The sequence below is a fragment of the Polyodon spathula genome, chromosome 9 (genome assembly GCF_017654505.1).
Source record: "Polyodon spathula isolate WHYD16114869_AA chromosome 9, ASM1765450v1, whole genome shotgun sequence".
In the NCBI taxonomy this organism is placed as follows: domain Eukaryota; kingdom Metazoa; phylum Chordata; class Actinopteri; order Acipenseriformes; family Polyodontidae; genus Polyodon; species Polyodon spathula.
The window spans coordinates 40,606,426-40,712,306 of NC_054542.1; the positions used below are offsets into that span (position 1 = coordinate 40,606,426).

General features: G+C 36.5%; 4 protein-coding genes across 5 annotated transcripts; 3 read left to right on the top strand and 1 right to left on the bottom strand.

Moving 5' to 3' along the window:
* Nucleotides 1-1,661: 1,661 nt before the first annotated feature.
* Nucleotides 1,662-20,531, bottom strand: LOC121320836 (type 2 lactosamine alpha-2,3-sialyltransferase-like). Its single transcript, XM_041259521.1, has 10 exons — nt 20,244-20,531; nt 14,320-14,427; nt 12,560-12,646; nt 12,360-12,466; nt 11,162-11,225; nt 10,440-10,535; nt 4,345-4,531; nt 3,108-3,245; nt 2,414-2,563; nt 1,662-1,833 (listed from the first exon to the last, which is right to left on the bottom strand). The coding sequence occupies exons 2-10, from the start codon at nt 14,415-14,417 to the stop codon at nt 1,747-1,749; spliced, it is 1,014 nt and encodes a 337-aa protein (XP_041115455.1). The 5' UTR covers nt 14,418-14,427; nt 20,244-20,531; the 3' UTR covers nt 1,662-1,746.
* Nucleotides 20,532-29,260: 8,729 nt separating this feature from the next.
* LOC121321136 (protein jagunal homolog 1-B-like) lies at nt 29,261-31,778 on the top strand. Its single transcript, XM_041260031.1, has 3 exons — nt 29,261-29,414; nt 30,641-30,754; nt 31,141-31,778. Exons 2-3 carry the CDS (start codon nt 30,666-30,668, stop codon nt 31,601-31,603), a joined length of 552 nt encoding a protein of 183 aa, XP_041115965.1. The 5' UTR covers nt 29,261-29,414; nt 30,641-30,665; the 3' UTR covers nt 31,604-31,778.
* A 7,388-nt stretch (nt 31,779-39,166) lies between these two features.
* adgrg7.1 (adhesion G protein-coupled receptor G7, tandem duplicate 1) lies at nt 39,167-51,068 on the top strand. The gene is made up of 16 exons (XM_041260004.1): nt 39,167-39,305; nt 40,518-40,661; nt 40,987-41,100; nt 42,463-42,575; nt 42,715-42,867; nt 43,503-43,600; nt 44,525-44,661; nt 45,240-45,347; nt 45,901-46,127; nt 46,999-47,151; nt 47,461-47,573; nt 47,752-48,086; nt 48,562-48,643; nt 48,952-49,110; nt 49,456-49,612; nt 50,227-51,068. Exons 1-16 carry the CDS (start codon nt 39,167-39,169, stop codon nt 50,422-50,424), a joined length of 2,430 nt encoding a protein of 809 aa, XP_041115938.1. The 3' UTR covers nt 50,425-51,068.
* A 2,686-nt stretch (nt 51,069-53,754) lies between these two features.
* LOC121320837 (protein TFG-like) lies at nt 53,755-102,657 on the top strand. 2 transcript variants are annotated; one of them, XM_041259523.1, is made up of 8 exons: nt 53,755-53,890; nt 55,948-56,159; nt 59,454-59,537; nt 74,929-75,075; nt 81,467-81,634; nt 82,611-82,751; nt 101,400-101,504; nt 101,800-102,657. In XM_041259523.1, the coding sequence occupies exons 2-8, from the start codon at nt 55,976-55,978 to the stop codon at nt 102,192-102,194; spliced, it is 1,224 nt and encodes a 407-aa protein (XP_041115457.1). In that variant the 5' UTR covers nt 53,755-53,890; nt 55,948-55,975; the 3' UTR covers nt 102,195-102,657. The 2 variants fall into 2 exon arrangements, with proteins under 2 accessions (XP_041115457.1, XP_041115456.1); XM_041259522.1 differs by having other exon boundaries at nt 53,756-53,890; nt 101,797-102,657.
* The last annotated feature ends 3,224 nt before the right edge of the window (nt 102,658-105,881 follow it).

Sequence of the window (105,881 nt, forward strand, 5' to 3'; positions counted from 1 at the left end):
TGTAAACAGTACCTAATATTTATTAGCAGCATTTGTAGCTCTCACATGTCCTTATATAAAAGATGCACATGCACATTTTTTCATAGGAGTTCTTCTTTTATCAGTGCATAGAAAACAACAGCGGTTGGTTACTGAGAAGGAGACACCAAACTGGAGGCCATAGCTTCTTGGAGTATTTTCTTATCATAGCTTGTTGTCTTTATTTCAAGACATGAGAAACACACACAATTTACCTATCATCATTCACAATTACAGAAAACAAATACTGTAGCTTGTGAAATCATAACGTCTTAGAAAGAACACATATATTTATCCAGCATTGTTAGATCGAGGCTGTAATAGATGTAATGTATTATGGTTGAATGGGATACTGTTTGGCCCAAGATCGCCCCTTTCTTAGCACTGTCCTCAGTTACGGTGTGCCCGTCAACATCATTCAGATATAGCTGCAAAGGGGGCAGTGGAGACTGGCTTGCAGAATTTTATTTTGGGTCTATAAGATGGGCTGGTTTACCAATGGGATATAGTGAACCTCACCCAGCAGTTGATCTCACCAGCATGAAACAGCATAAATTTTACATATCCAGGCATCCATAATTTTAAACTCGCAACCATAAAAATTAAACATTAATAAAAAGCAAGATCGGAATTGCATTTTATTTTAAAATTCTGATCTGTATAAAAATAAATACATGTAAAAAGTATGAAATAAAACATGAATTAAGACAGCAATATTGCCCTCAGTTCCAACAGCCCAAGTGTGTGTTACATATCTTTTTGGATTGGATTGGATTTGGGTATAATCTGATTGGTTTTTACACAATTATTTTGAATTGGTTTAAGTTATGTTTCAAACAGAACTCAATATAATAAAACTTTAACCCATTTTACCCACAATGCTAAAATCATTTACCTTTGTCATCTCAAACATTGTCTCATTTCCTCGTATCTGCAGTACCAGATTTTGAAGTGAAAATAAATATGCTTATTTTATTATATTGATATGTAAACAGTGCATATTTATTTCACCACAGGGTCCTCAAAGCGCTTTATAACATTTTACAAGATAATACAACATTTAAAAGGCAAATAATTATTATAGCAGTTAAAAAGACTAAAACAATATATAATCAATGATAAAATTATGGTAAAAAAAGCAATTTTATAAAAATGGGTTTTCAATGCCATTTTAAAAATAGAAACATTCCTGCACCATCTTTATTCACTTGGAACAACCAACAGCCCCACACCCTGCGATCTAAAAGTACAACTTGGATAGTAAAGGCACAATAATTCCTGTAAACAGCTTGGCGCCAATCTATTTAAGGTTTTATAAGTTAAAAGCAAAATCTTATAATCAATTCTAAAATATACAGGGAGCCAGTACAAAGCAGCTACCCTCATGAAACATGTGTTTCTTTCAAAACTACACATTTGAAACACAATGAATGGATGTTCGTGGCAAGACAATTTATGAAACTGTTTTTAGCTACAATTACATTAAGGCCTGTTTTTTTTAATGAAGAAGATGCAGGAGATCCCTGGTTCAAATGTCGGCTAACTATGTGACCCTGAGCAAGTAACTCCTTATGCTCTGTCCTCCTTGTGCTTCGTCTTTGAGTAAGACGTTGTTGTAAGTGACTCTGCAGCTGATGTATAGTTCATACACCCTAGTCTCTAAGTTGCCTTGGATAAAAGCGTCTGTTAAATAAACAAATAATAATAAAATAACAATTCAGTTGGTGCTCACTCTTCCGTCAGATCAATGATTGCTTGGCTATATTTAAGTTGTTGGAGAAAAATCTGCTCAGCAGTGATGTTGTGATGATTATTCTGAAAGAAAGAAAATACAAAAATTGCATGAAGTTATAAATGTAGAATTAGAGTCATTAGAAGTAAATACACCTGTGTGACAAGGAAATGCCTCGTATACACATTTGCTTTACAGCTGCTGATCTGTCTAGCCACAAATACAGATAGATGAACACTTACTACACAAAGGCATCCCGACCTCAGTTTTCCCACTAAGAATGCCCCTTCTAAAGAAATCAAGCCAGTAGGAGCTAATTCTAAAATTGTTTAACACCTCTTACTAGATACAATGAAACAAGCAAGTAATTTATTTCAAGGACTCTTAATCATTCCAAAATTGTCAACATGCTGTGTTGCTTATTTTCTGCTAGTGTTTCATGGTTTGTTTCAATCTGTCTTTTGTTTACATAAATCTGCGCATCAGAGCTTTACTCACAACACTGTGTTCTGGGTTTCCTTCTTGGTCTGACGTCATCACAAGCCATCGTTCACAGCAATATATAATTTTCACTCAACTGTACTGGTCTTACTACCTACTATACACTGTTTAGAAATTGATATGTTTAAATATATGTCTACCATCAATGTTAAACGCATTTACCTTTGTCATTTTAAACATTGTCTCGTTTCCATAATAGTGCAGGTAATTGTCTGAAGATAAGTTGTACTTGAACCCTGCTATATATACTTTTTCGCACACATTCAGGGCCATTGTGATTGCAATAATTCCTGATGTTGGGTGTGTTGGTATCTGAGGAAAAAACAGGCAAATCTGATTAGTAAAACAATATTGTTTCCTTACAGGTATTGCACATGTGATTTCTACTGTCTATTAGGACAACATAATCTAAAGTAAGATGTTAGGTTTTTTTTTACTTGACTGGGAGCTGTATTATTCTAAAAATGATTTCAATATATGGTTTAAATATTCTGACTAGCCTTATTGTAATGGATGTGAAATGTGATTTATTTAATTTCTTTTGTGTCATTTGTCTTGATTTTTATACTTTTTTATACATTTATTTTACTGACCTTTTTGTGTGATTTATTACTTTTGCTTTAAAGTTTTGATAATCTGGTAGTGTCCCTTTAAAATGTTTAAAAGGTTTGAGTCTCCATAGAAACTGCAGTGCTAATTAATTGGTTTAGGTGTATACAAAGATATGCAGGTAAAACACAGCGAGAGCTAACTGGTTTCTGAATTGTGATCGCACTACATTGCGGTTAGAAGAGCTTAGTTCAGACTCTGTCTCCCGTCGTCTCTTCTGAGGAGCATGTTTGCTACATCTTTTTACCTTTTCATGGAGCAATTTCTCAGGTAAGTGAAGAAAGTTGTGGGCTGCTTTGTCCAGGTAGAAAGGACTTAACACCCTGAGCTGTTCTGGCTTGTAAATTAGTTTTGTAGCAGGCTTTGTCCAGAATCCTTTGAAGTTCTAAGAAAGAAGAAAGAAATCAGTTTCTATATAGTGTTTTCTACTATTACAACAACCTTGACTTGCATAAAGAAGGAAAAACATTGAGTGAAATAGCTATCATCACTCGATTTTCAAGGTGTGGTATCTGAAGCATAATCATGAAGTACAGAGAAACATCTGTAATTGACAAACCCAGGACTGGAAGAACCAAAAAGCTGTCTAACAAGGATGAGCAATACTTGAAGATAATATCCTTAAGGAATAGAAAGAAGACGAGCGTTGAATTGACAACAGAACTGGCAGAAGGCACAGGTGTTTTTGTCCATCAGATCAACAGTACGAAGGTCACTCTTGAAATCAGGACTTAAAGGATGTGTTGCAGTAAGAATACCTCTGATGAGAAAAGACTTGGCTAAAATATGCACAATAACACAGAAATTGGACTATGGAACAATGATCAAAGATGCTTTGGACTGTTGGACTTTTTTTAGCATGGGCCACAGCTTAAATATAGCTATTATCCACACACACACAATATATCAAACTAACAAATTAAGAAATTAAGAAATTACAGATTTGTTTTGGATGTACACAAGTTTTAAATGATTAAAACACATTTCAGGATGTTTTGGACAAAAGCCCTTCAGCTGTGCAGAAGGAAAAGTAAATAGTTGCAGTAAACTTGTTATTTCAAGAATAAATGTTTTGTGATATAGTATGGGTTTAAATAATTAAAACATTACATAACTAAATTTGAACGTGTACAATTAAATGAACAATGAATACATGTATCTACCAAGTGGCAGTCTGCAGAAAGTAAATGTAAAATAATTAATATGCAATTAATATTGAAATCTTTTTTGCACACTTTAGAAGGGGAACTGTGTAAAATATCTGGCAAGCTAGAAATGCTTTCACATACATCATTTCAGTTTTATTTACTGTACACCACTTGTGTCTTGTTTTCACTCCAGTTGGTAGTTTGTTATTTGAAAGTAATTTGTTCGGGCTCATGGAGACAACACTCACATGCAAGACTATAAATGAATATAACTTGCACTGATGGCATTCATTTTAATTGGAGGTATGTCACAATGTATTACCATATATGTCTTACCACTGGTTTGTGTAGTAGTACTTCAGTCATCCACCTTAAATCATGTGGTTTAAATGGGATAATAACTACAGTTGTGTCTGGATCAGCATCTCTGGAATCTTTAAAGATGGATTCAGGATAGCACAGTCTGAATGTGGTCCTTTTCCCAACATCACTCTCGTACCCGCGCACAGGACCACTGTTTATCCTTAGGAAAAAAAAGCAACTACAGTCACAAAGTCTGGTTAAGACCTGCTCATCTTGCCTGGTTTTCACAATGCTTTTTGTTTTGAGAACTGGTCTAATCTAATGCTTAGAAGAGGATGGGTAGGGAGGGCATGGCCCTCTAACACCACTATCAGGGGTGTGCTCAGGATTTAGATTCAACTCTTAGATGGCATATATGTACTGTTCTGGGTTTTTGGTTTTTATCTTAAATAAAATAAATCAGTTTATTTTACATATATTAAAAAACAGATAAAAATATTTTTTGATTGAAACATTGGTAAAAAATCGGGGGGTGGGGGGTGGAATCTCAGTATACACACTTTACATGAGGAATATGTGTAGCAATTCTGGTTTCTGGTTTGGTTTAATGTACCTGGCATGTCTGATCAAGCACAATCTGTGCAAGTCGAAGCCACATTTTCCCATGTTAACTGGTACATTGCGAACATTTGGGAAATCTGTGCTGACGAAAACAGTATCAACAAAAGGTATGAACATAACAACAGCACAAAATGTGCCAGGTTTATTCGTCTTGAAATCATAAATAAAATAAACAAATGGATGGTGTAAGCCACCGGAAGACGCATCAAAAATCAAACTGGACATTTCCATCAATGCGTTTACCAATAAAAGCATCACTATTTTCTGTCAAATATGTACGACTAAGATTGTCAGCGTTAGGCAGTGTTTTAGCTGATGGACATACAGAACTGTCGCACACAATCACGACACCTCTGCAATAAACAGTGGCTGTCCAGCAAAGCACAGTGCTCTGACAAACTCATTGCTTGATTCTGTAAGCTTTGATTGTCGATGTAGTTAATTGCACTTAATTTTGATTGTCGTTGTTTTTTTTTTTTGTTTTTTTTAAGTTTGTTTGGTTTTTTATTTTACCGAAAGATTACATAATAAAGCATGTACGGTAGCATAAATAAACAGATACATAATCAGAATGAAAACTAACAACTCAGGAATTTAAACCGTGTTTGATATGTGTCAGTCAGCAGCCTATGTATAGTGTTTACTGATGGTTAAATTGAGCAGGTGAGCTCAACAAAGTCTGAGCGAATGTCAGTGATTTTACCATGAAACTGAACGGTGGCATTTGCTGTCAATCACACAATAATTTTTTTTTGGATCAGCTGTTTATAAAAAAGGAGGCGCTGAGGATATACAATGTTAAATGCTGCTCTTTGCACGACTCCCCGAAGAGTGTTGTCTTTTTTAAACCAATCAGAATGAACTATCGCTCAGTGTGAACTACAGCCTGCGTCCATCTGAATTGTAAGCCCAGTGTGAACCAGCCTTAAGAGAAAATTTCAGGCAGCTGAGAGCAACAGAATGCTTTGTCAGATTGTGTGTACTTATCTTCTTCATTTAAACATGGTTTCTGTGAATTGGTATTGTTTATATATTGACTATGCAGCTTTGGCAGTGACTTCAATACAGTGCATACTATATGTTTTGTAAGTTTGAAAATCAGGAACTTTTTTGTGACTCCCCCCTCCTAAAAATGATGTTATTAGAATAATTGTAATTATTTTCAAATATCGAATTGATAATCAAATCGACTTATATTATATTATATATAATGCCTAATACTAAGACCTATTCATTGCCCTAATAGGTCACACACAGTTGTCTCAATCAATGACAACACCTGGTTTGGAAATAAGACTCATATTGCATAGTTTCAACTTTGAATTCAGGAGTTGAAAAAAGGCTTGTTTTATCTAAATTAAATCATTGTTTGTCAAAATGATACTCTAGCCTTTAAGAGGATGTAACAGGTGTTTTCTCCTACTGTGTGGGTACCCGACGAGAGGGAGAAAGAGAGGGTTTGAGGCTGAGGTTTTATTTTAAATCGCAGGCAGTTGCAGTGGTTGGTGGCTGCCACAAGGGTACCAGCAATGATATCCTTAATGTGGAAGGATATATACACACATGTACATGGCAACAAGTCAAAACAAAACAGTGGGGGAAAAACAGCTACAAAACAAATACTGTCCAAACACAGGCCAGGGCACTGCTCCCACTAAAAGGGAGGTCCTGCTCCAGGAACTTTCTCCCTAACACACACTAAATAAACTGGGGTGAGATTAAAATCCCCTAAATGAACCCCTACCCTAAAGTGCTAAGGATCCCAGTGGTCCTCAGGTTTGGTTCGCTCTCCTTGGCTAGCCCCACTGGCATGACTCTTCACACTGGTGCACAATAACAGGAACAAACAAAAGCAGAACTAAGAAACTGGTTTTTCAGCCTCTTTTTAAAAGGCAGATGACCATTGTTAATTGATCATCAATTACGCAATTGACACCTGGCCACCTGCTGCATGCTGGGGTTCAATTAGACTGGCATGGAGGTCTAATCTCCCAGCCCTGCCATCCAGCACACCCTTTGTTTTTACAAAATTTAACACATTTTATTTACAATGTGTCACGGGTGGCCTCAAACCAGGTATTATATGTACTAAGACATTGGATCGTTTTGCATGGAGAATTTCAGTGGTTAGGGTGCACAGCTCCTCAATTGATTCAGATTCGGTTGTGTTAAGTTTGCCCACAGATGATGAGGAACAAGCTATAAGCTGGGTGCCTGCTGATATGAAAAACAGTGAGTTTTGGCCCCCTACTGTATTCTGGATGAATGGCATCCCTAGAAAAGTGTCTCTGTGTGAACAAAAGGAAATGAATACAAGAAATATGTATAGATCTAGAATGCTTGTGGAAGGCGCAGTGCTGGTTCTGAGTAATGACATGAGAACTAATCCTCGCCTCCGAATGTGTGGATGTGATAGATGCAGAGGTGATTCATTCCTGGTTGGGCCTAAGACACGTCCAGCCTGCAGTCATGTGGCAAGACACTGTAGGTTTCTGTTTGAATGTAATAATTCAGAGGGGTTCTCTTTTTCTCATTTGAATGTGAATCCACGAGATGTAAAAATAATTGTATGTATGGATTGTGAGGGAACAGGTCACTTATTAAAATGGGTACATCTGGGCAAATTGGAATGTAAAGAAGGTGTCCCTACTAAGCGTGTACAAGTGTCTTGTAGATACGACATCAAGGCTATAGCGACCCACACCTGTGATGCGAGACGATGGATTCAAGGGCCCATTGTCGTGTTTGCTGAGCCCGCCCAAGTTGAACCTGAGACCGAAGTGGAGTCTTGCTGGGAGCGAGCTGAAATCCTGGACATGGATTGGAGAATTTAAAATGAAATGTATTAATGCAATAATATGTGTTATAATCTTTTGTATTGTTTGTATAATCTTTTAGTTTGGAAAATTATGTAAATGTGTAATCAAATGTAATGTTTAATGCTACTCTTAATCAATAATTGTGAAAATCATGCATTCTTTAGGTATAAAATGATGCCGTAAGAAACTGGTACAATTTGATACATAGCCAGCTTTTGGGCAGTGGCCAGTCTTTGAGCAGTTTCTTATCAAGATGGGCTTGATTCCCAGAATTAAAAGACAAGTTTCTGTAGTTTCTGTCTTTTTTACTGTGTGAAGAAGGATGAAGTAGAATTTTGTCTAGTATGCTTGCTTAAGGAGTACTATGAACAATATTCTAAAATGCGCACACATGCTTAAACACTGCCTGTTATGATAAAATGCATAAAAACTGTTTCACATTTAAACAACTATGGGGTTTCTCTTAGTTCATCTCTTCTATTCCTATATTGAGAAGTTGGGGAATGGGGAAGATGAATGGAATGAAATACCTGATGTGCTTATTATGATGTTGAAATATAAAAAAGTAATTTTAAGAAAAAGAATAGAAGATGGGTTTTAAAAAGTAAAAACTTTATAACTTGCTGTGAGCCTGTCTTAAAGTCGTGCCAGAAAGTGGAGGGATAGTTGGCATGAAGAGAGGAGTTCTCTTATCTAACAGCATCAAGGTTAGAGTCTCTTCCCACCATAGAAAAATTGATTATCGCTGGAAATTGGAAAGCTAAATGCACAGCTAGCAAACTGGTTTTAGCTGGTTTTTGTGCAGCTGAAAAAAATAAGAGATCATTCCCTCTGAGCTGAGTTCATCTAACTGTTCTATGGGTATTCTTAGCAGCATGAACTTAGCTAAAACTACTGAATTCGTGCTGTTGGAAAGCTTATGGGATAGTATTACCCTTGTTCCCTATAATGTCTGCTAAACACACAAAGAAAGAGGGAAAACTAATTAGCAGAAATAAAATAAGAAAAAGAGATACTTAAGTAACCAGTTACATATAATCAACTTATAACATTTGAGACACTTTTTGAAGTATGATTCAGACCTGGGAAATATATTAATTCTAACAGATATATTTGCTTGTAATAAGACAAAATAATAACTAGCACTCACATTTCAATAGACACCTTGCAAATAAATAGCCGAAAGGCGAGACAGGTCACTGATCGAGAAGCAAGTGGGTTTTTCCCTGTTACAAGCTGTCCTCCCAAATTATAATAATAAAATAGTATTAATAACATAAGTATATTTAACTAATAATGTTGTATATATTTCAAACAACACTTATATACTCAACATAACATTAGTGTTGTATATACTTCAAACAACACTCATACATTCAAAATAATATTATTTTCTTTGTTTCACCTAACTTTTCAGATAGAGGAGGGGTCGAGAGATGAGCTGGTGGGATCATGATCGGATGTGTAGACCAGGTGTTGTATTTTAATTAATTGTTGGCACAAGGCTCTAAATTTTTAGGCTGTTGTGTGCCAAAGAGATAAGAATTGGACTTGATAAAGATTCTCCATGTATTCCTATGGAGAAGAATCCTATAAAAACTCTCACTTTTCGCAAAGGGGCACCACAATCCAGACCTTTGCTTGACAGGGTGAAGTGGTCCATCACTTGCAGATCTCCACCAGACTGAATCCTTTGTTCATGCTACTTTTCCTTATAATAGGAGGTAAGCATATTACTAACATTATTATGTCTTACATGTATTGGTTGTATTGCTATAAGGTTTTGAAACTATGTTTTGGTTTTAAGAGAGTGTTATATTGAAAGAAACTGAAATATAGAAGTGGGTGCTTGTAGACTGCGTGTGTTGGAATTTGGAGGTCTGATCAACCTACCTTTCCAATATTAAAAGCATTTTAATAAACCGAAAGAGCATTGCTCTGATTCGTAAAACTTAAAATGAATAAGTCTTGAGTGTCTTTCTTTCCGATTAAATAAAGGTTATATGAACATGCATACAGCTCGTCCAGTGCTCGAACATAAACCACTAGGAGTTTATAACATCTCTGTCCTCCTAACGTCTCCCCTGAGTTAAGAGTGTGTGCAGAGTAAACAGAAAATAAATAAGACCGAATAAAAAGAGTATGTGAAAATCTGCAAAACGCAGCAGACGTGACAAACCAAACCAAAAACATTTTTATTTACAAACCCAACCAAAACCACACAATTTACAGGGGCAGGCCTCAGCCCTGCCACAGAGTAATTATAAACTGCGCAGGATATTTCAGCCAGTCAGAGCTCACGTTTCATCTCCCACAGAAAAACTCTCGATTAGATCATGATTAGATCAGCTGTGTCACTTTCAGTTTTCATCATGCTGTATTCACTATCAGCTGGTTGACATCACCTTTAAAAAAATCATACCTAAAAGGTACCTGTTTTAAAATTGCATTCAACACTGTACCACAGTACATCAGCCACTTAACAGTATTCTCTATCAATCTTTTTTCCCTCTTATCAATGAAATTGACAATGGACTAAATAGAGGTTGGTAATGATTAGAAAACAAACATAGCTCGATTTTCAACTTGTATATTAATAATAAAGCCATATATAACAGATTCATAGGACTGCAATTATATAATGATTATATTAGCACTCCCAGCTCGTAATGGAGAACACTCAATTACCTCATTACAACTTCAAAGGAGTCAATCATTTTTCCCATCATCTTATTTCTCAGAACTCCACCATTGCCGACAACAACACACCTCCTGCACTTGTTTCTGTTGAAAGAAATTATTTTGATTGATTTTTTTTAGTAGGCATTAACAGTATTAATAGTATTTGTGCTACCAATAATTTACTTACAACAGAAGGTCAATGAGCTGTTGACATGATTATATCAACAACAAAACTGGTTTGCATGACATAACTGTATTAGTACAAACATATACAATACAGTAAAATTACACCATGAGTGTTATTTCAAGCTAGAACATTTCTGATTGGCCTCAGTGTATATATCGGGTAATTTAAGGCAGTGCATATTGTAATAAAAATCTTTTTTGCTATTCATCCAAAACAAAAAGTAATTGTTATACTGAATCAATATACCTCCCAAACTATAAAGTAACTTTTCTTTTGTGAGTTTACTAGCAGTAACACACATGTATTGCATTCAGGCTCAGCCCAAGTACAATGTACATCTGAGAGCAGCAAACTACTGCAAGTCAATGAATCATAACAATTGCTTGCTTCGTATCTTGTTTTTACACCAGTACTTTGTTTCATTACTGCTTACTGTAGGTACACACTAAAAGAACTGACACAAAAAACATAGTAGCTCTATAAAGACAATGCTCTACAACCCTACAATTTAGCTAGCCAAGAAATATAATTCATTACCCACTTCTTTACTTCAAGCGGAAGGTCACACCCTTTCAAGATGTGCAGAACTGTCGCAAACGCTGATTCTGGGAGGACAAAACAAACAAACATAGCACTCCTGTTACTGACAGCTACATATTTATGTTTAGTTGCTGAGGGAGAAAGAATGTTGCTGACACGCTTGTTTCATTATAATTTAAATATCAGTAAATATTGAAATATTCAATATATATATATATATATATATATATATATATATATATATATATATATATATTATTATCTATATATTATATATATATATATATATTATATATATATATATTAATATATAGTACTTTAAAAAACTCTTCATTCTATTTATGCCTTTAGCTAAACTTGATTTATTGTTTTTTGAATCCTTTAAATCAGATCTCTGCTGTTCATTCATGTTGCAGCAACACAAATCAAATCCTGCGTCACTTTTAAAGGTATGTTGAAAACACTTCCAGCATAGCTGGTTGACAGACTTGGCCCAGCCCAGTGTTAACTACAAATCATACAGTTTATTAACAACAGCAGTATGCCGCAGAGATGAATGGCTGAATTGTTTAACGTCAGACAGAGTAGAAGCAGTAAAAGCAAAAATAAATTAAAAACTTTATAAAAGGAAAATACAAAAACTCTTTTCATAAAATAGCTAGAGTGCGTATATGGTGTACTTAGAGACAGGCCTTCCTCGCTAGATAACATTTCCCTTACAAGCCTGTAACATTTATCAACTCAATGACTTATCTTTCATAATGCAAGCGTGGAAGTACCGCTTAATTACGTGTTATTTCTTTGTTGCAAGTGCTTCAGCTGTACTGTATCAACCAGCAGGTCTGACAGATGCTGTTAAAAAAACACTTGGCAGGTATTCGAGTAAGTTTCACAAGGAAAAAAAGTGATGCAGCAGTAATAAATGAGGAAATATTCCTCCAATGTCAGACTATTATGGAATTATTTATATTTTTGTACTCACTAACATCAAGCCTTTGCTTATGTCTTTAAATGTAGAAGAGCACTGTGGGTTTCAACCACATAATACTTCCCATTGACAGCAGTTTCCAGCCCTGCTAAACTGGCTTCTTGAAATGTAAAAACCACCAGCACTTGTGTATGAGTCCTAACTCGGGTTATCCAAAGCAGTCTTAAAATGAAAAGCAATAAAACAAAATAAAGCAATAAAATCACCTCACCTGATTTTTGTATTCCATATGGTAATTGACGGTTTGCAAGGCTTGTGTCTTTTGTTGAGCCAATAACATCAGAAAAACACAGAAAAGGGTTGCTCTTTTTTTCAATCCTTGAAAAGAAAATGATAAATGGATAAAGTCAAATATTCAATGTGGTCTCAAAAATGCTTGCATATAAATTACAAAAGACTGCTCAAACTTACCTAAAGTGTTCAGGTATTACATGTGGCCAACAGTGACTGGAACTGTTCTGCACTGCAGAAAATTTATATCCTACATCTCTCCACGGTCTGTTTAAAGAAATAATGGACATACCAGAGCGGTCACTAGTCAGGAATCACATAGAAAGACGAGAAGCGCCTTTGCACAATATTTTTTTTATCTGCTAATTAAATACAAGCGACAAAAGGGGTTTTAAGTAATTTTCGAAATGTTGTATTGTTGTGTCATTTGCATCAATGTCTTATTTTCAGCTGCGCTGTGTACATTTTATACTCCATTAATGTAAAACCCTGTGTTGCTCAAAATTTGTCATGCATCATGAAAATACATGACAGCACTGCATTCAAAAACATAAAGAAGGCTGTAATAAGAAACAGCATCAGGTATAGTAACTTTAACTGAATAATGATTGCAGGCCTTTGGTTAGGTATTTGGTGTTAATCTTATTGTGGATTAATGTGTTGGTTGATTAATCTCATGTTTTGGGGTTTTATGCTATGCCATCTGTTTTCCTACTTTCATTTAGTCATTTTTAATGAGGAGCTATGTTTAAAAGGTTTAGGAGGAAGGAAGTTGACAGGATCCTAACAATAAAGAGGCACTTCGGCATCAAAACTAGAAAAAGTTTACTACCTTCCCAGAATTCTATATAATTTTACACATAACCTTAAATACTAGGATCAAAATTGCTGCATTGAGGGGAAAAGGGATTGGGCATTTAGTGGGGTAATATAATTGGACATTGAATTATATATATATATATATATATATATATATATATATATATATATATATATATATATATATATATATATATATATATATATTTACATCAGCTAAAACTATTATTTATTTGACAAAACAAGGTTATCCTTTTTGTTAAATAGTTGAATGCAGCTTGTATGTGCTAAATAATAACCCATTTCACTGCAATATATTTCCCATGTAACAAACAAGTGTGCTTTATTGAGTGGTGTCCATTTGGTAGTCTTCAGAATACCATGACTTCAATCTGCAGAGACATTGTGAATGCTGTGTACAACCATATTTAACACAGATATGAAGATGGTTCAATATTGGTTCCAAATCATAAGAAAAAATAAGTGAGATTAAATATAAAAAATATACCCTCTCTGTTTTCTCTTTGTTTGTCGTTGTGTACATACCTTTATCCAGCATTGGCCATCTTGTAACAATGCAGTAGGCTAGGGTTTCTACAATTTATTTATCATGTTGGATGTGCTGTCACCCAGCACTGGACACATATTATCCTGAATGTATTTTTAATGTTATACTTTACAAACAATATGTCAGCCTTAAGTTAAGAACCCCTTCCATGCATGACAGTTTGTGGTTTCTCAGAAAATGTTATAATACAGTTAAGTGTAGATAGACAGAGGTAAGGAGACACTCTTTCATACAGAGACTGAGGGTATGGAATGGGTTATCTAGTCATGTTTGTTGAGGCAGAATCACTTGGATCCTGTAACACCCAACTAGTCAAACTTTGGAGTCCAATCAACTTCTAGGAACTGAGCAGGCTTAGACGGGCTGAACAGCAGTCGATTAACACTTTATGAAAACAATCTACACTCTTACATTTTAAAATTGCTTTTAACAAGACTTTTAATGCTATGAACTGAAAATGAGACATGAAGTTTAATCATAACCATGCCGACACAACCATAAAAAAAAAACATTTCACAAGTAAATGAATGACCGTAGATTGTAGACTGCTTACCTATGTAATGCAAAGAACACCTTGGTCAGGATAAAAGTGCTACAGCTCAAGCTCAAAGCAGTGATAACTGCCACCCAAAATTTGAATGACCCCTTCATGGTTGAATACCTATCAAAGATATTATAAACAACAAGAATACATTTCAATTATTGCCTGAAGGCACACTTGTTCAGATCATTTTTTAATACTTAGCTAATTTGTTATGAGTGAAGGTTTCTATAGCTGATCAAGATATGTACATTTTATTTTTCTGGGAGGACTTGTCGTTGTACATTACTGATGTCATACCCGTACAACTCTTTAAGTTAATGCAATGGAGTCGAGGTGCTGGACGCTTCGGCTCCGCCCTCTTGGGCGCTGGACTCTCAGGCTCCCCCTCTTGGGCGCTGGACCCCAAACACAGACAGCGACAAGCTTATATACATGTGGCCATCTCCGAAATAGCAATCATTAAACCAATTTGGAGAGGGCCACATTCTGCACGAGAGTTTTAATATGGGTGTTCGACAGCCACTTTGTCAATAAATCATTAACTGCCGACCATAGGGATGGGTCGGTATACCGGTTTTTCGGTTTAGCGTGGCTTGGGTACATTACAGTATTAATACCGTTTATTTTATTCTAAACCACAATTATAGGAATTCGGTTATACACCGGTGTGGCAAAGTGGTTGGTAAGGGGAACAGGTGTAGCGGTGATGCGGTGCAGGAGTGATGAACAAACAACAGTGATTCAGTGAACAAGGTGTTTTAATTCGTAATCCAGGTCTGGTGACCGATAAATAATAACTCCCCGGCTATACACACCAATGTGTATAGCGCGGAGATAACAAAAACTGGGCACAGTCCCGAACAAAACACAAGACGCGGTCACCAGTCCTGGGTGCGTGCAGGGGTGCAGGTGCTCGGTGTAGACAGGTTTGTGCAGTGGTGCTCCGGATAGGGCTTTTCTTTCGACAGCTCCGGAGGTGTGCGTTAACTGTCTAACTGCGTGACAAAAAGACAGACAATGACTCGCAGACAAAAATAAACACACAACACGTAAATCCTTTACACTGAGAGCTCCTCTCTCAATCATTCTCTCTCCCACTGTTTAACCCAAACGAAGGTAAAGATCAGCGTTACCCTGGCCCTTATATGTAATCCCGCATGATATCGAGGTAAACGGTTGCAGCTGCCTTATTACTTGCAGCTGCTTCTCGTTTACCTTTCAAATCAATACGGTCTTACAACAGAGTCTCGCTTCTTTCCAGGCTGACCCACTTCCCTGGTCTCGGAAACGAACTGTCAGGCCAGCCCTTCCAGATACTTCTCCTCCCGTTCTTTAGCGCCCTCAAAGGTCGGGAGGAAGATTCATCACCAGAACTCATCTTTCCGTCACAACCGGTTAACGCATTTTTTCAACTGCAAACACGCTTCTTCTAAATCAGGTGATGGTATTTGCAGCCTTAGCAAAGTGTCTGAGGAAGATCTTTTTGTGACCTGATACTGTATTTTGATAATGGGTTTGAAGGAACCTGTCAACAACACAGAATACACGTTTCCATCGCTGCGTTTTGTTACCCAGAGCTTGCCTCGCTGGCTGCTCTTGGCTGCTGTCTTTCTCACCTCACACGCGGCTTTTAGAGAAACACCTCTAAACCTTGCAGCGTAGGACACATTTTCAATGTGCTATATTTGTCTGGATTATCAACAGTCAGTTTAATGTAATAGACAAACATGAACTTTATTGTAAAATTATACACCACCCACAGATTTAGTACATTATGTTTTTTTGTGTGTTTTTTTTTTACTAATTGATTTATTTATTTACTATAGCGTGGACATGGCTGTTCACGGCTTCATTGTATCAGGATACAATGTTGTTCGCCACCGTTAACAAGGTGGCAGCAGCAGTCGTTTTAGTGGTTGTTTGCATTATGATTAGTAGGTCACTCATGATCTTTGCATCGTCCCTTTGGTTCACAGCTGCAGCCAGCTTCCTGCAATAACATTTCAAAGCTGCGCTGGGCTATGCAGAATCTGCACATATTTCTGTGGGTGTTGAGTGACGTCTACAGCGCATTCCGCGATTATGTGCAGCACTGTGCAGAACTGCGGAAATCTGCGCTAGAAGAACACGACGATGTCTCAAACAAAACTAGCACAGACCCGCGACTGCAGCAGGATAGCATACTTATCAACGTAGTTTTGTTTAAACTAGTTGTAACCGTATTCTAATTTTCTTAGAAAGATTTTTTTTTTTTTTTTTTTTTTACAAACTCCACATGTGGTGTAATAATCATTGGAAGCTTATTTGTGCAATGTCGTAAATGTAAATCCAATAACACGTTTTAGTATTAAAATACTTTTTTTGCAATACATATTTTATTTATCCGGTTGAAAAAAAATTAACGACTCATCTCTGCTCTTAAATAATAACCTGTACGGGTTCATATTTGTGTTTTAAGTCAAAGACCGGCCATTTCCCAGTTCTATTTGCCATGAGCTATTTAATTTTATACGTTAAAATGTTTTAACAAACTACAGCACCACGTCATTTTGAGCAAATAATAGATCTTAATACTGGTGCAGTATAACATTGAGAGTGTACAACTTTAGTGTTTTTTTTTATTTATTTTTTGTTATTATTCTGATTGTCTATAAAAAAATGTACCAAGTTATTAGGCACAGTAAAATGCTAAATACCAAATGTTTAAATCATTCCATGAAAGGAAGTGTGTTTTGTTGGTATTATTTTTGTGAATTACAGTAATTTAAGTAATTTAAATTAGTCTTTCTTCTTTTAAGCCGTTATTTGATAACTTGCATGATGTGTAAGGCGATATTAAGGTTACTATGGTATTTTTTTAACAGTTATCATACTATGCAAATTTCATAACGTCCCATCCCTAGATTATTGTATAGATTAAACTATACAATAATCAAACCATTATTTTTCAAATCACAATACAATATAATCCATTTATCCGCAGGGTTCTGCCCTGCCACATATTTACATGCAGCCTCTGCCCTGCTACATACCCCAATTAGTGTGGAATGACAGTCATATTAAAAAATATCCCAGCCTACACCTTTTTGTTAAAAAAAAACTAAACAAATAATCATATGAAATAAAACTTTTTTTAGCAGGATATGACTCATAGAATTGAAATTGGGTAACACAAGAAACTTCACTTTAATGACAAACGTTTCAAGGATTCAACATAAACAGACTTCTCGCTAAAACTGTGCAACATTTAAGCATTGAAAACAATAAAACTTCTACATGTCTTTCACCATTTGACATAAAAAACTACAGGAATTAATTACGGGCTAAATTACCTCTGATTCATTACATTGAATTAACATTTAATTAACAAACCTTCTGTATCTGAGAATTAATTAATTCTGTTTTAAACTTTTCCATTCCAGGCACCCTGCTAGGTCTTTTGGCTATACCATTGTAATAAATTCCATGAATGAGCATCTGTACCATTCTGTGAATCATGTAGTGTGCAGCTACTGGTTTATAAGTGTAGTTTAAAACACACAGCACAGAGGTATAACTTCATAACCACAAACAATACAAGTCCCACCTAGGCTTCTCTTTTGGTCACTATTGTAAGCAAGCTGCATTACAGGTACAGTATAATTATTGTGCTTGACTGTTATCATCCCAGGGGGTGTATGGAGACTGAATGTCTATTGATCTGTCTGCCTGTACTGTTATCACACTTCTCATTTATCTAGACAATCTCCTATCCAGTTATGTAGAAACATGCTCCTGTAAAGACAATGGCTTCTTTCTATTTACTCTATTACAGTAGGAGTAATGTGTGAGTATATGGAGGTGACACATCTGTGTGTCCTTCCAAATATCACACTTAATATTTTTACCTACTCTCAGGGAAATGACAAGGGAATGAAGATTGACAGGGAGTCAAATGACAGGAGGTATGGGGAGAGTACCTGGGTGTGGAAACAGGAAACAAGCCTTAGCACGTTCCCCTGAAACTCACAATAAGATTACAATTGTACAGTACACATAGTAAACCGCCATTAAATTACATGACTAGGGAACACAAATCTGAAAATTATAATATATGCTATACATTGTGTTTAGATTTACTTGTTATATGCAAACTTTTTTTTTTTTTTTTTTTTTACTAGTTGGCAATTGTATTTAAGCTCAGCCCACCACTACCACCCCTGCGCTGAGTCGTGAGTAACGAAGACGAACACACACTGTCCTCCGAAGCATGCCCCATCAGCCGACCGCTTCTTTTCACTCTGCAGGCCAGCCATGCAGCCAGCCCAGAGCTACAGCGTTGGAGGACAATGCAGCTCTGGCAGCTTACAGGCAAGCCCGCAGGCACCTGGCCAGACTACAGGGGTCGCTGGTGTGCAGTAAGCTGATTACACCCTGGCCGACCTAAGCCCCTCCCCCAGCCCCTGCCGGCGCTTGGCCAATTGTGAGCCGCCCCCTGTGAGCTCCCGTCCACGATCAGATATGCAAACATTTGGGTATCAAAAGCATATGAATGATATTTAGAATCAGCAGAGGAGATTTTTTTTTTAAGTTATTTTTACTTTCCAAAATATAAAAGTTTCTCAAATTCAAAAAAGGCTTTATTGGCATGACAATTAAAATTAGGTTTTGCCAAAAGCACTTGCACAACAAACAAATAATAAAATAAAACAAAAATAATAAACAGAACACTCCCTTCTCAAGGCTGTGTAACTTCCATTCCATTTCATTCCAGCTCAACAAGTTACACTGCTTGATGCATAGTGAAGTAAGCTGCACTGCTCCCAAACAAAGTTGTCAACTGACATCACCTCTATTTTTTTAACATGTCATTCCAGCACTGTTTCAAGTCACTTCAAATGAACAGCCCAAACAAAAATGTAAGTTTGCTGGGGTGTGTACTGCTTGCTAACAAGCAAGCTTTTGCTCAAAAGAACCAACTTCACAACATTTTGATATTTTTAACATGCATTTGTCAAGGTGGTTGATGCCATGCAACTACACTCACCTATTTCCATTTAAATCTGTTCATGTGTTTGTGATGTCATTTACTACATCAGGGCTACTCAACCCTGGTCTGGTTTTTGTTCTAACTGTACAATAAATTGATTAACTGGAACAATTAAGCTTCTACTAAGCACTTCATTGGTCTAATTAAGTAATTTAGGGTATACTTGGAACAAAAACCAGATGGGACAGCAGCCCTCAAGGACCAGGGTTGAGTAGCCCTGTAATACATAAATCTTCAGGCATCATTGTACTGAGTCTATGTATCCATTTATTTTCCTTTATTCTTCTGTATTGTACAGCATCTAATTGTATTTCATCTAAAAATACAAATTTCAACTTAGGTCATTCATGTTATGTTCATTCTAGTGTAAAGTGCTGTACTATTGCTTCATTTACTTTATTTCTTTTGTTTTATAGTTTATTATTATTATTATTATTATTATTATTATTATTATTATTATTATTATTATTATTATTGGTTTCCCCATTAATGCAACTAATACCGTTGTTTTATATAAACACAATTTTGAAAAAAAAGAAAAATAAAAAAGTTTGATAAACAGAAAAAGACTTACCCAGTTGTAAATTAATGAAACGAAAGACTTTTAAACATGTTGCCTTTTCAACACTTCGGTACATGCATGCATGAAGAACAACAAGAAGCACAAACTGTCCTATGCTGTACAGCGATAACTAAATTACACAAAAAGATTAATAGAATAGTCCTCATATGACCACAATAATAACAGTACAAACGGGGAAATAGTTTGCTTTCGACGCAGACTAATCTCGCCATACAATTAAATAGCGGTTAGATGTCCCCAAACTCTGGCGTAATTATGCCTAAAAAGTAAACTACTGAAAGTCAACGGTCCAAATCAAAAGAAAGTTGATCTTTTCCTTACCCAACAACAACTCGATCAGGTTCCCGAGGCGGCTGATGTTAAGAAAGTACGTTTAAAACCCAAATTGATCGACAGGCTGTCATGATAAATACAAAATGGTTCGTTTATAACGAGGAACTAGCGGAGTACAGACGAAACTAAATTAAAGGCGAGTAATACAGGAAATCACTGGCACATCAACAGAAATACCCTGTAGAAATACCCAGTGGTTTCACTGATGTGACGACGATACTGAAGTTGGCTTCTTATTTGTCAGCTTCTATTCGGTCAGCTTCTTATTCTCATATAGCAAATGTAACACGTAACTGTAAAAAGTAACTGGGTTTTTTCAGAGGTTAAATCCCTCTGGGACACTTATTTCAATATTGACTCTCACCCCTTGAACCCCTTTACATCGCACATGTGTATTTATCCCGGCCCAAAACGGATTTTGATACGAAAACAGTGGGCAAACATAACACAGATAGCAAGTTGGCATGTTATCCAAACACACACACACACACACACACACACACACACACACACACACACACATATATATATACACAGCTCTGGAAAAAATTAAGAGACCACTGCATAATTATCAGTTTCTCTGGTTTTACTATTTATAGGTATGTGTTTGGGTAAAATGAACATTTTTGTTTTATTCTATAAACTACTGACAACATTTCTTCCAAATTCCAAATAAAAATGACAACTGGTCAAAATAACAAAAAAGATGCAGTGTTGTCAGACCTGGAATAATGCAAAGAAAAGAAAAGTTTATATTCATTTTTAAACAACACAATACTAATGTTTTAACTTAGGAAGAGTTCAGAAATCAATATTTGGTGGAATAATCCTGATTTTCAAGTACAGCTTTCATGCATCTTGGCATGCTCTCCACCAGTCTTTCACATTGATGTTGGGTGACTTTATGCCACTCCTGGCACAAAAATTCAAGCAGCTCGGCTTTGTTTGATGGCTTGTGACCATCCATCTTCCTCTTGATCACCTTCCAGAGGAAGCAAGTTTTCTTCCAGGACAACCTTGTACTTGGCTTGATTCATGTGTCCTTCACAAAGCCAAATCTGCCCGATTCCAGCCTTGCTGAAGCACCCCCAGATGAGTCAAATTTTCAGCTTTGCCCAACATCTGGTCATCTAATGGTTAGACGAAGACCTGGAGAGGCCTACAAGCCACAGTGTCTCGCACCCACTGTGAAATGTGGTGGAGGATTGTGATGATCTTGGGGTGCTTCAGCAAGGCTGGAATCGAGCAGCTTTGGCATGAATCAAGCCAAGTACAAGGTTGTCCTGGAAGAAAAGTTCCAGGACAACTTCCTAAGTTAAAACGTTAGTATTGTGTTGTTTAAAAATGAATGTGAACTTATTTTCTTTGCATTATTCGAGGTCTGACAACACTGCATCTTTTTTGTTATTTTGACCAGTTGTCATTTTCTGCAAATAAATGCTCTAAATGACAATATTTTTATTTGGAATTTGGGAGAAATGTTGTCAGTAGTTTATAGAATAAAACAAAAATGTTCATTTTACCCAAACACATACCTAGTAAAACCAGAGAAACTGATAATTTTGCAGTGGTCTCTTTATTTTTTCCAGAGCTATATGTGTGTGTGTGTATATATATATATATATATATATATATATATATATATATATAATATATATATATATATAGTAGTAAAGGAATAGTATATTGCATTGGTTGCATCAAATGTAACAAGCTATATATTGATGAAACAAAACGACGCTTATCTGAGCGTATGGTGGAACATTTGAGAAGTATTCGAATTAACACTTCTGCCTTTCCTGCCACCAGATATTTTAACAGAGATGACCACACTATAGAAGACATTACAATTTGTGAAATAGTTCATTGTTATGGAACTAATGCTGTCAGGAAGCAAAAAGGATGTGAACTTATTTTTAAACTAGGCACTTAGGAGACATTTGGAATGAACATTCTATTCTGAGATTATGAACATAATCAACATTCTGGAAAGTTGTTTAAAAGAATACTTGTTTGTTTTTTTGTTTTGTTTTTTTATCAACTTCTTAAAGTACTGTTTTTTTGTGTGTGTGTTTTTTGTATTCAGCCGATGAAGGACTTATAGTCCGAAACGTCCTGATAATTGATTTTTAATTAAATCAATTTCTAATCAAATATTATACATTTTTAAGTAGCTAATATCCTTTTCTTTTTTTTCTTACTGATCATGTTGGAACACAGCATTCTTCCTGTTTCTCACGTGTTCATGGTGGTTTCCATAAAACCTCAATGATGAATAAATAAATAAATAAAATGCATTTGACCTGCACTGAAGGTACCTCATCTGACTTCAGCCTGACTCGTTGCTTGCTTCTAACCCCTCCCCCTGCCCCCCTATCCCCACTCCGATAATCAGTGTCGAGAAAGTGCGCACCACAAACGACAGAATTCTTTTGGTGAACGGGTTTTGTGGTGAAGTCCTCCCTTTTGACTTGTACAAACCGCTTCCAGGAGCCCGCACACGCATGTATTCACCATTGTTTTAAATACGAAGGCACAATAAAAACTATAAAAAATAAGAAAGGTCCAATTAATCTTTTATACATCAATAACCATTTCTCAGTTATTGTATTTAAAGACACTGAAACCGGAAGAACACCTGAATACTATGGCATAATTAAGAAAGACAATCAAAATACAGCTAAAGCAGATAAAAATAAACCAGTTTAAAGAAAACAATAAAATGCAAAATAAAGAATTAAACATGACTAGAACAGAGAATTCAAATCAGAAAGACAGGAGACCCAGAAATGGAAATGGTACCAAATACACCAAAGATAAGACAGAAGACATAGTATTTAATTTATCAAGTAAAGCTTTTACCACATCCCAAAAAGTAACATTGAGTAAAGGACTTCAGTTTATAGACTAAAAAATACATGGATAAAGTTAAACTGGCCACTGAATTAAAAACAGTGGGAGAGATGCATGAGATTAGCAGAATATTTTTTCAATGAAAATATCTCAGATTCACTGGGTAATTATAAGTATTGGAAATCATAAGCATGCGATTAAGGTTAATAGTAGAAGGTGGTTAGATATGTATATTGAAGTAGTTAAACAAGAAATCATAGTAGGACTGAAGAAAAAATGTAAACTTAATTTAACCAATATTGAAGAACAAGCTGTGACTTAGTTGTTAAATGATGAGGAAATAAGAATAAGACCAGCAGATCAAGGTTCAGCAATAGTGATATTGAACACAGATGACTATATGAAATTTGTAGAATGTGAATTAAAGAATAAGGATACATATGACTATGCAATAAAGGCATTATATCAAAAGAATTTTAAAAATACATGCAGCCACATAATGCAAGAATAGGCCTAGCAAGAGGAAATCCTTTAAAAAACCCAAAGAAAATCACCCTATGTGAATGCTAGTCAGCACGATTGATAATCCAACACACATAATAGCTGAAATAGCAGAAAAACAACTTAGGTCACATGTTGAGAAATTACCAAGCTATGTTAAGGATACAACACAATTTTTAAAAAGACTTGAATCACTAAAGCACAACCTTCCAGAGAATACAATTTTATTTTGCATGGATGTAAAATTCTTGTACCCAAGTGTCCCTCGTAAAGAAACTTTAGAAGCTTGTCAAAAGCACTAGATAATAGACTAGATAAACAAATACCAACAACAGAGGTGCTGAACATGATCAGCGTAGTTTTAGAAAATAGTTATTTTACATTTGTTGATAAAAATTACAAACAAAATGATGGTACAGCAATAGGATCTAAATTAGCAATTTATTTTGCCAGTACATACTATATGGGGAAAACCAAATAGTATAACAAAAACAATAGATGGATAAATCACTCTTTTTTATTTCTTTGCTTTCATGAACTACAAAGTGGCAAGACGGTTTGAAGGATGGAGGATGTTTGTGTGCCTTTAGGGAATATAAACAAACTGAAAAGTCAACAAGGTCTGCTATCTGAAGGTGAAGAGTACGCAGAATACTAAGGAATAATGTAGAGAACAGTTACCAAAAAGGAGATTTTAATGTAAAACTAAAGCTGAGTGACAGCAGTTACTGTCTTGGTATTGTGATGATTGACTAGGTAGAATGTGGCTGCAAATCAATTTCCAATCAGTCAATCTTCCAGCCTACCGTTTAAAAGAGAGGTGATCCTCAATAACAAAGGGTAGCAGGTAGGAACCAGGTACACACAGAAACGACGCAGTGTGGTTTGACTGACTTGCAGAAAATAACTTAATTATGGGATTTCTCAAACCCAAACTTAGAAAATACTGGGACTGAAACAATGTCTTGATCAAGAGAATACTTCTTAATCACAGCTCAGCTCTAATACTGTTTGTGGCTTTTAGAGAGAGCTGTTTAAAGCAGTGAACACTTACTGAAACTGATTGACAAACCATCAGCTTTATGCACGAGAACCCGCATCATAGTAGTACTTTATAACACAGCAGTAACGTAGGGGAGAATATTAAAGGGCAGGGGCTAGTTGAGAACTTTTCAAGCATCACAATATTTTTATGACTGAGAAGCAGGGCACATTTGGGGCATAAGTGTAACAGGGTCAATAATGCCCCTTTTATCATTCATGTATTTATTTGTCACTTGTATGTTTTGTTTTTTATAATTTTACATTTAGATTTGATTAGTGCAGGTTTTATATATTATTGATTTAACACATTGTCATTGATTTATCACGTTTTAGTAGCTTCTACACCCCGTTCACCTTTTATGCCTTATTGGATATTGACTAATATAATAATCGAAAGTTTTACGCCCTGAATATAAATAGCACAAGTCTCTTGCAAACTGGATAACCATCCTGGTGTGTGTGTTTGCTTGTGTTTGTGAGAGTGTGAGTGTGTGTCAGCCATTTTGGTTTTGTTTGTGAATGAGTGGGACCGCGTGTATTGTTTGGAACGGAGAGTAACAGGGAAGTGAAACAAGCCTGTACTGGGACTTCCCACGTATTTGGCTGGCTTACAGTGTGCACGTTTCAACAATGAGCTTGAGTGAATTAAGAGGTATGAAAAGTAAAGAGATTTTTTCCCTCGTTTCCAAACATATTTATTTATTTTTACAATGGTTTGTTTTGTCCTGTATTTTAAGCCTGGCTAACGAACAGTACACGCAGTCGGCACTTTTTAAAAAGTGCAATATTGCAGTTTGCACAGTGGCGTTTTCATAAATCTGAGTTATGATGGAAAGATTGTAATTGACCACTTGTATATTTTAACAGTGTTGCATCTTTTTAACCGCGCTGTCCAATAAAAACGTTCTTGTTGTTTCAATGTGCATCTTTTGACTTTTTTTTTCTTCCTTTTCTTGGTGCCGGACTACATATTAAAAATATAGGCTTAACCTTGTGTTTTGTAGCCCGTCTGACCGAGAGGGTGTTAAAGGAAGGCGCTTAAGCCAGTTACCCACTTATTCAATTTGCGCTATTGGCCAACTTGCTATACATGCCATGTTAGGCTCTCTGTTTCTGTATCAAAATCTGCTTTGGGCCGGAATAAATACATATGTGTGACATAGAGGGGTTCCCCTCTGCCACAGTCATCTTTGAAATAAGTGTATCAAAGCGATTTAAACTCTGAAATACTTCAGCTACTTATTCAATTTGCAGTGCATTTGCTGTTTGCGAATAACCACCTGGAATGCACTATCTGTGCCATGTTTGACCTCAGTTTTCGTAACAAAATCCGTTTTGGGCCGGGATAAATACACATAGGGGAGGAGGCGTAAAATGATTCCCCGTCTGTGAGAATCAACTTTGAAATATGTCGCCCAGAGTGATTTAACACCCTTAACACTCGTTACATATTCAATTTGTGTTACATTTGCTATATGCGAATAAGAAGCTGGAATGCGACTAAGATTGAAGCTGGCGATTAAGAAGTCAACTTCAGCTTCGTGACATTTGTTTGTTTGTTTTTTATATTGTAGCGTACAGCTTCAGGCAATTGCAAAAATACAAAGTCTACTTCGTTACAGACACTTTTTAAGTTGCTCATGCAGAATACACCCCCACATTTCCGACAACAGTTCCATACTCGTTCCATATATGGAGTTGCTCATTTTGCAAGGTTCAGCTAACTGCAAGTTATTTTCTGGTGTGCAAGCATTATTAATTTTATGTGTAAGCATTGTTCATTTTCTTGTGTGCAGTGCCACCCTTATCTCTATTGTCACAGCTGGGTCTGCACCTTGTGCACAGTAATACAAACATGACTACAAAAGATTTAGAAGTGAGTAGTTTTTCGAGATTTACGATTATACTGTATTTACAGTATAATCATAAATCTAAAAAAATTACTCACTTCTAAATCTTTATATACTAATCTTTTGTAGTCATTTTTGTATTACTGTAGTATAAATACATGTTAATTTGGATTCATATGTTGTTTTTTTCTGACTTTATGTGAACGAAAAGACACACATTTGCCCGTTTTTCCATTGGAAATAGTGATATTTTGAAATATCACTGTCCTGGTCACAAAAGCAAAGTTTGTGGGGAATAATAGCCATTTTCTATGCTTTTGAGGCATAAGCAATTAGGAAATAACACTTACTACCCAGGAACAAAAATTGTGTTACATAGTGTAATCATTTAAACAGAAAATTGCTGAAGCTGACAGCGTTATCAGCGCCCACACAATACCTTTTTCAGCAACACAACTGGCTTGTAACACAACAGAACCCCTTCATGGCAATTACTGATATTCAACATATGGCCTCTTTGTCTGCATCACTGCAGCAGCACCATCAGTGGTTACACAAAAACACTTTTTCATGTCAACTCGTTCGTCGAAATGCCTAACTAAAGCTTCCATGCCATCTTCCCCCTTTGTCATTTCAAGCAACACATCTGTGTCTTTTAATGCTGTCGTTATGCTGATCTGTAACATTTTCTGCCATTTCACTAACACGCCGCACGACAGTTCTTGTAGAGACTGGTATTTCTTTGACTATATTCGGTCTTTGTTTGGAAGATTTTTAAACAAACACTATGAGCTGCTGGTTAATGCTTCTTTTACATCCTCCCCTAATGCACATTGCAATCTTGTAACTCAACTTTGGTAAATTGTACAAAAGAAGAAAGAAATGAGTAAACAGAAACCTGTGAAATGGTATAGGTCATGTGGTCTACCACAAAGAAAGGTGGAGGTACCTCTTTCCCGTACACAGACCGTTATTGACAGTAGCAAGCTAAAATAAACAAAGTAACTTATATTTCTCTGTCAGTCAATTAGTACCCCATTATCAGGCCAGTTTCTTCCAATTCCACTAACCATAGTATATTGAGGAATGCAGATTTATATATATATATATATATATATATATATATATATATATATATATATATATATATATATATACTGAACAAAAATATAAATGCAACATGCAACAATTTCAAAGATTTTACTGAGTTACAGTTCATATAAGGAAATCAGTCAATTGAAATAAATTCATTAGGCCATGATCTATGGATTTCACATGACTTGGAATACAGATATGCATCTGTTTGTCACAGATACCTTAAAAAAAAAAAAAAGGTTGAGATGTGGATCAGACAACCAGTCAGTATCTGGTGTGACCACCATTTGCCTCATGCAGCGCGACACACCTCCTTTGCATAGAGTTGATCAGGCTGTTGATTGTGGCCTGTGGAATGTTGTCCCACTCCTCTTCAATGGCTGTGCGAAGTTGCTGGATATTGGCAGGAACTGGAACACGCTGTCGTACACGTCGATCCAGAGCATCCCAAACATGCTCAATGGGTGACATGTCCGGTGAGTATGCAGGCCATGGAAGAACTGGGACATTTTCAGCTTGCCACACTAGCACTGAACCTCTTGGTAAATAGTGATGAAACTTAAGAGCCTTCTTTAGCTCAAGGTATTACATGTATCATAATTTGGGCTGCATAGAGGCTATCTGTCTCTATCTAGCTCTAGAGAAGCACTTCAGTTATGATGAAACTTGGTGTGGAAATACTTCAGTAGAGTATCTGAATCAGAGGGAATATGAGGGCATTTATCTCTGTCATGTCGATCTACTTGGTCATGTTACTGTGCTCATTTTGACTTTACAGCATGTGGTATGCACTCTTGTTAGGATAAAGGGAATACATTAACTGTCATTCACTGAGTCAGCACCATAGTAGATTATTTCAGGAATACATTTGATGATTTTTCAGTTTTTTACCATATTTACTTGCAGTCCCCCAAAACCATAGTTGCACTTACATTCTATTTTGAGAATAAACTATAGGAAAAGTGAGTATTGGAATGTGGCCAAGACCTGCGGTCTTTGAAAGAAGTATTGTTGCTGTGCCAGTTTCTTTGTCAAAATCAAACACATAGAGTTTCAGAAATATCCATTCTAATGGAAGTTGGAATAGTCTACTGACTTGAGATATGTACTCTAAAAAATTATCGTTAACCCTTGAAATTGATGTGCCTTACTTGATTTAGTTTTCTTGTTGTGACTGTTTCACACTATAAACACCTTGCCTAAAGAATCAGCAATGTGATCCGGTACTTTTGTGTACACCAGGACAGTTAATTCAGGCTTTTCAACTCACATTGCAATGCATACTGGCATGTTTTACCTGTCTCAGGTACCTTTCACAGCAGGACTACACTTACCAGAATGCATTGGGGTGTGAGTTAAAAATTCTGAAATGTCCTTTACTGTCCCAGTGTAACCCAAACTTTTAAAACTGTTGGCTTTTTTTAATATTACTGACAACTAAAAAAGCGTAATTCTGTCAAAATACTAATTACAGTCATGTTATGAAAAGGTAGCCCTTTGCATTTACAAGATCCCATACAAACGCTTTAAAAGAAATGTCAGTAGGTCCCTAACATCTTTGGTGTTATTTAGCAGTAGATATTTTGTAGACAGACCCTAACTGGCATCCAGAGGTTCGTCAGGGGTTTTATCCAATCAGCGCCTGCCGTATCGAAACGATTGCGTTTCCTGAACTGCGCATGCTTAGTAAAAAAAAAATATATATATTTGCTTGGACGATTGTGCTTCAAGTTTTTTGAGGTTATGTTAAGGTTGGTTTTAATTTTTCCTTGTTGGCACAGCTATTATTTTTGAAAATTACATTATCCAAATTAAGGTAAGCTCACGTCAAATTCATCATTATAACGAGTTAATGTCTTCTGAAGTGTTCTTTGAGGATGGGGGAGGGGTGTGTAGCATTTAAAATACATTAAGGTTTGCAGTATTGTTTTGTACAGCTATACAGAGTGACATCTTGTAATACGCATTACATGTGTATTGCAGGAATAACAAACCATGTATAAAGATTTATTTAGTGCATTCATATTATTAGATGTGTTCATAAACTGGTCATTATTTTATTAATTAAACCACGAGAACTAGGTACAGTAATTCAGACAAGGTTGTCCATATGTCTGCAGTTCTTAAGTGCTCATTCACTGAACACCAGTGGCACATGTCTACACAATGTAGCCCTCAAGTTATGAGAGCAGAACGTTATGAATAGGCAGTGCTCATGGACTGGCCTGTGAGTTTTAAAAGAAACAAATAACCACACCTTTTAAATGTAGGCATCTACACATAAACATGCCTGGGACGGTGTTTTTTGCCACTGTAATTGTTTTCAGCAGATTGCATTGTAAATCCTTGATGTGAAATAGCAAGTATTACCGAGGTTAGTTACTATAACGTGAAATGCACACCCCCAGCCATTTTCTGGATGAGCATACTGCACGGTTTAAGCTAGTGTCAGAATGGGTACCATGGTGCTGGAAGCTACTGTGTTTATTTAAAGCAAACCTTCATAACTAATGGGGAGACATTGTTTCAAGATTGTAGGTTTAATTATTTTTCAATGCACCTTTTATGCACCTTACATCAAGGACTTTATTCCGTCCACAGGGAGTGGTGTAGATCAGAAGGCACTTGCACATTGAAATATTATACAGTGGTATAGAGCAGGTGGAGCCAGCACAGTCAAAGATCACAGCCTGTAGTATCATGCCTTTCTGCATGAGGAAATTGAAGAGCATGGAACAGTCAGGTTTCACAGTCAACAGATTCAGCCGTTTGCTAGTAGACAGGCATGGGGGAAGTGATTATTATACCTTTACTTAATTGTACGGAATTCAGAACAGCTGCAAACGACAATTAAAAAATATATAGATGAGGCAAGTGTCACATCTTTGACTCAACAAAAAACAACACATGTTGGTGTACACAGGTAGTGCAGGGATGTTCTGTTTAATTACACCGTCAGTTACCGGCAACTTACAAAGCAATACAAAAAAAGCCAGTTGCATTTTTTCAAATACTGTACTTAAGTGTCTCTGTTTGTCAAAGGTTTTAAAGCGAGTGTTTTCTGATCATGGCTTCACGTGCTGGTCCCAGGGCATCAGGAACAGATGGCAGTGACTTCCAGCACCGTGAGAGGGTAGCCTGCCATTACCAAATGAGGTACAGCACAGCTTCTTACGTTCTTTTAAACAAATTGAAAAGCTTAAATGTTTTTATAACTGTCTCTCTCTATAGATAGATAGATAGATAGATAGAAGGTTCTTGCAACAATGTTTCTCTTAGTTTTTCTTTATTTTCTTTTTTATTAACTTCTTGTGCAACAGGACTCAATTTAAAAAAAAGCCTGCTTTGTTCCTAGATGCTCAGAAAGGACAGTACAGATTAAGATAAAGGAACAGTCTCAAAAGTGACTTTTTTTTTTATATTGGCAATATATTGTGGAAAACATGCTTGTTGTGCAGATTTGTCACGACCAGCTTCAGAACCTTTCCGGCGATATTGTTTATATTGTACTAAAAGTTACCCCGTTGTATTTCCTCATGCAGTGTGACTCTGAAGTCTGAGATCCGTAAGCTGAACTATGCCCACGTGCTCCTCTGGCTCCTGGTTGCAACTCAGGTGACCGTGAGCTACTTGAAGCTGGTTTCTCACGATGTGGTGGCCTCACCTTACCAGTGGGAGTACCCCTACCTCATGAGTGCCATTCCCACAGTGTTCAGCTTTATGTCCCTTCCCCGAAACAACATCAGCTACCTGGTGATCTCGATGGTCAGTGCCGGGCTCTTCAGCATCGCGCCTCTGATCTATGGCGGCATGGAGATGTTCCCAGTGGCCCAGCAGCTCTACCGGCACGGCAAGGCCTACCGCTTCATCTTCGGCTTCTCGGCCGTCTCTGTCATGTATCTGGTGATGGTGGTTGCAGTGCAGATCCATGCTTGGACACTCTACTACAACAAGCAGCTGCTGGACTCCTGGTTTACCTCCACACAAGAGAAAAAGAAGAAATGAAGAAATCAAAGAGGATTACTTTTTAAAAAATTGTTTTGAGATGAATTAACAGATGTTTGGGTTTTTTTTTTTGGCTCCCCATATCTCCATTAAACACCATGTATTTATCTTTTTGCAAGAAAGCCCACAAAGGCAGCACACACACACACACACACACACACACACACACACACACACACACACACACACACACACACACACACACACACACACACACACACACACACACACTAGTTTTTCTGGGATTGATGTGTATTCTGAAAGTGGAACTGCTTGGTGGTGCTGCTCTCATGGAAGCATGTAGCTGGACCATAAAGCACGATCAGACTGAGCTCTAGCTTGGATTACAACCATCTACCTTTTTCAGACTCCTCCTTTACAGAGCAGGAGAAACTTTGGTGTGTATTTTAATGTAGTTGTTGTCTTGTCAGTCAAGGTTGACAGATTTGCAAACTGGGACTGGGTTTTGTGACCACCTCATTTTGTGAAGTCTCATTTGAGTACTGTCCTTGTATTTAAAAGTAAAAATCACTTTGGACAACCTTTTCAGTTTAATTTGAAAATCGTATGCCTCAGTAATTTAGATCCACAATGTATTGGTCTTGACACCAGAAAGAAGGCTATTTTGAACCACATCTGTAATTGTTTTGGGGAAAAATAATTAAAAACATAACAATGACTGTCATAATTGGTGTCTGTTGAATTAACTGATATAGGGCATCTTCTACAGTTGATTTAATTTTCCCAATTTGTATTTCATGAACACAAACCTGGTGTATTTTTATATATATATATATATAATATATATATATATATATATATATATATATATATATATATATATATATATATATATATATATATATATATATATAGTTTTTAAGTTGTTTTGCTGTAAACTCTTACCTGTCTAAGTCAACTACAAATATTTTTACCAAAAATATCTACTTTTTCTCCTAATTTAATAGAGTGAAAGAAAGTTTCTTCATCTTCCACATAGCAATTATTATAAGTATCAGAAGTTTTCTAGAATCATTACAGAATTGCGTGTTGTAATGTACTTTGCTAAGCATGTTTGAAACACATAAATACAGTCAACACTCACATATCCAACCCTATAGAATTTTGACTTCAGTGATGGCTAAACGCGTGTGACACTGTTGCAAATAACTCAATCAGCTAGGCTGGTCAGTAAAACATTGAATCCTTTTGTATGGAGAATCTCAGTAGCTAAGGCTAATGGTTCATCAACTGATTCAGATTCAGTTGTATTGTGTCTGCCAACTGATGATGTGAGGCAGAACAGTAATTGGATTAACAATGAGTTTTGGCCGCCTTCAGTATTCTGGATGGAAGGCATACCTCGCAAAGTGACCTTGTGTGAGCAGAAATAAATGTATAGTAACAATGTGTACAGATCCAGAACTATTGTACATGGTGCAGAAGTAACCCTGACGCATAAATTAAAACATAATCCTCTTGTTAATTGTGCATGTAATATGTGCCAAAGCAAGTCATCAATGACTGGGCCCAGACTTTGTCCGGCCTGCAGTCACTTGGCTAAACACTGTAGAATCTTGTTTGAATGCAATGATTCTACAGGAGTTTCTTTCTCTCATTTAAATGTAAACCCAAAAGATATTAATAGGATTGAGTGCATGAGTTGTGAAGGAGGTCACTTACTGAAGTGGGCACATCTAGGTAAATTGGAATGTGTAGAAGGTGTCCCAGCTAAACGTGTCCAAGTATCTTGTAGGTACGAAGTGAGGAAGATGGCGTCTCACACCTGTGATGCTAAACTTTGGATAAAGAGACCTGTGATGGTATTTTCGGAACCAACCAGAGCTGAACCCGGCACAGAAGTTGAATCCTGCTGGGAACGTGGGGATATGCTGGACATGGACTAGGCGATTTAAAATATGGAATGAACTTTGATATAAAAATGAAGTGTTAGAGGCTTTTTGGAAGGAGGGATAATGAGGGAGTATCCTTGTATGACTAGTAGATGGCTCTCTTGTTCCATGAAATAGGTCAGTCTACACATATTTTGAATTAAGTACTTAGTAAAATGGGAATTTCTAAGAAAATATATAATGAACGATTTACCACTTGTATATCTTACCTTTAGAAAGCATGACACTTGATAAAAAGCACCATTTCGGCTAAAAAGTGAACGTTAATCTACAAATTTATGTTCCAACAAAATAAGATAAGAAAGGGATTCTTTACCACAATAAATTAATATTAATCCTTGAACAACCAAAGTCTTAAGAAAAAACCTGTCTAGGCTGGATTTTGTATGAACAAAGAACAGGGTCAAGTCTAGTTCAGTCATTATAAAAATATAAGAGCCGAATGCAGTTATACTTAGAGGGAATCACCAAGGAAATAAAGTGATATTATAAATTCTAGGAGCAACTGTTAAACTGAAGTAAATTTATTGAAAGATTGTCTTATAATGAAACAGGTTCAGTGCTAATTGATACTGTTTATAGTTCATAATAGTTAAAGAATAGTAATTAGACACAAAGGTATTATAAATTAATAAAATAAATGATTAACTCCTTTTTAGACAGCATGATATTTGAAACTAAAAATAATTATTTGATTTCATGAGATTAATAAGATGTTTTAAGTATTTACTATAATAGAAAACATATTATTTAAAACTGACAAGTATTATTGCTTGTTCATGACTTTACCGTATTGATAAGAAGATTAAAAGCTGGAGCAGTATTCGATTTAATTAAATGGGAAAATTATACAGTTTTATTTCTCCTTCTATTGAACAACAAGACCTCTAGACATTATGATATCCACTGAATTATAGAATATAAAAGGCATTGTGTTATGTTTTTGTGTTAAGTTTGTAATGATATACTATAATGTACCTTGTTGTTAATCCACTATACTATTGTCTAATGATGGTAAATGGAGTCCTTATAATGTGGTTCTTTGAAACTGCTGCATTGAAAAAGGGGGCCTCTCTCCTTATCCAAAAAGGAGGAATGTCCTTGGGCTCCACTTCAGCAAAGCTGCAAGTCTTATAGATTTGGAATTTAAGGTTTATGGAGTTAGTGGTTTAGCACAGATAAGAATATATCTAGAAATAATATGCAAAAATTATGGCTTAACAGACATTCATAGGTCATAAATCTAAAAAGTGTTTGCACAGACTCTGGCTTTGTAAAAAGCAAGAAACTGTGGGAAACTGCTTGGAATAGCACATTCAAAAGTCAGGTACAGGTCAGAGCCTGGTTAGTACAATTTTTAAGGGATAAATAATTCTAATGAAAACTATTACCACTTAAACTTTTAGTGAAACTAATTGACTTAAACAATCTTTTGTCAATTACTCTGTTAGACATTGGTATATGGAATTAAAACTGACTCATTAATAAAATGATAGAACAATATGAGGTTAAAAGAAACACATACCTTTAATTTAGTAAAATATAATCAATTAGAAGATGATGTCACATATTAAGAACATCTCTCATATATAACACATATAAAAATAGTGTTTTGCATGCACATATAACAGTAGTGTTTTTATATTATATTATAAACCAAGATCTTGGGAACATTGGTTCACTTAATTTTTCAGATAATGGAGGGGCTCGGAGGAAAACAAAGAATGAGATCATACGAGTTGAAACAAATGTGAAGTTTTGAATTTATTTGAGTACATGACACCTATTAATTCTGAAAAGTTAGTCTGGATGTTTTGAAAAACTATTATTTGTAAAATGGATAAGAACTGTCTCACTGATTAATGACTGGATTTAATTGAGGCGTCCCATGTATTCCAATGGGACGAAAAACCTATATAACTCCTGGGTAAATTACAATACAGCACCACACTTATCACAGACAGGGTAAGGTCCATCTTCTGCAAACCAAAACACAATTGAGCTGAATGAACTCAGTTTAATTTGTCTGATGAAGACAGTCCTATCCTTTTACGATCTATATTCAAGGGTAAGCATTAATCAATTATTAGTTAATCTCACATGTATTGCATGTATTGCTATAAGGGACTCACGCTGTGTTTTAGAAATAAGAGAGTGATTTGTTGAATGTGCTGAAATAGACCATTGGGTACTTTAAGTGACATGTTCTTGGCCTGCTTGTCGACCTTGAATACATACCTATATACATGTGTTAAAGTGCTAACGTTGATATCTGTTAAGACTCTGGACTGCCCAGTGTGTCTGTCAGCTGGGGATACGAAATAGCCTGTAACTACTCTAACCAATATTTAACCGTTAATAAACCGAACGAGTACTAATCATACTCTGATTCGTAAAAAACTTTAAATACATGAGTCTGTCAATTTTTTGGGTGCTATATTAATCATCTGGATATATTTCGGGTCCAGTGCACGAACAATACCCCACTAGGAGTAATATCATCCCTGTCCTCCTAACGTCTCCCCTGGGTTAAGAGTATATGCTGAGCGAAATGGAAAGAGTACGTAAAGAAATCTGAACCCACGGATTTCGTGACAAAGCATATCTGATTATTTCATCTGATTTGATGTGTAAGTAGGTGAGAATGTTGAAACCTGCCACCTACCACCCAAACAATGTCCTTCTTCATATCAAACCTTCCTTCATGACTGACATCATGTTCTGAATGCCTCTACTGTCTAAGCATGATATGTTTTAAACTGGGTTGGATTGGTTCTGTATTCGTACATGAAATATTTCAAGGTAAAGCAGTTGCTGTGTACTAGGTACAATGGTATGAGCCCTTGAGAATAACATTTTCAAAACCAGTGGAATCACAGTTGTATGTGCTGATGCACATCTTTTGCAGTAATGTCGATTGGTCCCATTGTGTGTTTTTGTTCTAAATCAGAATATTGCTGTTCATGGATATTCTGTGGTCTACAAATAGTTTTGCAAGAGTTTCTTTAATAAGCTGGTATTCCTCAGTTTGCCTAATGATATTTATGTATAATGGTATACAGTATGTACATATGGAGTGCCAGGTAGTTCTAAGGAAATCATACAAATGTGTTTAGCAAGGAAGAGTTTTCTCCATTGTCCACTCTTTTGTTTGCAGTTTTTCTGTTTCCTATTAACAGAAATATATATATATATATATATATATATATATATATATATATATATATATATATATATATATATATATATACAGGAAATCACCAGCTTTGCACAGTGGGGTACCAAGAAACTCACTGAGAGATGCAATGCCTCCTTTACATGTGTGACGTGTGGAGCCCAGCATAAACACTCCTACAATAATTTATGACAAGCACATAATCTTTTTTGTTGAGCATATGATTCAATGCTCATATGGCTATACAAGTTGCAGCTGTTATGTATGCAAACAGATAATGTATGTAAAACATGTTTTATATACATTATATGCTATACAGACATGATCCACTGTCCATGCTGCATTTTTTTTTTTTTTGTATCCAATATTGGCAATATTTAATACAAAATTAAATTCTTTCTTACATTTTCATACTGCTTGAAAATGTTTCATGAGAACACTGTTGTTATAGATCCCAAGCACTGCAGGTGAGTCTCTGAAGTGTTTGTTTGAACACGCCTCAGCTCACAATAAGCAGAGCAGTAATAAAAATAAACAATTATTCTATGGACAATATCCATAATACATATTTTGTATCATTTGTACCCCATTAATTATTGAAATGTGACCTCTTCACAAGTAAAGGAAAGGTACACGTAAACAGCCAAGCTGTAGATGTAGCACGTTTTGAAAATAATGGTTTTCCAGCATTTGATTTTTTTCATAGACCTGTCTTTACAGCGAGTCATTCATTATCTTGTATTTATGACTTGAGTGGATGGTACCAGTGCAAAGGGGAATTTATTTAGATAATATAGAGGAAGTTTTAGTTGTACAGAAGGTAATACATACTTAAAGAAAGTAAAACGTTTACCCAGGGCACAGAATGGGAGGTAAACTGACTTTGTTAAAAATCCTTCTAGCACTCCTTATTTTTTTAAGTGTGGGAATATGGACCTGGCTCATTGTATCTTTCCTCACAAAAGGTAAGATTGATTTTTATAAACATTTATCAGATTATAAAACAGTTAGAATGTTCTTCATAGAATATGAATGTGGCAGCTCATTCTTTTTGCATACATTTTCAGTCTGGACAGAGATCTTTAATGCACCTATCCAGTACAGTCTTGGGTTGTATTTAATCAATTGAGGCTGTATGAAAGTCTTACTGAAGTAGCGGACATACTGAGCTCTGCAAATATGTCATGTAAACGTAACTAACGTTAAACGAGACACAACCGGGGCAAACACTTTTTTATTCAATTGTTACTAGTTCCTACTGCAATAAAATCGGTTAACTTATTCTAAAAAAAAAAAAAAAAATGAGCTTCACACCAGTGACAGAAGAATTTAAACACATTTTGAAAAGAGGAAGAAAATGGAAGTACAAGAAGAAAAACACCAATGTATACACTCCTTTGAAAAAAGTTAAAGGAAGTGTAGACTTTCTACAGGTACTGTAATAGATTCAGCATTCACAGCCAAACAAAGACAGCTTAAGAAAGAAGGTAAGAAAGAATAAATAAAATAATAATATGGGTCAGAATACATTACCACAAAAATATGTCTCTAGTGCATTACTGCTCAAAACCAACTCGACATATTATTGTGTGTTAATATATTCTGACCCCTATATTATTCTTAATATATTATACACACTTATGCATACTACTAATTTGTTTATTTTTGAATAAAAAATTATAAATATAACTTTTGTTATTTTGCTATGATTCCCGGTGCTTAGAAAGCCAGTGAAAAGAGGCACAACTGGGTAAAGTTTTGTCCAAGTGTTGTTCTCGTCAAGGCCTACAGGACATGCATTATATTTGTGTTTCTATCAAAACTTCATGTGAGACCTACATAGCAAGGCAGAGAAAATGTTTGGCAGCTTTTGATTAGCTACAGACACTTTAAATGAATCATTTCACTTTGTCCCAAAGACTTCCCGTAAGTGGAGATAAGATTTGTGTTCAACTTAATTTAGTGTACAGGGTAGATGTTTTCAGTCATAAAATTGGCACTGATCACCAAGTGTTAGTAGTTTTAGGTTCTTCTCTAAAATTAGGAATTAGCCTGCATTATACTCTATGTAGCAGCCTGTATAACTAAGACTCTAAAGTAACCTTCATTAAGAATTTATTACAAACAGGGTCTCACAGTATGCCCTCAAACAATTATGGCATTATGAGTATATACAATATGCATTAACCATGCTTGCCTGTACTTTACTACAGTTTGATATGTTTTTCTTATGGTTTATCTCAAAGAGTTTCAGTTTAGCTTTTGCATCAAACTAGCAAATATTGAGTTAAGCCAACTCTTGGTGTTTTATTAGCTGAAGAGCAACACAGGTCATGGTTTCATGAGAGCTGTAGCATTTCTGAAAATGCAAAGCAGTATTTTATCCAAACCATTCCCAATCTATCTTCCATCTTTATTACGACACGATCAATAAATCCATTGGAGACTAGTTAATTTGTAACAGAGCTTAGGGGAATGGTAACAATTTCAGCAGCACTCAACATGCCTGTGGTTTTCTGTAGCAGGACCTTGTTTATTGGTGGATCTTTTGGAATTATAACTGTGGCTCTTTGGGGTGCTTGCATTTGGCAGATATTACTGAGGTTTAAGCCAGGTAACGTCATGTTTATTGTCATGTAACCATTGATGATAAGTGTTTCTTTTTTGTTTTCTTATTTTGCTTGCAAAAGATTTCACAATATACTGTAGCTGCACTCTAGGTTCCAGGTCAGATCTGAGCCTTTACCTGATAAAGGACTGTGTATATGTTGGCAAGTTTCTATATTCAAGTTTCCTTGTAAGCGTAATTCCCCAGTAAACTAAGTACCCAACTTTTCTAAATAAATACAAATAAAAGCCCTTTGCTAATGCTTATATTTCAAAGACGATTCTGTTCTGTAGACGCTGCTTTCTGATCCCTAATCATGGGTTTGAGGTATGTAAACAATATGTGCCCAATTTTTAAAAGCCTGCACATGATATGCTAATTAAACTAAGTAATGTCAATTTGATAATCTGTCAAGCTTCAGGGCCTAAATTAATGTATTTTAAAATGTATAAGAGTGTAATATTTTTCATGCCACTAGTGTTAATAGTACTGAAATGCTGAGGTTTGGTTTTGAGGTTTGCTCATCAACCTGACTACCAACCAACCTTTCATACATTTTAAAAGTATTATTACAAGAAATTGACTGGGACTTGTGAAGCATGAATTCTGATCAAACTGATCAATTAGTTGACATTTCTAGTGTAGTTTTCAAAGCTTTCTTTGTTTTCAAGTAAACACCTATTTACTGTTCGAACAGGTATGTTATTTTTATTACTATGTGCTATGTGCTATATTACTGTGCTACTGGATTCCCCAAACAAATTTTATTAGCTGTACTGGATCTGCTAATGAGCAGTTATAATGTAAACAATATTATACAATGTAACAATATATTAAAATATAAGAAAATGAAGACTTCAAATACATTATTTATCTCAAATACTTTATATAATCTTTAATCTTTAACTGGGTGGTTCACACTGTATATTTTGTTTTACTTGCGTTTGCAATGAAATGTGCTTTTATTATTTCCATTTGTATCATACCGTGGGATTCTCTTTAAATTAAAATACCTCCAACTTATTTGCTCTAATTGGGTTATGACATTTCAGATTTTTTTACTCATAGCCTGAAGCATTAAAAGGTACTGATATTACATACTAACATTTATTAATTCTGATGTGTGTAAAGACTGCAGCGATTTAAAAATTCTACGTTCTTTGTTATGTGGAACAAGTGTGTAAGTCTTTGTTGTTGTTGTTGTTGTTTTTCTGTTAGACTCGTCCGTTACTCCCACTTCCCCCTCTCCTTTTCCTTCTCCCACCCCGACTCCAATCCCCTGCACCTGTTTGAACAATGGAACATGCCAGAATGGGGAATGCATTTGTCCAAACGAATGGCAAGGAGATCAGTGCCAGACTGGTAAACAGTACATCTCAGTACATTAATATACAAATATTCTAAGTGGTATCAGATCCTCTGATATAATAATAATAATAATAATAATAATAATAATAATAATAATAATTGTAAATACATGCTAACCTGATTGTAAATACTAAGGGTGTCATTTTCTCTAAGTTCTCTAGTTCACAAAGCTCAACAGCTTCAGTTAGTTAAAATCTTGAGTTAATTGTTTAGTCGTGGGAGTGGGAGCCTTGTCTAAGTTTTAGAATTAGTAACCAACTAATTACAAATATACAAGTACTGAAATACATACAAGCTTGTTGTTCACGCTTTCCCACAGCGTACTTCTGTGAGAGCAGCACGGACAACTCCACTGAAGTACTCAGCTTCAACAGGATCCTCATTGGCTTTTCCGGCTACTCCAATGAGAGGTGTGAGCCACAAACTGCCAATGGTATGTGACTTCTATAGCCTGTAGGGGGCAGTATGGTCACTGACCAACTGTTTCTGTATTAAGTATAACTGCAAAGACCAAGCCTTATTAAGTAGGTCAGTACGGCGTTTAGATGAGAAACAAAGTAAACATCTTTCGATATTAAATTGATATCGTCCAGATTAGGCAACACTTGTAAGGACTCATTCTCAACGAATATACAATTTCCATACTGCAATTCTCTTTGTAATACTTCCCTGTTTTATAACTTAGATCTAAAAAAAAAAAAAAAAAAAAAAAAAATCAGTAAAGAAAGGCTACAAATATAAACAGTCCCTCTGTGATCTCACCAAAAACTTGTACAAAGAAATCAGAAAGTTAGACGTGATCACTTGAATAAAAATTATAAAACATTTTTATATATTTTGGCCCCTTTTGCAGATATCACATCTATATATTTCTGTTTTTTTTTTAAATGCCAATTTTTTTTGGTCAGATGGGAAGTCAGCCTGACCTCTAAGCCGTGCTGACTTCCCAAATGTCTGTTTTATTGTATCCAGACTTGGCTTAATAAACCCCTGTGGTGGTAATTAAACAGTCAGTTAAAAAAGCACTGGGAAACAAATGAACTGTGTATCAATCCCTACATCTGTACAGAGATCCACAGTGTTCCATTTTCTTCTACAACAAGGAGAACAGGGAGGACAAGAAGAGCCACTTCTGCTCAATTCAAACTTCTAACCACCGAGAGGCAGCAGAATGACACTCAAACAATTCAAACTGGTAACCATAGGGAGGCAGAGGAATGACACTCAAACAATTCAAACTGGTAATCACCGAGAAGCAGAGGAATGACACTCAAACAATTCAAACTGGTAATCACCGAGAGGCAGTGGAATGACACTCAAACAATTCAAACTGGTAATCACCGAGAGGCAGAGGAATGACACTCAAACAATTCAAACTGGTAATCATCGAGAGGCAGTGGAATGACACTCAAACAATTCAAACTGGTAACCACCGAGAGGCAGTGGTTACTTTTTTTTGGGGGGGATATAACTGTCCAAAACCTGACAAGAACAAAAGATCAGGAATCTGCAAAGCTTGTACATTTTTACAAAACATTTTAAAAATGCATATCCTGGCCTGTAACGCAACAATTTACTGATTTCAAAATCCTAATTTTTGAAAAAACAAAAACACCTGTTTAAAAAAGCAGAAATGAAAAGCTCAGAAGCATTAAAGGTCTTGTAAACCCTTGAGAGTGTGCTGCGCATGACTTTACAGTACATAAGCTATATAAAGTGAATCAAACGGATCTAAATTGGAATTGTTTGTTTTGTATTTAATGCGGTTTGTTATTTAACTTTTTTTTTTTTTAAGCCGGTGTTCCCAAGGCAACCCGGAGCTGTTCAGAAAATGTGTCTGGAGTCCCTGTTCTGAGTTTACCACATATTGTGAACTGCAATGACAACCTGGAAAATCTTGCACAGCAGGTAACTCTTTAGAATCGACTTTAGTGAGTTAGACATCAAAGTGAGTTCCAGTTATGGTACTGGTTAAAAAACATAAACATGTTTAACTACAACTTTCAAGTGTTATTTATTGTAAAGTAAATGCATTGTGCCTGAATAGGTCAATGAAAAAGTGACAGCAGAAAGGCTACTGGAGATTGCAAAGGAGTCTCAGATTCTGACTTCACAGCCAGAGAAACTGACAGCTCATAACATCACCAGCGCTGCTGAGATAGTTAGCCAGATCCTCAATACAACAATCAATGACACTGAGGTGAGATTGACTTTCTTTGAGTACTTCTGAGTGCACAAGCATGGCATGTAGAGTATGTCTTGTGGATAATTAAAACTCCTTTGTAACTTGTGATTCTCTGCTTTAAAATCACTAATCTTTATAAATAGCCATAAAAACCACTGCATTGAAACTAGCGGATCGAGGCCGCAAATGATGGCCAATTAGATTGTTTGATTGCCAAAGGTCAAAGGTTGCACTGCAGACAACTGCACAATGGTGCTGAGATTCAAATCTTGCTCACTTATTTTGAATAAATTAAACTGTATATACTGCTAACCTCACATGTTAAATTAACAATATTAATTATGAGACCAGTGAAACAGTTGCAAGATTTTGTGAATAAGACTCTACAACACACGTGTTTAAGAATTTAGGGGCCTATATTTATTTATTTATTTATTTATCTATTTATTTACAATTTCCCACAAATTGTGCAGGTATAGTGAATAATAACAACTTAACCTGCATCTGTACTACTAAGACAGACATATTTTCTCATATTTACACAGACAATGTGAGAACACACTTTACAATCCAATACCAACATGTCATTTGAGGAATCCATTAGAAACATATAAGCAGTGTACTATTTGTATTTGTATTATTATTTTTAGCAAGCCGCAGCTGCAGCAGTTACTACTATCAGTCAACTACTGGATGCGAGTGATGTTGAGTTCAGCAAGGTCATCAACATAACCTACGTTACACAAAGGTACCCAGCTGAGAGGGAAGGGGGGGGGGGTAGAGTACAGTCAGGCCAGAGCAAATAATGTCATTACAACACACAATCAACAGTGCTCTTAACTATAGTGAATGTTACTTAACCTTGAAATATAGAATGTTGTACTTGGGATAGTTTTAGTTTAGTGTGGGTCTGGGTTAATTTTATCTGAGATTAGAAACATGACTGTCTGTGTGTGGGTGGATACAGTTTGTTTGCCTTTTGGGCTATGTCCCTCTTTTTCCTATCATTTCAATATGCCACATGTACAGTAGCACCTACCTTTGCTATTAAAGCACAAAAGATAGAGAGCAACTTATCCAATTGTGATTAAACTTTGTAGGCACATTCTTAGCAAATTCAGATTCTGGGATTACATATAAACCACCTGCTCAAATTCAAGACTAAACTTGTTTGGCTAAGATAAAAATGGTAATTGTTCAATTAAGTACTAATAATCTTATGCAATAAACAGAAATATACAGTAATGCAGTATAACATATAGACAGTATATATTTTAAAGTGAGTTTGAAGTTTATGTAAGAACTCAATTGCACCCTGCATTTATTTATTTACAGCTGAGATAACTTGCTGTTGGTATCTATTGGCCACCAAGGCAGTAGCAGATTGAGCTGATTCCATATACCTGTCCTCATTTGTTATACCTGTCCTCATTTGTCATACCTGTCCTCATTTGTTTCTTTTAGGACTGTTCTGTTAGCGTCCAAGGGTCTCACTGCACAGCACAACCACGAAATTATTGTTTTCTTTTTAATACTATAGACAAATGCAACAAGCAATAATCACTGTAAATTAATTTAAAATATATTATACCTGTGATCTCTATTTTATGTGGGGGGTCTGCCTGTGACAAAATAGCTTGGTAAAGTAATGGTTAACTTTCTCCCAAAACAGTCTGACAGAGAGCCTGGAGGCATTCTCCCGGGACAAAGGCACTAATGATACGAAGGTGGTTCAGCCAAACCTGGCAGTGCTGTCTGCCACTGTGGATTCTGCATCGACTAAAGGAGTTCAGTTCACCGCTGTCAGAGGCAGGTTTGATCTCTTACACCTCTCCAGTCCAATTGTACTGGTCTTGACCTTTGAGACTTTCTTTTTTGCAGCTTTGAGCAGTGTGAAACCATAACTTGTGTCCAGGTTGAAGTCAGATACCCTGGCCTTTGTAACCTAGTCAGCTAGACTATTAATTATGTTTGAATGGAATTCCCCATTGTCTTCTTCAATGGATGACTATACTTCTTAGTGGGGAAAAAAATAAAAATGATGCTCTGTGCGTTATGACTTTTTTTTACGCTTACTTCTAAGGGGATACACAAATATGAATTATTGGTTTAAAAAAAAAAAAAAAAAAAATCTGTCATATCTCTAATGTGAACAAAGCAGATGGGAACTTGACAAAGTTCTTTTACCATATGATATGTGTGGAGGTATTGTATATTGAGCATGTCCAGGTTTTCCTTGAAGCAGGCTGTGAAGCCACCATCAATGTATATAGTCTTACTCTTTTGTTTAAAGTTGGTATTTCTGTATGAAATGATTTAGGTTAAAAAAACAAAAGTTGAAACTGTCTGTCTTGTTTGGAGTTTCTAATTTCCGCTACACCTAACAGGCACTGACAACACCTTGATCTCCAGACTCATAACCCTAAACCTCACTTCGTCCCAGCTGACAGTCAACAAAGATGCAGAAGTTCAGATTTTCATCGACGTCTCTTCAGGCAAGTGGGCAAAAAAACATCTTGACAAGTGTAAATGCACAGGTCTCACTCAACCAATCAAAACCCGCTATTCCAGTTCCATTTCATAGACCTAAATTCTACTACAGGTACAAACAATTCCTCAAAAGACAGATTAAAATTCTTAAGTAATGATGTACAAGATACCCTTCTGTTCACTAAAGATTAAATCATGTAAAATTATTATCTTTAAGATAAAGAAAATAATTTATTATGTACAGTTTTCTCTTATGGTTCAATAACATCATCTTGTGTGCTCTTTTGGGAGTCAGAAAACAGTATTATACAGTGATCAGTTGGACACTTGTCTCTGATGTTAAAACATTCAAAGCACATGACAGTCCTTTGCTTTCCTCGTCACTCAATGCTTTGTGAATGCAACCATTACACACTTTTCAAAATAACTTCCAAAAATATATATTTGGTTTATAAATATAATACCAGACTGGTAAAATGAGACATACACCATTTTAATATGTTGCAACTGCATAAGAAGTTCCAAAGAACTGTTTTCAATTGAACATTATCTACAAAGATAACATGAAGAAGGATATATGGATTAGCAAGAAGAAAACATTTGACTGTTTTCTTTCTTTTGCAGGTACAAAGGAGACTGGCCAGTTTGGTTTTGTGCTTTACCAAAACGACAAGTTCTTTAAGTCCAAGATATATCGTAGCACCATGAGCATCAGCAGGAGGGTAATCTCTGGGAGTGTTGCCAATGGAGGGCCGAACAATGTCGATCTTCTTTTCAATCCAAGGGTTGGTGTTGGGCTGTAGTTTTAGGAGTTATAGACAGTTATCACTTTAGTCTCTGTATTACACAATACCTTAATTACCTTAGGTCAGGGGTGTCCAATCACAGCCCTGGAAGGCCAGTTCACTTCAGGTTTCACAGATACAATGAGATAATTAACTACTCCAGGATCTGGGTGGAGGTTTAATTGGTTCAATTTAGAAGATGATTAGAACAAAGACAGGGGCCAACTTTGGTCACATCTGCTGTAGATAATGTACAGAATAATTAATTTCCTTATTGATCGCTGTTTGGCCTGAGCAGATACATGAGGAGGATATAATAGTCCGGGATCCAAACAAGAAAATAAAATGTTTTAAGGTTTTCTTGCACCCATGAAGAAAAAAAAAAAATTGTTTTTCTTTGGGGCCCCTGGAGTTCACAATGAGTGTCAGTGGTAGATCAATGGCAAGGCCAAGCAATGACATGAAACCAGGGGTTCACAGAATTACCACATCACAAATTGACCTACCATGCGTTATGGTTAGAGAGCATTGTATTTTGAACTCTTGTCAGATTAAGAATACTAGATTATGTCTTTGTGCTTTATTATTCATTCATGTCTTATTTGTTCAATGCAACATAGATACTGAGATACTGTATCTGAGATACTGTATTATATGTGTGTATATATATATATATATATATATATATATATATATATATATATATATATATATATATATATATATGTGTGTGTGTTTTTTTTTTTTTTTATTATTTTTAAATAGAGGAGGTTGTGCCAGATCCAATTCATTTTTTGAGAACTGCTGTGTTAAACTGCTTATGTAAAACTACAGTTTGTTTGTTTGAAGTCCTCCTCTCTTTCCAATACAGGACTTAAATGGTGTTATCCTGTATGACTATGCCTGCGTGTTCTGGGACTACAACAAAGATGACTGGAGTACAGAAAACTGCTCAAAGAGGACAGATGAGGATGCGAATCTGAGATGTCACTGCAATCATACCACAAATTTTGCTGTGTTAATGGTAGGAGCTGATTTATTAACGTGAATATGAATTTACTTTATTGTTCCAGTCAGTATTACTAAGGTTTTGCTCCTGGGTACCAGTGTACCATTTATGTATAAAATAAAAAATAACTTTTATTGCTTATTAATAACAACTATTAGTTTTGTCTTTTTTTTAAGTTTTTTTTATAAATCATGTACTGCACATACAATAATTTGTATTGCATGAAGCCCTAATCAAGAGTCAAAGGACCACAATGACCAATATACATTGTATCACATTTATAGCATTGCTTACTGTACTGTACTTCTCCATATTTCCTTACAGACCTTCAAGAACAATTATACTTATTCTGAACCCCTGAACTGGATAACATATATGGGATGTGGACTCTCAGGTGCAGGGCTCTGTGTTACTATTTTATATCATGTGTTGACCAGGCAAGGCTTTTATTTATTTATTTATTTATACATTTATAACACTATTTGACAAATATCAAGTTTAACTGAGCCTATGCAAGTTATGAAATATTGAACTCATCAAAACATTTGTTTAAATCATGTTGTTAAACAAAGCTTTTTCTTTATGTACTAGAATATGCATTTCTTTCTTTCTCAGGAAGTCTCGTAAGACAAAATCCACAATGCCTCTGGTTAGCATATGCTCGTGCATGTTGATTGTCAACATTCTCTTTATCACTGGGATTGGCAACCCCAACGCCAATGAAGTGTCCAGGAGATCTAATAGTAGCGTGAACACCTTGCTGTCCTCAGACCTGCACCCTCTGCCTGACAAGGGCAGTTGCACAGCTGTTACTGCCCTGCTGCACTACTTTCTGCTGGGAACCTTTGCCTGGACGTCGCTGTATGCTGTCCAGATGTACATGAGTCTTGTCAATGTGTTTTCTCAGCCCCCCCAACACTTCTCAATGATTATAATAGGAATTGGCTGGGGTGAGTGAAAACACTCAAACACACATACATAGTACAGAGCTTAAACCTGGAGGGTTGTCAAATCACAGACCACCAAAACCTCAACTCTACAAACAAGCTTTTGTTGTTGTTTTTTTTTTGTTTTTACATACAATATTACTTTTTAAAAATGTATTTACTTATTTATTTTAAACAAAATGCCCGGTTGCCAACCATCTATGGCAAAAAGTTTTGCATCGCCCTATAGAATTAACACATTTTTACTTCATAAAGTTGAATGAAACCTTTTGAATAATGTTACATTAACATATTGAAATACATACCTCTTTGTAGTTTTCCATATACTAAAAACTAAAAAAAACATATGTGTGAAATATACAGATCATACTCAGGCACTGCTATTAAACATAAAAACACAGAAACAGTTTTAAAATCTTAACAATACATTAAATTAAAAACTTGTGAGGGGATATAATGTTTGTCTCTTATCCGTTAGGTCTTCCTGCAGTGGTGGTAGCTATAACATTGGGAGCCACTTATCGGATTAACAACCCATTAAACTATCGGCAAGAGGAGTTGTGAGTAAATGTTTGTTTGTTTTAAAGGGAAAGTAGTTGAGGGTCCAGAAAAAATATTGACAATCCATGCATGCATCCTTAACATAGGAAACACTGTTTACAAAGTGTTTTACAACTGTACGTGTTTACATTCCAGATTACAGAATGGAAAATTGTATTACAACGGGATCAGAAATTGTAATTAAATAATGTTATACTGTACATTTAAAGTAAATAGCAACATGAGCTGGTAGGGAACTGGTACTGGATGTAGCTTGTCTAATATTAGGTTTGTATTTATAAATAAACCTTCAGTTTTGTTTTTTCAGCTGCTGGTTGGCAGCACTGGATAGAGAGGGGAATTTTGACATCACAAAGCCAATGCTGTGGGGCTTCCTGCTTCCTGTGGCCATAATTCTCATATTTAACAGTGTTGTCTTTGTGAGCGTGATGACCTGTGCTTTGTTCAAGAAGACTGCTTTAACTAGGTAATGATTTCTCATGCTTCATGCTTGTTAAGGTAAAAGAAAATAACAACACATACAATAAACCTGAGAAGTTTTTTAAACAATTTTATCTAGCCAAAATTGAGTACGCTTTTTTTTTTTTTAAATCTTAAATATACACAGAATACCACACAGGCCCCAAACAATGTAAAAGTAAAATAATTTTAAAAAAAAAAGGCTTTATGGTTCTCAGTTGAAGACAGCAAATCTCACGATTTTGCTGTAGATGCAATGCAAGCTGTAACTCGTTCAAGCAGTCACCCAAAGCTGTGCAACCCCTGAGCTATGTTTTTCATCATTTTCAACTTGTCCTCCACTATTCTCTAGCACTAAACGGCAATCATACCTGAAGAAGCTGATAAGCAGCATATCTGTGGCAGTGGTGCTGGGGATAACCTGGGTCCTGGGCTATCTGATGCTAATTGACCATGATAACACACGACTCGTCTTCAGTTACGTATTCTGCATTATAAACACCACTCAGGTTTGTCGAGCTCCCTTAAATATTTGTAATATTTTTGCCCTCTTGCTTTTAACCTCTGGATACATGAATGATATAACTATCTTTTTCATATTTCCATTTGCTTCATTTTTTTTACACCTTTTGTTTTGATGGCATATCCCTTGGTTTTATTTCCCAGGGATGCTTTGTTTTTGTTCACAAAAACTCCCTTTTCTGGTTTGCTATCTAATGTAGTTATTATTTATCTTAATGCCGCTGAACACAATTAATGCAGTGTATTTTTTTAAGTATCATATTGTGTTGCCGCTCCAAATTACAGATAATTCCTCTCAGCAAAAGCACTCCTCTCACAGATTGATCATTTAGTGCTTGTGTGTAACAAAGCTTGCAAACAGTGTAACAGATAAGAAAAACTGTATGTTTAGAAATACTGAAAGAAACAACTTCATTGCCATTAAAAAAAAATCTGGTCAAGACATTTGCCATTGAATTTATTTGGTTTCTCCTGAGTATTTCTAAACCCAACACTGTTGAGTCATTGTTGAAAAACTGTGTATTTTATATTTGAAATATAATATAATATAATATAAAATGTTGGTAAACTTTTTTTTTCTTTTTGTTTTTCCTGTCAACAGGGGCTTCAGATTTTCATTTTCTTCACAGCTCGAGATTCAGTCTTCCAAAGGAAGATGACAGCCATCGTTAGCTCAATCTCGCCACTTGAATTTCACCTGCATTCAAAGAAATTTGTGATAAAAAGGAAACAGCAGGATCATGTCAGTGAAAGCTACAAGCAGCTTGAGGGCCTTTCCTCTACCACTTCCACAGGTTAGCCTTCCTCAGGCTCTAAAAACATACAGCGGGGGCCATGCATTGTCATGTCACTCAACTGCTACTGTTTGGTGTGTGTGGTATCTAAACCTTCAAAAAGAGCTTATTTTATTCAGTTGTTTGCCCTGAGACTTTTTGAACAACTTAAAAGGTAGATGATGTCTTTATAATCAACACTCTCCCTGATCCGCCTATCACTTCAGCTTTATGGTCTAGTTTTTTCCTTCTTGGTAACATTCCATTTCATTTTTAAGAAACATGTGCTTAATCATTTTGGTTAAACGTGTACAGGGCTACAGTGTACTTGCAAACACACTAATGCTTTTGGAATCTGGCTCTTAGAGAGCGTTCTGTCTTTGTCCTTCTGCTTGGAGATCAGAAAAGGCAAGAATAAAATTAAACCACAACACACCAAAAAATGGATATACATTCAACATTAGCTATAAATGTGATGTATGGCGTTTCCTTTTGGAAAAGCAAGTTTGTATACTATATCAAGAACAGCATTCTGTGTGCAATGCACTAGATCCCCATTATACATCCAAATAATGAGTTTCATTGGAAACTTAGTTGTATTTCTGAAAGGAGAATCCGCCCCTTAATCAGATACGTAATGCTCCATTCATTTTCCCTTCTATCCAGACAAGCTTCCCAGTCCCTGCCGATGGGAAACATCCCCATAACATGATGCTGCCACCACCATGCTTCACAGTAGGGTTGATGTTCTTTGGGTGATGTGCTGTGTTGGGTTTGTCCCAAACAGAATTCTTTGCATTTAGGCCAAAAAGTTCCATTTTAGTTTTGTCAGACCACAAAACTTTTTGCCACATGGCTACAGAATCAGAGTGTTTTTTTTGCATTCTTCAAGTGGGATTCAAGGTGGGCTTTCTTGAGTAATGGCTTCCTTCTCACCACCCTACCATATAAGTCAGATTTGTGGAGTGATTGGGATATTGTTGTCACCTGCACGCTTTGACCAGTCTTGGCCATAAAAGCCTGTAGCTTTTGCAAAGTTGCCATTGGCCTCTTGGTAGCCTCTCTGATCAGTCCCCTTGCGCGGTCATCCAGTTTGGAGGGATGGCCTGATCTAGGCAGGGTCTTGGTGGTGCCATACACAATCCACTTCTTAAAAATTGTCTTTACCATGCTCCAAGGGATATTCAAGACCTTTGATATTTTTTTATACACATCCCCTTATCTGTGCCTTTCAATAACTTTGTCCCGGCGAACTTTTGAAAGCGCTTTGGTGCTTATGGTTGAGTCTTTGCTTTGAAATGCACTACTCAGAAGAGGGAACCTACAGGAACTGCTGAATTTATCCGGAAATTATGTGAATCACTACAGTTTAACACAGGTGGTGGCCACTTAACTTAGTGTGTGATTTTGAAGGCGATTGGTTATACCTGAGCTAATTTAGGATTGCTATTACAAGGGGGGGTGGACACTTATTTTTTTAGTTTTTATTTTTAATTAATTTTCTACAAATGTCTTAAATATTTTTTTCACTTGGAAGTCGTGGGATAGGATGTGCAGATAAAGGAAAAAAAAAACTATTTTAATTCATTTTAATTCCCGGCCATAAGGCAACAAAAGGTGAACATTTTGAAAGGGGGTGTAGACTTTCTATACCTATAAAATATACGTATATATATATATATATAGATATATATATATATATATATATATATATATATATATATATATATATATATATATTCCTTTTAGGTCCTTTTATCCACGACCTTTATCGTTCAGTTGTCTGGTCCCCCTTCTCCCCTGCCTCCACCTTGCAGCGTGCTTTGTCTATTGGGGAAGGCAGCCCTCAAGTGCCACTTGTCCTGCCTGCTGACATTAGACATTTATTTCATTCATATACTTCATTCATCATAGTTTTGCCAGCAAAAGAGCGGCTGACAAGCTCCAATGGGCAACAAGGCCATGGGTCATTTCATTCCATTGGTGGCATCTCCTTTATGAAAAAGCTGAAACATATTTTTTCTGAACTAAGACATTTTTTTAAAAATACCCCAGTGTGTATTTCTATTGGGCAATGATTTATTGTTAGGTATTCTTTTCATTCTTAATTATATCCAGAACTGCTCGCCTGTGTTTTACTTTGGCAGAGAAATAAGTTCAGTAAATAGTCCAGTTTGCGCTACACAGGTCTAGTCCTGGTTCAAACCACCAGTTGTTACAATAATGCTGTACTGACCAGCAGGGCCCAGTGAATAGAATCTCTTGACATGGAGTAGAAACATCATTGAAGAATCATTTCTGTACCATGGTCAGTGGTTTAATAATGCAGCATCATGTTCTTACAGTATTTCCTTTCCCTCTGTCTTCAAACTGCACACCCTCCATGCATTGGTTATAATACAAACTGACAAAACCTGCTGTAGATACTTACTTACTGATTGATAAAGCGTTGCATGTTGACTGAAGGAGGGAAGAAGCTGTTCTACTGTAATATTGCTTAATCGTTGCATTTAAAATTTAAAATATCAGAACATATGTGAACAACATGTCCATTTAATATATATATATATATATATATATATATATATATATATATATATATATATATATATAGACATACATACATACATTTTACAATTGTACAATTGGGTAATTGGTTGAACAAATAAATTAATAAACAAACATGGGGCAAACATCTTGCAATGTATGCATTTCATTGGTATAATTATTATTGCTGCTGTCTGTATGTTTATGATGCCTTCTTAGCTACTGTAACTGTACCCCTTAATTTAACTGTACACCACTTGGATCATTAGTTGCAGGATGTCATACAGGTAGCCATTGAGACATAATAGGTGTGTGTGTTGCAGTACATCCAGGTGGGAGATAATTTTAGAACTAATACATTAAGTGTAAAATGCTTTGAATACATGTTTACTGCAGTTTCTATACCATCTCTATTATGAAGAAGAAGAAGAAGAAGAAGAAGAAGAAGAAGAAGAAGAAGAAACCAAAAATACTAGATTTTGTAGACATGTCTTTGTTTGGGATCTCTCACGACACATCATATGGAATGTCCAAAAGAAGAGTTAAAGTGAACACCTTTGAAAATTGGAATTTAAGACCGTCCAAGGATATGTCTGTATCGACGTCTTCAGTCAGCTTTGCATTGCGTTACATCGAATAAAACAGATAGACCTTACTCTTTATCTGCCAATAAAACACACCATCCACTGACACCAGAGCAATGTGCGCGCAGTGACAAATGCTGAGTAATTCGTTTACTCATGTCTGCATACAAGGCGTGCCAGTTTCGGGGACTCGGTTCTCTCACTGCCCGAAGCTAGCTTGTGTCTAGTGCGGCTGCGCGGCGCTGTATTTGCCACGTCCAATTTGACTGGAAGAGATTTCCTGGTCAGAATTCTGAGAAATTAGGGCCCTAAACATCATCATCCAATCCTGGAAAGGAACAGCCTACGAACGCAGACACAGGTGGGAACTTGTATTGACTGATTTATTTATTTGAAAGAAAGGTAGACATTGCAAAATAAACATTAACAAAAAAAACATAAACGAAGGCAGGTAATTCTTTCATTGAAAGTGCCACGGCTGTTCTTATCTATTTGGTTGTTGTTTAACGATATGCACGTGTACATAATATTGATTATAACTATAATTTGGCTTTTGTTGTTGTGTGTTTAATTAGATATAATAAATATTTATCCTCTACAGTTGTCATTCACAATAAAATGTTATGGTTTTGGTGCTGCCGGTGACCAAAATAAACGCACAGGACACTATTTAGCAGGAAGTTAAATTCTCCTCTTACTTCATTTGCCGTCTACGTTTACTATGGGGTTGACTATTTGGCAGATGCGCATATCCTGTGATGACATAATGTCGAGCAGGGCCTGTTGCCCTGTCGTGAATAACAGATAGGACTTTGCTTTCATCTGGACTTAAGTATATATTAAATGTCTTTAGTGATTTCATGGTGTTTTTTTTGTATTATTCAAAATGCGCGTCTCTACCTAAGTTTGGGAGAGCCTTGCTGAATAACATTAATATTTCTGGTAACGATCACAGTGCGCATCGTATGCGACCATTGAAGTATACCGTACATGTATGCAATGCATAGTATTTGTTGGGATTGCCTTATACAGTGTGTGTGTGTATGTATGTATGTATGTATGTATGTATGTATGTATGTATGTATGTGTGCACCACACACACACACACCACATATTGTGTTGTACACATACACATATATATATATATATATATATATATATATATATATATATATATATATATATAGACTTTATTAATCTTTAAAGTATTCTGACACTGGGCTTTAAATCCTTCCCGGTTGCTTCCCAGATAGTGAGCTTTCAATAAAAAACTAGGGAAGGTGTAAGCCCTAGAATAACACACTAGTGCTGGACTAGTACATTGCATATGCAATCTATTAGTCCACAGATATAGTGTTTATGCAATTAATGTAATTTTGTTTTAAAAGCTTAAACACCAGTGTAAATTATGCCTTTTTCATAATCAAATCATTTTCTCCATAACCCATCTCATGTATAAAGTCAGGCAATATCTCAATAGAAGTGGTTTCATTGTTAATACATGTTCATAACAGAAACACTTTCAATGGAACATAATGAAGGGCCATACTTGAAAACACTTTTTTTTTTAAATATAAAATTGAGAGAAAGGGGTGCATTTTATTGATCTAACAGCAGGACATCTAAATACCAATACCACTTAGTAAAAGTCAGTGTCTTCCTGTATTTAGTGCTACAGATGCCAAAGTATTATCATATCTCTGTTTGCTCATATGCAAAATCTTTACATGTCAACACACTGAAGTTGTTGAACATGTCTTTTCAGGATTGTGAGCCCTTTTTTTGATCTGGGATACAGTGTTAGTTTATTCTACACTGTGATAGCTAACAGAAGAGCATGCATTCTTCTCTCCATCAAACTGCAGGCCCCTTTTTTTGTGTACAGTATGTCATTCAAGCATCTGCCAGTTTGCTAAAAGACTTAACCATCCTGAACATATGTCCAGTAAATAATACATTGTGTGTTTCTTACCAGTCTGTAAACTGAGGTATATAGGGTCATTCCATCTCAAATGGATCAAATTCTGGAGAGCTTTCCTCCATTCAGCCACCTTTTCACATCATCCACTTAACCAACAAGATTACCTCCTCTTTAACAGTTCTGTAAGAAGTTATTTGGGGGACCTTTTTTCCTATATTGTCTACTCTTCAACAATGCTGCCTCTATCAGTGAAAGTCTTTTGTTTGCTGCTCAAGTGCCACCTCATCCCTTACTTCTAATCTTTGGACTGTGACTTGTGCATTACTGTGTTAAAGGCAGTACAGGATTTAGTAAGTCATAGTGTTTGTATCGTAAACGAAGGCTTAGGCACAAGTAGAGTACATGGTCCTGTGTTTCTTAAATATAGTTTAGAAATCTAATTCTGTCTCTAGGATCCTGAATGCAACTCTTTTCAATTTTGTGTTTTTGTGCTTAAGTGTGCAGGCATCCTAAAGTGTGAGGACCATGAACGGGCAGCTGGACCTGAGTGGGAAACTAATTATTAAGGCTCAGTTAGGGGATGACATTCGCCGAATCCCCATCCACAATGAGGACATCACATATGATGAGCTGGTGCTGATGATGCAGAGGGTTTTCAGAGGAAAGCTGCAGAGCAATGACGAGGTCACCATCAAATACAAAGATGAAGGTACTTTTTTATCACAATAAACAATACATCAATGTAGACCATGAGCAGAGCGATACCTGTTAATTGTACAATAAGTTTCAAAAGGTTTTTGACACTCTGATTACTTGTGTACAGTTCCTATGTACTAGATCCATTAAGCTATGCGTGTATGACAAATATTGATAACACGCAAGTTAGATGTCAATTGTAGGTTACAACTCATGTGTAGCAGGGCTGGGGCCATGCACATAATGAGGTGGGCATCTGTGATTATTTATGTATTGTAAATACGACTGTTGTGATTGTATAAGTAAGAACAGGATTGGTTTTCATAGGGAACCTACCACTGTGTAGCAGCCTGGCTACTGTGTTAATAGTTGCTGGAACGAGCAATTTATGTGTATGTGTTTACCAGCTACGAGCTCCTAATCAGCATCTCCTTTTATTTGATAGTTTTTGTAGTGTTTATTTTGCCTTTTATACGCAGGGCAGTTTGTCCCCTGTGAGCTATCATTGCTGGTAGCGTCACATGAGGTCCCTGTACTATGTAAGTAAACCTGCACACCTGCTGGCCTGCCAATCCCAACTTTCTGTCTCTGTTTCTTGTCAGTCAAGCAGCGAACACGCATCCACGTCATCCAGAGAGATCATTCAATCATTCATTCAGTAAGGACCTGCAGTAAGGGGCTCATATGTCTGACTTGCTTATAGCCAATCGGAAACACCTTTAGTGATCAAGTACTGTCTGGAATCACTTATTGGAGAATGCTCTCCCCATCAAGCTAGTTAGTCAGGCATAGTTTAATGCCACTTATCAGATGTGAGTTTTTACATTAAGCCTCATACATTAAGGGTTGACCAAAAAAAGTAAGTTATTATGGTATTGAGGGTAATTGTAAAAATAATGTATGGTACATAATAATGAATGATGTGTAAGGTCATTAGTGACTGCTTTATATTTGACCTAAATCACACTGTAGTCAGGCTCTTTATTTACAAAGAAATAGTTAAATAGTTTAAAAACAATTAACCCTTAGCGGTCCATTTATTCAGTACTTGTCAGGTGTGTCCGGTCTAATTTATTTTCATACACGCTGTTTATTTTACACGCGCTGTTTAAAATATATATTTTTTCAGAATAAACCAGGTTTAAAGGCACTGAATTGCAAAAGTACACTCCATACTGCATCTCTAGCTAAGCTCCACCCCTTGTTCGCTGTATTTTTCACATACTTCTTTACAGACGTACATACTGATAAATCCTCTCCTGATTACTCGTTTTATCACCAAACTCCTCAATAATGCGATCCAAGTTATTATTTTATTTTATTGCTAGAACATCTCAAAAAGCTCTGCAAATGTCTGGGGCCATCAGATACGGCCACTTTTTTTTTTCTGCTTCATTCGGCCATTGAAAGTTTTTCTCTGATTTTTCTGGAGAAAAAATGACTAGAGACCTGTGCTTTACGTCTTTTTGATGTCGGACAGGGTTCGACATCGGACTGGACTGGAAAGGGTAAATTGTTATGTTGGACCTGGTCCAACATAGGGTTAAGAAATACTACATTGAACGCACACCGATGCAGGCCTGCAGGCCTGCAGGCTCCCGGACAGACTACATGGGTCGCTGGTGTGCGGTGAGCCGAGGACACCCTGGCCTACCTTAGCCATCTACCCGAAGCACCCCCCCCCTCCCCCCAACTCGAACCTGTGACCTCCAGTGGAGTGCCTTTACCAGATGCACCATTCAGGACCCCTGCAGCAAATGTTTTAATAGCTACAATATATATAAAAAGTAAATTTGTTTGTGACAACAAAAGGTCATTCAATATTATTTTGACAGTTATTTACACAGATATTTGTTTTTACTAAAGATACAATCAGGAAAGATATTTAATAGGTTTTGTGCTTTACGTAAATGTTTTTTTCTGCAAACTAATCCAGGTACTTTTGCTACTAACCATAGCAAAAGTATAATGAGCAGACTTTCAGTCTAATGCTTCCTAAAAAGTGAAGTTACTCCCTTTCTTAATGTTTATCTATAATCTAAATTTACTGCCATTCGTACAAAACAGATTAACTAATGTTCTTAATCCTAATTCAGGGGATCATCATCACTTTAGACTGCACAAATGTTTACTACAGTTACCAGTTGTCTTATTATTGTTATTGTGTTTTTTGTGTGAACACGTCTCTCTTGCACTTAGATGTATACAGTAAATGGCAGTTGAGTTTACAAAACAGAAGTTCTGACAGGTGGAGGAGTCCCAAAGGTATTCCATTTTGTAAGACAAGACAAGCTAAATCAGAGATTTTACTAAATTTAGGTAGTCCAAGGTTAACACTAATCTGGGTCTGTGAAACCAGCCATATAAAATCTAAATTAATTTATAATGAATGACAGTACAACGTCGCATATCCGACCCCCTGTGGACTGGGGTATAGGCGGATATGTGAAAGTCAGATTTGCGAGCATCTATAGAAAAAGCATTTACACATCCATAAATAGGTTAGTGAACAAAAACAACACGTAAACTGATTTAAAAGTGGACATTTTTTGCTTTAAAAGTAAGAAAACATAAAGCAGATGAATTAGCTACAAATAGTGTTGCTATGCGGTTTGCTATAAGCCATCTCCACGCAAATCTTTGAAAAAAATAAAAATACAAAACAAACAGTAAATGTACAGTAACCTGCAACTGATGGCTTCTTTCTAAACTCTGGAAGTCCCTGCCTTCTGGTTCTGCTTTTTTAATATCTCTGTCATGGTATTTTGTGCTCTTTACTGATATTGCCAACAGCCGATAAGCAGCTTGGTTAGAATATCGCTTCAGCTATTTTAAACAAACGGCCGGTAAGCATTGCATTTATGAAGCTTGCTTTGTTTAATTCAGATGCATTTAAAAGCTACAACAACACGCTGCCAATATCTGCAAGCGTGCGCTCCATCATAAAAATGCATTCTTGACTGGTGTCACTGCTACACGCACCTGATTGACACACGCACACAGCCCGCCTCTCTTAAAAGGGAACGCACCAAAAGGCTGATTGCTATAACGCTTTCTTTCTGTTTCCATCACGGAAGCCGCATTTGCTGCCAGTGCCATCACTCTCGTAGCCTACTTTTAATATTTATTTATTTGTTTAGCAAGGCTGTTCATTGATCAGGTCAGTTATGTGACGGTCGGATATGCGACATTCCACTTTATTTGTTTCCAAGAACCAGGTGCTACTTATTTAGTTAGTTAAAGGTGACTAAAATAAATACAAAAATAATATTTTAAATGTATTTATTTTTTTTGTTTTATTTTTCAGATGATGACCTGATTACAATTTTTGATAGCTCAGACCTATCCTTTGCTATTCAGTGCAGCAGGATACTGAAGCTAACTCTCTTTGGTAAGTTACTGAATGTCTGTATGTTCACACATTTATCTGCAGATCTGCCACAAGAGGGAGCTCCAACTTCACAGAAATAGATAAGTCATGAATCCCACTATCCACTAGATGTCAATGTACCCTTTACATGTGTATTGGTGATATTTGCATGAGTTGGTGTTTTTTTTTTTTTTTTGGAAGTGACAATAAAATTATTTGAAAAATAGCATACTCGCATTTAGGTGCTTTTTAAAAATTATTTGAGTCATCCCAGATAACTTGATATAAATAGAATCCACTGCATTATGTGAATATGAAAATATTTTACAGACCAGTAATATAACTACACATTTTTTGTCAACAAATTGTTACCATCGGTGAAAGTAATTAATAAGTCACAACTTTGAAACCTTGAAAAGTGCATTTTAAATTTCTCACAAACTGTGATTTTAATAGGAATTGACAGGTCCTTGGTCTGACTGTTATATAGAGAATAATGTACGTGGTAGTGTGTGGTGAATGAGAATGTAATGTCGACTCAAGGGTGTTCATTAAATTCTCATTCATCACACACTACGACATGCAGTATTTTTTAAAATCTCTGGTGAGCAATTTTGTCCTGCCAGAGTTCCAATGTTCTGTGTTGCTTGTTGTGGGGGGCTTACTCATACAAGTCTATGTCAGTGATTTATTTGACCAAGCGTGAACTGCATAAAGAATTGTATTTAAAATAGTAATGTCTTTGATAACCTGAACAACATTTAAAACAAATTTTGCATTATGTGAGACAGTAGAGAGAAGACTGCAATTGCAATTTGAGGTACAGTTGGACTTCCTTTCAGTTTGACAGCTCTTGGGTCACGCACTGTTGTTGGTGTTAATAAACGTGTGTTTATCGTAATAACTGGCCGATAATTACGGGAAATATCAACTGGATGAGCCCATTGAAAAGAAATGCTCACCAGTTACTATAATGAAATGCTGCTCGTAAGGGTTTAATGCCTTTACACAGTTCTGTGGCTGCTGTTTAGGACTTCAACTCAGGATCACGTGGACTTGCATGGATCTGTATATATATACAGTACTACAGCACTCTAAACTTGTAACAAAAAGGGCAAGGCCAAAATGACCTTCAGTTCATTAAATTTGTACAGGGGACCAAGGCCACTAAACTTAAGTCAAGGTCAAAGTGTAGTATGTTGTGTAATTATGTTTAGGAGTTATGTATATAACATTATTGGTTACAGAAAGAACAACACAGTTAAACTAATATTTATTTATTCAGAAAATGCCAAAAAAAAAAATTGGTCACCAAATCCAGTTGCTGGGTGCCACTTTAAGAGCAAGTTGGTTGTTACCATGTTCAGCTGCTTAAAATACAACAATTTATTAAGACTCTAAAGTGATAGTAAAACACATACTTATGTTAGTACTCGGTTGTTTGTTGCCTTATTCTGTTGAATAGGTAATCTATGCAGTTGATGACTACAATGAACTCCATATTTTATATTTGAGATATTTTGAGTGTCTTATAGGGAATTGGTGACAACACCTTCAATTATGTACAGTTGTATGGGAGGTGGCGTGCTGCAACTCGCACGCTCAGTGCAGTCGTGTCAACCTGAGAACATGTAACACAGACTGCTGTAGTGACTTTGGTATACAATTTATTTATATATAAATTAGTCTCCAGGTGCACTGTTTAAGAACGTCCAAATGTTAATAACTGAGACATACCATAATAGTTCAGTGATATCATGTAGAACTCGGATTCCCTTGACAACAATTGACATCCACACAACGTATATATAATATACTATATAATATAAAACAGTCGTTTATTTAAGAATAAAAGGGGTGCACAACTAATCTAGTATTACAGAAAGGAAAGGCTATTGATTAGAGATAGGTGTGAATGGTAATATGCAGTTCATTGATTCCATAGTCAAACGATTACAACGACCATAACATCATTAGCATACATGGTTAATATACTAATATTGAATATGTCTTTTCACACATTATCTACTTTGCATTAGTTTTTTCATTACCTGTTTCTCATTGTAATCGATCATTTCAATATGTATGAGAATTCAGCTTCCCATTTAGCAAATTAGTTTTACCGTGTTAATTTAGTTTAGACGCGATGTACCAAACTAATATGTTATCATCCTCAGTTAATTATATATTCAAGTTAACTCAAATGGGGCAATGATGAAATTCTCTGCATTTACGAGGCAACTCCTTTTGAACTGCACATTTCAAACAAACATAATACATTTCTTACACACACTAAAACAGGAAGTTATAGTCTATTCCTAGAACAGTTTCCACTTAAAAGTTATGTAGTTTGTAAGTGTTCTTGTGGCAATTCTGTACGGCTTTGCTTCAGTTCATTTTGTGCAGATACAAACAAAGACCCGCTTTCTCTGGTAGGACAGACGGCAGGGCCCTTCCTCAGAAGATGATTTTAGCCATTATTCAGCACATTGGTTCTGCCTTGCCTTCTGTGAATTCGACCATGTGTGCTACCATGATTTATAGAAACTTTCTTTAGAGCAGTGTATTATTCATTTCGTTCCTCCGAACTCCCAGCCACCTAGCGGGTGGACACTCCTTGTGCACAGCTCCTTTGCGGACAGCACACTTGGTCAGCACGCATGTCTGGAAGCAGCACCACGCAGCAGAAGCTTGCAGCTCACACTTCGAAAGTCAGCAGGTTTTGTGATTCGCACTTCAACCCTATGATTGGTTAGTCTGGTTATTTTGTGCAGTGCCAGAGTCCATGTGAAGTGTCTTTCATTGGTTGTTCTCTTACCGATGTGGCCCCTTGCTCTCCATTGGTCTGCTATTTCAACACCTGTTGGCTGGATTTACGACAAGGACTGGTTCTCATCTTAGTGTCAAGGTACTCAGAATTGTCTGTAGTTGCCCTCAGCAAAATACTACTGGTGCCGAAATGACTCATTCAGTGTTAGGTACAGATAAAACACTTGTCCAGCAGTTAGTTTATGACTCTTTCTAAAAATATTCTTTGTCAGTGGGGGAGTTTGTGACCAGACCAAGAAGACACAGAGAATGGTTTAAGATCCCCTCTGTATATTCCAATTCTGTTACTTTCATGAACAGAATGGTGTGATGACTCCCTTTCCGACGCTACACTGCTATTATGTTTTTAACTTTACGTGTAACCATTTGTTTCAGTAAAAAAAACACGTTTCAGCGAGTTTGTTCTGTTTTTTACAAAGTTAAATACGACAGTAAATTTCATTTATTCGCTAGTTCGATGTTTATTTATTTTTTTAATTTTTTTAAGTACACTTTAATTACATTCCCAAGTATTTGGGTTTTGCTGTCTCTATTCTTGGCAGTCTGTTTGCAGCAGCTGACCCTGCTTTAGTACAACACTAGCACTACATTAACATTACAGTAACATCTTAAGTTACTGGGCCTGCTTCTTTGTAACCAAATATATAGATGCGCTGCTAAAGATGAAACAACAAATGATAATCTGTTCATGTTAACTCAAAACTTTATTTAGGCACCCTGCGATTAAAGTGCAAAAGACAACATTGGTTTATTGGAGTTCACAAAGAGCGTTTTTCAGCTTGGTACAGTAGCCTTTTCACTTCCTTTTTTTAATTTTGTTTAATTGACCGTTTACTGCGTTTCAGCCCCTCCTGTTATAATAATTTTCCTAAGTTTTCAGGGCATTCTGTTAATGCTTTAGTTTTTCGTTCTTGTTGTAATCTTTTGGAATGCAACATTTCATTTTAAGCTAATATACCCTACTCACACACATTTGGTCACCATCACAACTGCTGCATGAACCTGTGGTTACCATATTCTACTAGTGTTAGTACAGTACCTCTGGACTGCCAGACATTTGTGTTCGATCAGATTGTGTCTTCCCTCTTGCACTTCAGTTTAAAACATGTGTTATGCTGTTTTTTTGTTTTTTTTTCCTTTACAGACCGACATCATCGCACATTCATAAATGTTGATACAAGTATTGCGTATGGAATTGGTGCCACGCAATCATGTTATTTGGATCCAAACGCTTCCTAATACAGGCTTCTCTCTAGGTGCTGAAGCTGGAAGGGCACTGTGGCCATAATGGCAGTGAATTTACATTCATTTTAAGGGACATTTATAAGGGCACCCACGGCGTGAATTTCGAGCCCTGGTGTTATATTGCAGTATAAAGCCATTCTGTATTATGGAAGGTCACTTAACTTTCTGTTACTACTTCTGATTAAAACACTGTTACATCATTACTTAGCAAAATGTGGACATTAATCCAGTTGCTTTGATTGATAACATTTATGATCAAGGCAATAATCGGTAACTAATGTAGTATATCAAGACTACTTAGCTTGGCTATTTCGGAATATTTAATGACTCCAGGACAGAAGGTAGAACTCTGGTAGCTTAATTATCTGAACACTTTTTAGTTTAAAAACAGATCTAGGAAATGTGAATAACTTATCCCCATTCTGTTATTTTGGCTTTAATTGTTTGGGTTTGAACACAAGAAGTAGACCTCTTGGCATTGTGGTTTAAAAATACATATTCAAGCAGCTGTTGACTGTTGCAGACTTTTTAAAGTCATTTTTAAAAATGTATTTTAAACCTATTGCTTATCAATAGCCCTTTTTCCATCCTACTTTGAATGTTGCAAACAAGGGTTATTTCGAAACTAAACCGGTGTATCTTTCTTTGTTTATTGGTGTTGAGCATGTAGGAAAACAAATAAATTGTAAAAAAAGTATATTAAAGTATATAACATTTTTATCTTATAAAAATAAACAAATAAATAAATAAATACTTTGTTTAGCTGATGGCAAATAGAATTGTGAAACAGTCGGTCTTTTGCTTTTTCTTCACATACCTAAGAAAATTGGAGTACTGTTACAACTAGTTTAAACAAAACTGCGTTGATAATAAGTAGGCTATCCTGCTGCAGTTTTTTTTCTTGTTTTGCAATAGAGATGCATTTGATTCCCATCTCTGCTGTTATTTTTTGATGTGAGCTGTTTGCATGATGCCTCAAAACTTTTTTTGCAACAGCAGAAATAAATGGTCAGACTTTTCGTACAGTATAAAAACAATTAAAAGCCAAGAAGAACATAGCGTCTTGACCACTGGTTTAGAATTTCACATTTAAAATGCCCTGATTTTGTGTATCAAGGTTTTATGAGTGAAGACATCATTGAATCAGCACATCACAAACTATCTATGTACAGCTTTTATTGCAAAAGGTTCTTGTAATGGTTTGGATTTATATTGAAAAGGTCATTTTGAATTGTATGCATATTTCCTTTCTAATGTTCTTTTACTCATTTGCTCTGCACATTCAGTTAGCTTGAATTTTTTTCACAATGTGCTAGGAAAAGTGACGTCTGTATGGGGTTAACTCAATAGGAATATGAGAGACGTTGGAAGTGAAATATCTTGTGTAATTTATTAACGTCTTAAAATGTGTTGAGTCAGTTCTGCGGTTGTGCAGTGGAGCCATCAGATCTGTGTTGTCTTCCGCTACTATAGGTATGGATCCACAGTGCGAAAAGTAATGGATTGGCAGGAGCATGTTTCAGCCTGTTTCCCGAGTCTTCAGGGGGGTGGCAGAAGTGAACCGGGATTAAACAATTGAGCATTTAAGATTGGTTAGAAAACTGGGGTAAAAAATTGATGACTACATTTATATAAAAAAAGAAATTCCACAGTAAAGTCAACGATACCTTAACAAGGTGACTGTCCATGGGCGAAAACCTTTGTTAAAAACAATATACAAAAGAAAGTGATTTGGAGTTTTCCATTGAATACTTGAAGAAGCCTGATGATTTCTTCAACTAAATGTTATGGTCAGACAAATCCAAGGTGGAAGGAGGAAAGGAGAAGAATTTAAAGAAAAGTTCATCATGCCCAGTGTTCAACATGGTGGAGGTTGTGTGATGGTATGGGCTTGTTTTTATAGAAGGATCAATAAATGTTGCAAAATATCAAGACGTTTTGCACTTTCTTTTTGTTACCCAGCACTAGAAGGCTTATTGAACGGAAGTTTGTATTCCAGTAGGATAATGACCCTAAGCATTCTGTTATGGATTAGCCATCTCGGTCCCCAGACTTCAATCCCATCGAGATGTTGTGGATTGACTTTTGAAGGCTGCTGTTGTAAAAAGGAAACCAAAGTCAATTGCAGAACTCAAAGTTGTATGTGTTGAAGAATGGGCAAAATTCACCAGAAAGATGCCGGGAACTGATTTCAAAATACAAAAAAAGACTTCAAGCTGTATAGGTAACAAAGGGTGGGCACAGAAAATACTAATGTAAAAGTGCCCAAATACTTTGGTCAAAGTATGAAATTTAGTTTTTGCATGTTATTTTTCATTTTATGTATATTATGTAATACTTTGTTTTATTATAAAGCTGAATCTGTACTTTTTTAATGTATCTATCAATAGAACAGTTAGGAATTGTAGAAAAAATAACTAGGTACCTGTGCTTGTTGTCTTTTTGATCGGACCGGAAAGAAAAAATTCTGGTCTGACATAAGACCTCAAAGGGTTAAAATAGATATGAATGTTTAACCTTAATCTGTTTATTTAGAATTTATACAGACTCATGCTAGTCCTATAAACATATGAAGCCATCTCTTTTTGTGGTATAAATTAGTGCAAAACATTTTAAGCATAGTTGCTGTAGCAGTTTGAAGCTTATGGGACAAGGTAATTTATTCCAGATGAGGTGGATTCTGCTCACTGTCACAATCATTAGATTTTGGCTTTGGACCACATCACATCCATAGAGTTACAATAGCCAGATGTTTCTATGGAAGAACAAACTGCCCATGTGTTTATTCTGTTTTTCTATTTGTCTTCACATACACCTCTTGACTGAAAATACAAAAGTCTTCCACATGATCAGTCAAATATTTTAGAATTTTGCTTCTCATCTGCACCATCTTAAGAAAAATAATGACAAAATAATAATTTGAAAATTTGAAATTTGAGTAGCCTATGTAATTGATTTAACAAAATGTTTTTACTATTATGAAGTGTGGGTTGTCATCTCTGTACAGAACTGTATGGGAGGTCTCTACCCCCTTATACCTACCTACCTATAATTTTGCAATGTGTATTGGTGTTCCGCTGTATATCGTGATAACCCGTGGTTTAGGTACATTATGGTATTAATACCATTCCTTTTATTCTACACCGCAATTATCGTCATTTCTTTATAGAACAGTTAACACATTTTTCAACTGCAAACACGCTTCTTCTAAATCAGGTGATGGTATTTGCAGCCTTAGCAAAGTGTCTGAGGAAGATCTTTTTGTGACCTGATACTGTATTTTGATAATGGTTTTGAAGGAAACTATCAGCGACACAGAATACATGTTTCAACTGTTGCGTTCTGTTACCCAGAGCCTGCTGCGCTGGATGCTCTTTACTGCTATCTTTCTGACGTCACATGCAGCTTTTAGAGAAACACCTGCAAACCTTGGAACGCAGCACACATTTTCAACATGATATATTTACATTTGTCTGGATTATTGACAGTCAGTTTAATGTAATTGATTAGCATTAACTATTGTGAAATTATACATCACTTATTAGGGATTTAGTGTATTGTTTGTTTAAATAATTGATTTATTTAATATAGTGTTGATAAGGCTGTTCACGGTTACTTCATTGTAACAAGGTGGCAGCAGTAGTTTTAGTGGTTGTTTGCATTATGATTAGTAGGTCACTCATGATCTTTGCATCGTCCCTTTGGTTCACAGCTGCAGCCAGCCTCCCGCAGTAACATTTCAAAGTTGCGCTGGGCCATGCAGAATCTGCACATATTTCTATGGGTGTTGAGTGACGTCTACAGCGCATCTCCGAGATTCTGTGCAGCATTGTGCAGAACTGCGGAAATCTCCATGAAAGGAAGTGTGATTTGTTGGTTTTATTTTCGTAAATTGCAGTAATTTAAGTGATTTACATTAGTCTTTTTTCATTTTTTAAGCCATTATTTGATAACTTGCATGATGTACTGTATACCATGATATTGAGGTTACCACAGTGTTTTTTTTTTTTTTTTTTTTTTTTTTTTTTTTTTTTTTAAACTTTTATCATACGTGCAAATTTTATACCAACCCATCCCTAATACCAAAATCCTACGATACCTAATACCGGGGTAAAATAAAAATATTGTAGTATCACGGTTTTTCGATACCGTGTTTTATATATTTTATTTTTTAGCTTTTAAAATAAAGCTCTGATTGTGTGCTTTAAAATCAATTGAACTAAGCTTACTCATTTCCTCTTAGCGAAAATGACCAACTATCCTGCGCGCTCTGGGAAAAGCAGTCATGGCAAGTGCTGACAAGAAGCTTGGTGTAGAACTGTTTTAGATTTCAGCCAGATGACAACGGCAATCTGGTTCAACGTGGACTGTCAAAATATCAAACGTGTTTTAAAGAAGTGAAAAACAAACAGAGGAAATGCCACCAATTTATTGAAATGTCTTTCAGATCGCCACCCCGATCTCTTTGCTGAAGTTTACTCTGTAGTTTCTTCCGTTCTTTTAGTTTAAGTGAATTCCAGTTAATATTACTTATAAAAAATAAAGTCCCAGCACAGATAACACATAAAACAGGAATGCGCTAGAAGCTGATCAAAAGGGAGTTCTTGATGCTTGTTTACGTCATCATTACAGTGCATTTGCTGGAAAGAGCAAAAATAAAAATTGCCGATGTGTCATTAAAACTCTACCCAATGTCAGATGTTAGCAATATTCTTTTGATTTTGTGTTGATCCATATTTTATGTGCATGTAATACGACAGCTGTGAAAATCCTGTGTTTTGAGTTGCATGTATGAGCGGTGGAAAGACCAGAATGAATACAAACTTCTCTGCCAGCATGTCAGTTTCCCTAACAGGATCAATGTGATGCCCCGCCTGCAGAGGTTCCGAATCACACAACAAGTCCGCCCATGCAGACAGTTACAGGTTCTGCATGAAAGCAATGAAAAGTACTTGCAGTTTATTATAGTAAGTATAGTGTTAGTCTTTTGTCTAATTTACTTTCTTTGCAAGATTTTTAACAACCAAATGAGCATGATGGGCCGAATGGCCTCCTCTCAATAGTAAAATGGCTTATGTTCTTATTTAATGTGTACTGGGGTATTATTTTAAGAGACATTTGGCTTGAAACAGAATTATGTTTTAATAGTGCATAAGAGGCAACTATATTAGTGGCCCATTTTATTTTGTTTTAGAATTGTAGCATTTAAATATCATGCTTAACTTAATTTTTCACTATTGAATAGCGTATGTTAGCATCGTTTTTAGTAATCCAGTTCGCCAGATATATATATATTTTTTTCCTGCTGAACTAATTTTATTGAATTATTTATAAGTGGTGATTTTCTAAATATCTAACACTATAAAACTGTTAAACTAACGCAGTGTTTAAAATGAAGGAATACGTTTGTGTGTATTCCCTAATGCAACACATTACTGTGTTCCTTTAAAAATAAATGTTTTACAATGTACATGAATCAATCAGGCTAGTCTAGTTATAACTAGATATCTCTTTATAAACTGTGTTTTAATTGTTTTACTTTCTAAAATATTTGAACAGTATATATTCATGGAGGTGTTATGTTGTAGCTGACTTTAAGAACATAAATGTTACAAACGAGGAGGTCCATTTGGTCCATCTTGCTTGTTGGGTTGTTTATTGATCCAAGCAAGAACCTCATCAAGCCATTTCTTGAAGTAATCGTGTAAATCAGCTTCCAAAACAGTGCTTAATTTTTTTCATTCCTTGCTCACGTTTTAGGGCACTTCTAAGATACTCCTGTGTGTAAAACATCTGGCCTAGTTATAAAAAGTGTGCTTCAAGGGAAGTGTTACTTTGTTATTTAGTAGAATTAAGAGATTCCTTGAAATTGGAGTATTTGAAGCTAGCGAAAATGCCAGCATTCTCTTTTTATATGTAAGAAATAAAAAACAAAAAGGTGTCACTTACACGAAGTGTTGCTCTTTCTTATCAGTTTTATTTGAATGTTATAGTCTGTGGCAATGACCTTTGAATACCCTGGAACTTGTTTTCAGCAGTATATATAGATAGATAGATAATTTAAACATAGAGCATCCACTATGCTGTAGCATTATTAACTGTGTATTAGTCTCATGTACTTTGCACTTGCAAAAAAGAAATTTGGCAGCCATTTAACATGTAATGGACATAAGATTCAAAATATCGTGTTAGTATTGAATATCTTGATACTGTGCATGGTATCGCAGAACACTAATGTGTGTAAACTTGTATTTTAAACAAGGTTGAAATGAATCTGCTTTGGATTAGTTCAGTCCGTTTTATGTTCATTTTGTTACTATAATCTCTCCTTTTTCCATAAGGCAGGTGATGTAATTTCCTGCACTGTCAAGTATTTGTGCTCTGCTATCAATTATGATCAAGTAACTGTTTTTTCTAATATTATAAAAAGGCAGTGAGAGAGTTTTAAAAGAAGTAGAGTCCCACCACTTCACACAGTTCCTGTCTTAAAAAGGGATGAACACGTGCTGTCTTTATGACCTCACGTGTGCCTCTGTGCTGAAGGCATGTGTGAGTGTGTGCAGCGTGGCTGCTCAGCTTTTACATTGTTGGGAATTCATGAACTTGCACACGCTTAAGGATGAAAAAAACAATGAACATCCCTGCCAAATTTGTAGTGTCATACTCTCCCTGAGCAACCCTGAATATATCTGGTAATTGTACAATTTAAATAAAAATTGTATGAGGTTGAGGCTTGCCACATATCTTAATCTCCTTTGGTGAGTGAGCTGCTTTTCTGGCGCTGAAACCTGCAGAATTCCAACAGACTTCTATTTGGGTTAATACTCAAAATTGTTGATTTACATTATATGCAACATTAAAAAACCTTTGTACAGTTTTTAACATTGAAGATTTTTATTTTATAAAACTGAGTCAAGGAAACTTTATATCCCCATAGAGTTTATTAGTCATAGAAAGATGCAGCTTCAGTGAAGGATCACTGCTCGAAAGGTTTGCTCAACTTCCAGACCAATTTTTCTCCCCAGCTGAGAATGTCCAGTTATGCTTAATTACTCACTGCAGCAATTCTTCACAACAGTTCAGGAGAACTAAAGGTCAGTGGGTGTCCTCCGATTCAAAGTCTCTATGCCCAGGAAAAGCACGATGAGGAGAATCAATCCTTGCCAATGCGAGGTTCCCAGTGCAGTTTCAATAAAGACGGGCAACTTCACACAGCCAGGGCGCAACCCTGCTCGTCTGTGACTGTGCTACACACCCTGTACAACATGTGGCTGTGTCGCTACCTGATGAGACACTCGTGGACTCCCCGGCTTCTCAACCTTTAGAGCAAACACCAAATGACTGAATTGGGCAAATTATCTATTTTTGCAAGCACATCATTCTGAAATGCCTCGCTTAAACAAAACAATTTCTAACTTATTGGAAATGTTCTACATAGCCCAATTTATACCCCGTGCACTAATATATATATACACAAACAGTAACACACCACCTACAACATAAAACATAAAAATGCACATAGGGGTGGGGCATCCGGCCACATTGCTTTGTAATAATTTTTCATTTTATATGTTGCATTTGTTTTATTTTATGCTCTTAAGTATTTGCAAAAAACACAAGGCTCTAGTTCTAATACACTGCCATGTGGTGGTAGAAGCAGTTTCATACCCTGAAATAGTTTACCTAGATGCCAAAGTAAATGCATTGTCAACAGGGCTCCAGACTTTGACTAAAATGGTTACAAATGCAAAAATAAAAAGTTTTCCAACTTTCTTTCAGGGTTAGGCATCATTTGAACATAACAAATTCTAGAAGGAGAAAAGGCCATTTGGCCCTCCTATGCTCGCTCCCTGTGATGCAAACGTCATCCGTTAACCTGAGGAAAAACAGGTGGCCAAGCTCAGGCACTATCTCCACTATAAGGAGGCTCCTGCTGTTAAAAGGCTGAACTGCACCCTCACTATGCTATTGGGGGTTGGTAACCGGATCCCATAAACTCGCCGTGTTACAAATACAAGTCCTGGTTCGTGTACCTGCCGATCTCAATCCTGATGATCCCCGAGTCACACCCGCGCTGTCTTCTTGTTGTTGTTGTCCATTGTCTTGTTTTATTTCGCTCTCAGGTTTCATGCTAGGTGACGCTGTCACTGATAACTCTCTTGAGCCGAACGCTGGTCCTTTCAGCCACACCTGGATGCACGCAGCAGAATGCTGTAAAGGCAATTTAGGAGGAGGAGCGCGAGTGTTCAGTGCAAACTCCCTTTATGGTCGGGAGCACCTCAGGTTCCAGGCAACCGGGGACTCCTGGTCAACCAAACCCTGACAGAGCCCCGTCAGTCATTTGGCTGTCAGTGCTTCCTTGCTGAGCACCCAAGCTGCATGGTAGGAAGTGATAATTATTAATACAAAACAAACACAACTTTAATTCCCTGTGCAGGGCTACTGCCCTGCCACACCCCAGTTTAATGGAACAGTTGTGATGGTGACCAAATGTGTGAGTACTGTTTTCATAAGGCTGGCTTTCAAAAAAAATAATTTGGTAGACAGGTGTAGCATTGCTATCAGTGATTAAAGTGACTGTCGATCTAAATCAGTCAGTCCCAGGGATTACCATATGTGTGCATTAGTAAAATAATCTACACTGTTTTTATGTCATATCTGTCCTTGTTAATGCCCCTTGGACCATAAATAGTGTTTTTGTAAAATATGAGAAGGGGGGGTTATTACCACTGTTTATAAACATGTATACAATTGTGTGGGTGGCGTGGCTATGAAACAAACTCAAACCTTGAAAATATCCATGCGGTCACGTGTGTTTAGACTTCTTTATTTCTTACCATAGCAAATAGAGATTTTCATCATTCTAAGTGCAAATCACTGAATGTGGAAGTTTATTGGCATTGAAAACCTGAACTGAATTAGATTTTAATTTAATATTTGACTGCCAGGACCTCAATCATCACTGACCTAATAATCTTTACATTCCAAATGAAGGGGGATGCAATATTAAGTGTTTTACAATTGTTACAGTTTGACAGGTTTTCTTCTGTTTTATTTTATTTCCAGTTTTAAAGAGTATCTGCACACTCTTATTCCTGATAATGCACAATTTATGGAAGTGATTGTACTACTATACCAAGAGACACAGATTTTACCCCTGGAGAAAAGCTAAGGTACTCGCTGCCAAGCCCAGTTAGCTACCAGAGAGTGCCCATCACACTGCCAATAAAATCGTTTTAAATAGTCTTGGGCTCAAACAGAAAAATAATATGCTGTATATTTTTTTAAATGAATATTTATAATACAAAGTGTAATTGTTTTTCAGATAAATGCATACAAGCACCAATGTATAAATTTAAGATAAACAAAAAAAAAAAGACCTGGCAGTGTGACATTCAGTGCCTCGCACGCTTGCCAGGCCTAGTGGGGAGTGAGCTTGTTATAGATTAAATGTATTCTGTTTTGGGAAGTTTGACTAACCTTACAGCTGCAATTGGGGGAGCTGTTGGCTGAAATGAAGTTATCCCACATCAATTTAAATCAAGTGCATGTTGCTCACGTCCTGCCCCTGACAATCAAAATGAGGAGTTAAAAAATGGATAAATCAATACATTTTATTGCATAGTAAATCTTGAAACACTGCTATTCTACACCTTGTAGGGTGTTGCTCCTGCTGTGATCTGTCCTTGACTGTTCTAGACATTAACATAATACTGGTGTAACAAAGCCTTTGTATTTGGCGTTCATGGACTGTATAACTGGTTAGTATGAGTCATTATGCTGGAGGCAGGCTTGCTGCTAGACATAATTTTTGAACTGCAAAAACAATATTAAAATACAGTGTAGTTTACATAAGTGCAAATACTACTAGAATGCAATATGAGATTTAGGATTTAAACAATTTGTATATACAATGACATGATCGTTGACATAAGGTACTGCACACAGGAAATAAAAATGTGCATTATAAATATCATATGGGAGATACTGAAATTGGAGAAGGAATCTATGAAAAAAACCTAGGAGTTTTTGTTGATCTCAGAAATGTCTTCATCTAGACAATGTACGGAAGCTATAAAAAGGCCAACAAGATGCTTGGATATATTGTGAAACGTGTTGAATATAAATCAAGGGAAGTAATGTTAAAACTGTACAATGCATTAGTAAGACCTCATCTTGAATATTATGTTCAGTTCTGGTCACCTCACTACAAAAAGGATGTTGCTGCTCTAGAAAGAGTGCAAAGAAGAGCGACCAGAATTATTCCAGGTTTAAAAGGCATGTCTTATGCAGGCTAAAAGAATTGAATCTGTTCAGTCTTGAACAAAGAAGACTACGCTGCGACCTAATTCAAGCATTCAGAATTCTAAAAGGTATTGACAATGTCAACCCAAGGGACTTTTTCAACCTGAAAAAAGAAGCAAGGACCAGGGGTCACAAATAGACATTCAGAACAGAAAATAGGAGGCACTTTTTTACACAGAGAATCATGAGGGTCTGGAACCAACTCCCCAGTAATGTTGTTGAAGCTGACACCCTGGGATCCTTCAAGAAGCTGCTTGAAGAGATTCTGGGATCAATAAGCTACTAACAACCAAACGAGCAAGATGGGCCGAATGGCCTCCTCTCGTTTGTAAACTTTCTTATGTTCTTATAGTAGTGCAAGGAGTGCATCAACTGAGCGTCCAGTAACATGGTGCTTAGGCCAGGCAAGTCCAGTTTAATAGTAAGAGGAGTAGATCAAGAGATCTGAAAATGTAGAAGCTTCTCTCCGAATTCCTCAAGAAGCTAATGACACTTTATCACAGGGAAGACCCTGTTGCTGGTTCAGCTTCGCTGCCGCTGTGGTAAATAGGAAGGCTTGCTCGGAGCCAAGCTGATGACATTTTGATCAGTACATTTATTATTCAATCGACAACTCAGTGGAGTCAGACGAGAGTGACGTGCATGTCAAAACTACAGTGTTTCAGGTTTCCTTTGGGATCGTGCTCTGTCATTGCTGGCCAGGTTTAGCACCTTCCTATTAATCCCAACAACTGTCTTTTAATTAATTGAAAGCTGATGTTTATCTTTCTGTATCTTTATCTCAAGAGGTTATCCTGGTACCTTGATTCAGTTGTTCAAGTCATTTAGAGTATAACTGCACTGGAAGCTACTTTCCTAATTAAGGTATGATATGGGTACATTGCAGCTGTAAACTTCCCCACCAGTGTAAATTAACCTCGCAGCAGAGTGTTTAGCGTCATCATCAGCAACACCGCATTTAAAGGTGTTCAGGCCTTTTCTTTAATATGTTTACAAGCTATAACTATTTTGACTTTTCCTTCTGTTCTAACAGTAAATGGACAGCCAAGGCCTCTGGAGTCTAATCAGGTGAAGTACCTTCGACGAGAGCTGATCGAACTTCGAAACAAAGTAAACCATCTGCTTGACAGCTTAGAGCCGCCTGTAGACCCAGGACTCTCTGCCAGCATTACAGAGAATGGTAAGCTTTTAATAATTTCCAGTGGTACAGTAACTTTTTCATTGAAGGTTATTTTCTTGAAAAAATTGCATTTTGCAGGTCTGGAGATGCACAGTATTTTTTTCAAGTAAGTATAAATAGGCTAATTGTAGTTAATGCTATCTTCTATATCCATTTGTGATTTATGCTATTAATTGCTAAAAACTTATGGGAATCCATTCACAACTGTGTTAGTGTCACATATATAAGCACAGTTATCACATACAAAACTGTTGTTTCATGAAAAGTATATTTTAATGGACACAGAAATCCTAATGGTAAAGGTCTGTAACTTCAGTCCTCCAGCTTGGATTACACACTTTTTCCTGGAGTGTAGTGTTACATCATGCTGTTTTTGTTAGTCATCACAGACCTATGCAAGCCAAAAGAAATCTCAGAAGAGAGAACAAAAAAACTAAAAAATCAATCAATCAATAGAAGCTAGTACAGGGACATATTTCAAGATTTAGTTAAGACGATTTAGTACTGGGTTTAGTGGCCTGTTTAAAATCCAGTATATCCTACTGCTATGGTGGTGCACATACATCAAAATGGTTATTGTGTTTCACATCTGCAATGCAGCGGATTAGCATTAGGGTTAACCTAAGATTAAAGTCTTCAAAACATAGTGGTTAAATGTGGGGTGTCATACCAAGACTACATACTGTACACACAGCTGGTTTGAAGTTTTTATTGCAACCTAGTCATCATACATCTGTCTTTACCCTGTAAGTCTCCTTTAACTATCTTGTGCGGCCACGCAGATAGCAGGCTAAAAAAGCGTTTGCCAATTTTAAGTTTAGGTTGGTATTTCATTTGGTTAAACGAGACCAGTTGATGACATTTGCAGAAAATATCAGTTCCTTAGCTACAGAGCTCTGGCAGGAGTTTCTAGATTTCAGAATAATAAATACATTAGAAAAAGATACTTTTTTTTTTTTTTTTAATTTTATTCTTAAAAAAAAAAAAAAAAAAGAAAGAAAGAATGGAACATTTTCACAGCTGTGATTTTTATGTAGCCCCAAAGTGAATGCTTTTAACAGCACTGAAGGGAAAACACTCACATGGTGGAACCAGCTAATATTTTAACCAGTCTCGGGTCGAAAACGCATGCAGGCAAACCCTGTAAGAAATTCTGATTTCAGTAGTCCCCTTGTTGTTTTAAATGATCCCTTGCTGACTTAAAGAATATACTCAAAGCATTGTAATAGTCACTTTATCATCTACTGTGCAGCCCCCAGGTACACAAGAGAGTGATTCTTAATGTACTGTGCTGTGTGCTACTGTGCTGTATGTTGCCGCTTATGGAAGTCATGTCGATTTAAAATAGTCTGCCTCATTTGTCTAAGAGCTGCAGTCCTGTAGGGACTGAACAAAACAAGGCAAATACACTACATATGATGTAGGTAACATTAATTATGGTAACATAGAATTAATGTTACCTACTGTTTCCAGAGCTTTGAGTTCAAAAGTAAACCCTGTATGAGAAGTCAACCAGTCCCTGTTATAGGATTGTCAAAATTCCAGTACAGCTTGTATGCTGGTCGATGTCAACATGTGACACAGTTTTAAAGTTTAAAATGTATATGTGTGTGTGTCGAATATATATTATATATATATATATATATCTATATATATATATATATATATATATATAATATATAATATATATTTATTTAGAAAAATATGTTGGTGCATTTACAGCAAGTTATTTTAACAAGAAGGAAGTTCGCTAGTCAGTGTGCTGTTAACAGCAACACGACTGCATACTTATTCTATTAAAGTATCTGAGTTAAATGGGAACAGCAAGGCAGACATGTTGCAGATGTGAAGAGTTACATTTTAAATCAGCAATGTTTATTAGACAGTCAGACATTGTCTAGATCTGCTTGAAAGAAAATTCACAATTCAGATTTCCTTTTGTGGAAAATACAACTTTACTCAAGCAGTCAGGAGCAACGTCACAGTGCGCATCGGTCAATTAAAGTTACAGTACCAAATTAGTTGCGCAGTACACGAGAATACCATTATTTTAGCTGTATTCAGAATAAAGTAACACATCAAATAGCAACCTAAATATTCTGCATTTGTTTAATTCTAACAAATGGTAACATTAATAATAATCTGAAGAGTGCAACAATTCTACATTTGTTGGAATGTATTTTCTATTGTTTTGGCCAGGTTACAATATTTTATTTAATCGGTCAATCAATGTATTTTTATATAGCGCCTTACATGGCAATGCTGTCCCAAAGCACTTTACAGGAAAATTACTAAAAATAAAAAGTAGCATGTCATAACTAAAATAAAAACGTGATTACAAACACTGCTAAACGATTTACATTAAAAAAAAACAAAAAAACTCCATATTACCAAAAGCTAGGAAAAACAAATGTGTTTTTAGCAGTGCTTTGCATTGTCAAGAGAATGACAACCTCTCAAAGCCAATTCCAAAGTTTAGGAGCACTAGTGGAGAAACTCCAACCTCCCAGAGTGACGCATCTGGTTCAAGGGAACAGCCAGCAGCTAGGAGCTTGAAGAGTGCAGCTGATGCCTAGGGATGTAGGAATGCAGCAAGCCGATTTTTAATATTTAGGGCCAGTTCCCCGGACAGCCTTGAAGGTCAAGAAAATAATCTTAAAAATAACACAATATTTGAAAGGTATCCAATGGAAAGTTTCCATGACAGATGTAATATGTTCAGTTATTTTTGTATTCTTGCAGCAGCAGCTATCCGGACCTACTGCACTATTCAGATTATTTTATTAATGTTATTATTTGTTAGACTTACACAAATGTAGAATATTTAGGTTGCTATTTGGTGCTCCCTGCTTGAGTAAGGTTGTGTTTTCAGATGACCTTCAGATCAGGTTCAGATTAAGTGAATTGTCTGCATCGCGATGGTGTCATTCGCAAGGCAGCCCTACCCCAAACACAAAAGGATTTGGGAGTTCTAAAAATGTCCTGCATAGTAAGCAGAGGAAGTAATTGTACATAATTATCTCTATTTGAGGAATTGGTGCCTTCATTGTGCCCTCTGAAAGCCAGTTCTTGCTTGCCAAGGTAAACGGCAAAATCAATCAAGAATGTAAGAACGTCACAATTGTTTCTTACTTGTTGTGATGTATTGTAGCTCTACGTTTCTGCTTATTCAGTTGAACATCAATCCAAGTTTGTCCAAAAGTTTTGAGTGTTAGTGGCTCACAAGTGACTTTGGGATGTTTATGTTTTTGTGCAGACTTCGTTAGACATCCCAGATTGCTGTAGCCAGGCGGTTACAATCACCATGACATGACAATGTTCATTTATACTTTTTTTTTTTTTTTTTTTTTTTTGGACAGCTACCGGTAAGCCAAGGGTACATTTCTAATAATTTTTTTCATCAAAAGTTCTTGAAAATTGATTCGTAACCAAATCGACTATCATGTCTCCGTTATCTGATGCATTTAAAAAGTAATTTTGAAATACTACTTTTGAAGTTCTCAGTATAATTCTCAATAATGGTCTCTAATATTAGCAATATCTCACGAAATTCAGCTGTTCTTACACCGCTTACCCTAGCATATGTATGTCCAGCCTCTGCTCACTAATGATTGGACAGCTGCAAAACCAGGGCATATCTTTGACATTCCCATTGGTTAAGCTCCCAAGACCTTCAACAGAAACAGAGAATACCTTCAGGTTTATGTCCCGCCTCTGCTCACTCATGATTGGACACCTGCATAACAAGGGGCAGAGCTTTAAATCTTCCATTGGTTAAACTCAAGACCTTTAGCCAAGGCAGAGAATACCTTTAACTGTTTGTCCTGCCTCCATTCACCTATGATTTTTTTTTTAATACAATTCTGCACGATTTTAAATTGTAAAAACAAAAATAATCTGTGATCAACAATTTTTATATATATATATATGTATATATACACTGAGTGTACAAAACATTAGGAACACCTTCCTAATATTGAGCCTGCACCCCCTTTTGCTCTCAGACAAGCCTCAATTCATCGGGGCATGGACTCTACAAGGTGTCGAAAGCGTTCCACAGAGATACTGGCCCATGTTGACTCCAATGCTTCCCACAGTTGTGTCGAGTTGGCTGGTAGTAGATCTCTACTCCGAATAGCTCATTTTATCTCATCCCCCAGGTGCTCAGTTGGATTGAGATCTGGTGACTGGGCAGGCCACTGCAATAAGTTGAATTCACGGTCATGTTCATGGAACCATTCCTGGACAATCCTAGCCTTGTGGCATGAGGCATTATCCTGCTGAAAAAATCCATTAGACTCATTAGATTCATCAGACCAGGCAATGTTTTTCCAATCCTCCAGTGTGTACGTTCCTTAGCTCACTGCAACCGCAGTTTCTTGTGTTTTGCTAAAAGAAGAGGTACTCTGTTAGGTTGTCAGCTGCCGTACCCCATTTGTGTCAAAGTACGACGAGTTGTGCAATCTTTTATTGGTCTTTTGGCACCAATGTTGTTCTGGACTGTCAGCTGACTAACTGTAGACCGTCTGTTGCTCTGCACAATTCGCCGCCTTTGGCCGTTTTTGACCACTGGCCTGCCGTTGGCTGGATGACCTTTGGTGTGGTGAACCATCCTTGATACACACAGGAAACTCTTGACCGTGAAAAACCCAGCAGCGTTGCAGTCCTTCACACACTCAAACGAGCATAGACACACACACACACACACACATTAGAGTACAATCTTGTTTTTGTAATGTATATAAGTTAGTACATCTGTAGGATGTCTATTATAATGAAATCATTTTGCACAGTTTGAGCAGCCTGAACCAAACTGAAGTTTGGTGCATAGTTCAGTAATGGAGGAGCATGGTATCATTCTCTTCAAATGTTTCGCCTCTGGAGCTTGGTCCATTCTAACTGAGAGAATCTGTCATCTTTGGCTAAAAGTACATAATGACTAAAAGATAAGCATCCTCCAGAATGTCTTAAGTAATGTTCAGAAGTCCCTATTGAACAGATTTGGCCCTGTCAGCGACAGTAAAGTGTATTGAGAGCAGTTATCTTTTCAGACATGCAGGTTCAAAAAGGTAAAATGTGTCTTCTACTGCTGTTTATTTGCCCTGTGTAATTTACTGTATGTTACTCTTGACAACGAACTTTAAAACTCACAGATAGTTGTTTATGTGGATGTGACGAAGTGCCCACCCCTGTGTATATTATCTGTTATATGTTGCGTGTGGTGTGTTAAATGTTGGTGTATAGTCATTGGTACACGGGATATAAACGGGTCTGTGTAACACAAGTGTTTAAAATGTATATTTGTGTTTAGGCATGAGGATTACACGGCACTTCGTGTGCAAGTAAAAAGTAATAATATGTGAGCACGGGGAATTGCACTTTATTAATTCACGTGCAGTTGTACCGAGACTCCAATTGAATGATTGATTAGCAGTCGAGTCTTGGTACAGTTGTATAAAAGCAGCATGTTTTCACCCACTCGCGGTTGGGTGTTCGGTGAGTGGAGAACGGGATAGGAGACGGAGGTAAAAATAATCAGAATAATAGTAATCGTTAAAAAGCTCACCGTGTTTGTTTGTTAGTCAATTGTTTGTTTTGTTTAGTCCGTTTTGTTTGTCTCTTTATTTTGGCGAGTGTGCCACGTCCTGTTTTTGTATTGTTACCAACATTTATTTTCTGTCTGTTCTGTTAATTTATTAAACGCTGAGCGAAAAACATTCGCTCAGCTCCCCCAAACTCCACCCCTCTCTTTATTTATTTTTCCTGCTTCTGGTCTGACGCCACCCACTCCGGCCATCTTTGTGACAGTGGAATATATAAACTGTTGTGTGATAAATTCAATAGCACCTCTAAAATGTGGAAGCATCAGTGTATGTATTTGTACAAATAGGTACAATGTCTTTTTTTTTATGTTGCCAAAACCAGACATTGTATCCTATTATTTTTGCAACAGTAACAAAGGGTTCAAGAATTCCTGTTCCCTCTATGTTTGGATTGCCACTTGCACCTGCAACACTACTAGAATACAGACTTCTTGGCTTTGGTGGATAATTATCTCTGTTAAATCGTTAAAAATTCCTGCGTATTGCTGCCCCTGGAAGCATGCTGTATAATATACATTATAAAAGCACCCCACTGCTTTAGAGGTGTATTTTTGGTTTAATAACACCTGCCTATGCTGCAAGTATGGAAATTGTGAATTAGTTTTCATTCATGTTTTTTAGTGTTTAACTTTGAAGTTTCCTTCCTAGGTCACTACTTCCAAAATATTCTTGACCTATACAATGATTTGAAGTGTGATTTACTTTTATAACATATTCAAGGCACATTTTTTTGTTTTGTTGTCCAACCAGTGAATGTTCATTAAATGTCCAAATTTTCTCTATTTCAGAGGCAGCAGATGGGAGGGAAGGGAAGGCAGTGCCTCCTGACACCACCGTCAAACAGCCAGTCCCAGTTAGTGCTGCCAGCATGTCTGCCTTTGACCCCCTGAAAAATCAAGATGAAATTAGCAAAAATGTAATTTCCTCATTTGGGCTGACAGAGGACCAAGTCTCGGGTAAAAGTCTACTTTTCATTCTTTGTCCTCTGCGTGATTTTGAAAATGTGACACTTACTTATGCTGAAGTTATCAGCGTGCCAGTACTAGTATAGTGGATCTGGGGATGTACATTTTTAAAAATGTGTTGTTACAACATGTCAATATGTCAGTGGCTGAAGGCTGGTAAAGTGTGCCACGTGGATCCATTTCCCTCTTTTGTTAACCTTTGTTGAAAATTGCCATGAAACATTTTTCTATAAAACAGAGCCTACCTTGGGTGCTAAAACTGTTGACAGCAGGGGTCTGTAATAATCGTCCAATTCCACACCTTCGTTTGCTCTATAAAAACGTCATCTTATTAATTTAAATGGACATTTACAGACCATCTATGAATCTTATTCTGATCAAGTGAAAGTTAACTTTCTCTGCATGTGCACAGACTCATCCTTAACCTCAAGCAGCATACAAGTGAGAGCCCAACTTGAGTTGTACTGTATGTGACCTTGCAAGAATAGACAGATGAGAGAACATTGAAACATGTATAAATTGTCAGTTTTTTCCATTCTAATGATGAGTGAAATACATTGCAAGTATATACTGTGTGTGTGCAGTGTTTATGCTAAACTTCCAGGGGAGTTTCCAGTCCCCTTGTTGCAAAAACTGCTGCAGTCTTAGTTGAGATCTTTCTCAATGTGTAAAGCATAATACCTTTTGTAATACCATCAGGCAACTTGGAGTCCTGGTTTTTAGAGTACAAACTGTCCAACACTTAGCAAATGTAGGAATTTCTAGTCGTATTACCTTGGCTCGTGGTGGCCAAAAAAATGTTGCCTGGAACTTTTTAAAACTTTGAACGTTTTTGTGATCTACATTAAATATGGAGAAGGCTTTGCCAGTTCAGCTCCAGACATATTATTAAACATTATTAAGGTTTATAGGATGCCAGACTAGGGTCTGCACTTTGTAGATCACACTTACCTTCATTGTTTCACAGGCCCTCCTAGTGCTCCAGCAGAGGAGCGGTCCGGCACACCTGACAGCATCGCTTCATCATCTTCCGCTCCCCACCAGCCTGGGATCCAGTCACAGCAGCCACCCTATGCTGGAGTGCAGCCCCCGGCAGCACAGATGGAAGGTCAGTACTCTTGACCCCTTTACTAAATGTAATCCTGAATCCTTCCCATGAATGTGACCCGACTCTTTTCACATAAACACCACATTACAGTTTTTCCATAAAACTCAGAAGTGTTGCTTGGGCTAATGGATAGGTTACATGTTATTGATCCTTAGGCTAACAGCATTTATGTACCATTAGGAATAGTGGTGTGCTGTGTTGTTGTAGTCCCAAAATATGAAATATTCTTTTAAGCCTTGTCCCTTGAAATGTCTCTGATAAAATGTCCTTATTTATTTATTATTTTTTATTTATTTATTTTTAAATTTAGTTGTCGCCAATTTTTTTTTTTATTATTATTATTATTTTCTCCCCAATTTAATTGTGTCCAATTATTATTTAGACTCGGCTCGCTGCTACCACCCCTCCGCTGACTCGGGAGTGCAAAGATGAACACACGCTGTTCTCCGAAGCATGTGCCGTCAGCCGCCTGCATCTTTGCACACTGCAGACTTACCATGCAGCCACCCAGAGCTACAGCGTCGGAGGACAATGCAGCTCTGGGCAGCTTACAGGCAAGCCCGCAGGCGCCCGGCCAGACCACAGTGGTCGCTGGTGCACGGTGAGCCGAGGACACCCTGGATGACCTAGCCCTCCCTCCCCCCAGGATTTGAACTTGGAATCCTTGCAGAGCGCCTTTACTGGGTGCGCCACTCGGTAGCCCCAATGTCCTGATTAATTAACCAGATAAAAATATATATTCTTATTATTGAGATTACTTGACAGTGTTTTACCTGCTGGTTGATACCACTATGTATCAAATATTTAATCTCAGTCCAGTCAAGTGTGTGTAAAAAAGCCATTCTGGTAATTATCTTTTTTTTTTGTGTAATATTTCAGATGCATATGTATGATTAAATTTTGTGTTCCTGTGTCTGATTGTGCAGAGACATTTGTTTGAGGCGATTGCATGCAGTTGCTAAATTGAGCTAAGTGGGCTTGAGCAAGATGGGCATACTGTTAACAATCAGTAATAGATCCCTGATTTGATTTGGTAAAGGGCATCACTTACCAGTAACACTGCTCATGAATGCTGCTTCTAAGCTCTAATCAATCTATACATTCCTGATTATTTAATAATATCACAGAACCAGCACTGGAAGAATGTCTCTGTGCAGAACTCTTTAATGAGAGTTCCAGGGAAAATTATGATACCCAAAAGAATATGTTTTGCTTTCGCAAGATGATTATGATTTTCATCATCACAAAGCTGTGTCATGCATTTTTTGGCAAACGTTATGTATACACGAATAGAAGATGTATTGTTTTAATGGTTGTATATACAATTAAGTGCAATACCCTAGATGAGGAAAAATAATCTGTAATTGTTTTACGCAAAGAGTATGTTCTCTTTCCAGTCAATAGTTAACTAACCATACTCTCCTCTCCCAGCATGAGTTAATGGCAAACAAAATCTACGGTAAAAACTTTTGTATAAGTCTATTTTCTAGGTATCTTTAGGGGGTCCTAAGAAGGGGGGAGTGACTTCTATACCGGTATGACTTACAGGCTTTTTCTTGAAATTGTCTCAAAAAGGGAGGGAGGGGGGACTTATACACCGTTTTTTATGGTAGTTGTTTTTTTTGTTTGTTTTGCAGTTCTTTCAGTCACTTCTGGGATTTCTGCACTGATTAGTAGATTTGATTTGAGGAACCGTACAGTTATAAAAAACACATTTATAATTCCTGGTTAAAACAAAGGAATAAGAGAACTGTATTTTCAGCACATTGCTCTGAAATCCATCTTCTTGATTTATTACAGAAGGAAATGTTGGATTCAGCAGTTTCATAGTTTCCAGTATTATCTGTAGGATTCTAAAACGCTAATGTTGCCATTGCACCTGCTCCCTGGCAATCACATGCAGCGCTCATCACAAGAGCTTTGAGTAAAGTGTTGGGCCTTGGATGAAATTTTTGTTTTTATAAATACCAGAAGTGGAATTAACAAAGCTTATTTTTCAGGACAAAGGTACATTTATTTAAAAACTGTATTTGAATTAATAATAGCATACTGAGTGATGTACTATACATTCTAGTACTTTAAAAACATTTTAATAGGTCTTGTATTCCACAGGGAGAGATTTGAGATCGAAGATAATATATATATATATATATATATATATATATATATATATATATATATATATATATATATATATATAATTAAGTATTTTCCAGCACAAATGAGACAATATGGCTAGTGTTCATAGCTTATTCTTTTACAGACATTAGGTCATTCTGATTATTCCACAAATGTAAACCAAACTGTAACATGCTGGTTTCAGTTTGATAGTATTGTGACCCTGTACATAAATTCTATTTTGCATTTTTTGTTTCTTACAAAAAAATTCTTTTGTCAATTGGAGCATTCCTAAATAGTAGGACCCAACAGTAAGATTAAGTGAATGTGATCCACTTGCTTGAATTAACATTAGTACCACTGATGATCCCAATTGCAGCATACCAGAAATTGAGTAACTCAGCGGGATTATCAGTTAGTACGCTCACCACGCTGTATTATACTGTGCTATGTTTAACTCTTTGCAGTCCATTTATTCAGCGCTTGTCAGACGCGTCAGGTCCAATTTATTTTCACATGCACTGTTTATTTCCCATGCGTGGTTTAAATTTTTTTATTTCACAGTAAAACAGGTTTAAAAGGCAGTGAATCGCAAAAGGACGCACAGTACTGTATCTACAGCCAAGCCCCACCCCTTGTTCGCTGTATTTTTCACATACCTCTTTATAGACGTGCATTCTGATAAATCCTCTCCTGATCACTCATTTTAATACCAAACTCCTCAATAATGCGATCCAAGTAATTATTTTATTACTGCAACATCTCAAAAAGCTCTGAAAATGTCAGTGATATTTTTTGAGTGCTGGATGCAGAAGCAGCTGCCTCCTTTGTTATGTCCGTGTAAGCTCTGTAATGCATGGGGCTATGAGATACGCCCTTTTTATTCAGTTTCATTCGGCCATTGGAAAGTTTGCTCTGCTTTTTCTGGAGAAAAAGCGACTGGAGACCTGTGCTTGACGTCTTTTTGATGATGTCGGACAGGGCCGAAATCGGACTGGAAAGAGATAATTGTAATGTCTGACATAGGGCCGCAAAGGGTTAAGTCACTCCCGAGGTTACCTGTTGATCCTTTAAACATGTACTTCTAATTTTAGGTTCAAATTGCTGCTTGATATTTTTTCATGTGGTGGTTCCACGACTTCATACAGTACTGTATTGTATCCATATGTATGCATGTCTGCACTTATACTCTCTAAGGATTCACACCCCTGAAAATGTTTTGTGGATATTGTGTGCCTTTCCACACTCATATAAAATGTAAGCTAAGCCTGAAGCCATTTATTCTTCATGCAAGATTTACAGTGCAATACTAGGAATTGGGCTACCTTATTGTGTCTGGTGGTAGAGCTCACAGAAGTTGTGTTTGGTACTGTAACATGAGGGTCAGCTGAATTATACTGCGTAATTCTGAATTTGGCCTTTTTGTCCATGAGGTAATAGTTTCCGTGACACTGGTTCCTTGCCCAGGTTGTGTGTGGTAGAATTAAAATGTTCTCAGCCGTCCTGTGTTAACCAGAGTGCCTCTCGGTGCCATTTGGCAATGTCATTGGAGCAGTGTCTAGTCCAGTTCCTTATGTCATCTTTCCACTGTCTCAGTTGTGCCCCAGGTGTTTCATCTCTGCCATTTGCCTCATTGACCACCTTTTTTTTTAAACGGAATACAAACGTTTAATTAATTACACATGTTAATTACATACCACTAAATTAAAACTTTCCCTCAAGCAGTTATTGAATACTATTCAACCAGTCTTACAATATGATTTTATTATTGAACCTGTCATGGTCAAACTAACCAAAAGCACTGCAATTGTTCTGCAAATTTTTGTCTTACCTTTTTGCTTTATCGGTTTTCATTTGGCATTAACTTCCTGATTTTTCAATCGGGAAAGCAGCTCATTGATTATTGACTAGAAAGTAGCCAGTGAAGAGGTGGTGTCAATTTCACTTTCCAGGGGAAATGAGCAAGGAAGTGCATGACAGTCTATAAGCATGGCCTGTTAAGAGATTTCTTTTATCCTAGTATATATAGTATCCGATATCCTGTTTTAAAATGAAAATACATATTTGCAATAACATGTCTTTCTTTCAAAACTGTATATTTGAGACCTCAATAATAAGAAGTCATGGAAAACTCAGACATTGATGAAAGTACAGCCATTTTTCATTGAAAAAAATATGTATATAGAGTAGCTGCTACAGTTCTCAAAAAGCACAAGGTGCTGTGTGTGAGTCATAGTTGGAATGTAATCAGAAAAATGGGCTTGTGTGTATTAGGATTAGTTATATTCTAATAAATAAATTAAGTAAGCATGGGGTGAATTTTTCAGGAGCTGTATCCATATTATTTTTGTTCGGTTTTAAAGACAGAAATATGCAGTATGCTGAATACAGTATTTTCACCCACTTCTGGGATTAGAAAATCTACATGGTTTCCTGCAAGAGTACAATCATATTTTTTCAATCTCTCTCAGGAGATGGAATGCTATGAAAAATATTTAAAGCGAAGTAGTACCTTCTTTTCCTGCACGGAGAGTGTTCAATATAGGAACGAAAAACTTTTTTTTTTTTAATTTGTACTGCTTTGAAAACTCATGAGCCAATTAAATTGCAGATTATGATCCTCTTGCAACCCATAGAGAGAAAAAGATTATTATCATACTTTGAACCAGTTTTCAAATTTTGCAATGCTTATGTGTTTGTGCACAATATAGGATATAGTAGTTCCATATTGAAAACCTAGGGCCGGCGTCTGAGGCCAGCATTTGTATGTTTTTGGGGGTGGTCTTGAAAAAGAGCATGCTGTGTACATTTGTTGTAATTGATGAGAAGTGTAGTCCCCTAATGTAGTGAAACAATCAGTATTTCTTCCTGGAGTTTGGAACTGAAGTGGACAAGCCAAATGCTTAGTGACCTTTTATTGCTTATTGAATGTTGTGACATAAAAAGGCAGCTGTTGGAACTTCTGAGAGGATCTCCTTCCCTTCTTGGTCGGTCTGGATGGTAACAAAGGCTGCTGCGGAGGGTCTATATTATGGAAAATGTTACAGCTCCTGAACCAAGTCTTGCCCAGTTAACTAGTTTGCAACATACAGTTTAAACAAGCTTTGCTGGTACAACTTGATTTCTGGAGCACCTCTTACAGTGAGTTAGTGTTGAAATGCTTAAGAAATTGCTTCTATTTCTTATTGAGAAACAGAGTTCCATGCAACACTTTGTCATAAATCTGCAACATGAAAACCATTTTGAAGTAATATTAGTAGGAGTTTAATGTAAAAATAGATAAGTTGTATTTAAAGACCAAACATAACGTTTCCGCATTGGAGTTACTGTAGTAAACTCATAAAATGCAACTTATTAATTTAGCACAACAGTTTACAGGCAATGTTAATTGTTACTTTTAAATGTTCTACCATAGTGTGGCATTCTGGTATTGTAGATCTTGAGATTTAACATTTTCAGATTACAATAAAGGGGCACTAATTACTGTTGAAACCTTCTTGTTGAAATGAGCCTGAATCCATGCAATAGTCCAGTACGTAAAATGTAAAATAAGTTTTTGTTATTGTCTTAAAAAAAGAAAGTTTAAAGAATTTGATACAGGTGCAGCTTTCATGAACTGCCCACCCTATAATTATTCTTGATTTGGGAAAATTAGTTAAATTACTATATTTAGCTAATATGAATCTAAATTCAGTTTACATTAATTTTTACAACTGGGGATCAATGCTACTGAGTGCAGAATGCATCACACACATGTGCTGTCTGATTGATTAAAATGAATTATAACAAATTATTAATTTTGTTTACTTTCAAACTAATAATTTAATGGCAGTGTTGCTGGTTGAATTGAAAAACCATACTTTTTTTTTGTTTTGTTTTTAATATTACTATTTGTTATAATCAACACCTGGTATTTATTGCTTTTAAAAGTAGTTTCTGCTCAATTTGTACTTTTAGAGCTGTGCTAATCCAATATAAATCTCTGAAATATGACATAATAGTTTAACACAGAGCTATGAGTAAAAAATACATAGGTTGGTATAAAGGCAAACAAGTACATGGTAACTAATTTGTCCCTGTTGCTTTTTTAGCTTTTTGAGTTTATTTTAACATGTCTAGTATAAATCACTAGCAGACTGCAGTATTGAATACAGGAATACTGTCATCTCCTATTTAGAATATCTTTCCCTTGGCCTGAGCTGTAAAAGCAATTTGGCAAGTCATAAACCCTGGAAAGCAAAGAAGGAAAATGTATAAAGGTTACAAGTTTTCCCTCAGGATTGAATTCCTTTAAAGTGTGTTTGTTTTAATTTTGAGGTGATTCATTACAGTTAAGTATTTTAGTTTGCTTGGTTTACATTTACCAAGAAATGTGTCCAATGTAATTGAGACAACTTTAAAAATTAAGACCACAAATATAAAACCCAATCTAAAAAGGCACTATATACTAAGGCCCTGTCCATATCTCAAGAACCGCTCAAAGCATCCACACTAAAGTATCGCTTCATGTTTAGACAGGCTTAATGCGTACAAACACTATTACAGTAGTTTGGTTCCAGTTCCTAGCAGTGCAATGTGCTGTTGGACTGAATACGATAGTATCCCACCATGCACCATGTTTGTTTACAGCCTTGCAGATACAGGGTTCTCACCAGCTCTGTTGAGCGTAACGGGCCGTTAATGTTGTTACCTGGAAAAATGACGCTGTAATTATTATCAAAATAACAATAATCCTGTGAAAACATTGTTGATTATTCCTTTGTGAGAAATTGGTTTGCTTAAATACTTGTTTCAGCTCTTAATACTCTTCAATGGGTTGGTTGTGACAGCATGTTCATTAGTTTGGTGCATGTAATGCATGCGACACGCAGACAGGATTGAACTTCACTGAACTTTATTAGCACATTCCCCCATGCTGACAGGTGAGACTAGATCCTGGGTGCGCCCCTGATACACCATTTGTGTTATGTGTTATATGGTTTTGTGTCGCTGTTCCGTGTACGAGTCGTGGTCCCAGTGTGCTTGTGAATGTTGTCCAATGACGTGTCTTATGTCTAAATGTTACAGTACATGTTTTCAAGGGGTTTGGAGGTGTAAAGGGGCAGCTTGTACACTGCTGTGGGCTGTGTTGTGCTGTGCTGACCTTCTCCATAAAACCTGAATCAGATCTCACTGTAGTCATCTGCCTCCCTTTTTAACCCGGAACGCTACAATATTAATGCCTTCCTGACCAACCGCAGCTCCAGTTACACAAGATTGTACTAATGTGATTTAATAATATTAGTAGGATTGTACAGCCACTACTGTTTGAAAAAAAAAAAAAAAAAACGTTTTGTTTTGTTTTTTTTACCATGTTCTTTCACCTGGGACCGATTCTGACATTAAAACTCAATAAATCGTAGTGAGACAAATAATTCTTTTTAAAATAATAAATGTGTTTATTATTTTATTAAATTACACTTTTACTATTTCCAAAATATATTTCAACACATTTTAAAGAGATAGCAAACAACGAGGGGGCACGACAAAACTTAGCTGTGATCTTGAAGCTGCGTGTTTCTGGCTTGCAGTCTGTGAAAATGTTTTGTGAGCAGAGAGTATGTCTGAAACCATGCCTGCTTCTCCTCTGTGTGACTAGTATCACGGTCATGTTTTAGTTGTGTGCATGGGTGACTGGTATTCCTTGGGCTGCATCTTTTGGAACATGATTCTGGTAATTTGGTGTGTACAATTTGTTTTATAACATTTTTGTTTTGTTTTGTTTGTTTTTTTCAAGCCGCGCCTTCCACTGATAGTTTTTAGTAGAACCCCTACCCTCCTGTTTGTGGCATGAGTATGTTACGTGATCAAGCTAAAGAGCTTTCATGTGGCAAAATTAAACCAAATTTAACAGACTGTATTGACTCATCTACCAGCACATGTTGAATGTGCTGGCAGTCTTACACAGGTACATTTTTCAAAGCCTTCGCCACCGTGGTGAACTTTGGGGAAAAATAGTTGAGCCACAAAGGAAAACATTTCTCTTGGGGTGACGTGGCGAGCGGCTAGCAGGAACGTAGAATAACAAGCAGGGTTAAATTAAACGAAGACGAAGAACAGTAATGTGTACTCCAAACAGTTCTGAGAGATTCAGTCTTTTTTATTAATAGATCTTTAGAAAAAAATCCAAAGTTCCACAATTTTACAATAATCTTTTTGTATGTCTTCAGTGAGAGATTTTCATATAGTGTGTAGGTTTAAAATATATAAAACGTGGGACACAGTACATGTCCAGTTATACTTGCAATAAGTGGAAAAAACATTTGTTGTATATTCCTTAACTATGGAACAACAATGACAAACGGGTTTTCCACTTATTTTTGCAAGCACACATGATCAAGTGTAAGTTACGTCTTTCAGTGGTGCAACAACGATAGATAGATAGATAGATCGGAACGACGGCAACAAAAGCAAAACTCCACAATCACATGATCGTAGCAAAGTTACTATTCAAAATGTTAGATGATGCACGTTATGAGTGTAGCTTTTTTTAGTAATCGGCAAGTAGCCTATATTTTAACTACAAATAATAAACATTCCAGCTCACGTATGCAGAAACTGCTACTATGCAGTAGGCTACGATTGGGGGGAGTCGTGAATTTATTTATTTATTTTTTTGAAAACCTAATATTTATGCTATTTTTTGAAAGAAGAATAAAAAAGCACTTATATCCACATAATCATAGGCCATTTTAATGTTTTGAAAGGTAAAAGCAAGTTTCTCAGTTGGACAAAAACGAGAACACTGTGGCAAAAACTTAGTTTCCTCTCCCTGGAGTGACGTCTGTGCGTTGCTAAGGAGTACGTGACAACTACAAGAAGTGACAACTACTTCAACAAAACGTAACCGTGTGCATCGCGTGTCCTGCCTCGCCTGCAGGGGGTTGCAAGGATCTTCGTTTCTTGCCCCACTCCCAATCCTCCCACCACCACGACTCTGAAATATTCCTGGCGAGAACCCTGAAACATGGAGCATGTGCCCATGGACGACATAGCACTACTTAGCATGAACATTGTGGGTTTGTTTCTTAAAAACACAAGGTATCAGCAATGGTGAAAGCAGCAACGATCTCGCCATAGGCAAGCTTTCCATAGACTCTGTAAATATAAGTATGGCTACATCGCTCCATGATCCACCATTTTAAACCATAAACCTAAAAATGGTACAGCAGTATTAATGGTTGTTTTTCAACTCCTTTAGGCACCTATTCTAAGTACTGTATTCCACACTTCTGATAAACTGCACTACCTTATGCGATTTAATTTAGAAAAGACAGCAGGTATTAAATCCTTTAACAGTGAATTAAGTTGCAACCAGTCGCTTCTAAAGCAAAATAAAATTAATGATCTGTTTTCCAAAAACACATGTTTTTAATGACATGCAATTCAAAGAAAAAACAAAGGGTCACTAGGTGGCAGTGTACCATTTGAATACTACATGCAAATACCTTTTGTGTAAGTATACAACCATTTTGAACTTCAATATTTACAGCTATTTTGGGATTCTTTAGGCATCGGTGTAATAGTAAGCAGCAGTTTGGTCCCTTCATTTAAATTTCTTTTTATAATGTATTGTTGATTGTTGTATGTGAATGTTTTCAATCCAAAAGATCTAAACTTCCAGAGAATGCTCAACTAGCATATAATGTTATAACATGTACACTGCTTTAAGCAGCAGGTGCCAGTGGTGGTGGCTGATACAAAAATATAATTATTGAACCAGTGCATTGTCTGAATTGCAAAAAAAAAAAAAAAAATTAAATCTATTATCTATCGCTGAAAATAAGCATTTTCTGCTGAGGGTATGTGTAACTCTGTGGGGATTCTCGCTGTGTACATGTACGTGCTTGTTGCAAGTCCTCTGATATTTAATTGCAACATGAAAGGGTGTGAGAGGGTAATGTTAGTAATGGGCTAACACACATTAAAACAAATGCAAGTGATTTGCCTGTGTTCTTGTACTCAAAAAGAAAATTATGTAGTTTTTTATTTATTTATTTTTTTTTTTAAAAGCCAGATGTTGCCTGTTGATTCTGAGGAATCACCACATATTCCATTATAGTCTTTGCTGGAGAGTGTCATATGGCTTCTTGTGAATTCCCGTGGTGCCTAGGGATTACCATGCATATGTTCCTACAGTCAGTGGAAGCAACTTGTCATGTGTGTAGCTTTTCTAAAAAAAAACAAAGTCCAAAAGTTTTAGACTGGGGATAAATTATAAAGGGAGGGTTTCTAAATGATTGCTTTCACTATAACACAAGTTGATATTATTTTGTAGGTCTTTCAACATTCCTGAATAAATGTTCATAATCTGCTTCAGTGTATGTTCCTGGTTAAATATTTAATGTAAATACAATTATAGATTAGCATTTACTGTTCTTGCATTATACATTGCTACTGTACATTATTATAAACTGCTTATCGAGCAGTTTATAATAATGAAGTGAACAGGCCAAATGTATAGTGACATTTGATTGTTTATTGCATGTTGTGACATAAAAGGCAGTTGTTGGAACTTCTGAAGGTATCTTGGCCAGTCTGAAAGGTAACAAAGTGAAGGTTATATAATATGGAAATTATGTCCTCACTGGGTGAAGAGTGTTGCAGGGGGGACAGGTCAGTGGTTACACTCTGGTTTACCAGATGTATAGTGCTTGGAGGTTAGGCATGATTTTGAGAGCCATTTTGAAGCAAGATTTAAAGTAGCTCAATTACATTTACTATGTTAAATGTCTTTAATGCAAACTTTTCTAAGTGACTGCCTTTTTTTATTAAGTCTTGTTTTGGTATTTGCAATAAAGTGTTTTATGTAGTGGCCCTTAACTGTTTAGAGAATGAGCAGGCAAACGTAGTGTCTAAACAACAAAGACCATCTTTTGAAAACCCCTCACAGTGTATGCCATGGAAGATTGTGTTTTTAGCTAGTGAAACCATCCATATGGTAAGCTGTGGAGTATGACTTTACAAATCCACCTTTGCCACTTTCCCACAAACCTTTATAGCTAACATAATTTTTTTCAATGTAATGAAACTCCTCAGGCAAACGTTTCAGTAGTGCTTGCTGTGGGCAGACTCAACAAATTGAGTATAAAATGGTTGCTCGAAGCGTCTGGAAGCAGACGCAACACAAAGCCTTTGTGCAGCCATCAGAGACACTGCGTTCTTGATGTGGCCACTCTTGGTTTCGAAATTTAAACTTTAAATTCCTAGCCAAAAGGGACAAAACAATATCCTTGACAGAGAAAATCATATTTTTTCTTTCCAAATTGCAAAGAGTTGCAGGGATACCATCTTCCACTAACCCATAAAGCAGTATGTTTCAACAACAACCAGTTAAACTATCCCAGTTTCATAACTCGAATCTGGATGCTCTAACCGAGTTGGGCTAGATTTCAGGTAGCATGGTTTTTAGCTTGGTTCTCAAACATGATCACTAAATAAGTGTTGTGTGTTTTCTTTTTTTGTTTGTTTGGTTTTTTTGCAAGATTAGAAATACCCCTCTGAAATAAGTGCATTTCAGTCAGTTTATAATCTGTCTCGTCTTGTCATTCAGGAAGATTAATTACAAACATTCATCATATTTCATTATCTTGTTGCCATTATCTCCAGCATACATGATCTTAAACAGTGAATGTAATACACAGTTGTTATAATTCAATACCATGTTTAGGCATAATCTGCAGTTTAAGGATTGCTGGGTACGTATGACCTTGCTGAATTTCTAGATTAAATATCAACTGAAGCAGAGTGACGCAGTGATATGAGAGAAAACATTGTGACAACCAGCTCCTCAGAATAAAAAACAATCATCACTTGCCAGCTGAGCAGAATTTAACCTGTTTCAATGGGAAAATTGAATCAAAACCTTAGTTTTTCAGCTAGTGTCTTTGGTATAACTGAATAAGGAAGACTATATGTGAACACATGGTGTCTAAAATGCTTGTTACAACTCCTGTTTTGGCGTGCATGCACATTGTGCAAAAAAGTCTGTATATCTTTCTTTGCTCATGCTGTGCAATCCTTTCCAGTACAGATTTAAACTACTCTGTGTGTGTATGTTTCCTTCACTTGAGGATTTTATGGTTTCCGGAAAATTTATACAACTTATAAATTTAAGCTAATGAGTTTGGCTCATGTTAGCAGTAGGGGTTTGTTTTGAAAAGAAGTAGTCAGGAAAAGAAAAGAGTAAATTTCATACATTGTAAAATTTAGAAAACACTTAATGGTGGTACAGGTAGCGAGACAACCGCTGGAAACAGTTAACATGTAGAATATATGTAATTTGGAGTTCAATCCTAAAAAAAAAAGTTCAGGGGGTATATAAATGACAATTTTACACTGTTCTATTTTTAATAACACTGTATAGTAAAAGAACATGGCATTAATATGACACATTATATTGTAAGAAAGATAACTAAAATGTGTAGATGTATAAGGGTCTTTGCAAAGTGATCATCAAATACAGCAAAATGACTCATTCTGAAGTTTGTATTTTAAGTTCACAGAGATGTTTTGTATGGGTACACTTCAAGGGTCAAGTTGGATGTAGCATGTGTGCTAGAGGCTACCTATGCTAGCTTGAACAGATATATTACTTTATTTTACTGACTTCTGTAAATTGTTTTCTTTTGTACCATTTTGCCTACTGATAGAACAGTAGAACTTCTGTTCTTACTAATTAAATTTTTCGGTACTTTTATTTTTAGCTAACAAGCCTCCATTCCTAATTGTAATCTTGTTTTAAATCTCACAAGCGGTATCTCCAATAGAAATGTAGGAATTTACTGTCACTCAGTAGCTGGGGTGGGTTTAAAGTATTCAAACGAGTCAATGATAGATACAAATCAGGAAAGAGGGACATTGCCCAGCTGCAATGGGAAAGATAGTTTATTTTTGTTTTTTAAAGGGAAAGGGATGAAGTCACTGTGAATTGAAGAACCATTTCCAGTGTTTTTCGGTGTTTATTGGGGGGGGTGTTAATACCCAAAATCAAAAGCCCTAAGTATAACAGATAAAATCACATTTTATTCTGCCATTTAAACAATTAAGTGTATTTTCATAGCGGTACCATTTGTCATGATTTACACCATTATGTTTCACAGAGGAACACCTGCAGCAACGATGAACCTTTATTTTTATTGTGACAGACACATTTTGACAGTAGTTGTAGGAAACCAGAGCTCATTGGCGCGTCATTGCTTTTATAGAACAGGTATGTACTGTAGATGGCATACTGTACATCCCCAACCGTGGCAGTACATTTAAAATTTGAGCTATGAGGAAAAAGATGCACGTCTCCAGATTCTATAGAAAGTGTATGAAGTGTGACACACATAATTAAGCCCTCCTTCATTCCAATAATAAATAAATGTACATATTTTATATCTCTACTGTATATGCATCTGCACTTAAAACACAGCAGTGTGTAAATCAGTTGGCTCTGATTGCAATGTATTAACAAGACTGAAACAAGACCCTATCTGACAAGCGTGAGGCAGTTGTTTTTAGAGACTACATTTTTTTTTGAGAATAAAACCTGTTTTATTTTAAAATAAAATATTTTCATGTTGAGACCCCTAAGCAAAACAGTCAATTTATCTACCATTCCAGAGTTCTTGTTTTAGATGTACCTTTAGACTGAGTCTGCATTGCTAGGGGTTATGAGCCAGTAAAACAATAAGCTATTGGTTAATAAGTTAGAAAGAGCTATGATTAGAAACTGTAGTTTCACTCCAGATTCATTTTAATGATAGTATCTCCCTTTTGTTCCCCTGACTATGAAACATAAATTGACAGCAAGAAATAATTAAAAGCACTTCATCTGTGTTTGCTGTTAAAACGATTAGATATTGGTCTGTTTAAACAGTCAAAACTTAAATGTTGGATTTTTGGAAAGACAAAAAAAAAAGATTCTGTTGTGTTATGATCTTGGTCCAGCACTGATATTAATAATGTGTCTTTCTACTTGCTTTAGTATGATGGGGATATATATTTTACTGACGTGCATTTTCTCTTTGCATTTTTCACTTTTTTGCCTCTATTATTAATATTCTGTCCAAAGTATAAGTGTTGGTGCTGATTGTTTTAGGTCCTTGGCAGCAACACTAAAGCACAAAAGGAGAGATGCAGCTTATGGCATTAATTTTGTATATTAAATATGAAAACCAGAACAAGATAATTTAATACACAAAATGAAAGAGGTTAAGGGGACATAAACATTTTGGCACAAAGAGTAGGCTGATGGCTCTGTTTCAGCATATACCTGTGGAGGGAACAAGACAGTATGGAAGAAAAACAGCCTGTCTATTCTCTCTCTCTGCTTGTTTTATTCTCTCTGCATGCTTTTTTCCCTTTTTTTTTTTTTTTTTTAATGAATTCTTCAGAAAAGATGCATGTAGAAACATTCCAAAAGGTACATGTAGCCTAATTTGTGTTTTTTTGGGGGGAGGGGGACGACAATTCAAGTATAACTAATGTAACAACTAACATAAGTTTATGGTATATACTTATTTTCCCCCCAGCAGCTATTTTAATAATTTTCCATTTCTGTTATGTTATTATGGACAGTTGTTGGAGTTTAGATAATAGCGATATTCTAGTATTTAGTACTACAGGTTGTAGGCTGTTGCCGATCGAGGACGGGAGCTCCCAGGGGGCAACGCTCAATTGGCCACCCGCCCGCCGCCCGGGGGATGGGGGGTGGGTTAGGTCGACCAGGGTGTCCTCGGGTCACCGCGCACCAACGACCCCTGTGATCTGGCCGGACCCCTACGGGATTGCCTGTAAGCTGCCCAGGGCTATGTTGTCCTCCAATGCTGTAGCTCTGGGTGGCAGCATGGCGAATCTTTAGTGTGTAAAGAAGCGGGCAGCTGACGACACGCACTTCGGAAGACAGCGTGTGTTCGTCTTCGCCCATCCCGAGTCAGCGCAGGGGTGGTAAAGGTGGGCTGAGCCTAAAAATAATTGGACGTTGCTAAAAAAAAAAAAACATTAAAGAAAACCTCCCCTAAAGCTGAAATAGCTCCACTTGTTTTATTAGAGTCTTCTTTGCTCCCGCATTACAAGCCATGTTATTTTTTCTCTGGCTTGCCGTTATTGGTCTGAGCAATTGACCGGTGACACATCTCCTACCATTTTGTACTTCAGCAGTTTCCATGAGGTGAGCATTACAAATATGCTGTTCCATATTTAACCTTCTGAGCGCCAAAGGAGATGTGGGCCAGCAGGATAATTTAATAGCAAAATATTTTCTTATTTCTAATATGGTTCTTGAAGATGTGCCAGATCATTTGTTATCTGGTAGAACAATGTTAACTGCTGAAATTGGTGTATAAGTTAGACTTTCTGTAGAAGAACCTGTTGCTTTTTGTAGTTTAACTCGTATTAGGGAGTGGACCTGTTTGCACGAATGCCTGTTCTATTTTTTTTTATTATTTACCCACCCAGGGAGCTAATTTTAGACCCACCACCAGTTCAACCACTAATGCCTCGTAAACCGTTTCAGATATTCCTTAATCAGAATCTAAAAGCACCCTTCACTTTGACTTGTGACCTAATAAGGCTGCCAGTAAGTTACTGGATGTATACTCTCTGCAGCTGTGCACTGCAATTCTCTGGGTCAAGTTTGATCATCTTTTCATACAGTTTTTATGTATTTGCTCTGCTTTTTGTGATTTCCCAAGTTGGCCATAAGCATTCTGTCAATGGAATATAATGGTGTTTTGTCTTTTTTTTATATATATATATATATATATATATATATATATATATATATATATTATATAACGTATATATAGATATATATAATATAATATATAAGCCTCTGCACACTGCACAGCATCTAGCATGATGTATCTGTTTCCGTTGGTTTAGAAAACACATAGTTGTTAAAAGCATAGGGAAAAAAGGGAGTCTGTCTTGCTGTGTTTTGGTTAGGATTTGTGTAACTCTAGTACAGTTGTTTTGAAAACCCCAGACCTCAGCAATGCTGTTTTCTTTTTCTTGTCATGTTGCTGTTGCTCTCATGATAGATGAGTAGGCTTGTTACTTTTTGATTTTAATCGGTAAAGCTTGAAAAACTTTGAATTCCCCAAAAATGAGTTTGACTGAAATAAATTTACATAGGATAAACGTTGGTAAAACCATTTTTTTTTTCTTTCCAAAAATTAATAATTTAAGAAATCATCTCTAATGCAGTTTTTGCTATCTGTCCCGTCTCTGTTCCGGTTTGAATGGCTAGGGGTCGCTATCAATCAACTCGTGGTTCCTTAATAGATTATTGTAGTTTTACCATTAGTCACTTCATCCTGTTCTGACAGCTTGTTGGCTGAAGCAGCGCTAGAATGCTCTCATTCGTTTAAATGACTGTCAATCAAAGACTGATTGTGCCCTTTCATTTGCCAGCTACAGCGCTTGTCATTCGAAGTGCCTACTTTTAAATTAGCGGGTTAAAGTATAGGTACGCTTTTGCTGTTATAGGTATATACGGTGACAGTTACTAGTTTGATTTGATAATGGGGCATAAGAGGAAAACACTTAATCAGTATTGTACACAATACCCAGATCTCCGTGGTAGGACAAAGCGTGACAGCCTACCTTGCCTCCAACGAGTCCAGCTATGCTTAAGCAGAAGCTAGTTCTGTTCAACTATCTAATGTTTTGTTCTGTGCATATTATTTTTACTTGTAAATGTATGCTATAAAATTCTGTGCAATACACTTTATATGCTGCGTTTTCTACGGTTTATTTGACAGTTTTTTAATTTGTGTAGGAACTTTAGCTTTACAAGGCATAGCTTCACTGTGACCAACCAAACGTTATTTCAATTAGAATTTTGATAACCATGGTTTTGTTGCATGTTGAATATGATAAAGGGGCTTCGCTAAATTAGAATTGAAAAATAAAGATTTAAAAAAAAACGGTAAATGCTTTAAAAAATAAACATTGATATTAATCATCGATTTGGCAAAAAAAACAAATCGAATAGTAGCAAGCCTATAGATGAGTAATGGCCAGGAGGAAATCCCTAATTATCTGTGAAGGTTTTTGGCAGAGATTCCCAGTTGTTGCTGCTGAGAGGGGAGGTGTCTGGCTGAATGCAGCAGGAAAGATTGGAAGCTGGGGGAGGATTAAAGAAATCCTGCTTTGTATCTGAGATGGCACATAAGTTACAGCAGTTGCAAAGGATGGAGTTTTATAATTTTTGCTCCAGTGGAAAATGTGCATCATTTGGTTTTAAAATAAACAAACCTTGTTTTCAATAACAACTTCACAGCTCCAGCAGTATGGCATCCATGTGTGTCCCAGAGAGTCTGTTGTTTTAGACAGCAGTGTAATAAAGGGCCATCAATCAATTCTGAACTTTATATTATTTGTAATATTTGTATTCAAAATGGAAAAAAAAATTTAAAAAAATCAACCTTATCAAAAAGTACAAGCTGTAACATTGCATATTTAAAACTTGTATTCAAATTGGAGCTTACAAAACTTGATCGACTGCTTTTAAATATAGCTCAGACGCACATCATTTTCAAAGGATTTTGTTTTGATATTTTTTCCTTTTATGGATATCTGTGACTTTAAATGTAAATTAAGTCGCATTTAGAAACTGGCAACATTTAGAAAACCTTAGAAATCAAAAGATGTAAATAGCCTTGGAATCTTAAGTGTGTTTTTTTTATATTATGACAGGCTGAACGCCCAAGTGTCTCAGCTTTCAGGATCTGTTTGTAGAATTATTTAGATGATGATGATTTGCCTTCAACTGTTTTATTAGTTGATTGTGTTCTGGATATAAAAAAGTTGCCCTGGAATAGTGTTCCACTGCAATACTCTCCCCTTAAAATACCAGTTTTGTTATACGTGAAACTTCTTGATGTATTTTTTACTTCTCCATGAGTTTTGTAAGTGCAGATTTACATTTTTACCACATGAATTTAATAGTAACAACAAAGTCAGAACCATAAAAACTTTACAAGAACTATAAATAATGATTGCGTTGTTTTTTATTCCTACATACCAAATGTTTTGGAGGCATGGCTGGCTGGCCCCCTACTGTACAGCATAACCTTGGCTGTGGTGCAGTGGAGGGCCCCTTTACTGGTCCACTGCCAATTTTAATGGAAAAGATGAAAACGAAGTTATATTTTTAAGATGTAATAAAATCACAAGCGATTGGACTAAAGCATTTAGAATCTGGAGACAGATGTTGATTAGCTGTGGCTATCAAACGTTTTTTACAGTTAGTAAAAAGATTTAAGTGTACTGCAATACTGTTTTAACAGTGTTACCAGTTTCCTTGTCCGAACTAAACTAAAACTCGCGGCCAAGATGATATAGCATACAAGCAATACCAATATTGCATGCATCTTCTAATAAAACATTTTCAATTTTAGGATTTTTAGGATTATTCCAAGAAACATGTAAACTGAAATAGCCTTGTCTAGACATCTTAAATGACACAACTAACCGAGGGTGTGTATCTGTATACAGGTCAGATGTACCAGCAGTACCAGCAGCAGGGTGGCTATGCTCCCCAGCAGCCCCAGGCCCAGGCCCAGCCACAGCCACAGCAGCAGTATGGAATGCAGTACTCTGGTCAGTAAAACTCAGAACAGACCTAATGTTTTTTTTTTTTGGCAAAACAATGTACTGTACACTTGTGTTCTGATTTGATTAAATGAAGAGTTTAAATATATATTTTTAATATCAGAAACGCACAAAAAAAACCAAATGTTTCACTGTTTGGATTGGCAGTCTGTCTGACAGTGCGATTAGGTTGGGAAGTTCCACTCCTGCTCTTAGTATGATCTCTCTTAATGTGATGGCTACTGTAAGTCTTATTAGTAATGGATTTCATTCAGGTTCTTTCTTTCCATATGTTTTCCAGCAGGTTACACTCAGCAGGCAGGCCCTCAGCAGACGCCCCAGCCGCAGCAGTTCCAAGGCTACAACGCGCCAACATCACAGGCTGCTGCCCCGGCCCCTGGTTTTGCAGGGCAGCCCCAGCAACTGCCACCCCAAGCTCCACAGCAGTATCCAGCGGGCTCCTTCCCTCCACAGAATTATACCACACAAGCCTCTCAGCCTGCTAACTACAACATGCCCCCAGCCTCCCAGCCAGGGATGGCCCCCAACCAGCCAGGCGGAGGGTACCAGCCCCGACCAGGCTTCACACCACCTCCAGGTAGCACAGTGACCCCCCCACCCAGCAGTGCAAACCCCTATGCACGCAATCGCCCCACATTCGGGCAGGGCTACACCCAGCCAGGACCTGGCTATCGGTAAAACTTCCAGTCTGCCAGTAGAGCTGCTTAATTAATCAAGCAACAATATACATTGCTTTTGAGTAAACTGAAAAAAGTGGAGCAAATGTTGCTTTCAAATTCAAATACATAAATAAATACATACAAAATACACATTGTTTCTGCTAATGGGAAGACCAAATAGGACATATTTTGTTGTTGTTTTGAAATATATTGGCATCATAAAATAAATAAGTAAATACAAAACCAATTTTTTTGAACACTACCTAGATAAATAACAAAATCAATAATGGCAGTTGTAGCCTGACTTGTCGATGGATATTAACTTGTTAGCTTGAAGCTTAGATCATGGATTTCTTTTTTTTTTTTTTTTTTGACTTCGTTTTTACTAATACCAGACTGCTGATTCGTGATCCCTTGCTGGAGGGACAATGTGTTCTGTAAAAATTGTTTTCTTGGAAAGCTAATAAAGGTAATGAGAGCCATCCCTTTGTTTTTAAGTTTTGTTTTTAAACATGACAATTTTTACTTCCCTTATTAAAATCTTAATTTCCAGGTTGGATAATCACTTGCCTCATATCTCTTGTCTTGTTTTTATTATCATCCATTTTGTTAAAAGTTACTCGCTGAAGATGCCATTTTGATAAGAATGAGGGAAAACCGCTACAAAGTCTAAGCCCATATCCGGATCACATTTTATTTTGATTTGATATATTATCTATAACTTTGCTTTCATAGTTTATATAAATGTGGAGAATCATCAATCTTTATAAATACCTAGTATCCAAGATATAGGCCCTATACATATTAATTAACCTGTTTATGCCACAGTGTACAATGTAGTATTTAACATTCATCACTTTGTTATTATAACCTGTAACAAGTATGTGTATATGTGTGTGTATATATATAGTTGTAGTCAAACAGGTAATTATAGGAAAAATCTTTTGCAGCAAAAGGTTTGCTTGTATGGATAAGGAAAAAGTTACAAGAAATTGATATCTGCAATTATTTATTTCAGCATTTTTTTGGAAAACCTCCATGAATGGCAATTCAAAAGTATTCATACCATAACAAGGAAAATGAAATGTCCATTAACAAAATACTAGTTAGAAGCACATCGCCAGTTTTTTCTTCTGGTCCTTGAGTTCCAGTCTAGATCTTTTTTTCCCCCAAGCATGTTCCAAATTGCAGTAGCCAGAGCAGTACACCACTGGACTAGTGATACGTGTGTTAAACAGTTGTTCAGGGTCACTGAGCGTAGTCTTAATGTGGATCAAAACAAAGCCCTGACAATGGCCACTATGTTTACATAATGACAAATAGTAATACTAAAACTAAGGTTCAATTATTTGTCAAACGTTTTGACGATAACTTTATCAAAGATGACATATTATGACAATTACCCTTGAAGATTGTCCTTTTATATATATTTAAAAATGTTCTAATATTAGATTATGTGAAAATCTGCATCTGGGGCAGGTGGATCTTTGTAATTTACCTTTCTGTAAAGGGTTATTATTTTACACAATATTTCATCAATATTGTTTACATAAGTAACATGATAAATTGTTCAAAACATCCAACACTGAGAATCTATATTTTACTGTGTGTACCAAATGTACCACTTTAAAAAAAAAAAAAAAAAAAATTGGTCAACCATTTGTCTGTAAATGTCTTGAGATAATTTGTATCAGAATTCTAATATTTATTTTAGAATGTGGAATGTTTATCTCCGAGTTCACTGCACTTAAAACAAATCATGACTTATACACAATTACTTTATAGAAAAATACCATGCCGTGTATTATGTTATCTTTCTTTTGCTTTTTTCTCTGACACCATTGCAATGTCTTTTGCTCTTTCTTTGCTCTCTTCTGCCTTCGTCTCCACACTTGCTGTATTGATGGGATGTTTCTTTTTTCATCTTAAATAGGTTCCATTTCATATAGAAATTAAAATCTGTAGTGTGTCAAAACATATCCTATGGCAACAGAGCGATCTGATTGGTTGGAAAGGTGATGGTGTTCAATGTGTTTAATAACTGACTACAATCACTCAAATTTTTTTTAATTACTTTTTTATATCTGTGCAGAACATAAACCCCAGAAAGTAGTGTGTGTGTGTGTGTGTGTGTATATGTATATATATATATATATATATATATATATATATATATATATATATATATATATATATATATATATATATATATATATATATATATATATATATGCAGTAAACTCTACCTAGAATATATAAATACCACACCCATAATTGCTGTATGATTTAAGGTACCACACCCATAATTGCTGTATGATTTAAGGAAGAGATTATGAAAGCCGGACATAAAAATGTGGCAATTGGTGGTTTACAGGCTAAGGGGAAAGTTTTATCTGTGAAACTGTTAAATGGTCCCTACTCTCTGTCTCCATATACATATAATACATTAAACTGTGCAAACTGCAATTGTAGACCCCTCAGGCTGTCATTGTAGATTTGTACCTTAGCCAGAGGAAAGCGATTAGGTACAGAGCTTCTAACGACTTTTATAGAATAAAGGATTTGTAAGTTATGTGCAAGTGATAATACTGGTGAGTGGGGGTTTTGAATCTATAAGGAAGGTGAAACTCCTAAATGCTCAAGACTAGGAAAAGTAATGTTATGTGATAAATTACATTATATACACGGAGTGTACAGAACATTAGGAACACCTGCTCTTTCCATGAAATAGACTGACGAGGTGAATCCAGGTGAAAGCTATGATCCCTTACTGATGTAACCTGTTAAATCCACTTCAGTCAGTGTAGATGAAGGGGAGACAGGTTAAAGAAGGATTTTTAAGCCTTGACACAATTGAGACATGGATTGTGTGCCATTCAGAGGGTAAATGGGCAAGACAAAAGATTTAAGTGCTTTTGAACAGGGTATGGTAGTAGGTGCCAGGCGCGCTGGGTTGAGTGTGTCAAGAACTGCAACGCCGCTGGGTTTTTCATGCTCAACAGTTTCCCGTGTGTATCAAGGATGGTTCACCACACCAAAGGACATCCAGCCAACGGCAGGCCAGTGGTCGAAAGCAGCTCATTGATGAAAGAGGCCAAAGGAGGCAAATTGTGCAGAGCAACAAACGGACTACAGTTAGTCAACTGACAGTCCAGTACAACAATGGTGCCGAAAGACCCATAAAAGAATGCACAACTCGTACCGACACGAATGGGGTATGGTAGCCGACAACCTAATAGAGTCCCTCATCTTTCAGCAAAACACAAGAAACTGCGGTTGCAGTGGGCTAAGGAACGAAAATATTGGACACTGGAGGATTGGAAAAACATTGCCTGGTCTGATGAATCCCGGTTCTTGCTGTTTCACTCTGATGGGAGAACTAGGGTGTGGAGAAAACCACATGAGTCCATGCATCCATCATGTCGCGTGTTAACATTGCAGGCTGATGCTGGTGGTGTGATGGTGTGGGGTGTGTTTTCATGGCACACATTGGGCCCCTTGATAAAAGTGGAGCAACGTTTGAATGCCACAGGATATCTGCCATATTGTCCAAATGGAGAAAGTTTGGGACAGTAGTGAATCTTCCCCTACCAAAATCTCTCCAAAAGCAAGGCGTAAAATCGCCCAGGAAGTCACAAAGAACCCTAGAACAACATCCAGGTTTCTGCAGGCCTCTCTCGCCTTGGTTAAGGTCAGTGTTCATGAC

Excerpts from the sequence above, each read along its gene's own strand:
- LOC121320836 (XM_041259521.1), bottom strand. The coding sequence starts at position 14,417 with ATGAAGGGGTCATTCAAATTTTGGGTGGCAGTTATCACTGCTTTGAGC. Across the intron at positions 10,536-11,161 it reads CTTCCGCTTGAAGTAAAGAA|AAACAAGTGCAGGAGGTGTG; the intron begins GTGGGTAATGAA and ends TTCTTTCAACAG. Across the intron at positions 1,834-2,413 it reads CAATGTTTAAAATGACAAAG|AATAATCATCACAACATCAC; the intron begins GTAAATGCGTTT and ends TCTTTCTTTCAG.
- LOC121321136 (XM_041260031.1), top strand. The coding sequence starts at position 30,666 with ATGGCTTCACGTGCTGGTCCCAGGGCATCAGGAACAGATGGCAGTGAC. Across the intron at positions 30,755-31,140 it reads GCCTGCCATTACCAAATGAG|TGTGACTCTGAAGTCTGAGA; the intron begins GTACAGCACAGC and ends TTCCTCATGCAG.
- adgrg7.1 (XM_041260004.1), top strand. The coding sequence starts at position 39,167 with ATGGTAACAATTTCAGCAGCACTCAACATGCCTGTGGTTTTCTGTAGC. Across the intron at positions 47,152-47,460 it reads CAAATTTTGCTGTGTTAATG|ACCTTCAAGAACAATTATAC; the intron begins GTAGGAGCTGAT and ends ATTTCCTTACAG. Across the intron at positions 48,087-48,561 it reads TATAATAGGAATTGGCTGGG|GTCTTCCTGCAGTGGTGGTA; the intron begins GTGAGTGAAAAC and ends CTTATCCGTTAG.
- LOC121320837 (XM_041259522.1), top strand. The coding sequence starts at position 55,976 with ATGAACGGGCAGCTGGACCTGAGTGGGAAACTAATTATTAAGGCTCAG. Across the intron at positions 59,538-74,928 it reads ACTGAAGCTAACTCTCTTTG|TAAATGGACAGCCAAGGCCT; the intron begins GTAAGTTACTGA and ends CTGTTCTAACAG. Across the intron at positions 101,505-101,796 it reads GTATGGAATGCAGTACTCTG|CAGGTTACACTCAGCAGGCA; the intron begins GTCAGTAAAACT and ends TATGTTTTCCAG.